Below are 144,179 nucleotides of genomic sequence, written 5' to 3'. Positions count from 1 at the left end.
CAGATTCGGGCAGATCGGGCAGATTCGGGCAGATTCGGGCAGATCGGGCAGATTCGGGCAAGTCGGGCAGATTCGGGCAGGTCGGGCAGATTCGGGCAGATTCGGGCAGATATGGACAGATTCGGGCAGATTCGGGCAGGTCGGGCAGATTCGGGCAGATTCGGGCAAGTCGGGCAGATTCGGGCAAGTCGGGCAGATTCGGGCAGGTCGGGCAGATTCAGGCAGATTCGGGCAGATTCGGGCAGGTCGGGCAGATTCGGGCAGTTTCGGGCAGATATGGGCAGATTCGGGCAGGTCGGGCAGATTCGGGCAGTTTCGGGCAGGTCGGGCAGATTCGGGCAGGTCGGGCAGATTCGGGCAGATTCGGGCAGGTCGGGCAGATTCGGGCAGATTCGGGCAGATTCGGGCAAGTCGGGCAGATTCGGGCAGATTCGGGCAGATTCGGATCCCATATCCCATATCCCGGATCCCATATCCCATATCCCATATCCCGGATCCCATATCCCATATCCCATATCCCATATCCCATATCCCATATCCCGGATCCCATATCCCGGATCCCATATCACATATCCCGGATCCCGGATCCCATATCCCATATCCCATATCCCGGATCCCATATCACATATCCCGGATCCCGGATCCCATATCCCATATCCCATATCCCATATCCCGGATCCCATATCCCATATCCCATATACCATATCCCATATCCTGGATCCCGGATCCAGATATGGACAGATTCGGGCAGCTTCGGGCAGGTCGGGCAGATTCGGGCAGATTCGGGCAGATTCGGGCAAGTCGGGCAGCTTCGGGCAGGTCGGGCAGATTCGGGCAGATTCGGGCAGATTCGGGCAAGTCGGGCAGATTCGGGCAGGTCGGGCAGATTCGGGCAGGTCGGGCAGATTCGGGCAGATTCGGGCAGATCGGGCAGATTCGGGCAGATTCGGGCAGGTCGGGCAGATTCGGGCAGGTCGGGCAGATTCGGGCAGATTCGGGCAGGTCGGGCAGATTCGGGCAGATTCGGGCAGATCGGGCAGATTCGGGCAAGTCGGGCAGATTCGGGCAAGTCGGGCAGATTCGGATCCCATATCCCATATCCCGGATCCCATATCCCATATCCCATATCCCGGATCCCATATCCTGGATCCCGGATCCAGATATGGACAGATTCGGGCAGATTCGGGCAGATTCGGGCAGATTCGGGCAAGTCGGGCAGATTCGGGCAGATTCGGGCAGGTCGGGCAGATTCGGGCAGTTCCGGGCAGATCGGGCAGATTCGGGCAAGTCGGGCAGATTCGGGCAAGTCGGGCAGATTCGTGCAGGTCGGGCAGATTCGGGCAGATTCGGGCAGGTCGGGCAGATTCGGGCAGATTCGGGCAGATTCGGGCAGGTCGGGCAGATTCGGGCAGATTCGGGCAGGTCGGGCAGATTCGGGCAGATTCGGGCAGATTCGGACAGGTCGGGCAGATTCGGGCAGATTCGGGCAAGTCGGGCAGATTCGGGCAGGTCGGGCAGATTCGGGCAGATTCGGGCAGATTCGGGCAGGTCGGGCAGTTTCGGGCAGATTCGGGCAGATTCGGGCAGGTCGGGCAGATTCGGGCAGATCGGGCAGATTCGGGCAGATTCGGGCAAGTCGGGCAGATTCGGGCAGATTCGGGCAGATTCGGGCAGGTCGGGCAGATTCGGGCAGATTCGGGCAGATTCGGGCAGATTCGGGCAAGTCGGGCAGATTCGGGCAGGTCGGGCAGATTCGGGCAGATTCGGGCAGATCGGGCAGATTCGGGCAGATTCGGGCAAGTCGGGCTGATTCGGGCATGTCGGGCAGGTCGGGCAGATTCGGGCAGGTCGGGCAGATTCGGGCAGGTTCAGGCAGGTTCGGGCAGATTCGTGAAGGTTCGGGTAAATTCGGGCAGATATGGGCAGATTCGGGCAGGTCGGGCAGATTCGGGCAGATTCGGGCAGATTGGGGCAGATTGGGGCAGATATGGCCAGATTCGGGCAGATAGGGGCAGATAGCGGCAGATTCGGCCAGATTCGGGCAGATTGGGGCAGATATGGCCAGATTCGGGCAGATAGGGGCAGATAGCGGCAGATTCGGGCAGATTCGGGCAGATTCGGGCAGATTCGGGCAGATTGGGGCAGATTGGGGCAGATATGGCCAGATTCGGGCAGATAGGGGCAGATAGCGGCAGATTCGGCCAGATTCGGGCAGATTGGGGCAGATATGGCCAGATTCGGGCAGATAGGGGCAGATAGCGGCAGATTCGGGCAGATTCGGGCAGATCGGGCAGATTCGGGCAGGTCGGGCAGATTCGGGCAGATTCGGGCAGATTCGGGCAGTTTCGGGCAAGTCGGGCAGTTTCGGGCAGATATAGGCAGATATGGGGAGATTCGTGCAGATTCAGGCATTTTCGGGCAGGTCGGGCAGGTTCGGGCAGGTTCGGGCTGATTCGTGAAGGTTCGGGCAGATTCGGGCAGATATGGGCAGATTCGGGCAGATTCGGGCAGGTCGGGCAGGTTCGGGCAGGTTCGGGCTGATTCGTGAAGGTTCGGGCAGATTCGGGCAGATATGGGCAGATTCGGGCAGATTCGGGCAGATTCGGGCAGATTCGGGCAGATTCGGGCAGGTTGGGCAGATTCGGGCAGATTCGGGCAGATTCGGGCAGATTCGGGCAGATTCGGGCAGGTTGGGCAGATTCGGGCAGATTCGGGCAGATTCGGGCAGATTCGGGCAGATTCGGGCAGGTTGGGCAGATTCGGGCAGGTCGGGCAGATTCGGGCAGATTCGGGCAGATTGGGGCAGATTCGGGCAGATTCGGCCAGATCGGGCAGATTCGGGCAGATTCGGGCAGGTCGGGCAGATTCGGGCAGATTCCGGCAGGTCGGGCAGATTCGGGCAAGTCGGGCAGATTCGGGCAGGTCGGGCAGATTCGGGCAGATTCGGGCAGGTCGGGCAGATTCGGGCAGATTCGGGCAAGTCGGGCAGATTCGGGCAGATTCGGGCAGTTTCGGGCTGATTCGTGAAGGTTCGGGCAGATTCGGGCAGATATGGGCAGATTCGGGCAGGTCGGGCAGATTCGGGCAGATTCGGGCAAGTCGGGCAGATTCGGGCAGGTCGGGCAGATTCGGGCAGGTCGGGCAGATTCGGGCAGGTCGGGCAGTTTCGGGCAGATATGGGCAGATATGGGGAGATTCGCGCAGATTCAGGCAGTTTCGGGCAGGTCGGGCAGGTTCGGGCAGGTTCGGGCTGATTCGTGAAGGTTCGGGCAGATTCGGGCAGATATGGGCAGATATGGGCAGATTCGGGCAGGTCGGGCAGATTCGGGCAGGTCGGGCAGGTCGGGCAGATTCGGGCAGATATGGGCAGATTCGGGCAGATTCGGGCAGATTCGGGCAGATTCGGGCAGATCGGGCAGATTCGGGCAGATTCGGGCAAGTCGGGCAGATTCGGGCAGGTCGGGCAGATTCGGGCAGATTCGGGCAGGTCGGGCAGATTCGGGCAGTTTCGGGCAAGTCGGGCAGTTTCGGGCAGATATAGGCAGATATGGGGAGATTCGTGCAGATACGGGCAGATTCGGGCAGATTCGGGCAGATTCGGGCAGGTCGGGCAGTTTCGGGCAGATTCGGGCAGGTTCGGGCTGATTCGTGAAGGTTCGGGCAGATTCGGGCAGATATGGGCAGATATGGGCAGATTCGTGCAGGTCGGGCAGATTCGGGCAGGTCGGGCAGGTCGGGCAGATTCGGGCAGATATGGGCAGATTCGGGCAGATTCGGGCAGATTCGGGCAGATTGGGGCAGACTGGGGCAGATAGGGACACATAGGGACAGATTCGGGCAGATATGGGCAGATATGGGCAGATTCGGGCAGGTCGGGCAGATTCGGGCAGGTCGGGCAGGTCGGGCAGATTCGGGCAGATATGGGCAGATTCGGGCAGATTCGGGCAGATTCGGGCAGATTGGGGCAGACTGGGGCAGATAGGGACACATAGGGACAGATTCGGGCAGATATGGGCAGATATGGGCAGATTCGGGCAGGTCGGGCAGATTCGGGCAAGTCGGGCAGATTCGGGCAAGTCGGGCAGATTCGGATCCCATATCCCATATCCCGGATCCCATATCCCGGATCCCATATCCTGGATCCCGGATCCAGATATGGACAGATTCGGGCAGATTCGGGCAGGTCGGGCAGATTCGGGCAGATTCGGGCTGGTCGGGCAGATTCGGGCAGAATCGGGCAAGTCGGGCAGATTCGGGCAGGTTCGGGCAGATTCGGGCAGATTCGGGCAGGTCGGGCAGATTCGGGCAGATTCGGGCAGATTCGGGCAGATTCGGGCAAGTCGGGCAGATTCGGGCAGGTCGGGCAGATTCGGGCAGATTCGGGCAAGTCGGGCAGATTCGGGCAGGTCGGGCAGATTCGGGCAGATTCGGGCAGGTCGGGCAGATTCGGGCAGATTCGGGCAAGTCGGGCAGATTCGGGCAGGTCGGGCAGATTCGGGCAGATTCGGGCAGTTTCGGGCAGATTCGGGCAGATTCGGGCAGATTCGGGCAGGTCGGGCAGATTCGGGCAGATTCGGGCAGGTCGGGCAGATTCGGGCAGATTCGGGCAGGTCGGGCAGTTTCGGGCAGATTCGGCAGGTCGGGCAGATTCGGGCAGGTCGGGCAGATTCGGGCAGATTCGGGCAGGTCGGGCAGATTCGGGCAGGTCGGGGCAGATTCGGGCAGATTCGGGCAGGTCGGGCAGATTCGGGCAGATTCGGGCAGATCGGGCAGATTCGGGCAAGTCGGGCAGATTCGGGCAAGTCGGGCAGATTCGGATCCCATATCCCATATCCCGGATCCCATATCCCATATCCCATATCCCGGATCCCATATCCTGGATCCCGGATCCAGATATGGACAGATTCGGGCAGGTCGGGCAGATTCGGGCAGATTCGGGCAGATCGGGCAGATTCGGGCAGATTCGGGCAAGTCGGGCAGATTCGGGCAGGTCGGGCAGATTCGGGCAGATTCGGGCAAGTCGGGCAGATTCGGGCAGGTCGGGCAGATTCGGGCAGATTCGGGCAGTTTCGGGCAGATTCGGGCAGATTCGGGCAGATTCGGGCAGGTCGGGCAGATTCGGGCAGATTCGGGCAGGTCGGGCAGATTCGGGCAGATTCGGGCAGGTCGGGCAGTTTCGGGCAGATTCGGGCAGGTCGGGCAGATTCGGGCAGGTCGGGCAGATTCGGGCAGATTCGGGCAGGTCGGGCAGATTCGGGCAGGTCGGGCAGATTCGGGCAGATTCGGGCAGGTCGGGCAGATTCGGGCAGATTCGGGCAGATCGGGCAGATTCGGGCAAGTCGGGCAGATTCGGGCAAGTCGGGCAGATTCGGATCCCATATCCCATATCCCGGATCCCATATCCCATATCCCATATCCCGGATCCCATATCCCATATCCCGGATCCCATATCCCGGATCCCATATCCTGGATCCCGGATCCAGATATGGACAGATTCGGGCAGATTCGGGCAGGTCGGGCAGATTCGGGCAGGTCGGGCAGATTCGGGCAGATTCGGGCAAGTCGGGCAGATTCGGGCAGATTCGGGCAGTTTCGGGCTGATTCGTGAAGGTTCGGGCAGATTCGGGCAGATATGGGCAGATTCGGGCAGGTCGGGCAGATTCGGGCAGATTCGGGCAAGTCGGGCAGATTCGGGCAGGTCGGGCAGATTCGGGCAGGTCGGGCAGATTCGGGCAGGTCGGGCAGTTTCGGGCAGATATGGGCAGATATGGGGAGATTCGCGCAGATTCAGGCAGTTTCGGGCAGGTCGGGCAGGTTCGGGCAGGTTCGGGCTGATTCGTGAAGGTTCGGGCAGATTCGGGCAGATATGGGCAGATATGGGCAGATTCGGGCAGGTCGGGCAGATTCGGGCAGGTCGGGCAGGTCGGGCAGATTCGGGCAGATATGGGCAGATTCGGGCAGATTCGGGCAGATTCGGGCAGATTCGGGCAGGTCGGGCAGTTTCGGGCAGATTCGGGCAGGTTCGGGCTGATTCGTGAAGGTTCGGGCAGATTCGGGCAGATATGGGCAGATATGGGCAGATTCGTGCAGGTCGGGCAGATTCGGGCAGGTCGGGCAGGTCGGGCAGATTCGGGCAGATATGGGCAGATTCGGGCAGATTCGGGCAGATTCGGGCAGATTGGGGCAGACTGGGGCAGATAGGGACACATAGGGACAGATTCGGGCAGATATGGGCAGATATGGGCAGATTCGGGCAGGTCGGGCAGATTCGGGCAGGTCGGGCAGGTCGGGCAGATTCGGGCAGATATGGGCAGATTCGGGCAGATTCGGGCAGATTCGGGCAGATTGGGGCAGACTGGGGCAGATAGGGACACATAGGGACAGATTCGGGCAGATATGGGCAGATATGGGCAGATTCGGGCAGGTCGGGCAGATTCGGGCAAGTCGGGCAGATTCGGGCAAGTCGGGCAGATTCGGATCCCATATCCCATATCCCGGATCCCATATCCCGGATCCCATATCCTGGATCCCGGATCCAGATATGGACAGATTCGGGCAGATTCGGGCAGGTCGGGCAGATTCGGGCAGATTCGGGCTGGTCGGGCAGATTCGGGCAGATTCGGGCAAGTCGGGCAGATTCGGGCAGGTTCGGGCAGATTCGGGCAGATTCGGGCAGGTCGGGCAGATTCGGGCAGATTCGGGCAGATTCGGGCAGATTCGGGCAAGTCGGGCAGATTCGGGCAGGTCGGGCAGATTCGGGCAGATTCGGGCAAGTCGGGCAGATTCGGGCAGGTCGGGCAGATTCGGGCAGATTCGGGCAGGTCGGGCAGATTCGGGCAGATTCGGGCAAGTCGGGCAGATTCGGGCAGGTCGGGCAGATTCGGGCAGATTCGGGCAGTTTCGGGCAGATTCGGGCAGATTCGGGCAGATTCGGGCAGGTCGGGCAGATTCGGGCAGATTCGGGCAGGTCGGGCAGATTCGGGCAGATTCGGGCAGGTCGGGCAGTTTCGGGCAGATTCGGGCAGGTCGGGCAGATTCGGGCAGGTCGGGCAGATTCGGGCAGATTCGGGCAGGTCGGGCAGATTCGGGCAGATTCGGGCAGGTCGGGCAGATTCGGGCAGATTCGGGCAGATCGGGCAGATTCGGGCAAGTCGGGCAGATTCGGGCAAGTCGGGCAGATTCGGATCCCATATCCATATCCCGGATCCCATATCCCATATCCCATATCCCGGATCCCATATCCTGGATCCCGGATCCAGATATGGACAGATTCGGGCAGGTCGGGCAGATTCGGGCAGATTCGGGCAGATCGGGCAGATTCGGGCAGATTCGGGCAAGTCGGGCAGATTCGGGCAGGTCGGGCAGATTCGGGCAGATTCGGGCAGGTCGGGCAGATTCGGGCAGATTCGGGCAGATTCGGGCAGATTCGGGCAAGTCGGGCAGATTCGGGCAGGTCGGGCAGATTCGGGCAGATTCGGGCAGATCGGGCAGATTCGGGCAGATTCGGGCAAGTCGGGCTGATTCGGGCATGTCGGGCAGGTCGGGCAGATTCGGGCAGGTCGGGCAGATTCGGGCAGGTTCAGGCAGGTTCGGGCAGATTCGTGAAGGTTCGGGTAAATTCGGGCAGATATGGGCAGATTCGGGCAGGTCGGGCAGGTTCGGGCAGGTTCGGGCTGATTCGTGAAGGTTCGGGCAGATTCGGGCAGATATGGGCAGATTCGGGCAGATTCGGGCAGATTCGGGCAGATTCGGGCAGATCGGGCAGATTCGGGCAGATTCGGGCAAGTCGGGCAGATTCGGGCAGGTCGGGCAGATTCGGGCAGATTCGGGCAGGTCGGGCAGATTCGGGCAGTTTCGGGCAAGTCGGGCAGTTTCGGGCAGATATAGGCAGATATGGGGAGATTCGTGCAGATACGGGCAGATTCGGGCAGATTCGGGCAGATTCGGGCAGGTCGGGCAGTTTCGGGCAGATTCGGGCAGGTTCGGGCTGATTCGTGAAGGTTCGGGCAGATTCGGGCAGATATGGGCAGATATGGGCAGATTCGTGCAGATTCGGGCAGATTCGGGCAGATTCGGGCAGGTCGGGCAGTTTCGGGCAGATTCGGGCAGGTTCGGGCTGATTCGTGAAGGTTCGGGCAGATTCGGGCAGATATGGGCAGATTCGGGCAGATTCGGGCAGATTCGGGCAGATTCGGGCAGATTCAGGCAGGTTGGGCAGATTCGGGCAGATTCGGGCAGATTCGGGCAGATTCGGGCAGATTCGGGCAGGTTGGGCAGATTCGGGCAGATTCGGGCAGATTCGGGCAGATTCGGGCAGATTCGGGCAGGTTGGGCAGATTCGGGCAGGTCGGGCAGATTCGGGCAGATTCGGGCAGATTGGGGCAGATTCGGGCAGATTCGGCCAGATCGGGCAGATTCGGGCAGATTCGGGCAGGTCGGGCAGATTCGGGCAGATTCGGGCAGGTCGGGCAGATTCGGGCAAGTCGGGCAGATTCGGGCAGGTCGGGCAGATTCGGGCAGATTCGGGCAGGTCGGGCAGATTCGGGCAGATTCGGGCAAGTCGGGGAGATTCGGGCAGATTCGGGCAGTTTCGGGCTGATTCGTGAAGGTTCGGGCAGATTCGGGCAGATATGGGCAGATTCGGGCAGGTCGGGCAGATTCGGGCAGATTCGGGCAAGTCGGGCAGATTCGGGCAGGTCGGGCAGATTCGGGCAGGTCGGGCAGATTCGGGCAGGTCGGGCAGTTTCGGGCAGATATGGGCAGATATGGGGAGATTCGCGCAGATTCAGGCAGTTTCGGGCAGGTCGGGCAGGTTCGGGCAGGTTCGGGCTGATTCGTGAAGGTTCGGGCAGATTCGGGCAGATATGGGCAGATATGGGCAGATTCGGGCAGGTCGGGCAGATTCGGGCAGGTCGGGCAGGTCGGGCAGATTCGGGCAGATATGGGCAGATTCGGGCAGATTCGGGCAGATTCGGGCAGATTCGGGCAGATCGGGCAGATTCGGGCAGATTCGGGCAAGTCGGGCAGATTCGGGCAGGTCGGGCAGATTCGGGCAGATTCGGGCAGATTCGGGCAGGTCGGGCAGTTTCGGGCAGATTCGGGCAGATTCGGGCAGGTCGGGCAGATTCGGGCAGATCGGGCAGATTCGGGCAGATTCGGGCAAGTCGGGCAGATTCGGGCAGATTCGGGCAGATTCGGGCAGGTCGGGCAGATTCGGGCAGATTCGGGCAGATTCGGGCAGATTCGGGCAAGTCGGGCAGATTCGGGCAGGTCGGGCAGATTCGGGCAGATTCGGGCAGATCGGGCAGATTCGGGCAGATTCGGGCAAGTCGGGCTGATTCGGGCATGTCGGGCAGGTCGGGCAGATTCGGGCAGGTCGGGCAGATTCGGGCAGGTTCAGGCAGGTTCGGGCAGATTCGTGAAGGTTCGGGTAAATTCGGGCAGATATGGGCAGATTCGGGCAGGTCGGGCAGATTCGGGCAGATTCGGGCAGATTGGGGCAGATTGGGGCAGATATGGCCAGATTCGGGCAGATAGGGGCAGATAGCGGCAGATTCGGCCAGATTCGGGCAGATTGGGGCAGATATGGCCAGATTCGGGCAGATAGGGGCAGATAGCGGCAGATTCGGGCAGATTCGGGCAGATTCGGGCAGATTCGGGCAGATTGGGGCAGATTGGGGCAGATATGGCCAGATTCGGGCAGATAGGGGCAGATAGCGGCAGATTCGGCCAGATTCGGGCAGATTGGGGCAGATATGGCCAGATTCGGGCAGATAGGGGCAGATAGCGGCAGATTCGGGCAGATTCGGGCAGATCGGGCAGATTCGGGCAGGTCGGGCAGATTCGGGCAGATTCGGGCAGATTCGGGCAGTTTCGGGCAAGTCGGGCAGTTTCGGGCAGATATAGGCAGATATGGGGAGATTCGTGCAGATTCAGGCATTTTCGGGCAGGTCGGGCAGGTTCGGGCAGGTTCGGGCTGATTCGTGAAGGTTCGGGCAGATTCGGGCAGATATGGGCAGATTCGGGCAGATTCGGGCAGGTCGGGCAGGTTCGGGCAGGTTCGGGCTGATTCGTGAAGGTTCGGGCAGATTCGGGCAGATATGGGCAGATTCGGGCAGATTCGGGCAGATTCGGGCAGATTCGGGCAGATTCGGGCAGGTTGGGCAGATTCGGGCAGATTCGGGCAGATTCGGGCAGATTCGGGCAGATTCGGGCAGGTTGGGCAGATTCGGGCAGATTCGGGCAGATTCGGGCAGATTCGGGCAGATTCGGGCAGGTTGGGCAGATTCGGGCAGGTCGGGCAGATTCGGGCAGATTCGGGCAGATTGGGGCAGATTCGGGCAGATTCGGCCAGATCGGGCAGATTCGGGCAGATTCGGGCAGGTCGGGCAGATTCGGGCAGATTCGGGCAGGTCGGGCAGATTCGGGCAAGTCGGGCAGATTCGGGCAGGTCGGGCAGATTCGGGCAGATTCGGGCAGGTCGGGCAGATTCGGGCAGATTCGGGCAAGTCGGGCAGATTCGGGCAGATTCGGGCAGTTTCGGGCTGATTCGTGAAGGTTCGGGCAGATTCGGGCAGATATGGGCAGATTCGGGCAGGTCGGGCAGATTCGGGCAGATTCGGGCAAGTCGGGCAGATTCGGGCAGGTCGGGCAGATTCGGGCAGGTCGGGCAGATTCGGGCAGGTCGGGCAGTTTCGGGCAGATATGGGCAGATATGGGGAGATTCGCGCAGATTCAGGCAGTTTCGGGCAGGTCGGGCAGGTTCGGGCAGGTTCGGGCTGATTCGTGAAGGTTCGGGCAGATTCGGGCAGATATGGGCAGATATGGGCAGATTCGGGCAGGTCGGGCAGATTCGGGCAGGTCGGGCAGGTCGGGCAGATTCGGGCAGATATGGGCAGATTCGGGCAGATTCGGGCAGATTCGGGCAGATTCGGGCAGATCGGGCAGATTCGGGCAGATTCGGGCAAGTCGGGCAGATTCGGGCAGGTCGGGCAGATTCGGGCAGATTCGGGCAGGTCGGGCAGATTCGGGCAGTTTCGGGCAAGTCGGGCAGTTTCGGGCAGATATAGGCAGATATGGGGAGATTCGTGCAGATACGGGCAGATTCGGGCAGATTCGGGCAGATTCGGGCAGGTCGGGCAGTTTCGGGCAGATTCGGGCAGGTTCGGGCTGATTCGTGAAGGTTCGGGCAGATTCGGGCAGATATGGGCAGATATGGGCAGATTCGTGCAGGTCGGGCAGATTCGGGCAGGTCGGGCAGGTCGGGCAGATTCGGGCAGATATGGGCAGATTCGGGCAGATTCGGGCAGATTCGGGCAGATTGGGGCAGACTGGGGCAGATAGGGACACATAGGGACAGATTCGGGCAGATATGGGCAGATATGGGCAGATTCGGGCAGGTCGGGCAGATTCGGGCAAGTCGGGCAGATTCGGGCAAGTCGGGCAGATTCGGATCCCATATCCCATATCCCGGATCCCATATCCCGGATCCCATATCCTGGATCCCGGATCCAGATATGGACAGATTCGGGCAGATTCGGGCAGGTCGGGCAGATTCGGGCAGATTCGGGCTGGTCGGGCAGATTCGGGCAGATTCGGGCAAGTCGGGCAGATTCGGGCAGGTTCGGGCAGATTCGGGCAGATTCGGGCAGGTCGGGCAGATTCGGGCAGATTCGGGCAGATTCGGGCAGATTCGGGCAAGTCGGGCAGATTCGGGCAGGTCGGGCAGATTCGGGCAGATTCGGGCAGGTCGGGCAGATTCGGGCAGATTCGGGCAAGTCGGGCAGATTCGGGCAGGTCGGGCAGATTCGGGCAGATTCGGGCAGTTTCGGGCAGATTCGGGCAGATTCGGGCAGATTCGGGCAGGTCGGGCAGATTCGGGCAGATTCGGGCAGGTCGGGCAGATTCGGGCAGATTCGGGCAGGTCGGGCAGTTTCGGGCAGATTCGGGCAGGTCGGGCAGATTCGGGCAGGTCGGGCAGATTCGGGCAGATTCGGGCAGGTCGGGCAGATTCGGGCAGGTCGGGCAGATTCGGGCAGATTCGGGCAGGTCGGGCAGATTCGGGCAGATTCGGGCAGATCGGGCAGATTCGGGCAAGTCGGGCAGATTCGGGCAAGTCGGGCAGATTCGGATCCCATATCCCATATCCCGGATCCCATATCCCATATCCCATATCCCGGATCCCATATCCTGGATCCCGGATCCAGATATGGACAGATTCGGGCAGGTCGGGCAGATTCGGGCAGATTCGGGCAGATCGGGCAGATTCGGGCAGATTCGGGCAAGTCGGGCAGATTCGGGCAGGTCGGGCAGATTCGGGCAGATTCGGGCAGGTCGGGCAGATTCGGGCAGATTCGGGCAGATTCGGGCAGATTCGGGCAAGTCGGGCAGATTCGGGCAGGTCGGGCAGATTCGGGCAGATTCGGGCAGATCGGGCAGATTCGGGCAGATTCGGGCAAGTCGGGCTGATTCGGGCATGTCGGGCAGGTCGGGCAGATTCGGGCAGGTCGGGCAGATTCGGGCAGGTTCAGGCAGGTTCGGGCAGATTCGTGAAGGTTCGGGTAAATTCGGGCAGATATGGGCAGATTCGGGCAGGTCGGGCAGGTTCGGGCTGATTCGTGAAGGTTCGGGCAGATTCGGGCAGATATGGGCAGATTCGGGCAGATTCGGGCAGATTCGGGCAGATTCGGGCAGATCGGGCAGATTCGGGCAGATTCGGGCAAGTCGGGCAGATTCGGGCAGGTCGGGCAGATTCGGGCAGATTCGGGCAGGTCGGGCAGATTCGGGCAGTTTCGGGCAAGTCGGGCAGTTTCGGGCAGATATAGGCAGATATGGGGAGATTCGTGCAGATACGGGCAGATTCGGGCAGATTCGGGCAGATTCGGGCAGGTCGGGCAGTTTCGGGCAGATTCGGGCAGGTTCGGGCTGATTCGTGAAGGTTCGGGCAGATTCGGGCAGATATGGGCAGATATGGGCAGATTCGTGCAGATTCGGGCAGATTCGGGCAGATTCGGGCAGGTCGGGCAGTTTCGGGCAGATTCGGGCAGGTTCGGGCTGATTCGTGAAGGTTCGGGCAGATTCGGGCAGATATGGGCAGATTCGGGCAGATTCGGGCAGATTCGGGCAGATTCGGGCAGATTCAGGCAGGTTGGGCAGATTCGGGCAGATTCGGGCAGATTCGGGCAGATTCGGGCAGATTCGGGCAGGTTGGGCAGATTCGGGCAGATTCGGGCAGATTCGGGCAGATTCGGGCAGATTCGGGCAGGTTGGGCAGATTCGGGCAGGTCGGGCAGATTCGGGCAGATTCGGGCAGATTGGGGCAGATTCGGGCAGATTCGGCCAGATCGGGCAGATTCGGGCAGATTCGGGCAGGTCGGGCAGATTCGGGCAGATTCGGGCAGGTCGGGCAGATTCGGGCAAGTCGGGCAGATTCGGGCAGGTCGGGCAGATTCGGGCAGATTCGGGCAGGTCGGGCAGATTCGGGCAGATTCGGGCAACTCGGGGAGATTCGGGCAGATTCGGGCAGTTTCGGGCTGATTCGTGAAGGTTCGGGCAGATTCGGGCAGATATGGGCAGATTCGGGCAGGTCGGGCAGATTCGGGCAGATTCGGGCAAGTCGGGCAGATTCGGGCAGGTCGGGCAGATTCGGGCAGGTCGGGCAGATTCGGGCAGGTCGGGCAGTTTCGGGCAGATATGGGCAGATATGGGGAGATTCGCGCAGATTCAGGCAGTTTCGGGCAGGTCGGGCAGGTTCGGGCAGGTTCGGGCTGATTCGTGAAGGTTCGGGCAGATTCGGGCAGATATGGGCAGATATGGGCAGATTCGGGCAGGTCGGGCAGATTCGGGCAGGTCGGGCAGGTCGGGCAGATTCGGGCAGATATGGGCAGATTCGGGCAGATTCGGGCAGATTCGGGCAGATTCGGGCAGATCGGGCAGATTCGGGCAGATTCGGGCAAGTCGGGCAGATTCGGGCAGGTCGGGCAGATTCGGGCAGATTCGGGCAGGTCGGGCAGATTCGGGCAGTTTCGGGCAAGTCGGGCAGTTTCGGGCAGATATAGGCAGATATGGGGAGATTCGTGCAGATACGGGCAGATTCGGGCAGATTCGGGCAGATTCGGGCAGGTCGGGCAGTTTCGGGCAGATTCGGGCAGGTTCGGGCTGATTCGTGAAGGTTCGGGCAGATTCGGGCAGATATGGGCAGATATGGGCAGATTCGTGCAGGTCGGGCAGATTCGGGCAGGTCGGGCAGGTCGGGCAGAGTCGGGCAGATATGGGCAGATTCGGGCAGATTCGGGCAGATTCGGGCAGATTGGGGCAGACTGGGGCAGATAGGGACACATAGGGACAGATTCGGGCAGATTCGGGCAGATATGGGCAGATATGGGCAGATTCGGGCAGGTCGGGCAGATTCGGGCAAGTCGGGCAGATTCGGGCAAGTCGGGCAGATTCGGATCCCATATCCCATATCCCGGATCCCATATCCCGGATCCCATATCCTGGATCCCGGATCCAGATATGGACAGATTCGGGCAGATTCGGGCAGGTCGGGCAGATTCGGGCAGATTCGGGCTGGTCGGGCAGATTCGGGCAGATTCGGGCAAGTCGGGCAGATTCGGGCAGGTTCGGGCAGATTCGGGCAGATTCGGGCAGGTCGGGCAGATTCGGGCAGATTCGGGCAGATTCGGGCAGATTCGGGCAAGTCGGGCAGATTCGGGCAGGTCGGGCAGATTCGGGCAGATTCGGGCAGGTCGGGCAGATTCGGGCAGATTCGGGCAAGTCGGGCAGATTCGGGCAGGTCGGGCAGATTCGGGCAGATTCGGGCAGTTTCGGGCAGATTCGGGCAGATTCGGGCAGATTCGGGCAGGTCGGGCAGATTCGGGCAGATTCGGGCAGGTCGGGCAGATTCGGGCAGATTCGGGCAGGTCGGGCAGTTTCGGGCAGATTCGGGCAGGTCGGGCAGATTCGGGCAGGTCGGGCAGATTCGGGCAGATTCGGGCAGGTCGGGCAGATTCGGGCAGGTCGGGCAGATTCGGGCAGATTCGGGCAGGTCGGGCAGATTCGGGCAGATTCGGGCAGATCGGGCAGATTCGGGCAAGTCGGGCAGATTCGGGCAAGTCGGGCAGATTCGGATCCCATATCCCATATCCCGGATCCCATATCCCATATCCCATATCCCGGATCCCATATCCTGGATCCCGGATCCAGATATGGACAGATTCGGGCAGGTCGGGCAGATTCGGGCAGATTCGGGCAGATCGGGCAGATTCGGGCAGATTCGGGCAAGTCGGGCAGATTCGGGCAGGTCGGGCAGATTCGGGCAGATTCGGGCAGGTCGGGCAGATTCGGGCAGATTCGGGCAGATTCGGGCAGATTCGGGCAAGTCGGGCAGATTCGGGCAGGTCGGGCAGATTCGGGCAGATTCGGGCAGATCGGGCAGATTCGGGCAGATTCGGGCAAGTCGGGCTGATTCGGGCATGTCGGGCAGGTCGGGCAGATTCGGGCAGGTCGGGCAGATTCGGGCAGGTTCAGGCAGGTTCGGGCAGATTCGTGAAGGTTCGGGTAAATTCGGGCAGATATGGGCAGATTCGGGCAGGTCGGGCAGATTCGGGCAGATTCGGGCAGATTGGGGCAGATTGGGGCAGATATGGCCAGATTCGGGCAGATAGGGGCAGATAGCGGCAGATTCGGCCAGATTCGGGCAGATTGGGGCAGATATGGCCAGATTCGGGCAGATAGGGGCAGATAGCGGCAGATTCGGGCAGATTCGGGCAGATTCGGGCAGATTCGGGCAGATTGGGGCAGATTGGGGCAGATATGGCCAGATTCGGGCAGATAGGGGCAGATAGCGGCAGATTCGGCCAGATTCGGGCAGATTGGGGCAGATATGGCCAGATTCGGGCAGATAGGGGCAGATAGCGGCAGATTCGGGCAGATTCGGGCAGATCGGGCAGATTCGGGCAGGTCGGGCATATTCGGGCAGATTCGGGCAGATTCGGGCAGTTTCGGGCAAGTCGGGCAGTTTCGGGCAGATATAGGCAGATATGGGGAGATTCGTGCAGATTCAGGCATTTTCGGGCAGGTCGGGCAGGTTCGGGCAGGTTCGGGCTGATTCGTGAAGGTTCGGGCAGATTCGGGCAGATATGGGCAGATTCGGGCAGATTCGGGCAGGTCGGGCAGGTTCGGGCAGGTTCGGGCTGATTCGTGAAGGTTCGGGCAGATTCGGGCAGATATGGGCAGATTCGGGCAGATTCGGGCAGATTCGGGCAGATTCGGGCAGATCGGGCAGATTCGGGCAGATTCGGGCAAGTCGGGCAGATTCGGGCAGGTCGGGCAGATTCGGGCAGATTCGGGCAGGTCGGGCAGATTCGGGCAGTTTCGGGCAAGTCGGGCAGTTTCGGGCAGATATAGGCAGATATGGGGAGATTCGTGCAGATACGGGCAGATTCGGGCAGATTCGGGCAGATTCGGGCAGGTCGGGCAGTTTCGGGCAGATTCGGGCAGGTTCGGGCTGATTCGTGAAGGTTCGGGCAGATTCGGGCAGATATGGGCAGATATGGGCAGATTCGTGCAGGTCGGGCAGATTCGGGCAGGTCGGGCAGGTCGGGCAGATTCGGGCAGATATGGGCAGATTCGGGCAGATTCGGGCAGATTCGGGCAGATTGGGGCAGACTGGGGCAGATAGGGACACATAGGGACAGATTCGGGCAGATTCGGGCAGATATGGGCAGATATGGGCAGATTCGGGCAGGTCGGGCAGATTCGGGCAGATTCGTGCAAGTCGGGCAGATTCGGGCAGATTCGGGCAGGTCGGGCAGATTCGGGCAGATTCGGGCAGATCGGGCAGATTCGGGCAGATTCGGGCAAGTCGGGCAGATTCGGGCAGGTCGGGCAGATTCGGGCAAGTCGGGCAGATTCGGGCAAGTCGGGCAGATTCGGGCAGGTCGGGCAGATCTGGCAGGTCGGGCAGATTTGGGCAGATAGGGGCAGATTCGGGCAGGTCGGGCAGATTCGGGCAGGTCGGGCAGATTCGGGCAGATTCGGGCAGGTCGGGCAGATTCGGGCAAGTCGGGCAGATTCGGATCCCATATCCCATATCCCGGATCCCATATCCCGGATCCCATATCCTGGATCCCGGATCCAGATATGGACAGATTCGGGCAGATTCGGGCAGGTCGGGCAGATTCGGGCAGATTCGGGCTGGTCGGGCAGATTCGGGCAGATTCGGGCAAGTCGGGCAGATTCGGGCAGGTTCGGGCAGATTCGGGCAGATTCGGGCAGGTCGGGCAGATTCGGGCAGATTCGGGCAGATTCGGGCAGATTCGGGCAAGTCGGGCAGATTCGGGCAGGTCGGGCAGATTCGGGCAGATTCGGGCAGGTCGGGCAGATTCGGGCAGATTCGGGCAAGTCGGGCAGATTCGGGCAGGTCGGGCAGATTCGGGCAGATTCGGGCAGTTTCGGGCAGATTCGGGCAGATTCGGGCAGATTCGGGCAGGTCGGGCAGATTCGGGCAGATTCGGGCAGGTCGGGCAGATTCGGGCAGATTCGGGCAGGTCGGGCAGTTTCGGGCAGATTCGGGCAGGTCGGGCAGATTCGGGCAGGTCGGGCAGATTCGGGCAGATTCGGGCAGGTCGGGCAGATTCGGGCAGGTCGGGCAGATTCGGGCAGATTCGGGCAGGTCGGGCAGATTCGGGCAGATTCGGGCAGATCGGGCAGATTCGGGCAAGTCGGGCAGATTCGGATCCCATATCCCATATCCCGGATCCCATATCCCATATCCCATATCCCGGATCCCATATCCTGGATCCCGGATCCAGATATGGACAGATTCGGGCAGGTCGGGCAGATTCGGGCAGATTCGGGCAGATCGGGCAGATTCGGGCAGATTCGGGCAAGTCGGGCAGATTCGGGCAGGTCGGGCAGATTCGGGCAGATTCGGGCAGGTCGGGCAGATTCGGGCAGATTCGGGCAGATTCGGGCAGGTCGGGCAGATTCGGGCAGATTCGGGCAGGTCGGGCAGATTCGGGCAGATTCGGGCAGGTCGGGCAGATTCGGGCAAGTCGGGCAGATTCGGGCAGATTCGGGCAGATTCGGGCAGATTCGGGCAGGTCGGGCAGATTCGGGCAGATTCGGGCAGGTCGGGCAGATTCGGGCAGATTCGGGCAGATCGGGCAGATTCGGGCAAGTCGGGCAGATTCGGGCAAGTCGGGCAGATTCGGATCCCATATCCCATATCCCGGATCCCATATCCCATATCCCATATCCCGGATCCCATATCCTGGATCCCGGATCCAGATATGGACAGATTCGGGCAGATTCGGGCAGATTCGGGCAGGTCGGGCAGATTCGGGCAGATTCGGGCAAGTCGGGCAGATTCGGGCAGATTCGGGCAGGTCGGGCAGATTCGGGCAGATTCGGGCAGATCGGGCAGATTCGGGCAAGTCGGGCAGATTCGGGCAAGTCGGGCAGATTCGGGCAGATTCGGGCAGGTCGGGCAGATTCGGGCATGTCGGGCAGGTCGGGCAGATTCGGGCAGGTCGGGCAGATTCGGGCAGGTTCAGGCAGGTTCGGGCAGATTCGTGAAGGTTCGGGTAAATTCGGGCAGATATGGGCAGATTCGGGCAGATATGGCCAGATTCGGGCAGATAGGGGCAGATAGCGGCAGATTCGGCCAGATTCGGGCAGATTGGGGCAGATATGGCCAGATTCGGGCAGATAGGGGCAGATAGCGGCAGATTCGGGCAGATTCGGGCAGATCGGGCAGATTCGGGCAGGTCGGGCAGATTCGGGCAGATTCGGGCAGATTCGGGCAGTTTCGGGCAAGTCGGGCAGTTTCGGGCAGATATAGGCAGATATGGGGAGATTCGTGCAGATTCAGGCATTTTCGGGCAGGTCGGGCAGGTTCGGGCAGGTTCGGGCTGATTCGTGAAGGTTCGGGCAGATTCGGGCAGATATGGGCAGATTCGGGCAGATTCGGGCAGGTCGGGCAGGTTCGGGCAGGTTCGGGCTGATTCGTGAAGGTTCGGGCAGATTCGGGCAGATATGGGCAGATTCGGGCAGATTCGGGCAGATTCGGGCAGATTCGGGCAGATTCGGGCAGGTTGGGCAGATTCGGGCAGATTCGGGCAGATTCGGGCAGATTCGGGCAGGTTGGGCAGATTCGGGCAGATTCGGGCAGATTCGGGCAGATTCGGGCAGATTGGGGCAGATTGGGGCAGATATGGGCAGATTGGGGCAGATAGGGGCAGATAGCGGCAGATTCGGGCAGATTCGGGCTGATTCGTGAAGGTTCGGGCAGATTCGGGCAGATATGGGCAGATATGGGCAGATTCGGGCAGATTCGGGCAGGTCGGGCAGATTCGGGCAGATTCGGGCAGGTCGGGCAGATTCGGGCAGATTCGGGCAAGTCGGGCAGATTCGGGCAGATTCGGGCAGATTCGGGCAGATTCGGGCAGATATGGGCAGATATGGGGAGATTCGTGCAGATTCAGGCAGTTTCGGGCAGGTCGGGCAGGTTCGGGCAGATTCGTCAAGGTTCGGGCAGATTCGGGCAGACATGGGCAGATATGGGCAGATTCGGGCAGGTCGGGCAGATTCGGGCAGGTCGGGCAGACTCGGGCAGATTCGGGCAGGTCGGGCAGATTCGGGCAGATTCGGGCAAGTCGGGCTGTTTCGGGCAGATTCGGGCAGGTCGGGCAGATTCGGGCAGATTCGGGCAGGTCGGGCAGATTCGGGCAAGTCGGGCAGATTCGGGCAGATTCGGGCAGGTCGGGCAGATTCGGGCAGATTCGGGCAAGTCGGGCAGATTCGGGCAGGTCGGGCAGTTTCGGGCAGATATGGGGAGATTCGTGCAGATTCAGGCAGATTCGGGCAGGTCGGGCAGATTCGGGCAGATTCGGGCAGATATGGGCAGATATGGGCAGATTCGGGCAGGTCGGGCAGTTTCGGGCAGGTCGGGCAGGTTCGGGCAAGTCGGGCAGATTCGGGCAGATTCGGGCAGGTCGGGCAGATTCGGGCAGGTCGGGCAGATTCGGGCAGTTTCGGGCAGATATGGGCAGATATGGGCAGATTCGGGCAGGTCGGGCAGATTCGGGCAGGTCGGGCAGATTCGGGCAGGTCGGGCAGATTCGGGCAGATTCGGTCAGATTCGGGCAGTTTCGGGCAGATATGGGGAGATTCGTGCAGATTCAGGCAGATTCGGGCAGGTCGGGCAGATTCGGGCAGATTCGGGCAGATTCGGGCAGTTTCGGGCAGATATGGGCAGATATGGGGAGATTCGTGCAGATATGGGCAGATTCGGGCAGGTCGGGCAGATTCGGGGAGATTCGGGCAGATTGGGGCAGATTGGGGCAGATATGGGCAGATAGGGGCATATATGGACAGGTTCGGGCAGATTCGTGCTGATTCGGGCAGGTCGGGCAGGTCGGGCAGATTCGGGCAGATAGGGGCAGATTTAGCCGATTTCTTGGATTTAGCTGTTTTCTTGGATTGAGCTGATTTCTCGGATTTAGCTGTTTTCTTGGATTGAGCTGATTACACGGATTTTGCTGTTTTCTTGGATTTAGCTGATTTCTTGGATTTAGCTGTTTTCTTGGATTTAGCTGATTTCTTGGATTTAGCTGTTTTCTTGGATTTAGCTGATTTCTCGGGTTTTGCTGTTTTCTTCGATTTAGCTGTTTTCTTGGATTTAGCTGTTTTCTCGGATTTAGCTGTTTTCTTGGATTTAGCTGATTTCTCGGATTTAGCTGTTTTCTTGGATTGAGCTGTTTTCTTGGATTTAGCTGATTTCTTGGGTTTAGCTGTTTTCTTGGATTTAGCTGATTTCTTGGATTTAGCTGTTTTCTTGGATTTAGCTGATTTCTCGGTTTTAGCTGTTTTCTTGGATTTAGCTGATTTCTCGGGTTTTGCTGTTTTCTTCGATTTAGCTGTTTTCTTGGATTTAGCTGTTTTCTCGGATTTAGCTGTTTTCTTGGATTTAGCTGATTTCTCGGATTTAGCTGTTTTCTTGGATTGAGCTGTTTTCTCGGATTTTGCTGTTTTCTTGGTTTGAGCTGTTTTCTTGGATTTAGCTAATTTCTTGGATTTAGCTGTTTTCTTGGATTTAGCTGATTTTTCAGATTTAGCCGATTTCTTGGATTTAGCTGTTTTCTTGGATTTAGCTGATTTTTCAGATTTAGCCGATTTCTTGGATATAGCTGTTTTCTTGGATTTAGCTAATTTCTTGGATTTAGCTGTTTTCTTGGATTTAGCTGATTTCTTGGATTTAGCTGTTTTCTTGGATTTAGCTGATTTCTCGGTTTTAGCTGTTTTCTTGGATTTAGCTGATTTCTCGGATTTTGCTGTTTTCTTCGATTTAGCTTTTCTTTCGATCGAAACAGCTTAATCCAAGAAAACAGGTAAATACAAGAAAACAGCTAAATCCAAGAAATCAGCTAAATCCGAGAAATCAGCTAAATCCAAGAAATCAGCTAAATCCAAGAAAGCAGCTAAATCCAAGAAAACAGCTAAATCCGAGAAATCAGCTAAATCCGAGAAAGCAGCTAAATCCAAGAAAACAGCTAAATCCAAGAAAACAGCTAAATCCGAGAAATCAGCTAAATCTGAAAAATCAGCTAAATCCAAGAAAACAGCTAAATCCAAGAAATCAGCTAAATCCAAGAAAACAGCTAAATCCGAGAAATCAGCTAAATCCAAGAAATCAGCTAAATCCAAGAAAACAGCTAAATCCGAGAAATCAGCTATATCCGAAAAATCAGCTAAATCCAAGAAAACAGCTAAATCCAAGAAATCAGCTAAATCCAAGAAATCAGCTAAATCCGAGAAATCAGCTAAATCCAAGAAAACAGCTAAATCCAAGAAAACAGCTAAATCCGAGAAAACAGCTAAATCCGAGAAATCAGCTAAATCCAAGAAATCAGCTAAATCCTAAGTTGTCCAGCACAATAGAGTACGGTCATCGAACACCTCGTACATAGATCGAGCGCGAAACGTTGCCTGGAGTCGTAATTGCTTCTGAATAGTTGGCACATCTTTTCGGCCGCAGAGTGATACAGTTAAGAGGAACTGTTACAAGGCGAAGAATTGATAGCTCGAAAACGCACGGTCGAGCCATTACAAAGTTGTACCGGCGTCCCCGAGTGTCGTTCGAGTTAGTCGGCCGAAAGGTTCCGGGCACAGAATCTAGCAAATGAAATTCCTCCGATCTCACGTCAAGTGACTTTGATTTCTACATGGTTTGGCCGGTTCTATAAGGAGACCGATTCAGTTGGCTGCAATTCCACCAGGAATTCGCACGTTTAACGTGATTCCTTTCCCGTTCCCGGCGTTCCCCGGGAATAGAACCGGTCGCAGCGGAAAATAATTAGAAACACCGTGACTGACAACGTTGTCGGGACTATTAGCCGCGTCAACGGGGAAATCGAACTAACCGCGGCTGTTTTGGGCGAAGTATGATCTCAAGTAAATGCACAAATATGATCGCCAAGGATCTCCGTATTCGACTTTGCTTCGTAGAAGGCGATCGCTTTATCGGACCTCTTCCACACGACGGTGCTTAATTGTATCAGAGTCGTGACGAACGGGATTATTATTATCCTCTTATCGACGACCTGTTAAACCATGTCCTTTGGATGACCTCGGCGCGAAAAAAAATGACATAATTGATGCGATGCTGCTTCGGATGTTCCACACTTCGAATTGGTGCAGTGTGAACTAGAACAATTTTCAACGACTATCACTTCACTTGCGACTTCATTTTTATTATGTGAATTCTTTAATATCAAATTTTATGATTAACAATTGCGTTTGCAATGAAGAGTCGTGATGAAAGTTAAGTTGAAGTAACGTTTCGATAAATCGAAAAAGAAAACAAACGTTTAGATCGCTCTGCTGATGTGTCTTTAAGCCGAGGAACACCAAGAGAACGTTTCTCTAGCCCGTCAGCTACTAAAACGGTAAGAGAACGATTTATTTTCTTCCGTCGTTTCAAAGTGTACATATTATATTTGGTTTACACAAAATGTTATTTCTCGAAGGATGTAGCAAAGTATTTTCCTGTTAGTTTTCCTGTGGAAATATAGACTCTTTTTGCTGTAAGTTCGTGCAGGAAAACACACACAAATATACAATGTAAATTAAGAAAAAAAAACGCAACGATACGAATCACTGCAATTGCATTTTTCTCAGCAGTATCTTTTTATTTCGTAGTATCTCTAGTATCTCCGTTCGAATTATTATTAGTATAATATTCAATGAAAATATTCTACACGGACCGTTCTCTCGGCTCCAGTATTTCCCAAGACATTCGGCTAAATCTATTTCTCACCCCCAATCTCGGGAATTGTTTTTACCCCCCCCCCCCTCCTCCTCCGACACGCGTATCGACGAATAAGAAGCAATACTCGTCAAATATTTTTATGAAAATCATTTTCCGCCACGGACGCCTCGGAACTGTCGCGATAAATGAATTGTGCAGAATCGAATATATCTAGGAGACACTGTTTATAAAATTCATAAAGCTTTCTTTTTCTTAAACGTTTAAACGATTAGTATGTCCAAGTGGAGAAGATGAACAAATTATGTAAATGGAATATTCTTGAATTTCAATCTTTTTCATAGATTTTCCAGGTATTTCGTAGGGTTGTGCGCCGGTTATTATAGGGTGATTAATTATTTGTATTTTTGGTTTGTTATCGGGCATAATTAACACTTGATTTACGAAGCATAAAAAGCAGCTCTTCTCTATTAGTTTATAAAAGTAAGGGTAATAGATTTCTTGGCTCGACTAGTCACACACAATTATTATCCACTATTGCACTATTCAATTATTGTCCAATATTCCACTATTCATTTATTATCCGCTATTCCACTATTCAATTATTATCGGATATTCGACCATTCAATTGTTATTCGCTATTCCACTATCAAATTATTATCCACTATTCCACTATTCAATTATTATCCACTATTCCACTATTCAATTACTATTCACTATCAATTACCTTACGAATCGCCACTTTCCATTTCTCCATACCATTTCTATATTTTCAACACCTTTAAATAACCACCCTCGCATAGCTCTCACTAATAAACAACAAATTCCAACGATAAATAATTTATTTCAAGTTTATTCGGAAGAATTAATCGACCAACAATTATTATCCACTTATACAATTATTATCCATTATTCCATTATCATCAATATTCAATTATCATCCCCTACTGAATTATTATCCACTATTCCACTATACAATTATTATCCCCCCTATTCCACTATTCAATAATTATCCACTATTCCGCTATTCAATCACTATTCACTATCAATTACCTTACGAATCTCCACTTTCCATTTCTCCATACTATTTCTATATTTTCAACACCTTTAAATAACCACACTCGCATAGCTCTCACTAATAAAAAAACAAATTCCTCTATAGCCTGACGGGACTGCAAAGTAACAAAGGATTAAAATTTCACCTAATCGTACCATCGTACACAGTAAATTCTCCCCAATTGTCCCATAGCTTCCAAACAAAAAACGGACAATTTAAGAAGCGCAGACACGATTATCCGAGCCTCGCGGCTCCCTTTTATAAACCATGACATAATCAGTAGCTATAAAAACGAATAATCGTATCACCTCTTCCGTAATTCTCCAGTACTGTTCACAAGCCGCGGGACAATTGTGGAGAGAATTGGCCGCACTTCAAACTGGAAGTATCATATCCGTCGTATCTCCCGAGTAACCCTGTTGCCACGAAAGTTTTCCCGGAGATACCACTTTCGGCGGGTCTAGATCTCGTCCAGCCGTTTGTTTCTCGTTTCATATTTCAGCGGTGCTCACGGTTGAACGGAGTGTCAGCAGAATCGTGTAAATATCGTCTCGGAGTGTGGAGGTTCCCGAGGTGGCTGGGTCCCGGCAGTCGCAGGTGTATAACTGTCGGTTAGTCGCATAGAAACGTACACCTCCCCCGGTGTTTATTTTCTAGCCACAATCTACGGCGGCGCCTCTCTCCGTGTCTCTCTGTCTCTCCGTCCATCCGTCTCCCTTTCACTCGTCCGATCTCTCTCTCTCTCTCTCCCTCTCTCTCTTTCTCTCATATTTACCGAGGATACGCGATTGCGTGCTTGTTTGCGCGTGCACGCATCCCGGCCGTTTTACCGAGCACTAACGACGCCGCGGTTCGTTACGGGCGAGAAAATTCTTTGACCGAGGATATTCTGTATTAAGGTCAACGGAGTGGCAGCGGCCGCGTGCACAAGCGCGTCCGCTTGTGTCCGCGCCGCGTGGAGGTTTAATCTTAAGAGAATTTCCAGCTGCACTTCAACGGCGGCGCCGCGCCGCTAGACGCCGCCGACTGAAATTCTATCAGCGGTTCGATTCGATTGCGGTTACATGTACAGGCGAGAGTGCTCATTTTTGCGAACCTTTCGCCACGGCGCGGTGCTCTGCCCGCGGCCCCCCGGCCCCGCCCGGCCCCACCCGCCGTTAATCTATATTTTCTCGGAATCCTATTTCGCGCGGGCAGGACCACGTGCACCATCCGCCGCCACGATATAATCGTGTTTATGTGATCTAATCGCGGCCACGACTCTCATTTTCCGTGCAGCGATTCTCATGAAATTTTGCGAGTCCGCGGAATTGAAGGGCCGCCAAAATTCTCGAACGGCTGAGCGCCGATCTTCGGCGAGTTTGCGGATGGGAATTCTACGGAAAAACGTTCTTTTCTGGGAATTACGGTAAATTCCCCCTGATTGACCCTCGGATTGTACGGAAAAATGGAGAATTTCGGAAGAGGCGATGCGATTGTTCGAGTATTTGGGATCGTTTTTGTGGTTACCGATTATCGAGAATTATAAATTATGTGTTATTGAATATTAGAATATGTTATAATTATGTATTATAATATTTATATATTATATGTATTAATTGTAATAATTATATATTATTTTTGTGCGCAATCTGTGCGCGAATTAGGGAGAAATTATGGTACAAGCTGAGGGTCAATTAGGGAGGATTTTTCTGTATCGAGTTTGACATCGTGCTAAATCGTTTAAAAAATGTTTCTCGGAAATTTGTTGCAAAATCGGATCGTGTACAAATTTAATGTGGAGGAGATCGGAGCTAATTGCGTCATTTTCATCGAAACCTCGGTAATTATAACAATATAGCAACTTAATAATTACAATAATAATCGCGATTAATATTTATATGATCAATATATAATATTTATATAATATTAACATTATATAATATATAATATTTAATAATATGTATACAGTATCAATATTATATAATATTTAATAGCATTTGTATAATATTAATATTATATAATATTTAATAATATTTATATAATATATTATATAATTTCTGCGAACCTTTCTTAACCCATGTGACCTCTAGCCCCGGCCACCCCTATTTTTAGACCGTGCCTGAACGATAATGCGACGACTCATTTGCTAATGAATCTACTCCAATCTGAAGAACAATTCCGAATTACAATTAATTATTTAATCCGCGTCATGTTTTCCGTAGTTTCGATTGCGTTCGTTTTCAATAATGAACGCGCCGTCCCTTAAACCATCGAGCACCCCCGCCTCCACCCTCAAAGTTTCGGTACCTGCTTATAAATGAATGCATAAATAAGTCGAGCAACAACAACTGGTAGCCAGATGTGGTGGTAGTAAAAACAATGAACACGGGGGGTAGTGAATCTTGGAAATATTACGATATTTTTGGGGAGGGATGCTGCCTCGAAGGCGCAGATTTTTATGAAACACAGATGTCAAGCACCGAGCGATATTGGACAATTTTGTTATTGGATACTTTTTTTAAGGATAACATTTTTAAGTTCGACTTAGTTTTTAAGCGTTCGAGATGAGACCACGAACGGAAGCTGAATAAAATTATACAGTATATAATTGTATTTTCTGCGATAATTGTGTATTTTATCGGACTGCGGATTTCATGCAATTATAACAAAAATAAGTAGATGAAATACAGGTCGGTAGAAATATTTAAAGAATTTAAAAATACTGCTGCATTATTTTCGACCGAACGAAATAATTATAGAGCGAAAGAAGCGTCTATGCAGCGTCCGCAATTAATGCAGATAACTTTTATTCCTCGCGAAAGCCTGCAGTCTAGCGAAGACGCGCCCAAGAAAATGAAGTCCCATAAGTTTCTGTAAATACGATACTCCGTTCGAACGTTTCACCATGATCGAAGTATCGCGCTCATTTCGCGAAGAATTTCTGCAGTAATTCTACCGCGTGCTGATAAAATGATATCTTACTTACAAGCAGCCTTTACGAACCTGAAACTTCATTACATTCTCCGTAACTTCTTTGCAAGTCCAGATATTACTTCTTTAAGAATATCCTCTTACGTTATGCGAGATGCGAAACGCGTTCACGTTTTATGAAACGGTTAAATTTCCGCGAAATTTCGTCGACCGTATCGCAGTTAGCGTGGAAATATTTATATTATTATCGTCTTCGAAATATTTTGTTATCTATACGCGACCAATGAAATAATTTCGATCGGTAGAGAAGCGAAGATATTGTAATCCGCCGCTTTTTAATCATGCTGAAGGAACGTAGCACGACTTCGTAAATGTATTATAGAATTCGCAGCGTCTGATTCGTATTCAGACAGTATCCGCCGAGGTAATGTTATCCGGGGACAATCGAGCTACAGCTGGTGAACGACCCGCTGTTTAATCAAAGTATCGGGAATGCCAATCAGATTGCAGCGCGAACGTCACGCATCGCGAAATTGCATTATTTTGCAAACGATTCGGGAACGTATCGCTGGTTCCCTTCTTAATTAGACTGACTCTTAAACGGGCACGCGAAAAATTAGGTTGACAACATTTTGAAACATCTCGCGGCACAATTCAGTGACACTAAAATATATGTAATAAAAAAGATATACATAAAAATATATATAAATTAAAGATACTAAAATATATATACAGATTAAATAATTGTACGGGGTATGTTTGTTATAAATATTAATAATATAAATTATAGTAAGTAATATAATAATAATAATATAATATAATAATAATAAGTAATAATACATTAAGTAATAATATATAATAATAATAAGTAAAATATTAATTATATAAGATTAATAATATGAATATATAATATAATATAATATAAATATACATCAAATAATTGATTATACTACTATATAAAATATTAATATAAAACATTTATTTACCTGAAAGTCTGCAAAGACTGTTCGCCATTTTTTTTATAATATAAGTTAAACAATCTTCATAATTTCAACAATTCCAAAATGAAAAATATGAGATCCAGATGTAGGTTCATAATTAAGTAATATATTTAAAAAGTTTCTTCACCGATAACAATAAAATACAGGAGACAGATAAGATCGCATTTGTTCGTCTAATAATTTTAACAAAGTGAAAACAGCGTAAAGATATTCTCCGCGGTCTGATCGCGAGTTCGCGACGAATTTTCACGAAAAATTTCAGATTTTCGCAGCCGGTCATCTCGTATCGGAGCAGCATTTTTCACAGAACGAACCGTAAATTCGAAAGTTTCCCGCGGTTTCGAGGCTTCGAAAATTTCGCCGCGCCGCTAAACATACCGATTGATATATTATAAATCCGCGTGGCGCTATTTCCGGCGTGGGATTATGGGATTGCGGGACCGTTTCTCAAATTAAGGAGGCACGCGACGTCCATGCGTTACATACCTCTATGCTTTATGCAGCAAGCTTGTTCAGGACGCATGGAAAATTCAGGAATCCGCCCCAGAAATCCACGGCGGCGTCCCCGTGCCCCATTTCCATCAGCATCCGTGCCAGGACGATCTTCGGGGCCGAAACTGGAACTTATGCCGGAGCCGCAATATCAATTTTGAAAACCGGCTGGAGGTCGATTCTAATCGTGTAACTTTCCGGATTCCAAGCCAACGGGATCGGCGACCCTCGAACCTCTCCGATTCTACCCGGAACCGTTCCGTTCCCGGTTACGAGCAACTCGAAAAGCCCGAAATTATCGAATCTGCTAATCCAGTCGCGGTTAAAAATCCTTCGATCCGCGCGCGCGTCAAGTAACCGAGCCCGGAACTTCCGGCGTGTGACCGAGAACCGAATTACGAAACAAGTTTCCGCGCGGAACTCTGTGGAATTGAATTTTTCAAAAATGAAATGCTCGCTCGGTTATTCTACTTCAATCGAGTTATGATTGCACGGTAGATTATCGCGTGGTAATCGCAGCCGACTCCACGACTTTGCAGTTCGAGTCCGAAACTTCCGATGGGCAACACACAACTTCCAGGGTCCGCCAACGTAAATCCCGTGTTTCGGCCCGGGGAATCGATTTCGACCCGGTAAACGCGTCGGCGAATTACCGCGCGATCGAGGGAAAATTCTTCTCGTCGTTCGAATATTCGATGCGACCCGTTCGCATCGAATTTTTACTTTACGCATTGTTCCGGTCGAACCGGCGCAGCCGCACGCGCGTTACGAATGCCCGGAAGTTCCGGAATATTAGCTCCAGGTTCCCCCGATTTGTCATGCCCGTAAGCGAAACATAATTGCGCGTGCAAGATACAGAAATAAACGTCCATTAAACGCGAGTTACGATTAGACTGCGGATCTTGATGCGGAATAAAAATCTTCGTTTTCAACGTTTCGTACTCTATTCCATGCTCTCACCCCCCACACCCTCCCGTCACCGGCAATTAATCATCTCTGCAAATTGAGAATAGCTCGTATATTGCTGTTCTTCGATCAATCAAATTATTCTCCTGCTGTGAATTGCACCTGCTCTCTTGCTGAAGCTTCGGAGTCATTTTCATAAATAAAGTCCGGGCTGGTTTAACCCTTTGCGCCCGATGTGGCGACTCCAAGGCGACCCTAGAAATTGCTGCGCTGTTTTCAAGAGAACTTTCACATTGTTGAATTTGTCTGTATTCGATAAATTGTAAAATAATATAGAAGTTATATATAATAATATATGACTTCTTATATAACTTATATATATAATAATAATAATATATTGTATATATTAATGATGGAAGAAATGTTCAATTTCATATGTATCGAATAGAAACAATCGTATCAAATGGAAATACTGTACATTGAAACAAATGTCTCCATTTTGCAGTTCAAATAGTCTCGAGTACAAAGGGTTAAATGCTTCTTCACCCCTTGACGTACCAGCTTCTTCGCAATTGCTGCGATTAGAAATTTTTCGATTGCAATCATTTCATCGAGGAGAAAGAAATTTGATGTTTATCGCGTGTCTAAATTTACTACAATGCGGAAAAAATTAATGACAATAGATCAAAATTTTATTCACACACACAATGTAAAGGTACATTTATATTTTATTTACTTAACGCGTTAGTTTCGGTAAACATCGACGAAAGCACCCGTACAAAACCGGAATAAAATATTGTAATATAAAACAGCTGCCTACGGTGCTCCGTAAATCCAACGATAAATAATTTATTTCAAGTTTATTTGGAAGAATTAATCGACCAACAATTATTATCCATTATTCCATTATCATCCACATTCAATTATCATCCACTATTCAATTATTATCCACTATTCTACTATACAATTATTATCCACTATTCCACTATTCAATAATTATCCACTATTCCACTATTCAATAATTATCCACTATTCCACTATTCAATAATTATTCACTATCAATTACCTTACGAATCGCCACTTTCCATTTCTCCATACCATTTCTATATTTTCAACACCTTCAAATAACCACCCTCGCATAGCTCTCACCAATAAACAACAAATTCCAACGATAAATAATTTATTTCAAGTTTATTCGGAAGAATTAATCGACCAACTTCCACGGCGTTCGACCAATTTTCCAGACGTCGCTGGTACGGCCAGTTTCGACAAACGACCAGAGCGTTCGCAATGGCAGCCGTCCGGTCGGTGCGCCTCGGCGTCCTCTTCCCCGTCTGCGACCAGACATCAATCACCAGGAACGGAAACAATAAGACAGAGATATCAATCGGTAGCGAGCATCCGTCGGCCCCCGGTTCCCGGTCAACGAAACTGGAAAAGTCCTGCTGGATACAGGGCTCTCCTCGGCCTGTCACTCCCCTCGCCGCGAAGTGTCAGCTCTCGAGCGGCCTCCTCCTCCTCCTCCTCCCAGCAGGTGTTCTCAGCCGCGGCGCGGCGATCAGAACACGCGCTCGCTCGTTTAACATCGGCCCCGTCCCCATCAATCCCGCCCCTTCCCGGCGAAGAGTCAATTACCCGAGGCTAAGATCCCCTCGGCTTCTTCTGAAATGTCGTTCACGAGCCAGCTCGTTAATCGAACCCACCCTCCGAGACAGCGTGGCAACCGTCGCGCAACCAGCACTCGATTCTACCTAGAAATCCGACTGGACGCAGCGTCCTCTCGCCGAATTCTTCGCGTCGGACACTTCAGCATCCTCCGGCGGCTCGGTTAGGTGCACTTTGAACCAGCGTGCCGACGGTGATTTTGAATTCCAAGAAACTCAAGCCTTCGAGGTTGGACGCCAAAAAGTCGCCGAATATCGAAGCGATTTAATTTTGACACTGGCGAGCTTTTAACGAGGCTAATGCATAGACAGTAATGTCTCCCTAAATGACGCTTAGATTGTCCACAGAAATAGACAATTTGGGAAGAGGAGACACGATTATTCGAGCCTTGCAACTCGTTTTTATTGCCGTTGACAATTCGTAACCATAAAAGTGAACCGCAAGGATCGAATAATCGTGTCTCCTCTTCGCACATTGTACACTTCCGGGGACCACTTTTGTGGTCAATTAGAGAGACATTACTGTATATTGTTTTATCAAAATGGCAAGATTTGTTTCATTTGAGCTTCGCGCGATTTTTGTGATAATATATGCTCGGATGAAGCAGATTACATAAGAATTTCTGAAATGTTTGTACAATATCAGATCAATTGTGAAAAAAAAATCAGAAGCCAGTCATTTCGACTGATTCGATAATTCCAGTGTTAACGAAACTGAAACTGTGAAATCAGCATTTATCGTGGCGCATCGTGATCTAATTATTTTGCACTCTGTACAATCTAGGATGATGAAGCCAGTTACCGTGTGCTGACCAATTACTGCGACCATTTACCGTCAATTACTGTGTGCTGCGCCTTTGCTTCGTTTCCCGGCATAATTAACGATATAATTATCGCCCAAGCCATATTAAATTCTTGCAACCCTTTCATTCTATTCCTTACCGAATAAACAAATTTAACACGTCTTATCACAGCTCGCTTACACACCAACAATAAAAATCCAACAGCATCCTCCGGCGAGCCTAAAACTTCCGTTCACCGCGCCGCCGAGCAAAATGTCTCGGCGGAAAGTTTTCTGAAAAACCCGCTCTGCTTTCCATGAACCAATCGCGAACGCGCAATCCCATCATAAATCGAGTCCCCGGTTAATCAGCATCGCTCGTCGAACGAGAGAGAAGTCGACACCCGTCTAGCATCATTCTTCGGCATTTAGATTGCTGAAATCGATCAGGTTGCCTCGGGTAGATTTTCAGCGGGTTGACGACGCTGAAGGGGTGGCGCGGGGAGGCGGGCCGGTGCCGTTGGCACGGCGGCGCGCGCGGGGGATAAGATGAAACGAGGCGCACTTGATTTCTGGTTAATAAAACGTTACGCGAGACATAAAGCGATACGATGATGTATCACGGGGGTGTACGCGGAGGCAGGGTGAGTAGCTGCAAGACTACGTGTTGCGGCTGAGGGGAATACGGCACGGTCTGAAGCGGTGGGCTGGGGAATCAGTGGGTGGTGTTGGATCGGGAGCGAGAAGGAGCGTGAGAGCCGGAGATCGGGAGAGACTGAGCGGTAAGGGGGAGAGAGAGAGACGGAGAGAAAGAGAGAGAGATAGCGACTGAGATATTGGAAGAGAGAAAGGTAGAGTAGAGAGAGAAAGGTAGGGAGAGAGAGAGAGAGATATTGAGAGAGAGATATTGAAAGAGGAGAAGGCAGAGCAAAGAGAGAGAGAGAGAGATTAAAAGAGAAGAAGGCAGAGCAGAGAGAGAGAGAAAGAGAGATTGACAGAGAAGAAGGCAGAACAGAGAGAGAGAGAGAGAGAGATTGAAAGAGAAGAAGACAGAGCAGAGAGAGAGAGAGAGAGAGAGAGAGAGAGAGAGAGATTGAAAGAGATAAAGGCACAGTAAAGAGAGAGAAAGGGAGAGATTTAAAGAGAGGAAGGCAGAGTAGAGAGAGAGAAAGAGAGAGAGACAGAGAGAGATTGAAAGATAGAAAAGCAAAATAGAGAGAGAGAGAGAAAGAGAGAGAGAGTGAAAGAGAGAAAGGCAGAATAGAGAGATAGAAAGGGAGAGAGAGAGATTGAAAGAGAGAAAGGCAGAATAGAGAGCGAGAAAGACACAGAGAGATTGAAAGAGAGAAAGGCAGACCAGAAAGAGAGAGAACGAGAGACAGAGAGGGAGTTGCGGCGAGAGGAAGGCGGGCGCCGGGAAGGAGCACCGCACCAACACAAAGAGGGGCGAGAGGGGGGAAACGTTATTATAGGGGAGCGCGAGCGCACGGTTGCCGGCGTGTTAGCCTTACATCGTATACCCGAAGCCCCCGTATGATAAGGTCTGGCGTGTGGGTGTGCTGATGTCTGTGAGCGCGAACGGGTGAGAACCGTAATGGGTTGAAGAGAGCCGAAAGGGCGCAGTCGCGAAGCCGGAGCCATCCTCGACCCCCGGCGGGCAGCGGCGGCGGCGGTGGCGGCGGCGTCGGCGTCGGCGTCGGCGTCGACGGCGTTGGAAGCGCCGGCGTCGGCGTCGGCGTCCTCGTCGTCAGCATCCTACCGGCTCGAGGAGACTGAGTTGGTCTCGCGCGAAGGTTCGGGCCGCACACGGTTCGCCGATCCTCCGTCAGCCGCCGACGCGTAATCTCGATGGAACGCGCGCTCCGAGCAAGTGTCCGTCCCGGTTGCTGATCGATAACCCGATCGATCGATCGCGTTTGGTTCGCGTGCACGGTGCCGATCGCGGCGAAACGTGTCGCGGTGTGAGGATCGCTCCCGCGAAGGAAGACGGTCCTTCGAGCGTCGCGAACCAAGTGGCAATTCGATTTTTGTTTTAAGTGCGCCGAGGAGGAATGATCTAGCTAGGCTGGACCGGTGGCCCGTCCGTCACGTTCGTCCGATCGGGGACCGTATCGCCGAGGGGGGGGCCCGCAGGGATCCCGGCTGCGAGTCCGGTTTGCACGCCGCTCGCCAGCGGACCGTCAGCCTCTGAGAGCATCGTCGGCGGATTGAAAAAGCGTGCGCGTACGGGTGTGTGTCTCGCCATGGCCTGCTACGACTGAGAGAGTAACCGCGAGCTTCTTCTCCCGTTTCCGTCGACGAGCACGTAAGTACCGATCCCGTCGTCCCTTGTCCCCCTAACAAGATCGTCGTCGCCCCGAAGTTCGGGCGAACCGACGCGACGGCCAGCGTACGTCGCGCACAGGATATCGCGTTTCGGGTGGCTTCTTCTTCCGCCTCTTCTTCCGGAATCCGGTCAAAAGTTTACGTGCCGCATCGGCGATCCGCGGGTCGCCGCCGCGGGACAACAATTTTACGAAAGCGACGCTTCTTTCCCGGGGAATTCGCGTCCGTGCGATCGCGTTGCGCCGCGACGGAGAGACGCCGGGCGAATTCCGGATCCATGATCGATCCTCCTCCGGGCTCGCCGCAGTCCGCTCGCCGAGCGGCAAGGTTAAGCGAGAGGGGCTGCAATTAATCGATCGCGATCCGATGGGCTCCGATACGAATCCCGCGGGATGAGTTTCCGCGATAACCGGCGATGGATGAGCGTTCCGCGCCGATCACGCTGCGAAAACATTCCGCTCGGTTTCATCGAATTAGAAGCCCCGAATTAATTGGGGAAAGCGCGCGCGGTGCTGCGAGAGACCGTTCGACGGGAAAAGAAGATCGCTCGGAGCGCTCGCGATTTCTCTCTGTCTATCTCCGCCCTCTCCCTCCCCTCCCCCCTCCCACCCTCGCTGTCTCTCTTGCTACACCGGGCTGTGTATAGGACACGCGAAAATATTGCCAGCGGCGGGGCGAGGCGCGAGAGCGAAGCGGAACGGTGCTCCTCGCTCGCGCGTCCATCGCCTTAATTAAAACCGCTCGAGTGACGTCGGCATCGAACTTTGTCTCATTAGTCCCGTTTCTTCGGCGATTCATCGGGAACGACGATGCACGTAGAGCTGGTCCCCGCCGCGTCAAGCTCGAGGACGCAGCTTCCGTTAATTAACCGTGCTTTTAGCTACGGCGCGAGACCGATCGAAGCCGCGGTCCCGATGCTCGCGGGAAATGGGGAAGCTCGGGATCGCGTGAATCGCGAACGAGGCTCGTTCGTCGAATCCGAAACCGGCTCGTCGGAAACGTATCAATTTGCCAGCTGTAAAAGAACTGTAAAACCGAATGCCGGAGGAATTTCCCCCTTCGCCCCCCCCTCCCTCCCTCCCCTTCCTCCTGCCCCTCTTCTTTCTTCGACGGTAATTCGAAAGGGGGCGAGATATTCTCGCCGATTCGAGAACCGAAGATACGATACGACCGTTCGATACGTATCCCACGTATTAGAGGGACGAAGTCTCGCTGCGTTATGCGGGGCACGTACAACCGCGAGTATAATGCAAGATCGTCGCTGGATAATTTCATTTCGCCGAACAAATTTTCTGTTGGATATTACGGTGTTCCTCTCTCTCTCTCTCTCTCTCTCTCTCTATGTCTCCCTCTCTCTCTCTATCTTTCCCTCTATCTTTCTCCCTCTCTCTCTCTCTCTCTCTCTCTCTCTATCTCTATCTCGTTCTCTTTCTCTCTCTCTTTTTCCCTATTTTCCTCTCTCTCCCCCGTTTCTTCTATTCCCGCTGTGTCGTTCGCGACAGAGGTAGAAAAAAGGAACGAGCGGAGAACAAATTAAACGGGGTGCTAGAATACCGCAGCCGGCGCCTGACCCCTGACCCCTGGCCCAGCCATCGCGAACCAAATCCCTGCGATTCGACGTAATGATATTACACGCTATAAATTCCGCCGGGCGTGACTCTCAACCACTCGCGACGCGTCGACGTAGCCAGCGTTGCGTCGATCCTTCGGATCTCTGTGCACGACCGTCGTTGTGCCTTTGATCTCCATGCGAGAGAGAGAGAGAGAGAGAGAGAGGGAGGGAGAGTGACGTTGCTGCAGGAATTATTTCACCCTTTTTTCGGGCCAGCTTCGTCGATGATGCTTCGCATCGTTGCTGTCTACGAAAGTGTCCGGCGATTTTACGTGTTAACGCTTCGACGACGTGTGCGTGACTTGTCTCAGTTAGCGACGTCGCCGGTCTCGGTTGTGCAGAATTAAAATACTTGATTGGCAGAATCGATATAGTCGTTCTCATTTTTACTAGGCACGGCGAGGTGACTCGTCGTCGCTCGTGGCGGTTATTAGTGGATACTGCGGATTTATGCGTTTGAAACAGAAACGAATGGGTGAAATAGAAAATTGCGATTATGTTAAAAGAATTCGATAATATTGTCGCTGTATTTAAACGAAATTACTCAAAGAAACAGTTTATACTTGTTTCGTTTATATTTCCTATAAATCGTCTTGGAAAATTTCTGTCTTTTATAAAACTTTCGCTGTTCAGTTCATTGGACTCGTTTCACGTTAATATTCCGATAATATTCTGTTCGAAGCAGTGGACTTCGTTAAAGAAACCAGAAAATCGTCGAATATGGAGTTATTGTAAACTGACGGTGTAACTACGAACGAATGTAGAGCGATTTCATCGAATGTTCGCGCGATTTATTACGACGATTGCTCAAAGTTCGCGTCGAGAAGCGTCGGTTCTAATCTCGTGGAGCGCGCCGATTTGCTTAATGTCTAAGCGTTTTAATCAAAAGTTTTCGCGAGACGAGGTTTTAGACTTTATGGGCGCGACGTAATATCAGATATGGATACTCGAACGGCGAGTTTACGAAAATTTCTCGGGGATACGGTGGAATTTTACTGGTCTATTTCATTCGAAAACTGGAGAAAATCCGCGCCGCGAATCCGTAAAAATTTATGCAAGCTGTGCGAGGAGATTTCGTTCCGGGTTGCCTTCCGTCGAGAGCCGAGATGCACCGCATCTGGCCGGCCGCGGGAGATTCGCACCGACCAAGTGAAGTGTTTAATCGACAATGATCCCCTTTTCTTAACGTGGAACACTGCGCGAGTCCTTCGAACAGCGAATAAACGGCTACTAAATAAAAATATTCTGTCTCGCAAAGAGGGGAGCGCCGCTTGCTGAAAACGATTCACCTGCGAGCCTTCCCAATTTATTATTATTATTATTATCATTATTCTTAATTAACACTAGAGCTAGGTGACTAATGTATATTATTTTATGAAAATGACAAGATTCGATTTATTTGAATTTCCTTCGATTTTTATTATAATATATGCTCTAACGAAGAAAAGTTCGTATAAATATTTCCGACAGGAACTTTCTTACAGTTTTTTTATTCGGAGATCATTAAAGAATACATACATATTCATATAATATATACATATACATATAAATGAACGAATAATTAGTACAGAGACAAATAAAGTCCAAAAAGTCGGCAGAGAAATGAGCCGTTTATTTTGAAAGTGGCATAAGTCACTTTACCGTGATGAAAAGTGGTGATTTTTTAATGTTTATACGAAATTATTTATACTGAGAAAAATATCAGCAAACCCTTAAATATATCGACTTAAAAACAAAGTGACTTATGCCACTTTCAAAATAAACGGCTCAAATGTGAAAGAGACCTGAACGGTCGCTTAGATCGCCCGCGCTTCTAATCACTCTAATCACAGAAATTTGACACCAGAACTCTTGGACGGTACTCTCGGATCAAAAACATTTCAACATGTGCGAACAATTCAAAGAGAACCAGCTTCTCGCGAAAGGCCGTGGATTTCATTGAAACAAATTCCCGATAGCCGCGCGCGCGCGCGCGCGCGTTCATGAAAACGTGTCCGACACGGTTTCCCGTATATCAGAAGCGGCACTAATTCCTTGGTCAATTCAATTTCGCTGCCGCGATCAGCCCCGTGCTTACCTAAACTCATTCTGTTCATTAAGCGCACGCACTCTGTCCAAACATTGCTATAGAAATGAACGACACCGTGCGCCGGCCGCGGATTCCTTTGAACGGATTTGCCGTCACGCGGCTGTCGATCAATCGCCGTCGTCGTCGCTGTAAGGTAAAATGTCCCTATTCGCGACCCCCCGCGACCCCCCTCATATCGCCAATCATCTATTCACGGTTTAAAAGCGCCACGGATGGACGCAGTTATACCATTTTAATTTCCAATTCGCTTAATACTTGTTGCACGTTCCGCACGCGTCGGCGTGCTCGATTCGTAGACAATTTCATCGGCGGAATTTTTCGAATATTTATCCGCGGCACTAATTCATCGAAACGAAACACGAACGAAACGCGTTGCAAACGTTCGGGCGGGGTCCGCTAATGAAAATCGCGTGCGATCGAAGCGAATTCGATCGCGCGCCGCTTTTATACGGCGAGTGCCGCCGTTCCAGTAACTTTTCATACTGTTTATGCTCGGCGGGAATACATACATATTTCGCGCGACGCTAAGGGCCTGGACAGCGGGCTGGTTAACTCTTAGGGTGCTCGCTAGATCACTATGTACGGCGGTTATCTGCGACGCGGCGTCCGGGCAACGCGTGCGAAACTTTTCTGTAACGGAAATGCGACTTTTTAATCGAAATATTGCAGCACCGCGCGCCGCGATCTCCGCACCTCACGTGCAACTTATCGAATGAATCTTATGCAAGTTAGTATGTAAAGTCATAGGCGAACCGTTGCAGTCGCTATCTGACATAGTGAATTATATTATGCAAAAGAAAACGGTGATCGCAACTATTTGATCACATTATATACAGTTTTTTCATTGTAATTGGTTTTTAAAGTTGGCTTTACGTTACTTGCAATATTTCTTTCATTATAATAATATAATTAGCTCCGCATTAATTATAGTATTTTTTATATTATAACAATATAGTATAATGTAGTATAGCATAGCATAATATAGTATAAAGCTTTACATTAGTCATAATATTCTTAATTTGTTCCTTCAATTTCGTTTTGTCCTCCAAATACTCGAAACATCTTAGAATTTACAGCTAATTGAACAGCTAATTTTTACGCACGGCGAGCATATTCGTCATTACGCGAGACATTGCCATTTTTTTAGGATGACTATGCACGTTAAAGAACAGCTAACATGGTCAGCTGATGCGAACCATATTTATAATACAGATCCGCAGTCCAACAATAGCAAACTAACGCAGTGAATCATAGTACACACAAATCAGTAGGTGAACAACGAGACAATGAAAACATCGGCAGAAAAGACAACAATTGTTTAAATCGTCCAAAAGAGGAATGAATTTTCACTGAACTTTCTCCTGTCACTTTTAATTCACGCGAACCGCGTTCATTTTGCAGAAATATCCAGCGGTCTAACGAAACCTGAAACCTTCGGGCGCTAAACTGTTCTACTATTTTTCAAACGAGGTGCATACACATACACAGATACACATAGACACACACACACAGAGATAAAATGAGAAACATTTAAACAATTGAGAGGTGGCCGAAAAGTGGTGTTAGGGAACGCGTTAAGCTCTCCGGTCGGTATAAAACGATGATATTCTTATTTGGTCGGTAAACGGGTGATTTACTGCACATCTCGTTACGGATTTCAGCGAGGGAAGCGCGACATCGGGGTGTACCGCGTTCGCGGTCATAATTTCGCGGTTATTAGATTCCGAAATTTTGGCACGCGAACACGAGCCGCCTGGGGCCACTGTGCGGCCGTAATTAAGAGAGTCGGGAACCCGAGAGCGAGTGAGAGAAATAGATAGAGAGGAGAGAGAGAGAGAGTGAAAGAGTGAAAGAGAGAAAGAGAGAAAGAGAGAAGGAGTGAAAGAGAGAAGAGAGAGAGGAGTGAAAGAGAGAAGAGAGAGAGAGAGGAGGAGTGAAATAGAGAAGAGAGAGCAGGCCATGGGTGGTTAGGCGCGTAGGCGGATTGCCCGGCCGCGCTTCGATTCCACGCGAGACGTTCCGCTTCTGCTCGCTTCTCCTCGCTTTTGCTAGCTTCTGCTCGCTTTTGCTTGCCTCTGCTCGCTTCTGCTAGCTTCTGGCCGCCTCGTGAAATCCGAATTTCCGCGGGCCGGATTGACGGGATACAGTACAACGGGAGATAGAAGGGCGGCGCGCGGGGACGGACGTCCGCGAAAATCTGATCCGAATGTACATAGGGATTCTTGCGGTCTTCCGTAACGCTCTACTTTCCCGTTAGCTGCATTGAAAATTTTAAGACGACGAATATGTCAATCCCGTTCGCGGATGAAAGTTTATACGAAAGCACGCGCGCGTGTCCCCGTGAATATTGAAAACGGGAAATGCGTTTTCGCATTTTTCCATTAGCCGCCCACACTCGATTTCATCGAATTTCCCCGCTACGTGATTTTTATTGTTGAACTATTTTCTTCTTTCGCTTTCCTTTTCTTTTTATTGTTTCGAGCAATTTTAGCTTTCAGCTCTGTGTCGTAGAAAATGGACTTTTGTTCGTGCATGTAGATGAATTATTTTGCATTACGTCGTGTGTGCAAAATGTCGAAGTCACGTGTCGTTGAGAAGTTACATAGTTTTGCGATATTTCGGGCGGATTGTTCGCTGCTTGTTAGATACGAGTCGACTGCGTTACAAATTTCTCCAAAATGTAACGCTGTATTACAACGGAAGCGATTGTTAAACAATCGAATATAAACGCCGAATATTTACTCTCGAAATGTCCAAAATATCGGAATCTTTGAACCAATATAACCGCAGGAATATTAATTTCCCTCTTTTATGTTAAAAAAAGAAAAAAACAGTAATATTGCGATAAAAATGAATTTCGAAAGCTACTTAAAAATTAGTGTCTCCAAATATACAGGATGTTCCACCTAACAGTTGCCACGATTTCTCGAGCACTTCCGATGCTCTTACGAAAAAGTGTCCTGAACAAAAGTTAATCAGTTTTCGATCACCTACAGATTGCTATATAAAAAATTTCATAATACATGTTTTATTTCAAAAAATCAAAGTCACCTTCAAGTTTTCAAATTACATGTTATATTTTTTACTTCACAGTATCGTAGCCCTTGTCAATAGGAGTTCAACGACCTGTTATACCCTAAGCTTCGGACGACCTTGAGAAAGCGAGAAAAGCTTCGACGAGAAAAATGAAAGTCAACGATCGATTTGTGCAAAATGGAAAATGTTGTTCATCGATTGGAGGAAACAGGAATTGCACAAGACATTCGTTCTTGTCTCGACCAATTTTCTCTCTAAGCAACGCGAACGAACGATTGTGCCTATTTAAAGGAATTCAACCGGGTTCCAGGTGACAGTCTGCTAATTGTAAGCGAACACCTGTCCCGATTAAAACGTTGATAACGAGTCGCTATTAAATTGACTGACGGATGACTGTACTGTTCGCATAGGAGCTTCGTTTTCGAGAACGCCGCTTTTAATAGCAACCTGCTATACGTGCATAATCGTGCCGTAAAAGTGACACGGAAGCGGTGTCGTCGACATTGACAAATAGAAATCCTAAATCATGCATGGACACATTCAATTAGCGGGAACAGCTACGTCGCTGGAATCGATTTCGTTTTAAGCGCATCCTCGAGCGGAAACGTTTGTACCGCGGCGCGCTCCCTTCTGCGGAATAAGGGCCGCCTATTTTTCGGCTCGCAGGGCAACTTTCGATCCCTTCGCTCTGCGTACGGCTGATGGCCGACGCGAGTGACACAGTTCCTAAGATCATTACATTTTTCTTTGTGTTGCTTTCCTCGGGATCCCCGGGGTCACCGGGAGATATTATCAAACTTCGTGATAAGGTTACAGTCGTCTGCATGATGACGCAGGAGGGAATCCCGAAAGGTGTACAACAGGGCCACGAGATTGGATTTTTAACGAGAGAGGAAACACGCAAAGAACAACGGCGTATCAAACGTACAGTAATGTCTCCGTAACTGACGCTCAGATTGCGCACAAAAATGGACAATTTCGGAAGAGGAGATACGATCGATTCGAGCCTTGCAGCTCGTTTTTTATAGTTGTTGACAATTCGTTACTATAAAGATGAACCGCAAGGATCGAATAATCGTATCACCTCTTCCGAAATTGTACACTTTTGGGAACCACTTTTGTGGTCAATTAGAGAGACATTACTGTATATTGTTTTATGAAAATGGCAAGATTCGATTTATTTGAGCTTCGTGGGATTTTTATGATAATATATGCTCGGATGAAGCAGGTTGCGTAAGAATTTCTCTTGGAAATGTTTGTACAATATCAGATCAATTGTGAACAAAAAAATCAGAAGCCAGTCATTTCGACTGATTTGATAATTCCAGTGTTAACGAAACTGAAACTGGGAAGCCAGCATTTATCATGGCGGGTCGTGATCTAATTATTTTGCATTCTGCACGATCTAGGATGATGGGGCCAATTATTGTGTGCTGGCCAATTACTGTGACCATTTATGAACGTTCCGAGTCGCGCTTCTCGTCTCACCACGTTCGCGTATTTCCACTCGAAATACTCGACTTTTAACAAATTCGGCGCCGTCTTTATGGTCGCCGAACCAGATTGTTTATCTTCATCGATTGCATCTGCTTTCCTGCGGTCAGGTTTTCCGCGATTTTCTGGGTCTATGCCAGCGGAGAAGCGTATCAGACTGCGAAATGGTCTTGTGCAAAATTTCATTAGAATGACGGATTCGAGATAAAGACTATCGAATGCTTTATACTCGGATGTAAAATCCGAGTAACAGAGACTGCAAGCTTTTATAATGGATCCGAACGTATTCGTACAAGTATAGTCTTAAAGAACGTTCATTTGTACCTTAGATACGCATTTGTTCGTAATAATACTGTCGTGAAAATTTGTCATTCTTAACACTAAACTGCTACGAACGAAATGAAACCTAATGAAGCCAAACAAAATTCTATTTAATTATAGGTTAATAATAACCTTTCTACGAGGTTCCCAAAATGATCGCGCACTGTGCACGGTTTATAGAAATAAAGTGGCCGATCCAATTCGAAAGAGTCGGAAGCGATGAAACGTGGATTCGTTGAAACCGTTAAAACCTTTTACGATTCGGTATCTCGTCTAATCATTTTACCGCAAACGCGTAAAACCGACGGCGCGCCTATCAACGAGACAGAAAAGTGTCCGATTCGGAAAGAGATTGTGCGCAGAACGAGCAGAGCGATCGGATCGGCAAAGAAATCGGCGCGCAATAATTGCTTCATTAAATCGTATAACGAAATACGATAAAGCACAGCTGACAGGCAGTTAGCACGGATTTCGCACTGATTACGAGACCGTTGAAACGAACACCAGAGACATATATATATATAAAACAGAAAAAAAACAAGAAAAAAGAGGATAGTGCGAACGCACAGTGCGAATTCGCTCGTCTGTTCTGAACGTGCAACGTCGCTCAAGGCTGCGTTCGCTTCCTTCCTTTTTCTTCCTTTTTTTGTTCTCCTCGTACGGAAAGAAAAGAGAGAGAGGGAGAGAGTGAGAGAGAGAGAGAGAGAAGAGAGGAAGCAGAAGAAAAAACGACGAGGCGTGGATTTAACGATCCTCCGCATATCGTGACCACTTAATTACTGCAAAAGTACTTAAAAAATCCATATAATAGCGCGATAAGTCGAACCCAACTTCGCGGCAACTATTTTCATAATTACCCGGCCGGGCTCTTATCTCCGGCCGAGGGTTAATTCGTACGTAACACGAGCGAAAGTGATTTACCACGCGAATTTTCTAGCGATTTTCGATGCTCTCTTCGAGGCAGCGACACAACCGAGCCGCCCACGATTTTCGCTGACACGCCTGAATTACCGATGCACGTGCGGCGGCCACGCAGACACGACACGTTCAAATAGTCTACGTACACTATCGATCAAAGGCTGCCGTAAATTTACAACAGATTTCGGCGAAGTTGTATACGGAAGTCGAATAAGTGATAAAGACGAACGAGTAGAATTTTATTCGACACCGTCGAACGAATGCTCGATCGAATAAAAAAGGGTTTAGATAACGATTTGATCGAATAAGATTTTACTCGAAGAAACAGTCATTGGAAGAAAATTTTATTGCTGTATATTGTACAATAATCACTTTACTATACTTTCAAAGCATATTAATTATAAGTCTTTTTATTAGAATATTTGCTTATATATTAGCATAGTAATTGTTAGTCTTTAAATCACGCTCAGAAGTATCTTAAAATGCACAGTTCGTTTCAGTAATTATATTTATTTGTTTCTTCATATAACGTTAGTTATTGTACGACTTTCACTTATGTGAAATTATGCAATTTTGCGCTATCTTTTTGCGCAAAAATGTGCATGGAGACGATAATCCTGCAAGGAATTCCTAGCTTAACTAAAAAAGGAAACTAAAGAAGGAAAAAGTAATAACCTTTGCAAGCGATAATATATTCTTCGTATAATTTTTATTTGATTTTTCGCTACCTCCTCTTGCACTAAACTGGAAGACCGAGATGACTGAAACGAGATTCGCAATAAATAAATATAATCCGGCGTAGTCGGACGACGGTTGACAGAAAATTGTTGGGTTAAAAACTTGTAAGATGTTTAATTTATAAGGGACGCGGATAACACAAACGTGTGGCATCGGGAACGAAATAATTAAGGAACGCTCGAGCGTCGCAAACTGTAAAACAAATACAGGGCCGGCACGAAGTTCCGCAGCCCTGATTTCCATACACTCATTTTCCTTTGCAATTCAGAAAATACAAGGTCCGCGCGTACCGGAGCCAAAGATAAATAGAAAATTCTAATAAAAGTGGTAGTATGCAGTGTAATACCATTTATTACAACGATACATCCATTTTTATGAGGTTCATAGTGGCGTGTATGCTTGGAACTGTACCGTGCAGTTGGCACAGCCATCTCTTGGCACGGTTGACCCTCTTTTTATTTGTGCACGCATTCTTATTCCCTTTCTGTATATTTCCAGCGAGGGAATTTACGAGCACCCCGGTGTAATACAGACTTTATTATTGTTTCCAAACGGCGGCGGCGACGTCGATCAAAACGGGCCCCCGTCCAGAAAATTCCCAGCTGATTCACCGTCGATAAACAGAGTTATCGTCGCATAATTCCCGGGCAACGATTCGCCGGGGATGAGGCGAACGAAAAAATATCCTGAAAAATTCCTTCCTTTAATATGCATAGCCTGTTGACTGGTAGCACGCGCGCAATCTCTCTTTCTCTCCCTCTCTCTCAGTCACTCTCTCTCTTTCCGAAAAAAGTTCGGAGCGAAAGCAGCCCCGCCGGGAGAGAGAGTTTGTTACATTCGGTGACAGTGGACAGATTCCATTTCCATTCAAAGTGGCATCTCCGTCGAGATAAGCAAACATTCCGCCAATTCGCCGTCTGTACGTCGATAAATGTATGTTTAAATATTTACCGAAAAATCGTTCGTCTTTGGTCGGCCGGCGCGGCGTGGGCGCCTCGATTCAAACGATCGATAACGTTCCGGTCCTCGAACCTCAGATCCTCCGAAACAACTCGACGCCATCTTGCCGTAGTTTCCATTCGGTCGTTCCGCAGAAAATTATGCGCAGTTTAATACTGCTCGCGATATAATTTCGTCGCGTTAAATCAGGACCATAAGACAGGGAGATAATTAAACCGTTTGTGCCGAAATACGCGGCGCCGTTGCTTCCACCTACACCAGGAACCGTCCCTATTTAGCTAATGCCCTTGACGAAGATCTTATTTCCGGCGAAATTTGTCATCACACGTCCCCGTCGTCAGATATGCGCGCTCGTACGCCAAAGCGACGTGTAATACGAATTACGGGACGACAAAGTGCGCCAGTTTTCAAGTCGGATTGCCTTTTCAGGATCGATCAAATCGGAGCTGAGTTGCCGGGATTACGTCGACCCTTGAAATGCAACGTTTTTTTTAGAACCGCGACACTTTGAATTTCTTTGCTTCTGTTCGTTCATTAATCAAAAATCAAAGAAAGAAAAGGAAACGCTTTTTCGAGCAATCGGTAACACTGAAAATTAATTTGTAAATTAATCATCGTTTCTCGGCACTGAGAAATCGATAACATCGAACTAAAAACTGCGAAATGGATTTAACTCGTTCCAGAAATTTCTCTTCGATTTTAATTATTTTTCCACGGAAACAGAACATTTGTCAAATCGAAGGAAATTAATAACATTCGTATTCGATGGTATATTTAAGTTGTTATAGTTCGACGTTTTCGTAACAAGTCTGATCGAATTGAGAGCGACAGACAACTATGTTACAATAAAAATGTTTCGTCCAGATTCTAAATCATGGTCGATGATGTTTTTACATCGCTAGTTTTATGAATATGCAAACATTTCCGTGGACGTCGACAAGTGACACTTGTAAAAAGGAAACAATAATATTTGAATATGGACGGTACAAAATTCACAACAGTCGGGAATTTCGCAGTTCGATTATTTTCGGTATTATTGACTGGTAGAATCTGAAATTGTGCTGCAACGAAATTACAACGGATCTACATGCAACGCTGATTGAAAACTGTACAAATGATATTACATTGCGGGAACAATCAAGAAATTCGCGATATTAAAACCGATATTTGATTTATCTATTACGTCAATGTATGTTCCGCATGCGGATAATTTTTCTGAAATGATCGATAAAAAAGTCTACGTTATAGAAGTCTACGTTCACACAAATACCTTCAATTGCTTTATACAAAAATTCTACATTCTGTAAACGCGCTAATCCGACGTATTGCAAATCAAATTAGCACCTGGGGGAAGCTCATATCACAAAAGAATTATCGTCGACGAACAAAAGCAATTATTTAGATACTTAGATATTCTCAGCCACTCCGAAAACAACTACGAAAAATTTATATTCCCTAAAAGTGCTTTGTCGACGCATTACAAATTCAATTATCACCAAAGAATATTATATATGACAAGAGAATTATGGTCGACGAACAATAGTAATCATTTAGGCACCAAGATATTCTTAGCTACTCTAAAAACAACCCTAACAACTCTATATTCCTTAAAAGTGCTTTGCCGACGTATTACGAATTCAATTAGCACCAAAGAATATTTTATATAACAAAAGAATTATCGATTATCGTTGACGAACAAAAGCAATCATTTAGATATCTAGATATTCTCGGCTACGCTAAAAACAACCCCGAAAATTTCATATTCCCTAAAAGTGCTTTGCCGACATGTTACAAATCCAATTAGCATCAAAGAATATTTCATATGACAAGAGAATTATCATCGGCGAACAAAAGTAATCATTCAGGCACACCTAGATATTCTCAGCTGCTCTAAAAACAACCCCATCAGATCTCTATTTCATAATCGCGCGATGTCGACGCATTACAAATTCAATTAGCATCCGAGAAAAATTCGTACGCTAAAAGAAGCATCGCCAACGAAGAAAACTGTATTTTTAGATCGTCATCTCGCCTACTTAAAAACAACCCCAATGAATCTACAGGGTGCCCCATAATTATATTAACACCCGGTAAGTTGCGATTCCTGAGGTCATTTAGAGTAAAGACTAGCGCAAGGCGACCGAAGCCGATCTCGCCTCTCATTGGTCACTGTTTTTCCGTGAATAACTCGTAAACGAAGCCGCGGACTGCATTTTCGCTAAGGAAAAAGTTCCTTCAAATAACCTCGCGAGTCATCCCTTCCCGGTTAGTTAACATAATCACGGGACACCCTGTATATTCCCTAACCGCGCGATGCCGGCGTATCAGAAATCCAATTAGCGGGGAATAGAATTTCGTAGGCGTCGTCGAAGGGATCGTCGCCGCGGCGCGGAGATCGGTAAACAGCGTGGCCCATGCAAATGAGGGTCGAAGACACGCACGTCAAAGTAGACGCGAGTAGGGCGGTCGTTTTGCACGTCGTAAATCATGCCGGTAGTTCCGCGGCCGTTTTTGACGCGTTTAGAGCGCCTTAAAACTGGCCATTAATTATCGGCCCCGTGTTCCGTGGGGCCATCCTGTGTGCGTGGCCGCGTCCCTGGGAAAGCTGGCCGGCTAGCCGAGGGACAGAGGACGCGCGAGCTAGCCACCCCATCGTATGCCTCTTCCAGGGTCACGTAAATCTCGAGTATACATCTGTCGCCGTGTCAAGCCACGTTCGGGAAATAAATTCACCGGCAAAAAAGTATCGCGCGAGCGTGCGGGCGCGCGCGGCTGTACGTGCGCGAGCTGCGAATTAACGGCTGTTAAACGATCAAGGCCGCCGCGGAGAACGATTTTTTCCGCGCTTTTTTCGCTTTCAATGCATTACGGAGCCGTTCGGCCCGCGGCAGAGATCGCCGACCAGGTCCCAGATCGACGACGCACCCTTTGACGTGACGCGCTCCGATCACCGCGCTACGCGACGCGACGCGACGCGGCGCGGCGCGACTTTGCCGCGGGAGCGTCGTGTCCAAATATTATACCGTGTAATATTTGTCGGGCTTAATCACTTATTTGGCCTGGTGGCAATTGTTTGCCGTTCTGCCGGCACTCGTCGGACTGCGCGCCGCGCCGCGCCGTGTTGCGCCTCCGATTTCGGCCGGCAGGTACGCACACGCTCCAATACCTGGACATTATAAGGGACTCCATCATGCTCGACTTCGGCCCCATGGATTCTCCGTTGTTCCGCGATACTGCGGAGGCATTGTTCTTAAACCCTTGCCGTTCCATTTTCTTCGTAGTTACAATGATTAGAAGTTTCTCGATTGTGATCATTTCTAAGGGAAAAGGTAATTCATATTTGCTGTGTGCCTGCATTTACTTATATGTTTTGAGTGCTGGTGACGAGAAATCAGAATTTTTTCAGACTAAAGAGAACGGAATAGCATTCATATTTAACGGGTTATTAACACGTTGAATGCCACGGGGGTCACCGGTGACCGGCACCTAACTTGGCGGTGACGCAGTGGAGGCCACCGGTGACCGGCGCGCCCAAATTCATAGAAATATATATAATTTAAAACAAATGTCAATATCTAAAATTTGGTATTATTACCATCGTCAATTCAAACAGTGATCCCCGTCGCAATTAACATGTCAAACATGGTTATACACTGTAACTTATCTATTGCAGATGATATTTCAACATTATATGTATCACATGAAAGAAAATTCATCGTGGCGCCACGGGCAATTTCTGTAAAACCGGCGTGGCATTTAACGTGTTAAATCTCCACGACGTGTCAGACTCGTCAAAATGTGGCAACGGGTTAAGGGGGGATTCTGATCTAGAAATTGCTAAACATCGATTTTAATTTTTATTTCATTTTCTTAACCGGCCGCAAAGTGGAGGATAAGCAGATTAATTCAATAGAACAATTAATTCGATACACTTGGAAGTAAGATGTCGAGTTCTAATCGGGGAAACGATGTTCTAGAATGTTCAAATTGTATTCTCAAATATTTGAGTCTCAATGGTATCGCCGGTTTCTAAGTGGCTGTTCGGAAATTGTGCGACGTACGTGCTTCGCATAGAAAATGGGTCAGGGAGCGGAGGGTCAGAGAGCATAGCGTTAGAAATACAGGTGCAAAAACGCATGATCGAATTCGTAAAGTGAGCGAAGTTATGCACACAGCGAGACAGCGTTCTTTCTTTAAGGACAGACAGACTTCTTTCTTCGCAAATTAACACTAGATTTACGGAGCACAAAAAGCACAGCTGTTTTATACTAGTTCACAAAAGTAACAATAAGACATATAGTCTAATTTTTAACAAGTGTTATCGTAACAGTTGCTGTGTGGGTAACATATAAATTGAATGAATAACTCATAAACGTATCTTTACGATATAAATAATTAAAAAATTAGTGACCCGCCATTTTGACGGGCTCCGTAAATCTAGTGTCAACTAAACATAACTTCTACCTAATTGGGCCGAGCGATCTATATTTATTAATAATGATTAGAGAGATCGGTGAACTAGAAAACGGTTGAAAAATTGTTTCAAAAAATTACGACTGGTTCGAATGACGTGAAAGAAATCATAAATGAGCCGTTTATTTTGAAAGTGGCATAAGTCACTTTACCGTAATGAAAAGTGGTGATTTTTTAATGTTTATACGAAATTATTTATACTGAGAAAAATATCAGAATCCTGAGATAACAAATACAAGTAAATCTTCTCGAAAGTTAGCGTCCATATTTTTAAACGTGTTAAAACGCAAACCCTTAAATATATCGACTTAAAAACAAAGTGACTTATGCCACTTTCAAAATAAACGGTTCAAATAGCTCTGGTTTTTAACTTCGTTATCCGAGTGTGAATCGAGAAAATGCGTTTGAAATGTCTGAAAAAAGTGATGAGATACGTTTGCCCGTGGATCTGTGGCGACCGAATGAACGAAAAGTCTTTAACACGTTGACTGCCACGCGTATTTACAACAAAATCTCCTACAGGCCACCCGTGCCGCTATAGGAAGCGTGCGCTGTTAATTCATATCTGTTTCTGTTCCTGCATGAACAGTTGGAATCTTTGCCGAGTACCGAATGGTATAACTTAAAATCTCTGCCCTTATTTTTTTTCAATAATGAAAAGAGATCGGTTTGCCCGGAAGGAGAAGCATAAATAAAATTACATCGTCAGATTCTGATTTGGATACTGATAAATATAATCTTAGTGATAATGAATGTTATGAAGATACTATTGACGAGACTTTACGAGAATTGGTCATGGAAGAAGAAAGAAATGTTGATGATACTGCGGAAGCTACAGTTTAAATAAAAGATACGAAATGGACCGATCAGAGGCACGAGCATATCTGAAAAAACAAACAACTTTTTGTCCAAGCTGTCCTGATCAACCTCAACTTTGCAGAGAATGTTTTAATGTTATACACTGCGAATAATTTTTTTAATAAACCATTTTTATAAGAATTCAATAGTTTCATTACCTCCTGTAGAATATTTGTCGAAATATTTTCGGAAATCCTTTGTAAGTAGTCAAATCAGCGTCACCCGAATTACGGGTGACGTGGCCTGATGAGAACTTTTGCTGTCACCCGAATACGGGTGACGCAGCAGTCAACGTGTTAAAAGGTTACTGAACTTGTTTTATACCAGCCAGTTCTTTCACACTGTTGATAATAAAGGAAACATAGCGGGAGCACAAGGAAAACAGTGTCGATCCGAGATTCGAGTGGAAACATTGTCCTTCTCTCGTTCAGCTGGCTTCGCCTTCGCCGTTTTCCTCCTTTCACCTTCTTCTTTCACGCCTGCGTTTCGTTTTGTGCCGGTTGCCTTCTTTGCCGAGGAACTTAATATCTCATTAACTGTTTGCATTTCGCTTTAATTAGCTAGCCAGTCTTTGTTTGTCCGCGTCGTAAGAAAATATGCGGGACCGATGATAGCAGAAATTGCTACGGGTAGGTAGGTACGACGAGACGAATCTTTTCATTTTGTCTCGCGAACGAGCGAGATGATAACGGTAATTTAATCGTTCCCGCACACGCGGTTATTGTAATTTCGTTCCGCGCCGTTCGCGAAGCTAGAGTTTCAGCCGATACGTCGATATCGAATGAACGATGTCTGATCTTCGATCTTGAAATAACAACGCTCCTTCTTTTTTCCATTCTTTCTTTTTCCACCGACATTTCTACCTTCCGTATCCGGTAGTCATAACAACGGCCGACGTTCTTCGTTCATTTTTTTTTTGCGCACGGTTCAACAATCGTAACTCGCTCTGTTTATGGCTTTTCGATTTTGCAGCAAGAAGAAGCTTACACGATCGCGATCGAGTATTCGTCGACAGATCTAAAAAAAAAAAAAAAATAAACGCGTAAAGAATTCGCGAAGAACAAAATTGATTTGAACATCGAAGATTTGTAGACTAAAAAATAAAAATAAAAAAGGAAGCGTGTTTCACAAAGGGACAGAATTTTCTCCGCGCTCTCTGCATGTTATTCCGCAATAGTTTCGCTGCGTTAGTTACAGCACGGGAAATCCTTCCGGCGCGGTTATGGAATCGAATTTTTCTATTTCATCGGGATCGTTGCACGAGCGAACTTTCTCGTGCACGTTGTTCTTGCGGAAAAATTTTCGACTCGCCGATAAAGCGAAACGTTCGGATAATTTTTCAAGCAAGAACTCGGCAACGCGCCGCGCCGCGCCGGCCTCGGACGGCGACGGCTTCGGAACTTTGATTCCTCGGAGTAATTTTTCCCGGTTTTTTACTTCCGTGAATTTTACTCCCGCAACGGGCACCTAATTTATTACTTGTTCGGTCATTTCAGTAAGTTTTAATGCGAAAGGATTCTTTGCGAGCCGCGCCGCTCCCTCGCGAAAGGAAAACAGAGGGAACTTCCTCGACTTAAAATTTTAAGGGAAACATTTTTCTTCCTTTCGTTTGCGTTTCTTTTATCCACCGCCCTCTTTTCGCCGCTGTATTTTAAGAGACGGCTGCCGCGGACGATTCAGAAATAGAGAGATAAGTCGCTGAAGATCGCTCATCCGACGGCGGACGCGTCGTCGTCGCCGGAGTTTAGCAACAATTGTCGTTACGTTGCGCGGCGCAGCGTTAATTCGACGCAACGACGAGAGTAGTAGTTTCATGCATATTGCATGAAACACTTTAATTCATTTATTTTAATGTATGTATCGAATTTACATGAATGAAATGTTCATTAAAATCCTATCCCATCGAACACATTTATGATCCTACGTTCATCTATGTATGTTAAATGACGAAATTTTATTGAAATTTCTCGCAGCGACCGAACGCTTCAACAATCTGATAAATATTTAAAACTAATGGCACACAAATTCACCCGGTGCCGATATAATTTCTTCTAATATTAATACCATAAATACCATCAATCAATCGTACACAATTAAATGCAACGAAGCTGCGCGACTTTTAATGATTTCGTGACAAGAAATACTGTAGAATTCAAAGGTTCAATAATTCGCTTCACTCTTTAACCCGCTTTAATTTTATACAATTACAATTTCATATAATTTTGATTTTATATAATTATAGTTTTAATTATAATTTCATAATCAACGCATAATGTACATCGACGTGATCAATGAGAAATCCATCATCTTTCTACCTATCTCATAATTTGCAGGATGTTTAAATATGCCCTGAAATATGCATATCACAATTAAATATGTATAGAATAATATACTATAATAATAATAATAATATGTATCTTTTTTAGTTCGATCTTTGCTTCGTCTAATTGATGCCTAATTGTACTTACAATGAACGACGTCGACGGTATTGACACAGCGTGGATAAACCTCCGGCACAGTTATCATGTATTGTTTATGAAATTCCTGGTCGTCGGTCGTCTACTAATGACGTCCTATGGTCGGAACGTGATTGCGCGTGATGCGCAGCTGTCCAAGAAACCTAGTCCATGATGTTTTGCAGACCGAAATGGCAGCCTGAGGTTTCAGGATCATTACGGTGCTTGTTTGCCTGTGTTGGATCGCTACACGAACAGACCGCACGCTTCACACCGATCGCTGTTTTACTATTCTGCCCAAAAAAATTGCGTAACTCCGAAGGACCGGTGCTCGTTACCAAAATAAAGAGATACGATTTATTATCCGGGTAATTTTATTCTAATATTATACAATTATATTATATAATTGTATATTATATTATATTATATAATTTTATTCAGATATTTTTTTAGCAACGTGTTTTATCAAGGAAGGACAAGAGTTCTATTGTTTCTTCATTTAAAACGATGCCTTCGAATTTAAATGACGATTATATCAAAGGGTGATAAATATTTTACGTCTCGTCATCTGTGATATTTAAGAACGAAATTTAGGCCAGTTCGAAGCTCTCAAACACGTTCGAGAAGAATTTGTTTTTTCGTAAAAGGAATTTTTTAACGATATAGAGTAAGTGTGCAGGAATTATTGCTGACGCCCAAAATACTGCGGTATTTTATAAAAGTAACGAGATCTAACATTTTGTAGTGCGCAATCTTCTAAAAATGAATCTCATTATTTTTTATATGTTTAACATTCAAGTGAAAAAATAATAGGTATATAGCTGAAGTTGTCAATTTATTTGCTGTAAAAGATTCTATTTTCTCTGTCGAAGTTCGTCCTCATCGAGAAACCGCAGTAATACCTGCATGCACCCTAATCGCGGCAGTATTCGTTTACATGGAACGCGATGCGGCCAACGAACGAACGAACGAAAGAAATCAAAGTGAATAAATACGCAAAAACACGCGGCGCTTTTACCCGCTCGGATACGTTTGTTCTGTTGCAGGTACGGTCGAACAGTTGGTCCCGGTGATACCGCGAAAACGAATAATTAATTCATATTTTATCGAAGCGAAGTTCCGGGGCGGTACGTACCACTTGCCGCAACAAAACCGTCCCGCCGCAAAACAAACAATTTCAACAACAACAACCGCGAAACAAGGCTGAATTCGCCGGCATCGCTGCGCCCTGTTTAATCAAGTCTCTTCCGCCGAGTTGTCGCGAAAGAAAGTAGAACGAAGCGTACACTTAGGCTCCAACGAGCCGAAGAAATCATACGACCGCGAGATCGGAGGATCCTTCGGAACATGCAACCGCTGTCTAATTTACTCTCGTTACGGGCAGCTTTCGAGAGCTTTTCGAAAGCTCGGATTTCTCCGTCGACGAAAAAAAAGAAAAAAAAGAAAAAAAATAAAGAGCAACGGGACACGCGAAGCCCGAGCCCTTCCTTCCCTTCCGATCCTTCCGCGCGTACGTTCTCGCGGAACACAGGTGCGCCGAACGCGGCCGTGTGCCTGCGAAAAAAATTTATCGTCACCCTTTTGTAACCGTTGCGCCGTTACCGCATCCCCGCTTTTTATTCCCCGTTTGTTTCTCATAATTGGTCGGGACTTTTAATTGCGCGCCGTAACGGTTACACGACGTTCCCAATTATTAATTCGCTTTCAGTCGGATTATCGTGTTCCGCGGATAAAGTACGGCCGATGGAGGCCGCCCCGTAGCGATAATAAAACAGAGACCGAGCCGAGGACGAAATGACTCGGAAATAAATTTTCGAACGGCGCAATATCATCACCGACACCCCCGCAAAAAGGCATTTACCCTCTCGAACGCACCATTTCATACTCTTCGCGGACGCGGAAGCGCGCGGGCGCGCCCGCCCTCCCGCTCGCTGATGCACTCCTGCGTTTTTCTCCATTTTTACGCTCTGTCTCTCTCGCTTCTAATTCACATTCCGCGACCGATAACGATCTGCAGCGACAATACCGCCATACGCGTCCCTTCCATTAACCTCCTTCTTCGACGCCGACGGTTATTGCTGTCTCATCAATCGATCGGGATCTGCGCGCCGCGCCGCGCGCTGGATCGATTTTCTTAGAAAATGGGACTCGAGCGATAACAAGAATCGTTTTGTTAAGGGGAAAATTGTCGTAGTTTTGACTCACTGTTGTATAATACGTGCAATTGGCAGGTTTCATTTGATTAATAATTGGAAACATTGGAATGACCGAAAACGATTTAAATTTCGATTGTGAAAATCTGATTTCAGAGTATTGTGATAATTTATGATGAAAATGAGTGCAGTAAATTTTCTCTGATTTTCTGTCAGCTTGTAAACAAAATAGACAATTTGGGAGAGTCTCGCTCATTTTTATAGTTGTCGATCGTCAATAATTATAAAAACGAGGTGCATGGCTCGAATAATCGTATCTGTTTTCCCCAAATTTCCAATTTTTGTTTATAAGCTGAAAGAAAATTAGGGAGAATTTATTGTAGATCGAATAGAGAACAATTACAATGTTTGAAGAATTTAAAAATATTGTTGGTGTTCAACTTTATAAAGTAATTAAAGAAAGAAAGAGCTTCCTATGTACTTTCTGCAAATTCCAATTAATGCGGACAATTTCTCAAAGGGTTAATACCGTAAGGCAATCGCGTAAGACGCATAAATAAAAGCACAAAAATTGTATTCGTCAATTCATATAAAATTTCACATTAGTATAACATATTTTCATATGATGTACCAAAAGTTGTATTGAAACGAAGCACATTATACTGCCATGAAATTTGCTAAGAATTAACAAATAAAAGATTTTGCGTCTTCATTTACGTATTTTCCGCGATCACCTTACGCTATCAACAATTCAGCATCGCCGTGTATTGGTAGGAATATCGAAGGAAGCGTCGGCGTGCAAAAGGGTTAAAAATCCTTACGTCGATCATTATTTCCACCGACATCTGAATTCGCTGCAATCCGGCCCACGTCATACACGCGGACAGCAGCCCGATCTAAATCAATCGACGGGCAACGCTAATAATTGTATAAATCGATAAAGATTTATTCTTCTGTTGTCCGAGCAATCATATTTTCCGGATCGGTTCGGATAACCGAGGGATTGTATCCCGGCGGCGCGCCGCTCGAGATTTGCATACACCATAAATGCATAAAACTCCGCAGTCGCTTGGCCGACGAGCAGAATCGAATGTCACGTTGCGACCGGACGAAAACGCCTCTCGACAAAGGATGTCCATGATAATTTGAATCGCAGATAACGCGGGGAAATCGATCGAATCAATCGGATCACCGGGAATCCCTTTGATACGCTGCTTCGCTTCAATCCGGGTTTTACATTCCTCGAAGAGCCGAGGCTGGCCAGTGATTGGTCGCCGCTCCGACTCGAAGAAACGGGGAAGACTTCGTGATTGATTGATTGATTGATTGATTCGTTCGAGATCGAATCGAGCCGCGGAGGGGCGGAAGTCGCTGTGCGGGCGGAAGTCCCAGGTAGCCAAGGTAGCTCGGGACAAGTGACCGGGAGAAGATGCAGCCGAGGCTACCCTAAATGGAGATAGGCTACAGGCCAGCCGCTGTTCCTCCCCCATTGTCCGCGAGTGTGCAGATTACTTTCGCCGTCCGAAAGTTTGACAGCGGCGGTTCCTTAGGAACCGGACTTTTAATTAGCTGCATATCTCCTTTGTCATGTCGATGGGTTATTGTCTGGCTGCGTCGCCGAGAGGTAATTGGGGGAATTTCAGGACGTCTGGACGAAGGGAATACTTTTCTCGTTTCCAGAGAATCCGAAGAAAGCGGCCGGAGGAATTCTTTCTCCTGTCAGGTTATTACATTTCTATATCATTCTTGTTAAAATTAATTGATTAATTGAAGTTGATCTCGACTGTGTGGAACGCATTCTGAAGAGTTGCTGCTGATAGGACAGGCAAGTAATTGGACCGTTTATTTCGAAAATGGTCCATTTTATGTAAAAACTGAGATATCGCATAATTTGTGATTAATTTAGCATAATTTTTTGATTTATAACTAGTTAATATTTAATATCTTAGAAAATATCAATGTCTTTTTTTCAATTTGAAATTGTGGCCAATGAAAGAAATTGCGTGGCGATTGATTATGAAAATAAATCCATCTAGAGCCTGTAAATATATATTATTTTAGTTATAAATTTTACATTTCTATATCGTTCTTATTAAAACTAATTGATTAATTGAAGTTCTAAAGAAATTTTGAAGAGTTGCTGCTGATAGGACAGGCAAGTAATTGGATCGTTTATTTTGAACATGGTGTTCATTTCCATTTTCCATTTCCTTTTTCCATTTTCCATTTTCCAAGATGGTGTCCATTTTTTATTGTTTCGAGAAAATCGAAGGTTGGCATCTTAGTCGAGTCAAAAATATAAATTAATTATGCCAAGTCTGGCAACGTTTCTACTGATTAAATCAGTATGTAAATTGATTATATACGTTTTTTTAGGTGCATTTATAACTTAAATAATATATATTTACAGGCTGTAAATGGACTTATTTTCATAATCAATCGCCACGCAATTTTTTTCATTGGCCAATTTCAAATTGAAAAAGACATTGATATTTTTTAAAATATTAACTAGTTACAAATCAAAAGATTATACTAAATTAATCACAAATTATATGATATCTCAGTTTGTACATAAAATGGACCATTTTTGAAATAAACGGTCCCATTAATGAATAGAGAGAGAGATCGCTGATTCTATGCATTTATAACATTTCCGATGCATCGTGGAAGATTGAAATAGTTTAACAAGACTCAAATTTCGGATTCTATTTTCTGTGAAGTATCTCCTAATAATAATAATTATTAAATCTAGATCCGTAGTCGAATTATAGAGAATATAAATAACTTTAACCGATAGATGTTACTAAACAATTCAAATAAATTTAAAGATTTCCTATACTTATTCTCCCGATATTTAGTTCGATTTAATTTAATTCGACGTAGTTTTATTTTAAGGCCGCGGTATATATATATCAAGCTTAGGATACTATGTATAGCGATCCATTTTAACGCTATCCAGATAACATCATGTGGCCAGAATTGCACGTTGAAATGTTTATTCAATCCGCGTGCTGCAGGTGCCTCCGGTCCGTCGTACGAAGTCATGTGCAACATTGGTTCGCTTCAAAGCCTGTGCGATTGTTAAATTTTAATTAAGGTTGCGCGCACTATCGCGATAGTAGTACGCTTACGTGCGCGTATTCGCAAATTTTTGCCGCATGCAAAAAAAGAAAAAGAGAAAAGAAAAACGTCTCGTTACGCGAACTGGCGCAACGTAGAAGCGAACGCCTGTTTAAGCTCGAGATTGTGTTACTTTATCAATTCTTAACGCAGCGACGTAACTTTATTAGCGCGAGATTCTGGCCAGCTGTTCGAATTAATTACATCGGCCATCTATTCCATAACTATGTGCCACTATGTGTTTCATCGTCGCAGTCATTAAATTCGGATCTAGCAACGTCATTGCGGGGAACAGCGCACGCATGATGATGCCCCTACATTGCTTAATCCATGATTACGTAACGTTTGCCGCGTGCAATTAACTATTGCAGAATAAGTGATCCGAACGCGACGTAATATAATTCCACGCCGGCACGAAAGTTTTCGCGACACGGAGCTCACGCAAATCTCTAGAAATATTCATTGGTCATCTTGAAAACATATTTATTGATTAATTCGAGTAATTTATTCCTGCAACGACTTCGCGTTTGATTGATTAAGTTCTGTGGAAGATGGCATTCTACTTTCGCAAAACTTCGATTAGAAAATCGATGTCGGTGCGTAATTAACCCTGCGCACGGACATTTTTACGTTCGATAAAAATAATTTACCGAAACCGGCGAGCGCGGGATACAAATTAACGACGTAATAACAATTTTTCATCTCTGCGATTTTGCTGGAGCGAATAACCCCTTTATGAAGTTTCGATTAAAATGTATTCATCGTTGATGCTCCGATCAATGTTTGTAATGGATTTATTGGCATTGTTGGCAGCGTATATTCGGATCGCTTATTTAAAAAATACCGCACAATTGGTGTAATGATTAGACTGCGGGTTTTTATGCAAAATAAAAATCGTCTGCGTCAATTGCAGGGTATAGAGGCCAAATTGCGATTTCATTCTTCTTTTAATCATCTTGATAGATTAAAAATTACACATTGAAATTTTAAATTGTTTCGAATCTTTACGCTACTTTAAATTTCAACTACCCAATTTTGGTATAAATGGATAAAATCCGTAGTCTATTAATACCAGTGTTATAATTAACCAGTTAGCTGTGTATGACGAGCATACTCGTTATGGAGAAACGGCAGTATTTTGTGCCATGACGAGTATACTCGTCGCGTGCAAAGAGTAGTGACCATTGGCTACTTAAATTGTAATTTTCGTGAAAACAAAAACATATTCTCGAATTTTAAGATGTTTAGAATATTTGGAGAACAGACCAGAATAAAACAAACAACTAAAAAATATGAATAATTATATGAATAATTCACGATATTGTTATTCGACGTGCAAAGTGCCATTACGTATCGTTCCTTGATTTGCTGAATATAAATCGCTATAAAAGCAATTTGAATTCTTAACTTTTACCAGCTTTAATTTTTCATGCGTTTTTCGTTTGTTATGTATGCGCTATATATTAACGTTAAGTGAACAAGTAAATATATTAGTAATAACGTTGTTCACTTTCTAAGATAAAAACCGTCTTTTCGATCCAATATTTTAACAGCGACACTAACTCTATATTCGGCGCCACAGCTAACTGATTAAAGCCTTGCGGTTTATTTTTATAGTTATAAATTGTCCACAATTATAAAAACGAGCCGCAAGGCTCGAATAATAGTATCTCCTCTTCCCAAATTATTCATTTTAGTGGACAATCTGAGCGTCAGTAAGGGAGACATTACTGTATTCCGATTCGGCCATTTAGGAAATCACGCGGCAGTCGAACGAGGGACAAAATCGAGACGCTGTAATCGACGAGTAGACGATTATCTTCAATTTTTAAAGGACTACAGCAATGTTTCTCTAATTGACGCCCAGATTGACCACAAAGATGGACATTTTGGGAAGCGGAGACGCGATTATTCGAGCCTTGTGGTATATTTTTATAGTTATAAATTGCCCACAATTATAAAAACGAACCAAAATTCTCGAATAATCGTATCTTCTCTTCCCAAATTGTCCATTTTCGTGGACAATCTGAGCGTCAATTAGAGAGACATTACTGTACATTTTTGGCCGCTAGTCGCTTCTGGTGTCATCAGGATCGTTCGTGGCACCCCCCGGCCCGCGGCAAATCGCGGATTCGCGTCGCCCAACGTTAGTCCGCCAACGTCTAAACTCTTCGGTGGTATTCCAGATAGAAAGCGTAGCATGTTAGAATGCAGGACGGCGGATTCCTCGGCCTGGTTACAGTTCCACCCTCGAGCCGCACTGCCGGCATTTCGCCATGGAACGGTTGGGACCGTGAGCCAAATCCGTGTTCTAATCATGATTCTTTTGAGCCGGGCACGCCTCCTCTATTATCCTTCTTCTTTACTTCACGGGAATTTACTGCACCGGTGCCGGTTAATTGGACAGCAACCCTCCGCCCGTCCCCCGCCTGGCCCCGCAACGCCCGCCTTTCACCCGAATGCCGGCAACAACGGCCGGTTGTTTACGCGGCCAGTCGTCCGATGGAACTTTATCTCGTGGACACATCGACCAGAATAAACTTGGAATCGCGCGGCCTCGCCAGGATTATGAGAAACCCGGTTTGTCGGTTTCCTCGTTCGAGCCTACGAGCCACGACAACGTTGCGAAACGCTGTTACCATTTCGGGGGTTAGCTCGGAAATCTGGACACCGCGTTCGCTGATAATTCCGTGCTGGCACGCAAGATTTTGGGCGGCTCTTTTTTAATAGTTTTTTTAAATCAGAGATCTCTCTGCAGTCGAGATACTTTCTTAAATGTTGTTCGAATGCTACGATAATCTTCTCCACGATCTATCAAATAATTTGGGTGAATTTAATGTAACGAGTTTAGTGCAACAATTTATTTTGAAATTATTCTTTTTAGAATCGATGCAGATAATTTTCTGAAAAAGTTGTCCAATAATTACGTCAATCTCGGTCATGATCTATCAAAATTGTTTAGATCAATATAATGTATCAAGTTCTCCTGAAATTATTGTTTAAAAGGCAATTATCGAGCTTGTCTTACAATTAGATACATATTCGGACACTGAGCAGTTTATTAATAATTCTTCGAAAATCAAAGAACAAGGATTCAAACTTTCTTAAAAAATTGTTCAAAAATTACGATAATCTCGTCCACGATCCATCGAATTGTTTAAAACAATATAATGTATCAAGTTCTTCCGAAATTATTGTTTAAAAGGCAATTATCGAGCTTGTCTCACAATTAGATACATATTCGGACACTGAACAGTTTATTAATAATTCTTCGAAAATCAAAGAAACAAGAATCAAGACTTTCTTTAAAAATTGTTCAAAAACATAACCTCAACTTATTCAATATATTTTATTATACAATATTATCTAATATTATTTAATATTCTTTTATATACAATATAACAAGTTCTGTTAAAATTATCATTTAACAGAAAATGATCGAGCTTCTCTCAGACACAGTGAACAAACTATTGAAATCGCGATCATATTATAGCGCAAACGTTTAAACGATTCTTAACAACCATACGAATTAATATGTTAGAAAAATAAAGCATACAAATTAATATTATTTTGACGCATCTGCTTTCTCCGTTTGTTCGTTCGCTTTGCTATATTTAATCTGCGCCTGCTGAATTTTCCGCAGCCCGAATTCGCGGATTCTGTTTCGATTAAGCAAGGTTTGCATGGGCCACGGTGTCGCGGCACGGCACCCCCGCCGGTGTTTTCCCGGTGTTTTTGATAGTTTTCCCTTTCTTCCCGCGGCTCGCAGTTTTCGCGTCAATTTCACGTTGACGGTGGACAGCTGCCGGCCCGTCGGGCGAGCGAGCATTTGACGCGTTTCCGTCGGTGACGGGAATTCAAATATCTTCCCTCCTGTGTCTCGATAGGTGACAATTGTATCGCGATTGTATCGCGAACGATCGCCGGCGCGACGGCAAAAATTACCGAGCAAATATCGGCGTTTGTTAGCGAAAATATCGGTCGATATTTTTATTCCGTCGGGGGTCCCTCTCGATATTCTACCGATCACAGGAACGAAATGTGTCACGCGACGGTCCCACGTCAGGCAATAACTCTGATGTTTTTTTGATTTTATTGTTTTTTTCCCTTTTTCCTTTTTTTTGTTATTCAACTCTTTTTTCGGATCGTTTTTCGTTTTTATTATTTCGGAAAACAGCCCTCCGATATTCTCGCGTTTTCAGCTCCGGGATTTTTGCTTCTGCCGTTCCGGGCACTCTGATCTCGTGCTGAAAAAATATCTCCGTCCTGTAAGTTACATTGTAGCCGACGCCGAAATATTCCCCGGCGAGTTCAGGCTTGCCGCGCGGATTTCTTGTTATTCTTGCCGTTCGTTCGCGAACTTTAACTCTAGCGTGCTATTCGGGATATTTATATTTTGGAAATTCGATGGAGCGGCGACCAGCGCCGAATTTCGGAGAGTGCGGTAAATTCTTCCTAATTGATGCTCAGATTGCGCAGAAAAATGGACCGTTAAAGGAGATACGATTATTCGTATAAAAACGTGCCGTTTTGCAGAATCCGAGCATCAATCGCGTAGAATTTATTGCACACGGTTTTTAATTCGCGCGAAAGAAGACTTCCGGCGAGAATTTCGAACGGAGATTTTTAGGTCCGGCTGATTTATTTCGGCGCGCAGTAAGCGAACTTGCTTGTTCATTACCCGCGATTGTTGCCAAGACAATTAAGGGAACGAACAAAGACCGCGTAGACCGTGATAGCATTATCCATAAACATGGTTTTATGCGAGCCGCGAGGGCCGATCGCGATAATGAGAAGGCTGCAGACTAATTTCGGTTGAAGTTCAAAACAATTAACGCGACCCCGCCGCGTTACGGGATAAACGAATATCATCAAATATTGCGTGTAATTAATATGATGATTTCAGGATTCGATGAATAGTTTGCGGAGGTGCGCGCCGCGCTTATAATTGAATGTAATGTTGTGTGCGCAGATAATGTATTAATTTCCTCCGACGTATTTCATACGACTAATTATAGGGGTTTAATCAATGCGTCCGATTTAATGAATGTCACTGCGCACGGTAAATTAACGATTAAAAACGGCTAAATAATCTCTTTGTTCGGTTACGAAACAGGAGATACACCCGCTGGCATAACGGCAAAGCTGAAAAATATTATACAACAGCCTGCCTGACGTCACGTGCTTGATATAAACGCCGTATATGAGCATCAACGTGTTATATGTATAGCTGGTAATAATGGGTCATTCCGCGCCAACTCGATCACTTCTCTACTCGACGTCGGGTATTTTGTTCCCATTGAAATCTGGTGTTGTATGCGTGTATGTATTCCGTTCGCATGAAGGGACGGTTCGACCGGTCGTTTATCAGACTTTAGTAATGCCGCGTACTTTTATCCAGCTATCAATTTTAATAATTGCACGCGAATAATTCGCTCATTCGACACCTTTTATTTCCGCACGGCTATAAAATAATATTATACTATTAGTCTATATATATAATATAATATAATATAATATAATATAATATAATATAATATAATATAATATAATATAATATAATATAATATAATATAATATAATATAATATAATATAATATAATATAATATAATATAATATAATATAATATAATATAATATAATATAATATATATATATAATATATATATACAACTATAATACTAATAATATTATACTATTAGGCTACTACTAATATTATGCTATTATGGTCTCACTCTTCCGGTTGGTAATGCGCAAAATAGGTGTTTTGTAACGCGCAGAACATTTTCAGTGAAATAAATCTCGCAATTTTTAATTCTAATTAATTTAATATTAATTCAATCTTCATTTTTCTTTGCTGTTATTGTTACACTAAAATGATTCAAAGATGGTTACTTCTGTGACAACTGGAACAAGTCAACCGTTGGAAAACGTCGAAACATCACCGAACAGTTTTAATTACTTCCAGCAATTTGTCAATTATCCTCGAAACGAATCTATAATTTAGAAAATCGCCGATTTAGAAACTGTGCTCTCGTTTTCTGCTTCGTCGTGCAGACGTTCCAATTCATAGCGGCGCAATAATTGATTTTCATTCGAGTCTCTTCGCTTTGAATAAATTACAGGGTTATTTTTTAACCAAGTGGGAAACAGTGACCCGTCTTTTCTGTACCGAAAAAGGCATGCCACTCAATAATTTCACGTCGCGCTGATCAAATTTTCCGGCGTACGCAGAGCAGCCGAAAATATGGGTCACGGATTTTTTTTTAATGGATACGGGCGCAAGTTCGAAGGGTAAAACTGTCCTCCGAAAATTGCGCTAATGAAACTATTTCGAAAACTATTCTCGTTCGAAATGTATAATTCGAAGTGGCTGGTACAGTTTCAATATCAAAATTTCTCCGGTTTTCGGGTACGATAAAATACCGTAGATAATTTTCGGTAGAATTAAAAGTTTGAAAAAAACAGGTTAACTATTTCACTAAAAATGTACATTCCACGTACTTTACATTGTAATATCCGAAGTGCGTCGCTCTTTCCGACATGACGGCATAATCTATGGACTTTCTGCCTTCAAAAAACAGTCTAAAATTGAAATCAGTAATAGGAAAATTTTTTTTCATAAAAATCTAGCTTCCATTACTGCGGATCTCGATTCAAAATAAAAATTGCCTGCATCAGTTGCAGGAAACTAAATAACAAGTTCATTCTTCATTCAACAGTCTTGATAGATAAAAAATAAAACATTGCCATTTTTATAAATCCTTTCAATCTTCCCGCCATTTCAAATCGCGTTCGCCCAATTTTGCCATAAACGCATAAAATCTGCAGTCCAACGCGATCATCTGCATTCCCCATTCTCCACACCGCATCTCAAAGAAGCGCTTCAATTGAGCCGTTTATTTTGAAAGTGGCATAAGTCACTTTGTTTTTAAGTCGATATATTTAAGGGTTTACGTTTTAACACGTTTAAAAATATGGATGCTAACTTTCGAGAAGATTTACTTGTATTTGTTATCTCAGGATACTGATATCTTTCTCAGTATAAATAATTTCGTATAATCATTTAAAAATCACCACTTTTCGTGATATATCAATAATCGTATCTTCTCTTCCGAAATTGTCCACTTTTCTAGACAATCCGAGCGTCAATTAGAGAGACATTACTGTATCTGTGACGCGAAAGAAAAGCTCCTCGAACGAAAGAACCGTCTTATCATTCCATTGGTCACTCGAAGAAGCTCGTATTCCGCGCGAAGAAGCGTAATCTAATCATGAAAGTGGCGCATGGACGGTCGAAATAACCAGCGCATAAAGCGTCCGGCATTCCAAGTATCTCGAAGTTTATGGCGCTCCGAAGTATTCCATGCGACGGATGATTAAACAAGGAGGTTCGGCGCGGGCCAACTTCCAATCGCCGTTTCCGATGGGAAGTGTCGCCGAGAACTCGAGGCGAATCGAGAGCAAAAAAATATGGAGATCCGAGAGGGTGACAGAGAGAGAGAGAGAGAGAGAGAGAGAGAGAGAGAGAGAGGGGGGGGAGGGGATGAGGGAGGGATGGTTTCACGCTTGTCCCGCGACTTTAGGATCCCATCGTCGGATGTTTTCGAAGCCGTTGCACCGTGAAACGACAACTTGCAGCCGCGCCGTTTGCGCCCGGGGTAATTGCATGCAGGATATTCGGCCGTTCAGTGCCAACTGGAACTTTCTGACGACTTTTGTTTGGCTCACGAAGCCCCCGGCCCCCGCTGTACATGTCCCGGGCCCATACGTTCACCTTTGATTGGCCACCGGCCAACTTAACGAGCGTGAGAGTCGTAACGTCAATAAGAACCGAGCGCGGCCAGCGTAAGAATTGCGAGCCGGAAAGGGGACGAGCGGAACGGAAACAGGACCGGGAACGGCCGGATTGAACCGTGGCGAACGCGAATTTTTCGGGTTCACGCTGGATTCCCGCGCGCGCTGTCCGCGAAGGGCCGAAGAGTTTTTCGCAGAAAAATCGGCGGGATTAATTAAGCTCCGGACACCCTTTCGGTGACGAGGGGGGAAACGGGAATTGTTAGGCTCGATGTCTCGGCGATCTGTATGCGCGGATCTTCTAACGTAGAATTGAGCTGCAACGAATGACTGATTTGTTCGTTTTATTGCTAGCATTTATTTGGTTATTTAGCTTAAGCCCGTTTCGTATTTTCGCGGAAGAAAAGCTGACTTTGTGCATTTATGGCTTTATCACGCATTTATTAGGAGAATCAGAAAACGAGATGCGAAACTGTGAAAATATTTCAAAGAGTTTGAGTGTATTGTTGCATTACTATTGACCTATTAACCCATTGCGCTTAAACTTTATCAAAGTTTAGACTTAAAACATTGTTAAAAGCGTAACTGTTGTACGAAGATGTTGTAAGATGCGATTTCATATTCATAAAAAGCACTATTTTATCATATAAAATGGAAATAATACTACAAGTCAGAAAAATGATTTTAGATTTGCAGTTAGAATGGCGTCGAGTGAAAAGGGTTAAAATTATCCAGCAAAGAAATTAATATGAAGTTTAAGAATATTGTTAGGCTATTCGGTTCATTAAAACTATTAAAAGATAAAGTTCACCTCTATTCGTACCTTATTATATCGAATCGACTTCAATCGATTTTTATTTTGCATAAATGTCCACGGTCTAACGCTAACCACAAAAAGAAAAAAAAGAAAATTAAATATTCAAACGCGCTAGAGTAGAAATTGTTTGTCATTATCGATCGCGACGAGCTCCGAAAATTCTCTAAAAATAATCTCCGCTGACGCCGGCGATTCCCATCGAGGAATCTGCACGTGCTATAAAACCACAAAGCAGCCGACTAATTGCTGGCGTAAAAGGGAACGCGGCGCGATCGGCGGGCAACGGTTTTCCGCGAGAAAATTCAATCTCGAGGGCGGAAGACGCACGAGGGCGTAATCATTCGTCAGGAACCGCAATAATAATTCGCAGGTGCGGGCCCCGTCGGCGATTCTCCGAGGCCGAACTAAATTAACAAAAATCACGCGGCTCCGTTAGCAGAAAGGGTTATGAGAGCAAGCTGGCGTGGTAATAAATTAACACCGCGCTCGTCGGCGAACGGAAAACGGCTCTTGATGGAATCGAGGAACGAGGAATTAAAACGGCCCGAAGCTGAACACCGTTTCGGCGGCTCCGAAACCGTGCCGAATGGAGCTTCTGAATCTACAAGCTCGTGAAGAGAAGCGGAGAAGCGATTCCGTTCGACGATTTTCTTCCGAAAGAATCGTGTTACAAGGTACACCGGCTGACGAGCAATTTTTTAACCGATGATTAATACCGCGATTTTCTTTATTAATCGACGGAGACGCGGTTCTATCAGATTCTAACATTTCCATCAGTTCTCGCGGAAAGTTTTAGCTAAATAATTTTCGCACTCTGGGTTGGGGAAAAATCGATGTTTGAAATAATAAATAGGCTAGAAATATTTTGATCTTCGCCAGAATCTCGCAAGTATACTTTTTTTTTTAACTAGTTGCATATGGTAATTGTTGGCATAAGGTTCCTGAGGTAATTCGAAGTAACTTTTTCCTTAGCGAAAATGCAATCTGAGGCATCGTTTACGAGTTATTAACGAAAAACAGTGACCAATGAGAGGCGAGCCCGACTGACGCGTGGCGGCCGAGCCAATCAGAGGAACCAGGCTTCGCGCGCTCGGGCCGCCTCGCGCCAGCCGCGCTCGTCTTCCATTGGTCACTGTTTTTCGTTAATAACTCGTAAACGAAGCCGCGGATTGCATTTTCGCTAAGGAAAAAGTTACTTCAAATTACCTGAGGAATCCTCCATTTCCGATTGCAAGATATTTTCTGGAACATCGTGTATATTCTAATAACAGCTCACACAGAAATGCTATTCTGAAATATTTCATTGAAACCTAAGATAATGATATTCCACCAAATAGTAATATTTCACAGAATCGTATTTAGAATAATGGTTGTTTTTAGAATAATGATCGTGTTTAGAACATTTTATTTGCTGTATTTAAAATATTAATATAGCATGTAGGATATTGTTGCAAATAAAAGATTTCCATTGCATTCGCTTCTTATTGTATCAATTGAATCAATTCGAACGAATTCGCGGTTTTCATTCTCAATTTTTACTCGCCGAAATGTTAAGAACTCCGTCGCAGAAAATTATATCGGTTTTGTTACGGCTCCATCGGCGCGACGCCGGTGTCAAAATCAGCCGGGTTTCAAGCCCCTAGTTTCGACGGCGGGCGCAGCGGAAGCAGACTTCGCGAATTTCAACTTGAGTTTCTCGGAAGACGACGACAGTAAAGTTCGATGGTATTTGCCGTGCCGTTGCGGAACGGAACAGCCGAGAAAGTAGAGGCCGTTGTTTGATATTTAGTACTTTGTGAGACCCGGAATGCGGGAGCAATGATAAATACGATGAACTATGGAGCTCGGGGGAGGGAGGCGGGTTTACGGTGGTTACCGTGAACTTCGCTAGACGAATCCGATTCACGCGGGAAACATTATTTATTTCCACGCCCAGAAATCGGTTCTTCTCGCGGAGTTCCGAATCGGACAAAAACGAGGCGCAATTACCGGCTTCGAAATTCCGCCTGTTTCACCGTTTTAAACGACGCGACGCGACACGATTTTCAGCTCCGATTTCTGTCCGGCTTCGGGTTGCCGGCAATCGGGAAAATGTTATTTTTTCAAACGGTCTCCGCTCCAGGGCTTTCGAAAACTGGTGCCGCGTCGACGCGTTTCGTTTATACGTGTAATTTAATCGAGGGCTCTGCTCGCTCTTGCAAATGATTTTAAATGACCGGAGGTGGGTCGAGGATTGGGCGCAGTTGATTTGTAATTCGCGGTTTGTGGAGAAAATATTAAGGGAGAAGATTTATTTCATGAAACGTTCGCGTGGGATTCGATGGAAGGCGATCGCCGCTTTTGGAAATGATTTTGAAACGCTTAATATTCTTAGATTGTCGTTTCACTTTCGGTTCCTCCGTTCGATTTTCAACGAGACATCGTTTAATCGCCAGCAGTCATTGTACTACGAGGAATTTCGGTTATCTATTTTTTACTTGACCCTGACTTATTCATTCTAGATCTTCGCATTCTTTGGTTCATTTCGTATTTTTAAATTTTTCAAACGCCGTAATTGTTCTGTATTCGATCCACAGTAAATTCTCCCCAATTTTCCTGCAGCTTGTAAACAAAAATGAACAATTTGGGAAGAGGAGATACGATTATTCGAGCCTGGTGACTCATCTTTATAGTTACCGATCGTCAACAATTATAAAAACGAGACGCAAGGCTCGAATAATCGCATCTCCTCTTCCCAAACTGTCCATTTTCGTTTACGATCTGAAAAAAATTAGGGAGTATTTACTGCAATGCGTAATCTCCCGCGCGAATTTAATGAATAAATGAGTTAGAAACATACTCGCAGACCATTGTGCTCGAACCTAATTCCCTCAGAGTCCCCCCCGAAGAAACCGGAGACTCGTGATCACCGCAACAAGCCCCTAGCTCGTCGAGGCCGCGGTAACAGCTTAAAAAAAGCAGGTTCCGTGTTAGTGTGTGCTCGCACACCCGCAAACTGTGGGCCGCGAGTACACTGTTCAACGCGTGGAAATTAAGCGGGCGCCGGTGGTGGCCTTCTAAACGCTGTACAAAGGTCAATTACCGATAAAGTTCGAGGGAACGTAAGCTCGCGGCGCGTAAGAGACTGGTAGGATCCGAAGGTAAGTAGTTGGCTGCCGGTGGAATGGGATTTCGGGAGGGGGACAGGAGGTGGCCACGGCGGAAAGAGAGGGCGCACAAAGTGCCGGTCGTAAAATGCGGAACGGAGACAGCCTCGAACGGTCCCGGGTTATAAAGCACGCCGTAAGGCAGCGGCGAGTTAAGAAATTGTCACGTGAACCGTAGATAGTCGAAGTTTAGGGGTGGAAAAGCCGGTTGGAAACCGGCCTCTGATTTTTCCGAGATTTCAATCCTGAGATGGCCCAACGGTGGCCCAATGGTGACTCAATGGTGACTCAATGGTGACCCAACGGCGGCCGAACGGTGGCCGAACGGTGGCCCAACGGTGGTCGAATGGTGGCCCAACGGTGGTCGAATGGTGGCCGAACGGTGGACCAATGGTGGTCGAACGGTGGCCCAACGGTGGCCTAACGGTGGCCCAACGGTGGCCGAATGGTGGCTGAGCGGTGGTCGAATGGTGGCCGAACGGTGGCCGAACGGTGGCCCAATGGTGGTCGAACGGTGGCCCAACGGTGGTCGAATGGTGGCCGAACGGTGGCCCAACGGTGAACCAAAGGTAGCCGAACGGTGGCCCAACGGTGAACCAAAGATAGCCAAACGGTGGTCGAATGGTGGCCCAGCAGTGGCCCAACGGTGGCCGAGCGGTGACCGCTGCGTTTTCGAGGGCTTCACGTGACAGGACGCGTTTAAGGTACGACACGCGATCCCGTCGTAAACGAGCAAGAAATTTTTGACACGTTTATCTCTGGCCGGCTCTTTTGTAGCCGCCGCGTCGGTTAACGGTGTGGATATAGCCTCGTAACAAATGGACAGATAAGCGACGTAATTTATTGCGGGATGCGCGAATATTTTGCGATCCAGGCTCGCGTTTTAAGTACGGAATCGGCTAAGGAATTAAACGCGATCGAGGGGCGCGCTGGCGTTTGATTATTTAGTGCTGAGCGGGGTTGCGAAGCCTTTGGGGAGGATGGTCGTTCCACTTTTTGCGTGCCGTTGTTCCATGGAAATTATTGCGAGTGTGGTTCGGCCGTGTTCGGCGCTGCGCCGTTGCGTAGTTGCGGCGCGGGGAAACTTTCCGAAGAATATTCGTTCGCTCGGTTTTGACGGATCTCAAGTTCGGAAATTTCTCGAGAACTGAACGCTGAAAGTGGAGATCTCGCGGTTCTATGTTCCCGGTTCTATGAAAAGTATTTTAGTAAACGAATCGAGCGTCTGCTGGCGTAATTGTAGTTCGATTGTGCGAGTACCTCGTTTATGAGGAACAGAAATCGAATTGCGATCCGTTCCTTTTCTCGGCGCCGTTCTGATAACTTGGAAATAATACGTCGATGTTCTTGAATTGTTGAAAGTAATGATTTAACCACTTAGCTACGTCGAGCTACTTTGTACGCGTTTTTTTATCGATCACGCTGGGTGCAGTTTCTTTCGATAAGTTGTCCTAGAATTGTTCTAACATGTGCGAAATTTACGAACATGTTTCACAGGCATTTTAACCGAAATCGTAGTAAAAGTGTCTTTGTTGTACGATGTAAAATCGTCATTACCTTATTATGTGTGTACACGTCGTCCTCAGCTGAGAGATTGAATGAAAATAATGTTTCAAAGAAATATTATATAAACGTATATTATATAATTTAAATATATAATATTATATAATATAAATTAGCTTTCTTCCTCTTAAGACATGCTTAAATGGTGCAGTCAGTAATTCAGTAAAATTCTACATATTTTTTAAATGTCTGAGTGCTTATAGAAATTTCTCTTCAAATTGTAAATGTTGCGCACAAAAATTTATACGTTGCACATGCTAAGCATTTGTAATATGTACGATTGCAAGAAATGTGATATTTGTAGAACAGTTTAAGGTGTTTGTTTAGGTAGAGCAAAATTAGAGGACGATTCCTCTACGAATAAGAACGCGTCGCGATCCTCGACGCAGCAAAGAAACATTTTTAAATGTATTTATAAGTTTGATATTCAGCGAAGATTCGCATGCCAGTAATCTCGAATAATTGATCCACTCGACCATCCTATTTGCCGGGTATCCTCTATTTTTACTGGAAAACTGTCGTCTCTTAAAGCTCCGGATTCCAGTTTTAGAAACGCTAATGAGATGGAAGCAGTAGATTCCGCGGATCGTTATGCAAATTCCCGTTTTCATAGATAGTTTTACAATGCCCCGAATCGAGGGGAACTCGTTTCCCGCCCCGGCGCAAATAAGTTTTCCGTGTTTCGAATAGATTTCAAAATATCGTTAACGTGCTCTGCGAGCTGTGCGCCTTTCGCCGATATTTTTCCGAGCGTTTTCTTATATTTTCGCAGACCCGCGAGCCAAGTAAGAAACTCGAGCGAAGCCCGGCATTAAAACGTTCGGGCCGGAAAGATGTGAGAGGAATGTGATTTCCGGATTTAAAAGAATCCTCTTAGAACCGTGCGAGCATTAACGACTGCGCACGATTAATATCGTTCCTGAGTAGCAGAAGAAGCACGCGGCCGCTAATTAATGCGCCGACTAATAACGATCGCGGAGGACAGCTGACTTACGGCCGAAGCGGATTTTATCCATCCACGGCGCATATACGAGTGTTCGAATTTCTGAGCCTCTTGTGAGACCGATTCTTCTAAAAATGCTGGCTCGACGATGTTTACACTACGATAGACGTCAAAAGTGAAATCGAAATATGCCTAAAATTATCTAAAATGATCGCGCGCGGCGTGACGTTCGAACTCCGTCTCGGAGATCCACAAAATTCGTTATTTAAATCTTCTAGTTACTTTTATAAACTAATATAAAACAGCTGCTTCTGGTGCAGCGTAAATCTACTGTTGAAAGGTGTACGAGTACAGTCATTTCTCCCAGAAATGTTCGAAGGTATATAGCAATGCTAGAATAAAAACGACGACTTAACTCTTTTATTTCTAATTTTTAATTCCTAATTCGGAGGCCACGTGCCACGATTCTACAGAAATATTGGTCACGTATTTCGTAGCTCCGCGGTTTTTCTTACCCGACTCACACCAGAACGTCGATCCTTAGCATCGACGTAGCAATAAATTACAAAGGCCTAGGACTAGCACAGGAAATTCACAGCAACCCGAAATAAGGTATTTCCGGGAGAGATTACTGTGCTTCGCACACGGACTGTAGGCAGCAGATGTCGATTGGACCACCCTGTACAATCGATAACCGTGAAATCAGTCGATCAAAAACGTGGAATCTACGACCGAAAGAAACGGAGCGCAATGTTAGCTCTCCGAACGCGTCAATAATCCGGCGAGAGCCTCCGAAAATCCGCGGACAGCTTCCATTATCCCCGCGCGGCTCAATTAAGAGTGTTGATTATTTGCTTGCAAATAATTAAAGGCAGAGTTTTAGGTAAAAGTATACTTATTGAACACACGGAAACACAAGATCTAATCGACAGGCTTGCTCGTAAGAGCTCGTAGAGCTGCTCACTGACGACTGACTAAAAACACGGAAGACCCGCAAACTGTGGGTCGAAAAATCCTTAGTGGTCATAAATAACCAATCCGTGTAACGGACTTTCGAGTGAAAATTTGCTCGACTCGAGTCGACGCGCGTTTAGCGCTCACGTGCCCTGCAGATGGGCCGCTAGTAGCCGATCCGCCTCGATCCCTATATATACGGCGACTTCGTCCTTTCCTACCCCCTTTCCTACCCCCATGAGTCCTCTAGCGGGCCCCGGACGAAACGTCTCCCCACTCCTTTTCCTCGACAACCAAGCACGACACCTTCGAACCGCCGCCAAAGCTGCGACGATTTCTTCGGGATCCGTCTTGGGATGAGGCTGAGAGGGTTTCCTGAACGGAAGCGCCGAGAGTTAAACGTTTCGATCGACGTCGAACCGTGGCCACGGGCTTGTTAGCGTTCGAAACGCGAATCGGCCCGCGGCGGGCCAATAATCTCGAGAGTTCTTACGAGTCGGAGCGCACGATCGTTTCCGGGCGATGTATCGCGCGGTTCACGCTAATTAGCCAGGCATGATTTATTAGCCGGCCGGCTTTCGGCAGCCGGTATCGCGACGTACGAGAGCAACGCGCACGTGGGATCTCCAAGTTTACTCGGAGATTACGTACTTTGTTCGAGCCCGCCCGACCAACGACGGCGAGTTCATAATGGAATAGCTACGACCGCTCGTTTCCCCCTCCCCCGCCCCTTCCGTCCTGGGCCCTGCCACGTGAACTTTACCGGTTTTCAATTCGGCAGCCGACCGGGGGATTACGGGGACAAGACGCGTGCGAGCGAGGGAGTATTTTCCCCATTCGGCGAACGGCGACACGCTCGCAGCGCCGGATCGACGGAATTTCATTTACGCGCGTCGCGTGCGTGTGCCGCGTATAAGCCACGCCCCCGATCGTAACTCCGAACGACTTTCACGCAGCTCGCGAAGATCATTAGGCTGCCTACTGGGAAGTGTCGGCAACTGCCGAAGCAGTTTGATAAGGCTAAACGCGCGCGGAAGTCGGAACAATGCACGGCGGAACGGTTTTCAACAGCTTCGCTCAGCGGAACCACGATTTTCCCGGTATTTAAAGCATTGTTGCGCGTTAACGGAGGCGCGTTGTTGTTAGAATGTTAGTTTAAGCTAGCCGCGGCGAGTATGTCGATGGTTTTTTTGAACGGAGTACATTTCTTTTTAAATTAGTCTATATTCATTGTATTTGTTTTTTAGGTGATAGAGGGGTCAGTCTTCCAGACAACGACTATAATAGTGCTTTTTCTTAATTTTGTAATTACTTGGAGTGGCAACAAAAATGAAATACTCGTGTCTTTTAACATTTCTTCAGGACTTTTCGTCTGAGATTATAATGGAAATTTAAATATCTTTTATTATTTACACTTTATCATTGTTTTATTATTATATTTGATTAATATTAATATCTTTTGGCGATCCGAGAATAAAGAAGAGATTAATGATAATCGATTTGAATGATATAGAAAGAATATAAAACAATTAATCATCGAGTGCTTTTAATCCTAGAACAAATAACCTTATAGGAAATATTACTCTGCGATTATACTAGTAAATTACTTTGCAATTGCCTATTATTTAATTAATTTGCAATCGCGAATTATTTAATAAATTTGCAATCGCGCGTTATTTAATCAATTTTCAACCGTGTGTTATTCAATGAATTCGTTATTTCCTATTAATCAATTTATTATCGTGTAACATATGATTAGTTTGTCATTGTATACTATTCAATTAATTTGTAATCGTATATTGTCTGATTAATTCGTTGTTACACAGTATTCTAACGATAATATTGCGTACTGTCAGTTATTCGTTTCGTCGAACGCATAACGAACTAAGCCAAATTAATTGGATGCACATTGTTACATGCCGCCGTCAATGGTGCGGCATGTGTTCTCGGAGAATCTGTAACATCCCTGCGCTAGATAACCGTATAACATATAAACGGGATAAGTTTTGTATTCAACGAAGCACCGTACCATCGAAGATAGCTGGCGGAACGAATGTGGCAGCAGCGAACGTGTTAAACAATTAACGCGTGTTAATCGATGAAACTGAACTTCATAGAGCGGAATCATAGTGGCAACAATGGCCGGGCTTCGACAATGATTGCAAACATTCGCGGGGCCGTCGGCATTGTAAATGTTTCTTTGTTCCGACGCAGAAACGTAAATAACAATCGGTTCGCGCGTTGGTTTGTAAGTGTGACGATTCATTAGCGAGTTATAGATAATGCATTCGAGGTCGAAAAAAAAAGAAGAAACAATTGCTGGCAGCTGCGAGAGAATGCAATTGTGTTGCGCGCGGTGATATCGGCTCCATGTTGCGCGAATAAACATACAAAAGCTGGACGAATTTGGATATCGATTTCGAATCGTTTCAGAACACTGTCGCCGACAAAAAATTGTTGTAACTCGAGACACAGGAACGACGATTCCGGCGTTCTCGTAGGAAAAATGAGTTCGACGGAGTTCGAAGAAATTTTCGGCCCATTTCGGAACGCGAGCCATACTTAAATTGCGCGCAATTAAAGAGTTACCGAGTTTCCGACTCCGAGCGGCGCGGCATGTCCGACTAGATACTTATCCGTTTCCCTTCGTCGCCCGCACCTGCTTCGTCTTCGTTGCGTTGCCGTATGAATAATTAATACCCGGACAGACGATACCGCGACGTTTCTCGAAAATTCTGCGGACCTGCCGCGCGTTCCGCGAGAGACGATATCTTTTTGGACGGAGATACTTAATTACTCTTTCAATTACCAAAACTTCGGATGCAGCGATCTTGCGCCGTGCTACAATTCCATTGGAACTGATTCAATCTTCGTGCATTGTTCGCGATAATATCTGCACACAATCTCCGATAATTAAATTATTAAGCTAGTATAAGTATCGAATTAATCAATATTATTTTAAGCGTGAAAGACGGAAGAAAATGTCAAGATATACAGTAGTGTCTCTCTAATTGACGCCGAGATCGACCACAAAAATGGACAATTTGGGAGGAGGAGATACGATTATTCGAGCCTTGTGGCTTACTTTTATGGTTATAAATTGTCCACAATTATAAAAACGAGCCGCAACGCTCGAATAATCGTATCTCCTCTTTCCGAATTGTCCATTTCAGTAGACAATCTGAGCGTCAGTAAGGGAGACATTACTGTATTTTCGAATCGATTTGTTGCAGCCTCGCGGATTCGATGATTTTGACAACAGAATCGAACGGGTAAAATGAAGAAGAACAGTGGAAAGTGACTTCGTTCATCGAATAAAATTGAGTGAAATTGTTTGTAATTCGTACGGAACATTTCGATTCCCCAGCAAAATCAACAAGATCCCAAAGTCGAATATAATAAACGATATTGAAATCATCGACGATATAGTTGCAGGAATTTTCGTCGGGATAAATATCGATGTTACAATGTTGTAAACAATTCCGTTCGACGTTGATATCGCGAACGGGCACGGCCAACAAAGTTTTATCAGTAATCGGTTCGCCGGAAATTCTGTTATTCGGTGCTTGCGGAAGAGGGAAGCGTAAAAACCGTCGCGGACGACGACGGATCGAGTCGTATAAAATAACCGTGGGCAATTTGAAAATGGAAACAAGGAAAACGTTCCGACGCAGATAAGATTTTACTACGGCGACTCTCTTTAGAACGGGAATTGCAAACTCAATAGAGAAATTAATACGGCCAGTTTATGGCGGACCCCGGCCCTTTATGCTCCTGCGTCAACATGTACCCCCGCTGTGCACTTTCATTGCATTACACGGCCGCCGCAACGTAGACGATAAAAGCCTTTACGTCTTATATTACAGATAAAATTCTAATATCGCCGCATCCGCTGGCTTACTGTATCAAAAAAGGACGTGCGTATTAAGTGTCGCGACATTTTCAGACGCGATACCACCGTTGATTTTCCGATGTAATTCATTCTCCGAAACGATTCGCTTTTTCTCGCATCGTTGAAAATTTTACATTCTTCGAGGTTATTTGATAATAAGTAGAAATTTCATTTGTTCTTTTACCATTTAAATAAGAGGAAAATTCTCGAATTAATACGATGAAAATTCTTGAATTAATACCATGAAAATTCTTGAATTAATATCATCAAAATTCTTGAATTAATACGATAAAAATTCTTAAATTAATACCATGAAAATTCTTGAATTAATACGACGAAAATTCTTGAATTAATACGATGAAAATTCTTGAATTAATACGACGAAAGTCCTTGAATAAATACCATGAAAATTCTTGAATAAATACCATGAAAATTCTTGAATTAATGCGATAAAAATTGTAAAGTTCTCTTAACCTTTTCTCTGTCTCCAGTTCAATCTTGTTGCAAATACACAAAATTCGCGATCGATTCGTGAACAACGCGGTGAACAATTTATAACCATAGCCAACTAATTCGTCACACTTTTCTTGCCAAACTATAATAATCGGTCTGCAAATCTTGATGCGAAACAATATTTTTCTGCATCAATTCCTCGAAACAAGAGCCGAACATTTGTGTTTCACCCTTTGACAGTGTCAACGGTCTAATAATAAATGATCGATATCCTGAAATACTTCCAATATTTTTATTCGTTACAATAACAAAGATAAAACCTTTTTAATAACTAAATTAAAACACGAACGACGCACGCCCGTGTGTGGTGGAAGCAAATAAATTCGCGGGAACGTGAAATCGTTTCCGCTTCAGGATTACAAAAATAGCTCAGCAGAATTGGATTCTGCACAAACATAGCCGAAGAGCCGGCCGCCTTTTTCGTCTAATTGAATGTTCAGCTTCGATCGAGCGTAGTTCAGAAAATATTCATGAAACAATTAACGGAAGAACGTGCCCGGGGTTAATATCGATGTATCGTCCGGTCTTGGAATAGAATGGCGGACACAATAAAAAAAGAAAAAGCTCGTTCCTGCTGGTCATTTGGCCGGCCCCTAATTTTTCATTTCTACTCGATTACGCCGGGAAGTTATGGATACAGGAATGTTCATGCCAGATCGCGCGTTGTCGTCGTCGTCGTCGTCGTCGGCGTCGTGGTGCACGGCCGTTCTCGTTCGCCGAAGCCCGGGCTCGAGCCGCGAGGAAATTTCAACAAAATTGCGTATCGACCGACAAATACGTTTTTCAGTTGATGCGGATATTTACAGGCGATACGGTGATCGATCATTTCCTTTCGTGAGGAGCAACGTGATCTAATTGGCCGGCCAATAAACGCCGCGCAGCGCCGAGCCGAGCCGGTTCGACATCTTTTTTTCTCCAATTTACAATCGACCGATTTATACGATGTTATCAACTTCAGTATTTTTACATCTTCGCTCTCGCATCCGTTCGCTTTTGTGCACGAATTAATGACTGATCGAAATTGTCCGAACGCGTGTATCTTTATTTTTAATTACGAATCTCGTACGTTATTGTCAGACCCAGGCTTAATTAGAGAATTTACTGCACGGTAGATTATTGACTTAAATTTATTAACTTTATATTATTATATTATTATTATATTATTATTATATTATATATTATTATATTATTATTATATTATATATTATTATATTATTATTATATATTTATAATAATATTATTATATTATTATATAATATTAGTAACTTAAATTTACTGTACGGCTCGTTTTTATATAAAAATATATAAAAGCCGGCTGCAAGGCTCGAATAATTGTATTCTCTCTTGTAATTCTCTTCCCAAATTATTCACATTTTTGTTTCCAAGCTGAGCATCAATTAGTGAGAATTTACTGTACTTCGACTACACAAAACCGAAGCTACGTCAGGAGAATTCAAATTATTATTTTCAATTTATATCGATTATTAAAAGAAAAAATGACATTTCCATGTAACTTACATTCCTCACTGTGAACCAATTTTTATTTTACACAAGGATCCGCGAACCAGTTATTACCATTTGTATCAATTGATTTGTATCAGGCAAAAAGCCTCCTCGTCGACGACTTTGATTTTTAGGACTCCGGCCATGTTTTCGGGCCTCCGTGGCGCCGCGGCGGCGGTTCGTCACCGGTTCGTTTGCACGATTGAGCAACAAACAAACTCGCCGGCAACGTTTCACTTTTATATGTATACATTAGCGGGGGGGATATTGAATCGGTAGATTTAATGGTCGCCCCGTAAATCGAGGCAGGACGTGTCGTTCGGCGAGTTTACAAGCAACGAGCGTGTTTTCGGGGTTTCACCGGGAAATACGCGCGTCGCGCCGAAAAAATATGCCGTCGAATGGCGGCCGGGCATTAATTGCCTGCGATGCGTGTTTCATATCGGGCCATTGGCTAATGCATCGCGGTTACACGAGCGGAGAGATAGTCACGAGACCGGTATAATGACGCTCCCCCGGGCACAATCGAGTGTTCTTCGCCGGTTACAGTTTGCGGATGGGATCGCGTCGAATCGCATGATTCGATTTTCCAAAACGTACGGCCGCGCTCGAATCTCCTGGACCCATAGCTCATGGCCCGGATCACGGGGCATCGGTGTTTACCTCGACGATGGAACGCAACCGGCGATTCCGATTTTCCGGGAATGATCTTTTGTTCGCTCTGTTTTTTGTTTTGTTTTGTTTCGCCGACGTTTTCTAATTCCCTTCTTCACCGTACTTTCGGTTTCAACGCTTTGTCCGCTTTGACGCTTTGTTTTCCGATAGCCAGATAAATCGCTGTTCCAACCCAATGCTGGGACAATCGAAAACAGAAAGCAAGAAAATATTTTACGATTTCATACGAAACACTGTTGTTATCTGGACAATGCGATATCGACAAATCTTTGCGCGTATCTGCGGAAATATATTGAGATACTAGAATACGTATGTTTGTATAGATTTTTTTAAAATATATTTATTTGTATTTTTCTATCTATTTTATTTGATATTTTTCAATGAACATTTGTGCGGAATTTAGCGAGAATACTGATTCGTTGTTTTCGAGAACCAAATTATTAATTGGGAAAATTGAACTTTGAATGGCTTTTTCTTTAAACTTCATTATTCAGACATCTTTCGGTGCTGAATTAGAGTTGGAATTCTGTATTTTGACAAGTTAGAAATTTAGGAAAAAAAAAGAAGACATGTGTTCCGTATCACAGGATTAAATGACGATGTCACGCAGGATCCTATCGAATCTGTTTGAAACCTGGAAATAAATGGAGGGCACGGTATAAATGAACGAGACTGCGGAATCGTGTATTTCGAAGATGTAATTGGGTCAATTATAGAATTGTCTGGCATGCTCGTGAATATTAGGTTCTCGATCAGGCTGAATTTAGAGCGAACCTAATAAATGCATCATTATTCATTGGCTATTCAGTTCCTCAATAGGTCTTTGGGAAAACTGGAAACCCACAAATGATGCATGAAATAGACTCGGCGATCTATTGGCACTATTCAAATGCTTGAACCAATCTCTCCCGAGATGCAATGGCGTCTACGTTATTTCAAATGAGGTCGCCTAACGTTCGTGCCAGCTGAACCGAACGGCCGCGATAATCAATTTTATCCATTGAGAAAATATAGCATAGTTGAGCAACGATCGCCGCCACCGTGTCCGTATAATTCCGTCCAGCAATTAGTTTCCTTTTTCGTGGCAATTTACGCTCTGTAACACGCGCCGAAATTATTATTAGCTCCGGATACATTTTGTGACGAACTGTCCCCACTGTGATTGATGATTTATAATTAGCCCGCGGCTGGTTACCCAAATATAGATTTTCGCGGGCTAATTGACAGGGGGACCTCGGATCAAACAGAAATTTATTTGGTCTATTAAGCGTGCCGTCGCGCTCGCAAACGGTCCGAAATGATCGTTAAAATTATCGTCGGATTTCTAATGTGCTCGATTAAACGTTTTTCGATCTCCTTCGAACTCAAATTGAACAAATAACGCGAAACGCGCGTTCCGCCCGTTCATCGAATTCGAACATAATTTCATCCGTGTAAAATTGCGAATATTAATCACCGTTTGTGATCGAACGTAACCGTTGAAATAAAAATCGTATCGATATTAATTTAAATAATGTTCATCGTTCGATGAACAATATCCGTGTTCTTAATAGATTCCGAGCATTGTTTCATCGTGCCTGGCACAAGTAAGATGCACGGCGCGAACGCGGGAAAGGGATCGCGTATAAAACATTTAAACGTGCCGAAGGCACGAACAGCGATAAAATAATTAAATAGAATTATTTCGATTCATCGCGCATGTTCCGACGCGTTTTACATATTTTGATTTATTCTACGTATACGCCAATGTATTCCCTATATATCAACGTGTTTTGTGTATTCTGATTTATTCCGCGTATTCCAATATATCTCCGATATTCCCGTGTATTCTGCGTTTTATAATTTATTTCGCATGTTCCTCCATGCCGGCATAAATTCTGGACGTATTCGCCGTTCGATCGCGAGCCGAACGAATCTCTACGTCTTAAGCGTTCGTAAACGTCGGAAAGTTTATAAAAAAAATCTCCGGATAGCCCTACGAATCCGCGGATACCTTGTCCGCGATGATTTAATAGAATGAAATATGCGTCGTTAAAATGCATGCGAACCGGACTCTTGTTACGATTTACGATAAGCCAGAAAAATATCGTATGTATATTTGTTGTTTCGGTGTTGTTGTTTGCAATCGTATTACGTTTTCTGTTTTTCCGATCGAATAATCCAATTAAGTTGCGTGCAATTTTCATTCGAAGAGAAAAATCGATACGTATTTGCTGTTTCATATGATGCACGTTAATTTATTTTGAATAATGTATCGTAATTTCTTTTTGCTCGTTTCGCGAACTTTCATTTGTTTTTTTTTTCATTCTTTTGCGAACGAAAGAGCGAAACGTAGGAATTTAATATTTGTATCGGAAACGAACCGGCAACGCGTCGCCAATTTCGGCGCGTAATTATAATTTTCGATGCGTCTCGAACGCACGGAACTCATTCGGACAACGTTCACGAAGCCGGGCATATATAAAATTTCAATTTCACGATAAAATTCTTCCAGAATTTTAATGCTCTTAATACTCGTAAAACTTGCCTTTTATTATCTGGACGTTGGCTCTAATGGGAAGTGCGAGATTAAACGTTAGTGACAAAAATTTTAATTCTCAAAGTATTTCAGACCCCTGCGAGAGACCTTATCATAATATTTATATACAGCACCGAGCGAGTGTATGTGTGTGCGTGTGTATGTGCGAATATGTGTGCGCGACTGTGTGTGCAGCGAAATTTCTACGATATTTCGTGACTTGAACGTAATGAGTTAATTCCATGAGCAACTTTAATCAGCCAAGTTATGCGGAAGATAAGTGACACATTATTTTCCATTACTGCTTACAATAATATTTCTACGTGAAACGGCGACATATTAAACGTTGCAATTTACTAATAAGTCATGGCAGACGATTTATCATGCCTCCGATACGAGCGATCCTACTGCTCTGCTTTAATTGCAATTCGGTTGATACATAACTTATAGGTTTTTCATAAATTATACAACGATGCTTATGCAACTTGGAGAACATTAACGTTTATTACATTAACTTTCATTCGAGCCATTGACACTTTATATTCCTTGAATAATTCTGGAATACAGGAAGTAGCAATGTTTTAACGAACTCTAAAATGATGAAGTTATGTAATTATGAAATTACGAAATTATGTAATTATGAAATTACTAAATTATGAAAACATAATTCCCTGAATCCATATAAATATTTCTGCTAACGGTGGAAAACACTCTATAATATTATTAACCAGAAGCCTGTATATCTACATCGACAACTTGTATTTTACAGTGACATTCTTTGCTAACAATTTCATACGATTCTTCTTTCGTTATAAATATTTCTGCTAACGGAGGAAAACACTCTCTTAATATTATTAACCAGAAGCCTGTATCTACATCGACAACTTATATTTTACAGTCACATTCTTTGCTAACAATTTCATACGATTCTTCTTTCGTTATCAATATTTCTGCTAACGGAGGAAAACACTCTCTTAATATTATTAACCAGAAGCCTGTATCTACATCGACAACTTATATTTTACAGTCACATTCTTTGCTAACAATTTCATACGATTCTTCTTTCGACTTCTTCTTTATAATTTCCTTCTTTCGACAGCGAGCAATTTATTTTTTAACAACCTGTTATTAATTATAAAGTACATCACGAGAATCATTTATGATCGATTCGTGGACCGGTCGATCGTAATTAATGCCTGGCATCGGCCAGCTGATGGGGTTACCATTAATATATTTCGAAGCCGATAACTGGCCGCTTTAAAAACACATAAAGCGAACGTACGAAAAGATAGATTGAGTTTATTAGCCAGAAGTTATTGCGGGTTAAGGAGGGTGGACGCAGATGATCGCGGCTGATTATCTGGTTTTAACGTTAGAATCCATCGAGGGTGAAAATTTGAAATAAAATGGCTGCACGCGGTCACGAAAGCCCGAAGGCTTCGTTAGCTGCTCTTGTAGATTGGATCGCGAAAGAACTACACGCTCTCGAAACAAACAGTTAATCGACCAATAAAATATTCAGCGTTGCGTTGAATATTTATAGGGGTGTAATTATTAAATAGAAAAAAATGGCCGCGTCGTTGAAGATTAGCTGGAAAGATAACGATCGATAAATTATGAAAGTGACAGTTTACGTTCTACCGTTTATAATCGAGTCGATCGTTCTCTGAATTAATTCTTCCGTGAAACAAATACTTTACGAATACATTCTTACATATTCGAATGAAATCTTATTCGAAGAATTTTTCACACGGATCGATTGCTATCTCGATGAATTGTCAACTCGATCACAACCTTTATTCGATTGGATATTCATTCGATACTGTCGAGAATAACATTTTATTCGTTAATCTTTATTTCTTGCCCCAAAAAATTAAAAAAATTATTATTTGCTTGTCAATTGTTAAACGATGACAGTATAGAGAAAATCCTCCTCTTCTTTAAATCCACGAATCTATATGACTTGTCCTGTTATAGTTACTCTTGTCAATATAAATTTCAATTACAATCCAGAACACAATTCTTTACGTATAATTAATTGTAAAGCACGTGGCCGCTAATTGCCTCGCAATAAACGCGACGAACATAAATACAACTTACAACGACAATCATTTTCACATCGAATACAGCGATTTCAGCGGGGCTTCATGTTGCAAGCGTAAATCTGAATCTCGCGGCGGCGGCGGCGTCAGCGTTGGGTGCCCGCTCAGCGTTGGGTGCCCGCTCAGCATTGGGTGCACAACGTGCGGGCATCGTTTCCCAAGATGTCGCCGTAGTTATGTATTTATACGGTTCACGAATTGCGTCAGTTTTTTTTTTGTAGCGCCGTCGAACGATCCAGGCCGAACGTTATTGGTTCGCCGACGTTTTTACGAGGTCCCGTTGCAGCCGAAGGAGCCTTGTAAACTGTTTTACGAGCCGTGTTTCTCGGCTATCGAGTCGCGGCCGTAACGGGCCCCCGGCAACACGCATTGTCGATCTTCGAAATGAAATTTTAGATTAAAATTGAAAGCTCCGCGAACGGGATGGCGGCGGCACGGGCGGGCACCCGGGAACGGGATTCATGAAATTTCATAAGACTCCGGCGTGCCCGGCCGGCGGTTTCCCGGGCTTCACGAAATTATGTTAATCCGCGCGCGGGCGTGGGCGCGCGCGCGCGCGTGCGGCGCCTCCTCGCTTCGATGACAACGGGGAGTTATCGTTGGCCTGGATCGTTCGCACGTTTCCCGCTAAATTAGACGGGCCACCGAATTTCCCCTGGTTTTTAACCGGCCATTACGTGATTACAGATCCAATCCCGGAATGATGATCCGCCACTATCTGATGCTGCTCTCGTGGCTGTGCGCCGTGCAAGGGAAAATAGGTAAATCCATCCGTGCATGTATGTACGTGAAACTGTGCCAGCTGACCTTTAATGTCGCCCCAGATCTCCTCTCCTATCGTCGCGTATCCGTTGTCAAACCGATGCTCGTGATCACGATGTTTTGATTCCGCGAACAAACAACATTCGCCATTTTTCGATGTTACAGTGTAATGTCTCCCTAACTGACGCTCAGATTGCGCACAAAAATGGACAATTCGGGAAGAGGAGACACGATTATTCGTGTTTCGCTTCTCGTTTTCATAGTTGTTGACAATTCTATTTCTATTCTTCTATTTCTATTCTATTCTTCAATAACTATAAAAACGAACCGCAAGGCTCGAATAATCGTGTCTCCTCTTCCCAGATTGTCCATTTTCGTGGACAATCTGAGCGTCAATTGGAGAGACATTACTGTATTTCGCCGAGATTCGTGAGTTCTTCGAGAAATTTCTGTAATTTTGCTGGCAGCCTAACTTAAGAGGCGATTGTTTCGATTCGCGTTCTTCGAAATTATTACGCGTTTCGTAGCAATATTGCAGTTACTGTTACAATAATGTTTTTACGGAGAAATTTCTGTAATTTTGCTGGCAGCCAAACTTAAGAGGCGATTGTTTCGATTCGCGTTCTTCGAAATTATTACGCGTTTCGTAGCAATATTGCAGTTATTGTTACAGTAATCTTTTTACGGCGTTGCGAGGTGTCGATGTGCAAATCTACGACATCGGTTTGACCTGTCAACTTGCTTGAATCGTTCTGTACAGTGTACAAACACAAACTATAGCTTTGATCGAACTGCTCGAGGTAATTATGATTACGAAGTACAGTAAATTCTCCATAGTTTTGGGGTGGATTTAATTTGGAGTGCCTCGTTTTTTATAATTGTCGACGATCGGTAACTATAGAAATGAGCCGCGAGGCTCGAACGAACAACAATTTCACTTCCCAAATCGTTCATTTTTGTTTACAAGCTGAAGGAAAATTAGGGAGAATTTGCTGCAACTCGGTCGCATTCTAATTCAATCACACTTTAATTCGAAGTTCCTATCCCCGTTCAATTAAATCACAACGCAATTCGCAATTGTAACCGGAGTATAATTACAAAACACTGAGTGATCGAATTAAATTAATTGCGAATTACGGCGTAATTGAATCGAAATTATGGATCGAAGTATAATAAATTGATGGGAAAATGGAGGTTAACGGAAGTAATAAAAGTGATTAAAGAGAGAAATGTAATGAAAGTAATGTTTCGATGCTGTTGAAAATTGTTTCGAGCACGGTTGTACTTTTCGCACATTTACCGTCCAACCTTTCTAATTGGATCGAGTTGTTGCGGCGCGCGCGATGCTTAATAAATATCCGAATTAGTAGAAACGCGGGTCGCGATGCATTATCTAAAGTGAGCAATCATAGATCGTGTGACGCTCTCGCAATTGTTTCGGACACAATGGCAACGCGAGCCCTGATTATTCGATACACTATGTACTTTGTAATGGTCGGTCGCAGATAAACGTTTGGACGCGCTGAGTTATTTTATCGTAACGAGGAGGCCCTATTAATAGATCGGTAAGTGATTCGCGATTAATTGCTGAGACCAGGAGAAAATACATGTCGCGTTTATTTAGAGGAGGCTCGATGCATAATTGCCGGTCGCTGCTGTTCCCGTCTAATTGAATTGAATTCTTTGATACTAATACATACGGTTGTCTAATCGTTGATTAATTATTGATTAATTAATTGTTATTTAATCGTTCATTAATTGTCAGCAATTGTTAGCAGGGTCCGTGTGACGTTTGATAAGAATCAATTTTTAATTCGAACGTTCTCGCAATCGAAATTCTAATACGATTAATTCGTTAAGTATAAATAAAAAATATGCTGCAAATTATGCTAGAAACGGTTGAAAGTACACCATAATCCGTGACTGCTCAGGATAAATAATGTACAAGCGTACAACTCAACGCAATTAGAGAGTGGTCGGCATTAATTTATCGCTTCGAAGTTCAGCGATCTCGCGATTGTTTCGGCGATATATAAAAAATGTACGAACAGTGGCGTTTATGAACAAGAGATTTTTTTTGTACAGAACGAATTAAACAAGGCGAGTCTATTGAATTTCTAGAGCTGATAAATCATCAATGATCGCTTTCACTGAGTCATCAAAAATTGTGTTCTCATTAGAAATTCTATTCTCGTGAAACATTGTATAATACCTCGTCCCGATCGAAGACGACAGATCGTTTCGAAGCCCGCAAATTGTTTAACGACCCCGTTAAATTTCTCTCGGTTTATGTGTAATAATCCAGAAAAAAAACGATAGTTCGCGGGAACATCCTGCAGAGGTATAGCGTGCTTCGAATTCGGAATGTAAATGCAGGCAAATGAAGTATAACGCGACGGCAATTTACGCGGCTCAATCGAATTTTCGGTTAGTTGGTGAATTAATCAGCCCTAGAAACATCGCGATTCATCGAGAGTCATTGTACACAATCCTCTAATGATTCTTGCAGTTAGAACGCCATTAGCCGGCCGTATGCCATCATGCTCCGAGCTGCGAGAATCATTGTGCCCCCGTGTACGTGTATACATATATACACGGTGTCCCAGGTTTTAATGTACAAACTTTGTCAGTATATTCTATGGCACAAAGTATGAAAAAAAATGTTTTGTAAACATAGGCCATATAGAGCTTCATTAAGAAGTTATAACAAAAATTCAGAATAGGAATAGTACTCAACTAAAAAAAAAATAAAAAATAAAAAAAATCTTCGATCGATGTCAATCATGTATTGTCGACAACGGTTATTAATACATTTCGAAATGTATTAATAAACACAGCTTACATAAACACACGGCATGTGCTGATCTATTCAAGCCAGTGCTCGCAGTAACAGCGAATTGATTACTATTCCTATTCTGAATTTTTGTTATAACTTCTTAATAAAGCTCTATATGGCCTATGTTTACATAACATTTTTTTCTTACTTTGTGCCATAGAATACACTAACAAAGTTTGAACATTAAAACCTGGGACACCCTGTATATATATGTTTAACCTATGATGTTGCTTGTACGTCACACACATAGCCACACGCGCGCGCGCACGCACGCACACACACACACACACACACATACACACACACACACACACACAGAGAGAGAGAGAGAGAGAGAGAGAGAGACAGACAGGCAGACAGACAGACAGACAGACAGACAGACAGACGCAAATATATACACACACGTGGTCCATAGTCGATTATTAAAACGTGGAAAGTTGAGCCGAATATGGGTCGGCGTTCTTTGAACGCGCACGCCCCACAATTGGTTCGTCAGTCGTACGTTAACTATTCCCGGCGCGGTTAATTATGGATGGGATTAACAAGTTGCCGCTACGTAAGTGTTCGATTAATATCGCTGAAACGACGGTAAAACCCCATGTGCCAATTTCAGACCCGAGTAACGATATTTCAACCGTGTGTTGCGCATCTTTCATTTGGTACAGTCATTTATTTCTGTGTTTAATCGAGTGCTGGTTGAAATGCTTCGTTGATTTTACCAGTGCATAATAAGCATTTAATATGTGTAGATATAGTTTACGACATAAAATAGTTAATTTTGTCACAACGTGGAATGACAAAGGAACTCCTAATTTAAGAAAGATAAAAATCGGCACGTTTCTTAGCATTTCAAGTAACAGCAAAATCGAAAGACAGTATTTCAATCATCGTCTCGTAGACGTCCAAGACCGTCCAAACATAAATTCAAGTCAGTTAGTCCAGTTTGAAGACAGTTGATGTATTATAACCCTTTGCAGTCGGAGCCATTTTAACTCGAAATCCAAAATAGTTTTTCTAGTGTTTCCATTTTATATGAAATTGAATTTTCTAACTCGTGCAACAATTACGCTATTAAGAGTTTCATAAACAAAATTTGATAACGTTATCATTATTTTCAAACGTGACATAACAATTTTTAGTGGCGCCTTAGAGTCACCACTCGACTGCAAAAGGTTAGAAGGTGTCCGAATACTTTTGCCCGATACTGTACATCCCCGTCAAAGCTCGGAGACGAATAATCGAAATACAGTAATTTCTCCCCAAATCGCGCTCAGATCGCGCACAACTGTTGACAATCGATAGCTACAAAAAAATCGCATCCCCTCTTCCCAAATTTCTGCATTTTCGTGCGCAGTCCGAGCGCGAATTGCGGAGAAATTACGATGCCAAGTTTCAGCGATGGATATCACGAAAAATACGCCGAATCGATCCCGAGATCGATTCGAGATATTTCCAGAAAGTCGAACCGGATATTCCGTAAGAAGGTACACACGACTTCGCCAGAAATAAAAGGAAACACCGCCCGATCGAATCCCGTCGGCTAATTAATCGAATTCCCAATTCGAAAGTCCCGAAATAACCGATGAACGGGACCGCGGGAATTCCGTCGAAAACAAGCACGCCCGCGGGTCCGGGTAAAAAGTTCCGATGGAAAACAAACATCGCGGCTGGAAGAGCGCGTCGGGGGTCTAGTTAACAGGTTAATAAAGAAGAATCCGGCCGAATAAAACAATCAAGGGTCGCGTGTACCGATCGCATTCGTATTCCGTTACGGTTTCCATTTGTTTTGATAAATTTAACCTCCGTATCGGATCGATCTCCGCTCTAATTACCTTGCAAAGTGGCCCCCGCCTTGTTCAGCCGGCCGGTCCCCCCACCACCCCCCGCGCCCCGCCCCGGGCAGAGCGGACCGCCTCGGCCCGGTTAATTTAAAACAATCCAGGCTACATCAAGAAATCGAATACATTTCAATTTCAACTCGGTCTCCCGGAAATTTCCACTTCCAAGGGGATCGGCTCGCTTTAACCCGTGTCTACCTTGTCCTTTTCCGCGGGACACACGGCCGCGTTTCGTTTCGTTCCGTGATTGCACGGACAAAGCGCTCGCAGTGGCGGCGGCAGTGGCGGCGGCGGCGGCGGGCCCCTCCGTGCACCCTCCTAACCCGTTCCCCCGTAGCTCTCTCGACGCCGTCGCCACCGCCGGCATCGTCCATCCGGGCCGACGTTACATCAGTTTACAGGGCTAACCCGTAGGAAAGAAACACAGAATGCAAATGCGACGCGACGGGATGCAAATAAAAGCCGAAACGCGGAAGGCGCACGACCTCGTTTCTCTCTGCTTGCAGGGTATTTCTGGCACATCACCGACATCCACTATGATCCGAGGTATTCCACCCAGGGAAACGCAGCTAGCAGTAAGTAGTTCCATCGTTGTACGACAGCCGGTCGGCCTCCCTGCATGTACACGCATCCTCCGCGCGGCACCCCGTCGGCCCACCCCTTCGGAACATTCGCGAAAACTAGCGAAGGCAACGAAGGCCTCTTTTATATTCGGCCTCCGGTGTGTTCCCCGCATCGGGCCTATATCCTCTCTGCTCGTTCCCGCCGCTATTTACCGATCGTTTTAAAGTGCCTGGCGTGTCTGGCTGGCACGAGGTTTGCATGAAACAGCGCTACCTCAAATTGCGTCCCATACCGGCGGACCCCGCCGGCCTAACCGCGTCTCCCCCGCCCTATTTCCTGTCCTTTCCTGCACACCAACTCCGTGTCATTTCGGCGTTAGGCTGCACGTGACCGTCGGCCGTGCTCGCCCTCCTCGAAGGTCGCCAAATCCAGCACCCTTGCGACTCCCTCGGGCGACGCGCAGCCGGGGCCTTTTCGCCCGATACGCGGGAAAATATATTTCCTGATTGTGGCACTAGATTTACGGAACCCAGCAGAATGACGGGTCAATAATTCTTTTTTGTTTAATTTTTTCAATTTTTATTAGTTTTCTTGATTTTGTATTGTAAGGATATATTTGCGAGTTGTTTGTTCTATTTGAGTCGTTTATTTTGAAAGTGGCATAAGTCACTTTTCCAAAAAAATCGAGTTAATGGTAACACTAATTACAATTGAACGGTATCTTTTCATTTAAAAAAAAAAAGTGACTTATGCCACTTTCAAAATAAACGACTCATTTATATGTTACTTGCGGCAAATGTTGCGATAATACTTGTTAAAAGTCAGAGTAAATATCTTGTTGTTACTTTTATAAACTAATATAGAATAGTTGCTTTTTTTTATTCCGTGAATTTAGTGTTCAAATACTGCGGGGCTATCCCAGCCTGTGAGGCGGCCAATTACTGTGCCTTTTGATTATTTTCGAGCATAATTGGCTTTGTATTTAACGCACATTTATCAGATTTTTTCATTTAAATTCAATCAATCGTTTGTTCGTTGAAATTAAACGCAATCTTCGGATACCACGAAAATTATTTGAAGTTTTTGGTACAGAATTAGCGATACTTTCCGCGATATTCGTGAAAATGATTAAATAATATTACTCAGTAATATGAATCGTTCTAGCTGAGATATCGTAATGTAAATTTGTAAAACGTATTAACGCGTTGTCGTGCTAAATCTGGTCGAAATTTAATAAAAGAAACTTAATAGTCAACCCTTTGCGCTCGAAGCACTTTCAACTGTAAATCTGAAATAACTTCTCTGACGTACAGTACTTTCATTTTATTCGACAAAGTGCATTTTATGCATGCGAAATTGAGCCTCGTTACACCTTCGACAATTTTTTAAACCTAAACTTTGTTAATCTGAGTCGTCTGCCGAGCGCAAAGGCTTAAAACTTTAATTTGCTTTTTTCTAATAAGAACCCCGGCACGCAAAAGTTTCCGCGCAAACAGCGCGGTCCGCGTTGCGTCGGAGATCACGGAGAAACGAAACGGTGATTGTTTGCGCGAAATTCTTCTCTTTAGTATCAATTTCGCGCGAAGAGTACGTCTTGTCGTGTCTCCGATCGCAATACTTTTTCAAGACGGACGTTTCTCCGCATTTCGAGCGCGAACGCCCCGCTCTGCGACGCCCGGCTTTTCTATTTTCCCGACCGGCATCCCGCACACCCTCGATTCGGTGTTCACCTGCGCCGTTCAATCCGGCTAAGAACGGTCGTTTGTCCGGGTTACGCTGAAATTGCCGGCGAGAGCTCCCCGCCGGACCGGCTCCGCTGCTAGGAATTCACTGGAACCGGTGTCGAACTGTTTAGACTGACCAGTTGGGCTTGGTCGGGTCTCCGACGACCCGAAGCTGCGGTGACGGTAACGCCAGCGCGGCGAAGAGGATATACACTTTGACGGTTTCCACATGGACAGTGGATATTTCAAGTTTGCATTTGTCGAATAGGAAGCCTGTATTACGTATGCGCCCAGTTTTGTAACGCGAAACGGCGTAGAGTAGAAGCTCGTTTATCGACACCTTTGATATCTGAACTCGCTGTTGTTCGAATATGTCCTCGTGAATTAGTCGAGTCGAAAGCGATCCATACGCCACTAGGCTTCTTTGTGCGCGACCCACCGCCGCAAGGTATTTGTTTGTTCCGGTAATTTAGTCCAGTTTTAAAGTCGTTTCGTTTTAAAGGGTGGACGAATACCTTTTGTTTAGTCTATTACTTTGTTTGTGAAAATCATAGGAAACGTTGTGCTTGTATTTTCTATTGTTCTGACTTCTTCAGAGTTATTATTTGGGCTTATTAGACTTAGACTTTAGGCTTAACGTTTACTTATTACTTTGACTTATTATTTAGACTTATTAGACTTAGACTTAAGACTTAAAACTTATTAGACTTGGACTTACGACTTATTAGGCATAGACTTAAGACTTAAGACTTATTATTTAGACTTATTGGACTTAAGACTTAAGACTTATTATTTAGACTTATTAGACTTAGACTTAAGACTTTAGACTTATTATTTAGACTTATTATTTAGACTTATTATTTGGACTTATTTAGACTTATTAGACTTAGACTTTAGACTTATTATTTGCTTATTACTTAGACTTATTATTTAGACTTTAGACTTATTATGTACTTATTACTTAGACTTATTATTTAGACTTATTAAACTTAGACTTTGGACTTATTATTTAGACTTCTCTCGTCCTTTCTGTCCCAACGCAGGGTAATGGAGCCGGTTACTGTGGGGTGACCGATAGCTCCGCCTTCTACTTGTTTTCAAGCATAGTTAACTTTCTATTCATCAAATCGGACATATTAAATCTTTTTATAGCCCTCACAGTTTCAGTAATTTCGGCATAAAATGTGTAGAATCATTAGCAAATTTTCGAAGCGTGTACAAACGCCGAGAATGGTCCAGGGCTTAAAATCGTCGGAAGTGTACGATTGAGCCGAGAGATAGGAAACCTCGTTACTAAACGATGGCCGGTGGCCTAATGCAGCAGCGAATGGACAGTGCCGTTCGAATCTGATTCCGGTGGATTCTTGTCGGTCAGAAACGGTGTCAGTGGAGCCGGTGTCGGCCGTTGTCAATGTAACCCTCGTTTGCCCGTATTTTCAGTGTGCTGGGACACGAGAAACAACGGCGACAGCAGTCGGATACGGCTCGACAGAAAGCTGGCAGGGGAGTTCGGCGACTATAACTGCGATTCACCGTGGGCCTTGATCGAATCAGCGGCGAGGGCAATGAAATCGGCGCGCGGCGAAGGAATCGAATTTGTCCTCTGGACGGGGTAGGTTCTCGATGGCGTATAGACTGACTAGAGAGGCAAGGGAGAGAAGGAGAGAGAGAGAGAGAGTGAGAGAGGAAGCGAAAAATAGGAAGAGAGAAAGAGAAAGAGAGAGAGAAGGGAAGAGAAAAAGAGATAGAAAGGGTGTGATTGAGAGAGAGAGAGAGAGAGAGAGAGAGAGTGAGAGAGAGTGATTGAGCGAGAGAGAACAAGAGAGAGATAGAGAGAATGTGCTTGAAGGAAAGAGAAAGAGAGAGAAAAAGAGAAATCGAGAGGCTTTATTGAGAGAAAGAGAAAGAGAAAAAGAAAGAGAGAGAGAGTGATTGGGGGAGAGAAAAAAGAGAGATAGAAAGGGTGTGATTAGAGAGAGAGAGAGAGAGAGAGTGATTGAGGGAGAGAGAGAAGAGGGAGATAGAGAGAATATGCTTCAAAAAAAAGAGAAAGAGAGAGAAAAAGAGAAATGGAGAGGCTTTATTGAGAGAAAGAGAAAGAGAAAATAAAAGAGAGAGAGAGAGAGAGAGGGAGAGAGAGAGTGATTGAGGGAGAGAAAAAGAGAGAGATAGAGAGAATATGCTTCAAAAAAAGAGAAAAAGAGAGAAAAAGAGAAATCGAGAGGCTGTGCTTGAGAGAAAGAGAAAGAGAAAGAGAAAAATAAAGAGAGAGAAAGAGAGAGAGATTGTGATTGAGAGAAATAGAAAGAGAGAGAGAAGGGGAGTGATTGAGAGAAAAAAAAGAGAAAGAGAAAGAATGCGTATGATTGAGAGAGAGAGAGAGAGAGAATACGATTGTGAGAGAGGGGGGGGCGGACCTGATCGCCCCGGGCCGCTTGCGACGAGCTGCTCCGCTGCGACGCCCACGCTCGATTAATCGCTTTACCGCCGCGCCGTTCCGCTCCGTTCCGCGCCGCGCCGCCCGGATAAGAATCTACCGAGGAATTATGTTTGCCGGACATTAATTGGATGGTAATCGCGGCGTAGGAAATTCAACTAACCGGATCTTATGGAGATTATCGGGCCGGCGAGGGGCGGAGCGGCGCGGAGCTGAGCGGCGCGGAGCCGAGGCGGGGCGATGCCAGAGTTATCGAATCGACGGATCCTTTCAAGATGCATTTCAGATCGATAGATTGTTTCAACCGGAAGAGTTTGCCTCATTAGGACGCTCGAATCTAATCAAGGATAGCGTACCGATGGTATTACTGTAATGGGAGCTGCTGGCGAGCCTTGACTCTCGAACTGGAATTATTGACGTTAACGAATAATGAATGCATTTTCTCGGCAAACGGAACCGAGATTAATCGGAGGAAAATAGTGTCTTTGCTTGATTAATCTTGATTTGAGCGATGTAGACTCTGGAGGATTTTTCATTTGAAAGAACAGTACTTTTTTCTGTTACTTTCACTGTTCGGCTAGAATCACAGTAATGTCTCTCTAATTGACGCTCAGATTGTCCACAAAAATGGACAATTTTGGAAGAGGAGATACAATTGTTCGAGACTTGTGACTCGTTTTTTATGGTCAGCGATTGTCAACAACTATAAAAACGAGCTGGAAGGCTCGAATAATCGTATCTCCATTTCCCAAATTTTCCATTTTTGTGCACAATCTGAGCGTCAATTAGGGAGACATTTACTGTATTGCGATTAATCGGTCATAATTTCTTTCAGGTATAGAACGGAAGGATGCGAGAAGATTTAGGGTAACATTCGATCGCAACTGACACCATTCTCTGTAGATTTATTAATGACATTTGAAGAGGAGTGTACGATATTAATAAACCGAGCACACTTTTCTTATCTGTTTAAATTCGGTATAATTTAATCGGAGAATCGAAGATAACCGTCTTTAATGTACCAGAAATGAATGAAGAAGATTCCGATTCGGGTTACGTTCTTGAAACAGAAATGCATTACCGAGAATTGCATTCGTGATGAAATTTTTGCGATCAACGAAAAGGTTCGTCGGCGCGTTTTTCTCTTTTCGTATAATGGAGTTCCGTGTTCGGTCGGAAGGTTTCGAGTAACTTCGGTCCGTGCGTTCGATCGTGACTCGTATTATGTTTGCGCAAACAATATCTCATCAGCGCGTGCATGCACAGGCCTGTTCTATCGCATTCCGGCATCTCCTCGGACATGAGTTGTATATTTCGCCGGCATAAAGGCTTTTATTTTCAATGATAAAAAATTTGCATACATGATTTCGTGCATTGTTCATTCTTCGTTCAATAGTTTACGCTGGCCGATGTTCGAGCGCGTTAAAATAAAATCCGAGTTTAATACACCCGTGCCTGTCGGTGAATGCCGATAAATGCCGTTCGAAAGTGCCATTATTCGGATCGGATGATTTCAACGATTTAGCGAGAATGTACGATATTTTGTTGCGGATTATTAAAATTTTTTGTCACGGGCAAATATTTAGGCACACGGTTGTTACATAAATGTTAACGTTGAAACCGAGAAGAATATTTAAAGAGACATTTATGTATTTAAGTTACGTCAACTTTGTGTGTGCCAGGAAGTTTATAATACATTCATTGAAAAAAGAATTTAGACATTCAGTGCATTAACGAATATATATATATGCACTAAATTTTTATTATATATTTTATATATATATATATATATAATATTGAAATATTTTCAGACTGACTCGTTTCAATCGATCAAATAAAAAAGCTCGATCTTTTCATTTCGAGACAATCTTCACTCGTTTTTGTTCCTATTTCGCGACGAGTTCATTGCAAATAACCATTTCTTTGTATTTTCATTCGTGCGAAATCTAGCTGCGATTCGTATCAGTTGCGCCAACATGTTAATTAATTTGCATACGTTGCGTACACACGTCGACTCCGCTTAAATCAAATTTCGTTGGTCGTCGATTGAACGTCTGTTTACCAACGCTTGTCTGAGAAGTCGCTCCTGTTCTACTTGTTTGTCCACACGTAGTCTGCTACCCTATTTGTCTGACCATGTCCGTCTTCATTCCGCTTCTCTGATTGCGGGTCGTTCCCGCTCTCTACCGTGGGACCATAGGCCACGCCCGTTTCACTTGTCTGATCACAGGGCTCAGCTATTCTACTTGTTTGATCGTAGATCACCCCTATTTCAGCCGCTGACCGTAAGTGGTCCCTATTCCAGCGGTCTGACCATAGGCTATCGCCATTCTACTTATCCGCGTACCATTCTCCTTGTACCATTATTATTTTGATACATTGCGCCCGACGGTGCGAGCTGCGATAAATTCATCATAGAACCGAAGACGTTCGACCGAACGTGTTAAACTGAAATATTAGTAAATAAAATAAAATAAAAACGTCTTAAACTAAATACAGTTAATAAAATTAATGAAAATACAAGAATGTTATATACGAAATTGAAAATACAAACATGTTGAAAGAATGAAAAAGTACAAATACGATGTGACGGCCGATTGGGAAGCGATCAATGTTTAACGAACATGTAAATATCGTATGACGCTTTCCAAAAGCAGACCTTTCGAAATATTTCGTTGAATAATGCAGAGCCCGGAGAATAATTGGCTGCATAACGGGAACTAATCAATATTCGTTTCGCTGTTTACTTTTGTTAATTGTTTGCTTAATCTGCTGTCTAATTTTATTTCAATTTCTCTAATTCGATATACGCGCCGGAATTTAATTTAACCGATACCGGCGGCGGCGTTGAATTGTCGCGCGTTCAATTTACGAGCGCGTCGACGGCTATAAAAGTAAAACGCCGAATGCCTGATTTATAACGCTACTTCACAAAATTGTAATCAACGGGTAATTATTACAGGGCCGGCCGCGACGCAATCAGTAAATTGGATGATAAATCAAAACGAAACTGATCGATCTTTAACGCGGCGCGCGCGCGCGCGCGGCAACTAATCCAATAATTGATAATCCGCAAACTCGAGGAACAAAGATCCAATGGGCCGTAAGAATTTCTGTTTGCGTAACGCGGCACGTCCAATGGCTGCGTGTCCTGTATAAATTAAACAGCGCAAATTGCTAGTTTAATGGGGTTTGATCAATTTATCGACGACTGAATTGCGAACGTTAATACACCGCTGAATAATTTGTCGGAACAATCAACGATTCCTGTCTATCTCGTCAAATCGAATAAAGGTTGTGATTGACATAATTCCCTCGGTTAAGTCGCCCGTTTTTATAATACGCTTCGGCAGATAATAAAAACGCCTGTCCAATTTCGTTTTGTCGTTCTCCAGTATCTACGTACATTTATTATATACAACATAGATTATTTGCCATTTTCCTCTGTGTCTTTCGGCGAAACATTCGGTCGAACTTTTTCCGAATTTCGTTGCTGTCGCTCTTCGATTTGTTTGCATCAAATAATTGTGAATTCGCGTGATAAACTCCTTAGATTTTGTTTCGAGCGACACGTTCGTTGAATATTTGATGATTTCGAGAGCGAATGGAAATAAATGATTTGATTAAAATAGTGTACTTTGCACCGCTGGCAAAACAAACGGCAAGCTTTACTAATTTTTTCGTGAAAATAACGTAGTAATAATTGGCACTTCGAGTCGAAATTATACTGATTATTAAATTCAGCGTACAGCAATCGTGACACGAGAGCTGACAATTTTGTTGACAAATTGCTTTCAACTCGCAACTTTGACGACACCAATCTCCGACTTAAAGTTAATGCTCATGAAAGCCGGATCCCGGAAAAGAGCACGTCCATTCGCGGTGAAATTCAAAGTTTAAGGTGTCCCAAATTCATTCTATTAATATCGCGTTTCATAGCGAACTCGCGGAACAATGATGATACTGCACGGTTGCACGAACAACGTACGCGCTTCGGCGAAGCTACACGCGAAATCCGGCATTTCGTAACTCGCGATTCTCGATTTCAAACTTTTCGCTGCTTAAGCTTTCAATTTTGTTTCGTGCCCCGAACAGATCCGACCCTTTGTGCCAAGTATTTTTACTTTTTTCCCTGTTATCTCTCGTTCTAGAGACCCACTTAACAACTGTTCGTGTAACAATAATTCCGTTCCACTTATTGGGTCAGAAATACGTATAGTTGTCAAGTCAAAGTTTACAATAATTCGACGAGGATTTGATTTGCAATAACGTTTGCATCTTTTGCTGTTATTTTTCGTTCCAGATGCCTACTTCAAGATTATTCGTATAACAATAATTTCATTACAATTATTAAGTTATAAATGCATATAGCAGTCAAATAAAAGTTTATGAAAAACTCCAAGAGTATCCTATTTTGCAACAAAATTTGTGCGTACACAATATTTTTAAGTATAAGCGACGATAAAATCACGAAACCGCGGAGCGTTCCAATCGAACTATATTTCCGCGATTGTCTCTGCATCGGAAACGATTTGCTTTTCAAAAATTTTCGAAATACGACACGGTTCGTTCGAGATTCGTTTCGATCCAAGTGCAACGACATTTGTATCGCACGAAGTAATAAATGCACGGCGCGGTTGAGAAACGAGCGAAAGAAACGGGCGTATAAAATCGGATCAGATACAGAGAAATAAGCGTCACTTATTCGTAAGAGGTAAAAAGCCAGCATTTACTGGCTTCAGTCACGGCTATCTTTCTAATAGCGTTACAGCAAATCACATTTCAAACTTTACAGGTTGCCGAGTAAGCTGTAGCGACACGTGTGCTCACGCGATACCTACAATTTTCCCGGCTTAGTTTCACCATTTGTACCACTTCATTCCTCGGACCTTTCATTTCGCAGTTAGCCGCGCGAATCTTTCATCGCGAATTCTGTCGTGAAATTATTCCGATTCGACGTTTAGGAAATCACGCGGGGCAGTCGAACGAGGGACAAAATCGAGGCGCTGCAATCGACGAGCAGATGATTATCTTCAATTTTTAAAGAACCTGCAGCGATGTCTCTCTAATTGACGCCCAGATCGACCACAAACATGGACAATTTGGGAAGAGGAGACACGATTATTCGAGCCTTGTGATTTATTTTTATGGTTATAAATTGTTCACAATTATAAAAACGAGCCGCAAGGCTCGAATAATCGTATCTCCTCTTCCCGAATTGCCCATTTTAGTGGACAATCTGAGCGTCACTAAGGGAGACATTACTGTATTCCGATTCGGCCATTTAGGAAATCGCGCGGCAGTCGAACGAAGGACAAAATCGAGGTGCTGCAATCGACGAGCAGATGATTATCTTCAATTTTTAAAGGACCTGCAGCGATGTCTCTCTAATTGACGCCCAGATCGACCACAAACATGGACAATTTGGGAAGAGGAGACACGATTATTCGAGCGTTGTGATTTATTTTTATGATTATAAATTGTTCACAATTATAAAAACGAGCCACAAGGCTCGAATAATCGTATCTCCTCTTCTCAAATTGTCTATTTTAGTGGACAATCTGAGCGTCAGTAAGGGAGACATTACTGTATTCCGATTCGGCCATTTAGGAAATCACGGAGCAGTTGAACGAAGGACAAAATCGAGACGCTGTAATCGACGATTAGATGATTATCTTCAATTTTTAAAGGACTACAGCAATGTCTCTCTAATTGACGCCCAAATTGTCCACTTCAGTGGACAATCTGAGCGTCAGTAAGAGAGACATTACTGTATATTCTATGCACTCGAATGGGCGACTCCGAGGCACCATTGAGAATTGTTACGCTACAAATTTATACACATTTTCCACGTCAAATAATTAATTTAATAATTTCCACATCAAATTTGATGAAATTTCAAAAATAGCTAAAAATTCAAGCAATTTCCAATGAATCGTGTAAAACGTAGCTACCGGATTTCAGAGACGATGGTCCGGATTTCGAGTTGAAACAGCTTCGAGCGCAAACGGTTTTTATTTCGCCGGACGTATTATTAGTTTCATTTCACCATTTCATTTCATCAGATATATCGAGTAGAGAAGTTTAAACCGGTCTCATATATCAACACGGCGTAAACTCGTAGAATTCGCTGTTTTAACAAAACTCGTATCGGGCTCGTCGGAGTTTTCGATCGAGGCGTATCGGCACACGATCGGCGATAACCGTGTTTGCCCAATGATGTTCCGGGAGGGCAAATCAGAGTCGAAACTTCCGAACGTACCACACCAGCCCTGCGAAGTTTCTTAGCACGGTTTCGCCCGGCGTTACCAATTAATTTCCAACGACATGTGAGAAAACGCAATATCCACGGTCGCGCTCGACTTACTTTTCCCGATTCATAGCACTCGACTGCCGGAACTTTTCGGCCGGTGGCCGCTTTAAATTGCTATACATAAATCATACAGCATTTTCAATTTAGTTTCGAGCTTCGGGACGCGTAACAAATGGCAAATCGTACCGTGGGAGGAGCCGCGACAAGACTATCGAACGAAAGATTTTTCCAATAATTGAGCCGTATACCTTTTTCGAACCGCGAAATGAAAGAACCGAGTGAACTTTTAATAAGCAATTATTTTCGATGCATTAACAAAAGACAGCGCTTGTATACATTCGACGTCTCTCGTTCGTTACGCGAGTCGGCCAATTAATTATCGTCTTACGCGGATGTTAACTTACTTCTCCTTGTTACATCGTTACACCGGCTAATTAATTATTTCGCATAATCTTCCGTCCGGAACGTAACTTCGACGTCCGAGTGGCCGAAGTTTAGGACCGATCTGATTAAATGCAATATTCCGTCTCCATTGTAATGTATAATCGTCACAATGTTTCGACAATTAGACGGAGAGGATGGTGTAGCTCTCGTCTATTTCCTGCGTCCTTTTGTTCGTACGTATCTGAGATGAGTTACAACGCATTGTTGGCCGATTCCCTTCATGGAAATTAGCGAGGACGTAACGACCTAACTATTAGAGACGCACAAACTGCGCCCAGCTAAAGAGACGTCCGTTTGTCGAGTAATAGTCGAACACAATAGGATCTTATCTCGTCATGGTTAAACTACTTACTTATTGGACGACGACGACAACAACAACGGTACAGTGTAATAAATACTTAAATTTAATTTTATATTAATTGCTATATACACGTTGTATTGTACATAGAAGCTTAGACAATTCCTCTGAATTCATCGAGTATCTTTACAGCAATACTGTGAATTTTTAAGCGAAATAGAAACAATGAAATTGTGACGCATTCTTCCGTCTGATAATTTCAAGTCGCTGAAAACAATGTCTTGATATACTTCGATTCCTTTTACAGCTTCTCTGTCTTGTCTTTAGCTTGTCCACTTTCGCCTGCGCGATTTTATGCAACTTAAAAATCGCCTAGATTAATCGTAAAAACGTGAGGCAGATGAAAAAGTGTTCGAATAATCGTCGTAAGTAGACTGTGAATCTTTGCGTAGAATAAATATCTTACGCATTGATTGCAACAAACAGGAAATGCATAGTTGCCTACTTCTGTCTTGAATAATTCTAACGAGTCATAAATTATGTAATCTGATTGTTAAATTATTCTATCGATATCACGTTTATTTTATTCGTCCAATTAAATATATCGTATCGCCTTATAAAATGTGATAAAAATGTCATCGAAGTATAGCTATAAATTCTTTGTAGATCATGCTATCGTGTCGTTACAGTTTCGAATAGCAACATTCCTGAAATAAATTCGACGTACTCCAGCCGAGATACGAAATCGTGATAATTGCAGAACGAACGTGTTAATTGCAAAAAGGAGTGCAAATAAAGTCGCCGATGAAAGGGAAGGTGTACAAAAAAGTCTGCAAGAAAATCGACGTTGTTCAAGCGTTCGCCCGATTTTTTACGAATATCTGGAACTCCCGTGTCTTGAAAATTCGTCGAGAATCGTCGAGAATCGTCGAGGGTCGTCGAAGCCTGTCGAATAAGTCTCCGGCGTGCACACGCGTTCCCGTTCGCTATCGTTTCCTCCTGTTTGCCGGCGAATCGGAGTAATTCTCGCAGCGCTCTCGTCGTATGTAACCAGTGCTAACGAGGTTGTAACTACTTGTTGCAGTGACGCGCTGACGCGCACCGCCGGCATGAACGCCGAGCTACGTCTGCAGTGTTTGCGGAATTTGACCGATCTGTTGTCCCGCACGTTTAAGGAACAATTTGTGTTCCCGGCGCTCGGACACGAGGACCTCGGAGTAAGCTTCTCGCAACTGGCCGTGGTCTGGCAGCAATGGCTGCCGCAGGAAGCTCTGGACACGTTTCAAACCGGTGAGTAGAGCCCGAGCACGTTCCCCGATTTTGCTCTGCTTCGGCAAGCCTGATCGAGGAATCAGCTGCTCGTTTGATGAAAACGTCAACTTGCCCGTATGCGAGCCAGTTTGATCGAACGTACGTCGCTTTAGACAAGATCCATCGCATTTGAATGGAATAAATGAGTATAAATGAGTATAAATTTTCGACGTTGCAGTTAGAGAAAGGGATTGAGTATGAGCGTTAATCATTTATATCGTTTATACCATTAATACTATTTGTACCAATTGTAGCATTTTTTAACCGTGAAAATGACTCATCTTCTTGTCGATATCTTGGAGAACCTGTTTAATAATATTTTGCAATTTTTGTCTTTAACAATAGCACGTTTCTCGTGCTTCAAAATACTGTTGTCTATCAGAAACGTTGCCTACGATTTATTTCAAGTGTTAATATTCAATTGACTAAAGGAGAATCGTCAACGTTTTATGTAATTGATTTTATATAATTTTCTTTCAAGTCGTAATCGTTACCTTGGAAAGTCGCCTTAATTTTTAAAGTATCCAAACGTGTTATTTCAATATTCTATATTAACGAATATGCGAAAATATTTCATTTTTAGAAAGCAAATTCAATTGATCAGATATAAAATATTATATTTAGCTTATTCCCCCCTCCCCTTCCACCCCAAATGAAGAGTAATAAAATACTCACTGATTATAAGTTACTATCCCGCCGCCATTTTCATCCTCTTTGCACTATTTGAAACAACACCCGCGCAGCATTGTTTTAAAAAAATGTTGAAAATTAGGTTCACGCAACGCGATGATCGATAGCGAATATGAGTAGATAGCATCCAATGGGATCCAATAGCATCCGAGGATTGAGCTTGAAGTCTGATGCGGTGTCAGCCATTTTGAACGATCATCTTACCGCATCAGAGCAAACGATCTTTCGTGATTCATCTTTGCATCGCTGAACCTTCGACTTTTCTGTACACGCGCTATACACACAACACAGTATCTAGTAGTATATATATATGTATAGTTTAAGGTTTCTAAGTTTTGGTCTTGAAACAACGTTAAAATCATTGTGAACAGCACTAATGCTTCGATTGGGACCATCGCGAGGCGTGGCGGCAAGCTCCGCGGAACGAGAAAATTCCTCGCTGCGGCGAGGGATACGTGTCTTGTAATGGTAAACAAGCCTGCAGGAAAATACGGAGACAGGGTAGAATCGATACCGCGACCCGCTGCAACTACGGGTAGTCGGCACACGGTTTTCGGTGCCGCTAAACCACCCCCTTGTCACGGTACCGATCATTCTAAAAACGGATTGTCAAAATATCGATTCCCCCGCTTGCTTTCCGCTGTTGCGTTCTTTGCGATGTCGCGGATTTCTCTGCTGCGATTTTTATGTCCTTCTGGACTCATTGCGCGTTTTTGTGTGGCGTTTGGATACACCATTGCACTATAAGAATCAGTAACAACGAATAATTCGAACAATTTTTTAGTCGAATATTTGCTTATTCGATTAATTCGAGGAATTCTTTATTCGAACATTTTCTTATTCGAATAATTCGAAGAATTCTTTATTCGAACACTTTCTTATTCGAATAATTCGAGAAATTCTTCATTCGAACATTTTCTTATTCGAATAATTCGAGGAATTCTTTATTCGAACATTTTCTTGTTCGAATAACTCAAATAATTCGAATAATTCGAATAATTCGAATAATTCAAATAATTCAAATAATTCGTATAATTCGAAAATTTCGAATAAATCTAAAAATTCTAATAATTCTAATAAATCGAATAATTCGAATAGTTCGAAAAATTCTTTATTCGAACACTTTCTTATTCGAATAATTCGAACAATTCTTTATTCGATGAAAACATCGCCCGACTCTCATCTAAAGTAACTTCACAGTCAATTTAACACTTGGAACGTTCGAAACGTCATTTCGGAAGTGCAAATATTGCGCGACACGCAGCATTTCTTTCGTCGCGAAACCTTCAGAAACGTCCGAGTTATAATGACTTTTCGGGAAGACTGTTCTCCGTTGAAGGCGGGCCGCGTTCAACACAACTTTTCGAGCAAGTTTTAAGAGAGGGATCTTTTAAAACTCCACTTTTAATCTACGAAGGAATTTCAACGTCGAACAATTGTGCGTTTTAAATTAATTTCGGACGGTTTCCCGATCCCTTCCCCCCGGTTTTCAAAGACGGTCGGGCGTAACACCGCGAACGGGATAAACTGTGATCCGACAGCCAACGCTTTGCAAGTATTTGTCCAATAACCAGTTTGCCGGATGTTTGCGCGCAGTCACCAGAAACCTTAATATCCCAGCCGAAACTTTCGCAAGAACGGCGCGATTCCGTAATTCGAAATTTATTCGCGGAATAACCGAGTTCTTTCTCTGTCGGGCCAATAAAAAGCTAATAATACCCGGGGCCGGCAGTGTTGAGGGTAGAAAATTACGGAGGAGCAGGAGGAGGGAAGTCGAACATAAGCTCCTGGCAACTCACTCGACGATTTCAAACACTTGTTACAGCCGGATATTACACGATAGAGCAGCGCTCGAAAAAGTATCGAATCATCTTCCTCAACACAAATTTGTGGCTGAACGTGACGAAGAACCGTATGCTGCATCGCACGGCGGCCATCACGATCGATAACACGGAAGATCCTTTCGGTCAATGGGCCTGGTTCACGACGGCCCTCGACAGTGCGAGGAGGAAGGAGGAAACGGTAAGCAATCTCAACTATCTCGAATATTAACGCTCAAACCGTCCTGATGTACAACGTTTCGCCTCCTTACAGCCGCTGCCGTTTTCTATTATTTTGCCACGATCTGTATGCAATCGAGCTTCGGCGTTTCAAATATTCCGACGGCTCACGATCGCGACGAAGATGCCATTTTTATTATTTCCCCTTATCCTGTGCACAAGCTAAATTCAGTACCTCAAATATTCCGATGGCTTACGATTGCGAACAAGATGCTGTTTCTATCTTTTCTCTTTACCCTGTGCACAACCTAAATTCACCGCTTCAAATATTCCGATGGATTTACGGTTCTGCAAAACATGCCACTTTTATTATACTTTCTCAGCTGGTGCGCAATCTATCTTCAGCTCACGATTATGAGAATGCTTTATGGAACAGATACCGCGTCTCTTTTTGTCCTAACGTGAACTCTTCGGGGTGGGAAAAATGTCGGAGAAGATTATTTGCACTTTTAAAAATCGAATTAACGGGTCTTTGTAATTAAATCTTGTAGAACGAGATGTTCTACTAATAACATGATCGGCTAGACTTAAGGATTTGTTTTGTTCTGTTACTTTGCAGCTTGTACAACGTCTCAGACTATAATTTTATCATAAATTCTATGCATTTCATACTCGATGATAATTTCAACTCTAAATCAGAAATAGTTTAGGGTGACACGGTATTTCCATTTTTTATAATTTATTAGCGCAATTTATGTGGATCAAATTCACAGTCTATATAACAGTTCTTCGAAAAGAAACAAATTTGATAATGTAACAATTATTTCCCTGTGCCATATAACAATCTTAAGCGGTGTCTCAGAGTCACCAGTCGAGTGCAAAGGGTTAACATTCTGTTTTGACGAAGAAAAAACCGAAAGCATTGTCTGAGCTTTTTTCTGACTGATTTAAGAAATACAGAATATATAATTCTTCCTAATTTTCCTCCAGCTTGTAAGCAAAAATGGACAATTTGGGACGTGAAGATATGATTATTTCGGCCTTACATCTCGTTTTCATAATTATTAACAATCGCCAACTATAAAAACGATCCGCAAGGCCCGCCTAATCGCATCTCCTCTCGCCAAATTGTCCATTTTTCTCTACAATCTGAGCATATATCAATTAGCGAGACCTCACTGTACACGCAATACCCGTCCAAAACCGTGATCCCCAATTAACACTAAACGAATAACAACAATAAAAATACCAGCGAGCAAACGCTGCTCGCTGCACGCGACCCTAAACTTTTGTATCGCCGTATCCTCGAAGCTGTCGTTGCAAGAAAAATCTTCCAGCCACCGCGATATCGCGTAATTGTGCGCCCTTGCGTCGCATCGCGAGGTTATCGTTCTAACAGTAGAAGGGGGAGGGTGCTAGAGGTGTTCTTAAAGCGAGCGAATTCCGGCGAACAAACAAAGGGGGGATCGCTTAGCGCGGGGTCTGCGGGGGACGATATTATTTGCATCTTGCCGCCCGCGTTTCCCTTTGTTCGCCTCGAATCCTGGCCTGCTGTTCCGGCTGGGTGGCGTAGGGGGCTCGCGATGCGTCGCTCGGCTGATAAAGGGTGCGAACTGTTTCCAAGACGGAAGCGTAACTGAGCCGTTAAGTATATTTAACTTGGAGGAACCGGTTGCCGGTCCGCCCTTTGCGCGGGACCCGGGACTCGGGACCCGGGGCCGATTCGATAATTAAAAGGATCACCGGAGGTCTGTGTACGGAAGCTCGCCGGGATGTGTACATACACGCGTAAAACGAGGCCGCGATATCCGAGTCAACGGCAGAGGATCCCGTCCGACCGATGCTGGAGCTCGGCGCGTTGCTGGCGCCGGTGTTGGAGCACCGGTGGCTCGCAGATCACTTTATCGGCGAAACGTCAATTCGCCGGGGATAAAAATCCTTTGGCCGGGGCCGGCTCGTTTCCTCCATTTTGGTCTCTGTCGCGATAAATTATTTACTCGGCGCGCAGTTATCGGGTTGACAGGCTATCAGTCAATAACAGAACTTCCGGGACCCCGGAACTTTACACTCCGCCGGCGGCCGGACAGCCGCGTTTTCTCCGCGAGCCCCGCCGACCCGCGGAGGAAGCATTAATATTCGATATTGTTTGACGGCTCGGTAATCGCTGCGTCACCCTCGAACGTTATTATTCCGATGATTTCTTTTTTTTTTCACAGGCACGATAGGGCCAGCTTGTCGATTATTGCGCCCGTCGTAACGGCGTTCGAAGTTTTCGACAAATTAGCCTTTTTCTTTTTTCATTTGTATCGCAGTTCGTAAAATATTTCAATTGTACGGCTGATATTATTCGGTACTGGGAACTCTGAATAATGAAGTTTAAAGGATGTTTAAATAATGAGGATTTTGTATGAGAATATTCGAAAAATTATTTTCGGATTTTATAGGTTTTATGAAGTTGCAGTTTCGATTCCACTGTGAATATTGCACGTCGAATTTTACTTGAGAAACTTTATTTCGAATTTTATTTTGAAGCGGGGACTTGTTTGTTATTTTTTACTTATTTAAAAAGAATGAATGGTGTCGTCTAGAACAGATTCGTTCTAAATGGGCTTCGCAGTCAATGGGTTAAACAGTTAGGGTGAAGTGATCGGTGAGTGAACACTTAAGCTGCATGTTTGTTAACCTTTATATGTATGATTTTTGAATTATTGAATTGATTGAATTTTGAATAAATGAATTGATTGAATTTTGAATAAATGAATTAATTGAATTTTAAATTGATTCAATTTCGAATTAATTCAACTTCGAATGAATTGAATGTTGAACGAATTGAATGTTGAATGAATTGAATTTTAAATGAACTGAATTTCGAATGAATTGAATTTCGAATTAATTGAATATTGGATGAATTGAATATAGAACGAATTGAATTTCGAATGAATTGTATTTCGAATTAATTGAATTTCGAATGAATGAATTTCGCCGCTAAATCTACCATAGATTTGAAGATTGAAGTTCACACGAAGATTCTCCGAAGCATGATTTTTGTATGCAACGAAGAACGCGCCACCGGTTGTACAACAATTCTGTTCGTAATTTGATTCGCACGACGTCGTAGTAATGCGGTCTTTTGATGTTACTCCGCCGGTGAACAGAAGTTAAATTGAAACTGTACGGGACAATACGATGTTTATAGGAAGCCGTACTTCTCACGATTACAGAAACTTCATTGCGATTTAATATCGACCGTAATTGTACAAGTTGTTACAGAGTTTAAAATATATTGCTCTTTAGAAGCTCGCCGTGATTATCGAACTTTCTTCGAAAATGTTATACCACTGCGAAATAGAGCCTGTATAAGCTGAATCGATATTTAATATCTACGGCTGGAAGTTATGGAAAACAGTATAAAAACTAGCACGCGGCAATAAGCTCGGGCCACTTAAACTCCCGGCGAACTTTCGGGAAGAATATGATTCACAGGACGATTATAAATGCGGCTGACATGCACACACGAGACAATTAGTTTTAAACACTTAAGCCTGGATTTGCTTGTTAAAACTTTCCCTGCGGCCCGTGGTATCAACCTTGATAGGTTCGGTGCGGTAAAAATGATTAAACGGTGCAGGCTAACAGTGCACTGTGAAAAAAGAAACAAACTTCTCTTGATTGCGCTTCGTTATGACGGCGATAAGATTTGGAAGCACACCGTTTAACCCTTTGCACTCGAATTACTGTTGCAATCCAAACTGTTGACTGTTATCAAAAAATTGCCACGTTTATAATATATCGTGTTACAAAATCATTTTAACAGTACCGCTTTTGTTAATATTTAACAACTGGTCAATGGTACTTCGAGTACCATTTTAACCATAAGTGTATGACTGAATTATTTGCTCAGATTTGAAAATTAATTATCACGATGGTCTATTGTATCTTTCTAATTCGCTTAGGATCCGCAAAACGTGTGCGATTGTTCAAAAAATAATCGACTTATCGTACAACTTAACTTTTCAATTGAATAATTGACTGTATCAAATATTCGAAATCTAATCAAATATAATTTGTCTAAATCAATTGGTCGACATTTTTTGAGATTGTTCATCGGGCGATCGAACTGTGCAAAAATTAAAAGCGCGAGCATGCTGCGAATAGGTTGAATTTCGCGCGTAAAAATTGCAATGAAAGAGAAAAACGATGAAAACACCGTAGGTGAGAAAACACGTTTTAGATCTCGAGTTAAAAATAGCTCGGAGTGCAAACGATCGACGAACATGCATTAACAATAGCGATTCACTTGCAACTGAACTCTCCTCGTTCTTCGTTCGATTTCGCAATTACATTTCATTGAGAATCTACATCTGCCGCGGCCAGATTTATTTCCGATCCACTCACTCCGCGCGACCGGCAGGCAACAGCTTAATGAAAATCAACTAAATGAATCCTGTACGCGGACCATGATCTCCGCAAACAGAATCAGTTCCTCGAGCAAACAGTTCCGCGTGCTTCACTTGTCAATCGAGCAGCTCGATCAAAACAGTTCGACAACATTCGAAACCGGCTGAAGAATGCCGCACAACGATAGCCGAGAATTTATCAGTCGCTGGCCGACCGGTCGACGCGGAAGTTTAAATTAAACCACGAATTTAATTGTCCCGTGGAAAGCTTTCCCGTCGATACGACGCAATAATTTCGTAGAAACTGATAGATGCCCGGGCAATGTGTCTCGAGCCGAACGAACCAACTTCCACCGAAGATTTACTTTCTCTCACTCTCTCTCTCTCTCTCTCTCGCTCTCTCGGCCCTAGAACGAAACCGGCCCCGGTTTCCTCCGCAAAGTCCGTGGCAAACGTCTATTTCATATGGTCGGCCACGTTGAAAGAAATTCCGGCCGGCGAAGGGAGGATGTGACCATCGATGGTTCTACAGGGTGGTAAAAAAAGAAACGATCCCGAGATCCGAACGGAGACTCCGCCCCGTTCCTGAAACGGTTTCTGCTTTTTTTCCACTCGGAGGAAAAATATCCTGCGCGATTTATTGCCCGCCGGCGACTGTTTGAAAGGGTTCTTTTCGGTGATAAGAGCAGATTTTAGCTGCTCGGTTATGTTTATAAAGTTTAGGCACTGTCGAATTCGGTTTACCATTGGCTCGTTTCATCAATAGTTTTACTTCGCACTTTTATCGTCATCAATGCGCGCTTAAGAATGAAACAAAGGAAAACCTATTTTGTATTTAATTGTAAGCATAACCAAGTGTGTTCCGCACCACAGCAACTTGCCCTAATTACAGCAATGTTAACAAAGCCAATTTAATTCGAATACTATGATAATGTTAATTATTCGTTTCTCTAGCTCTTCTATTATAATCGATACACATTTTTAGGAAGAAGCAAAAGCAAATCTTTAGTAAATGAAAAAGAGGTGACACGATTATTCGAGTGGATTTTTACAGTCGCCAATTGTCAACAGCATGTCCCAAAAATGTAATGCAATTATGAACTAAGGGATTCCTGAGCTCATTAGAAGCAACTTTTTCCTTGGCAAAAACGCAATCCGCGGCTTCGTTTACGAGTTATTAACGAAAAACACCGACCAATGAGAGTTGAGCTCGACTGGTGCGAGGCGGGCCAGCCGACGAGCTCAGCATCGCCCAGTTCCGCTCATTGGCTCATCCGTCTCGCGCCAGCTGACCTCGCCTCTCATTGGTCACTGTTTTTCGCTAATAACTCGCAAACGAAGCCGCGGATCGCATTTTCGCTAAGGAAAAAGTTACTTCGAATCGCCTAAGGAACCTCCCATTTCCGGATTACGAGACATTTTTTGGAACACCGCAAAAAACCGAGCCTCGGGACACGAATAATCGCATCTCCTCTTCCAGAACGTCCATTTCTCTCTTAATTATCAATTATTTATCCATTATTTATCCATTATTTATCCGTTTACCGTACACCTAACCGAAACCCGAAATATCCACAATACCACCGTCCGAACAATGACGAAGCTTCCAATTAGATTCCCCGAGGTGTGCAAACATGTGTGGACAGGAGCGTGCAGGGATCGCGGCGCATTACCATCGGCGAGCATCTTGACCGGTTCTCAGCCTGGATTTCGTTTCGAGGGCGAGGATAGTAATAATCCCCGCGGAGCCGTATTCGACGGACCGATGGGACCGTCTTCGACAGGGCGGCGATGCGAGGGGTCGCCAGCCTGTATTCCGTGCATAGCCGGGGACGAGGCGTTTTTGTCGGGTCGCCGGTGAATTTTGACGACGATAATGCCGGGAGAGCCCGTCATCGGACGATCCGCCACGATCCTCGAGTTTATGCGTAACGGGGCGAGACACGGTCGGTTTCATGAACGTGCGCGGGGGTAGAACGTGGTTCGTGTGCGACGGCGAAGATGTCAAAGGAGAAGACAGGCGCGCGAGAAGAGACGACGACGTGCACGAGGTGTACGTGTAAGTACGGTCGGAGGCGCGTGCATGTGAGCGCGCGCGCGCGCGGGGGGCGTGTATGATCGAGATCAATAGGATCGGCGTGCAACGGTTTAGCTATATGGATCCCCGTAGCGTGTATGGAATTCAAAGTCCTTCCATAATTTATCACCGGCCGTAGCATCCAGCCAGGGTTGAAGGATTCGCCTCGTTCTAAACGCCTCGGGCCGTAATCGATAACCGATATCTCGAAGGCGCGTTATCCGACACCGCGATATCATCGAAATCGCGGCCGGGATGGTTACCAACCGGCGGCGAATTCGCAATTCAAAGGAACAGAAACACCGAGTGGATAGTAATTGCCCGCTCGAAGAAATTCACGGCCGATTTACCGCCGTTCCGCCGTCGGCCGGCGGAACAGAGGTTCGAAGTTTCGGGACAGAGGATCCTTTTTCGAGCCGAACTTGCTGCTGGTTATCGATTCAATGAACCGCCGAGATTAGACGGACTGGTACGAAACTATTGATATATTACTATGACAGCTTCATCTAATATATATATGTATATAGATTTGTGTCAGATAGCGAATGAAACACATACGTGGACAAATGTATCTGGACACGCGTCCGAAGAAGCGATAACTTTGTCGAAATTGCATCGAAAGGTGCAAGCATAATTTTTTCGAGACTCTAAACCAGGGGTGTCAAACTCCAAAGCTAACTTGGGCCAAATAAACAATGCTTATCTTTGGGTGGGCCGCAAAAAAAAGAAATCAATGTTCATAGAAACAAATAGTTTTATTTTGACTAGTACATTGTAATAAACATATATAAAGTTAAATTATTGTTTACGTCCTGATACTTCACATCAAAAATGTTCATCTCGGGCCGCGAGTTTGACATCCCTGCTCTAAACGAACTAGCTTACTAAATAATGCTTGAAAAAGTTATTGCGAGAATATCAATTGAATCGAATGACAAAACACAGGCTTGAATGAAGAAGTTGGAGAAATGTTTTAACCCTTTGCACTCGAAGCCATTTTGACCGTAAATCTAAAATCATTTTTCTGACTTACGGTATTTCCATTTTATATGACAAAGTGCATTTTATGCATATGAAATTGAATCTTGCGATAACTTGTGATGACAGTTACACTTCTAACAATTTTTTAAAATTAAAACTTCGTTAATATAAAAATTATCTTGGAACGCGAATTAACAATTTTAGTGGTGCCTCAGAGTCACCACCCGAGTGCAAAGGGTTAAGATTGTTGCTTGGAAATGTTTTAAGATTGTTGCTGTCGTTCCAAGCCAACTGCGATTTTTGCAACAAATTTTTGACACATCGTCTGGAAAACTGGCTCTTCTATGATCTCATACAGATTCAAATCGTTCGGTACAATTTCGGAAAAGTTATTTCCTTTTTGAAAGGCGTACGAATATTTGTCCAGAATTGAACATTTACTGGATCTAAAGACGCTGTTTTATCACGAGCAGCTGATTAAAGTGACCGATGAACGAAATGAACGTCCACGCAGCTGTCGCATCTCTGGCAACTGGCTTTTCGTCTGCACGAAAGTCCGCGGTTCGACGTTGCTCAATGTTTTACTTGAAAACGGCACGTGCTCGAATGAACAAATAATTCCTCTAAATAGTCGTATAATTTTAAAACGGGCCCCGCGTTTAATCCCGTTCAATCAGTAATCGCTTTAGAAAATGCACTGCTGCATATTTAATGTTTGCTGCGGTCTCTGTTTGTTTGAATCGCGCATAACGTTTAATTATTCCGTTGCAAGCTATTTTCATTAAATTCTGCGGTCAATGCAATTTCAGCTACGGTTAATAATTCGTCGTTGCCAGGCACTCAGCGTTAGTGCAAAAATGAAGGAGCAATATTTATGCTCGAGCTGTTATGAAATCGTAAAACGCGAATAAATGGGGATCAGTTTGTGATTCGCTCGTAGCAGCTTTATTCGCGAGAAAGGCGAAGGAACGTTTCTCAAAAAAAGTTTCGGACAATTCTTCGTAATTGTTCGTCGCTTTGAAACTGGGGGGCGCCACGAGCAGACTTGAAAAATTGATTTTCCAGTTCGTACAACTTGCACCAGGCTGCTCGAACCCTGGTGGACCGAGAATCTTGCGGATCATAAATCATGTTGCTGTAGCGCAGATATTCCACGCGCTTACGGTTCGTTCTCGAATGATCAATTAAATACAAACACATCTGGAGAAGCCGTTATTGGTTTGAATTATTTTCCAGCTTCTAAAATTCACGATTCTCTGAATTCGGATACGCTCGACCGGTCGATAAACATTCGTCTGCGGAAATAAGCCTCTCAAAAGAACGTTGCATCATTTAATGACTTTCGGCAGTTGCATGAAAACAATGGTTAAGCGAACAGCGGTATCAAATTGATGATGCAGATGCAAGCTTTATGGTTCCGGAAGTATCGTTCTTCGCGTTTATTTATTTTATGAACCGGAGCTTCGTGTATCTCTTTAAATATTCAACGAACCTACTACGAGCACACATGCGAAACCAGTGTGTTTCGTTCCTAAAAATACACAGAACCTGTCTTTGAAGCTCCGGTACGAACTTGTCGGTCACACTCGTGCCCGCGCACAAAAAAGATCACGACGATTTCAAATAAACGTCGGTACACACGTATTTGCGAGGAAAAAGTTATCTAGAAACTAGGTTGTAACAAATACTCTCTGTATTTATCTGTCCACCCTGGGAGGAGCATGTCCAGTATTTATCAGCTCGAGCCAAAAATCGATACTGCCCATATTTTGCACTGGAACTGCTCTGCGTAACCTATTTTAGAATTTTTCAAATACGCGCCGCTGTATGTCACGAAAATGCTGTCTTTCATTTCATCATTTCGGGCTTGGTGCAATTATTGAAGCGAGCATTGTCTGTTGCCATAGGTGCAATCAATTTTTACCTTGCAGTTGCAGCGAAATATTTAATATATTTGCAGTTGAAACAGATCATTTTATTCTTAAACATGAAACAGAATATTTTTTTCTTAAACATGAAACAGACAATTTTTATCTTGCAATTGAAACTGGTAACATTTATTTTGCAACTGAAACAGTCAATTCTTGTTTTATATATGAAACATACAATTTTTTTTTCTAAATATGAAACTGACCATTTTTTTTCTTAAAAATGCAACAGACAAATTTTATCTTGCAATTGGAACAGACCATTTCATTCTGAAATATGAAACAGACCATTTTTTGCTCTTAAACATGAAACAGACAATTTTTTTCTCTAGAATAGAAGAGACAATTTTTATTTTGCATATTAAACAGATAATTTTGTTTCTTAAGAATGGAACAGACAATTTTTGTCTTAAATAGACAACTTTTATCTTGTAATTGAAACAGACAATTTTTATCTTGCAACTGAAACAGATAAATTTTGTCTTACATATGAAACAGACAATTTCTTTTCCTTAAGAATGGAACAGACAATTTTTGTCTTAAATAGGCAATTTTTATCTTGTAATTGAAACAGACAATTTTTATCCTGCAACTGAAACAGACAATTTTCATCTTGCAATTGGAACAGCCAACTCTTGTCTTACATATGAAACATACAATTTTTTTCTTACAAAGAAAACAGACAAATTTAATCTTGCAATTGAAACTGGCAATCTTTATCTTGCAACCGAAACAGACAATTTTTATCTTGCAACCGAAACCAACAACTTCTCTTGCAATCGAAACAAACTATCGTTACTTCGGCAGTTTACGGGTTCGCCTAACAACATTGAAACCTGTGAAACGAAACGCGTGCGAACGGAATCATAGCCAACGACACTGCATACGTAAAAATCGTAAAAATCGGCAGCATCTAAACATCGGGCTGCAAATCGGTCGCGAGCCGTTAGCAGCAAGAGTCACGAGCTAATTACAGGGGGGAAAAAGTGTGATTAAACGCGCCATTAATTTGGCCGGTAGCCGGGCCAAATAGGTCGGTAAAAACTGGTCGGGATTAGAAGCGATAATTGACAAGCAAATCAGCGACGTGTCAGCCGGCGGCGTGGCCTCTTCGAGCAACAATAAATCTTTTCCAAACGGCCGTGAAATACCGCGGCAATACGAGGCATCTCCAGATATTCCTCCGCAGAATTTTCCGAAATCCCCGCTGGTCCGTGTGTGGCCGGGCTGAACAAAAGATAGAAATCCGATTTGCTCTGGACAGATATAATCCTACCGGCGCGCCCCGTCCCGCTTCCGCCCCTAGCGGCGCCTCATCCCACCCAGAGCACCCAGGCGAAGCCGGTTCGTAAGTTTCACGTCAAGCGATCTGGAAACCCGGCAAGAACGATCCCGTGGACAACCTGAAAAATCGATCGATCGCCCCGGCAAACCTATAATACGATTACAAATTACGGACCGTTTAGACGCGTCAGCGGCGAAACTGACCAATCAACGACACCATTGTTGGCCCGCCGACCCGGCCGAATAGCGCCCTGATTTTTACCGACTATCGATGAGGAGACAGTTTTGATTCGAAATCAGAGTCCCCGGGCGCTCGATCGTGATGTTCGAAAAAGACAAAAAAGAAAAAGGAAAAAGAACGGTTCCGCAGCCGCTGCTTTCCTGCAGACTGGCAGCGGTTATTATACGCCACGGAGAATTAAATTCGGCCCTTCGTGTCAGTCTTTTTATCGGGGACACGGTTCTCCGGCCCTGGAATATACGCGGTGTTTATTTCGTCCCTGCACATTCAATCATCTTCGTTATCTTCGCTGATAGCGACGAATCTGTGAGCGCAACTTCGTTCGGATCGAAGCTGAGAATATTACGATTCATTTTTTGAAATTTTTTTTCTCTATATCTTTTTCTTCTTATTTTTGTTCTCAAGCATTTTTTCCACATTAACGCTATTTCTTCCACGTTAACCCCGATTGTTTAAAGGTCGTGTAAATGTCACGGTGCTACAAGTCGATGAATCGCGCACCGCGGTTCAGTGTTGTAAAATGTAAGGATTAATGTACTGTTTTTTTTTTGTACCGGCGAAGATGACGAAGATTTATATATAGATTTATATAGATTTATATAGATTTATATAGATTTATATAGATTTATATATAGATTTATATAAAACGAACACCCTGTGTATCGAATCGTACTTTTCGATCCTTTGGCCGTACACCTTTCGTTCGAGGATTAATTACACGACCGAAAAAGGATCGTACATCAAATTTCCGGGGGTTGTTGTAATGGTACGAAAAAGCTGGGAAAAAAATTGTTGAACGTTTTCAGAGACATTTCAATTTATATTTCAATCTACATCTCAATTTGTAGACGTATCAATTTTATGTTCGATCCGAGAGACTTCCAAAGCCTTTGTAAAGCATAATCGAAGCCATTATACTTCGCTTTTACGTTTCAACGTAACAAAGTAACGCGATATAGACGAACGATGTAACGCGATAATTCGGCACAGTCAATTACGTGTATCGAATACGTTCTAAAATAATGAATCATACAATGCAGAAACGTTAACAAGCGATTTCGACCGACTGTTTTAGGACCAGCAAGTAATTTCGGGACGAGCGGATAAAAATATAGTTCAGAGATCTCTTTGTTTCTCTAATTTAATAACGTAATTGGAAACGGTTGAACAATGTTGCCGTTATTACGGACGAAATCGGAAAAAAGAAATGGATTTTCATATTATTTCGTAGGTTCGCTAATTGAACAATTCCCGCGGATCCGCGAGAACGGTGTTGTTACAAATGGATATTCGTGATTTGCGATACGATTTCCGAGCGCTTTTTACGGAACCGCCGGTTTTGCGAGCGATAAAATCGCGATAAAAAGGCGGAGGATCATAATGCTCGAACGACCTATACGGCGCAATTAATTATAGGAATTGTCTGGCACGTGAGAGATACGGGTTTTAAGCTCCATACATTCGTGCTGGCCGGTTGGTTTTTTTTTTCTTTATCCGGGGGCATTTATAACGTGTAATGTAGGTGTAGCCGGAAGCACATTCAATAAAGCCGTAGATTTGTAGAAGCCATAGATTTCGGGAAAAATAGCCGGGAAAGACAAGAAATGTGGGAAACGCGGGTCGCCGGCCACCGGCGCGGTTACGATTTCTAATTAACAATTTCCAATTTATCGAACTATCGATTACAAATTTCCAAACTATTTGGAACCGGGCTCTAGTCGAACGTACCGCCGCGTTTCTCGTGTTATTCGCATTACGAGAGAATATTGCCGCGCGATGTTCGGCTCCGGGGGCTGAAAGTTTATCGAACGTAAAAATATCGGCACGCAAGATTTACTTTCCCGCATAAGCGAAACTTTTAATTTAATAAATCCGATACATTTAACCGAAAGTTGATTGATACGATCAGTTTCAATGCGCACGTCGCGCGTACACCGCCGGCTTCGTAATTAATATCGGTGTCGATATAGCAGTTTATAACGCCGAAAACTTGTGAACGGCGTTCAATGAAATGAAAATTATGGAGATCGCGGATTAGGCTCGAATGATCCCCGATAACGTTAAAATTCGATAACCCGCGCAATCTTTAACGTCAATGGCTCAGCTTTAATAGGAAGTCGTAATTGCATCGTTCCCGAATCGAGCATGATTTCCGTGGTGTCGTGAATCAAATAATTCCGCGTCCAACTTTTCTCAATAAACTGTTTGTAAATATCTGATTATCTATATTTAACCGGTTAGCTGTGACGACTCCTTTTCAGAGCGCGCATCTATACAGGTTATCCCAAAAATGTCTCGCAATCCGGAAATGGATTCCTCAGGTCATTCGAAGCAACTTTTTCCTTTGCGAAAATGCAATCCGCTGCTTTATTTACGAGTTATTAACAAAAAAACACCGACCAATAAGAGGCGAGCACGGTTAGCGCGAGGCGGACCTGCCAACGAGCGCGCGAAGCCCAGTCCCGCCCATCGGCTCGGCTGCCTCGCGCCAGTCAAGCTTGCCTCTCATTGGTCACTGTTTTTCCTTAATAACTCGTAAACGAAGCCGCGGATCGCATTTTCGCAAAGGAAAAAGTTACTTGAAATGACTTCAGGTGTCGCGAAAATCAAGCGCCTCAAATTAGCCTCAAAATATTCTGAACATTTTGAAATTTGAGCATATGTTTTTGTTTTCATTAAAATTGCAATTTAAGTAGCCAATGGTCACTACTACTTTTCAGGCATGACGTGTAACTGGTTAATTCAATTTAACCATAAATATTGAATCAAATTTTCGTTTCACTTGTGACATTTAAATACTCTTCGCGCAACCTCTATGAACACAGAACAATGAAAGCAACATCGAGGCAAGAACAAATAATCGCGTGTCGCGCGCGGACGGATTCTACTCGCCGGTAAATTCGTGTTAATTTTGGAATTTGCGTGTTGGTTCCCGTGAACTGGAACTGTTACGCGCCGGCCCGAAATTCCAAGTTTTAGTGCTTCACCAGTTTATAGCCGCCGAAGCAATTTTACGGTTGATGAAGGCATCCGTGTAAGCCGAAACAATGGCAGTTCGGGCGCGTTGTAAACGAGTTATTCAATAAGCAATAAAAATTCCTCGTGGAGACAAGAAGCATTACTTCGCAATTATGCGAAGGGCGTAGACGACGGGCATGCCCTGTCCGCCGAAATAATTCGGGACGAGCATGATCGCGGTTCTACGTACGTTCGCGCTCGCGTACCGACGCGCAAGTTGAACTCGTACGCGGTCCCGGTGTATCGAAGTGTTTTACGGAGATTGTTACGGGCGCCGTTACAACCCGGATTACAAGTTCGGGCAACGTAGAATTAATTCAGTTTATGGGAATGTTCGAACTTAGTTTCTCCACGGCCGGCCGATACGCGCTGCGAGCGCGAGCGGCCGATATTTCAAAAATAAACTTGTCACGACCGAGCGAAGCTTTATTGCCCCGCTCCGGCCTTCCTTTATTTTCATATCCGGAGCTGACCCTGAAAACTTTTTATCCGGTAGTAATCAGTGTTTAGCATGCAATGCAAATTTACTGCTACCTTGGGACAACAACAGTTTTTTTTTGTTTTTTGTTTTCATCGTTTTCCTATAATTTGCTCGGCGGCGAACTAATTTTCAGCTTCCAGCGGGGACGTTCTCTCGTGCGACTATAAAACTGAACGAAGTACGAAACACTTTCGATATTTTGTTCACTTCGACGCGCACCTCGAACACGTCGCGGGGTAATAAAAATGTGGCGTTCCGTTTCGTTCCTCTCGTCTCGGCTGACCGCGGCGACCGTCTCGACAATGTCGTCGGATCGAAGCATCTTATTTAATGAAATTATTATTGAAGAATTCACTCGCTCGACGTCGACAACGTTTTTACGTTTTGCGAATGTTAATCAAATTAGGAAGATGCGTTAACATAGATTAACAAAGATTAACGCGAAACTGAACCTTCGAATCTAAGCGAATAATTGAAGTAACAAAAACGAATAATACTAAATTATATACTACTCTAATATAATTATATATACTAATATAATACTAATATAATTATATTATATTATATTATATTATATTATATTATATTATATTATATTATATTATATTATATTATATTATATTATATTATATTATATTATATTATATTATATTATATTATATTATATTATATTATATTATATTATATTATATTATATTATATTATATTATATTATATTATATTATATTATATTATTATATTATATTATATTATATTATATTATATTATTATATTATACTAATATAATTATATTTTTACTACTAAAGAAAACTATAAAGTATAAAATAATATTGTAACAACCAGATTCTGAGATCGATTTCAAGATTTCAAAGATTCGTCGAACTGCAAACGTTGGTCAATTCATAGCAATCGTTCTCATACAATTTGTTTACATCGCAGTCGTTGCATTATATCGTATAGTGGAACAAAGAAAGCGTCCGTTAATAAATAAAACGATAAATTGTACAGCCAATGTAACGCGAAGTCGGCGTCTCTTTCGAAGAACCGTCAAGTTGAACAATTCTCATAGACGTCCACGAGAGAGAACGTATATCTGACAATTATTTTTCACGTTTCTAACATTTTTTCGAGCCACGATATGACGCGGGGAATAGTTCTTCGATTCCCATTAACCAACGGAACACGAGGAGAGTCCGCGCGAGCTATGAGAGAGCCGCACGTATCGATTCTCACCGTATTGCAGGCGAAATAGTTCAATTTCACGCGGCAAACCAGATTTTTTCGGGCTTCTTCTAATATATAAGCGTTCGGATCCGAAGCGACCGTACGTTCGCGTGCGAACGGAAGTCCTTTGAAACGAGACAATGCATGCGAGATGTCGTGGAAAACGTGTCGTGCGTGTAAAATCCATTATCTGTGTTGACAGACGGTCAACAGACACCGAACGCTAAACGAGCAGATTCCTCGACTCGGATACGAAACAACGGGAACGGAATTGTTCGTAAAATTCCTGCGGAAAATTCGTTCGCGGTTCTTTCATTCTTCTAAAATTCTTGGAAAATTCATTGCTCGTTCTTGAGCAATCATACATGGTCAAATATATACATATAACACGTGTATAATATGTATATATAATATACTTTGAAGCTCTGACCTAAAAAATAATAAAAAAGCATGAAATAAAATATTAAATGGAATACGCTTTAATAACATTAAATGGAATATGATTTAATAATATCAAATGGAATACGATTTATTAGCATTAAATGGAATACGATTTGATAACATTAAATGGAATACAATTTAATAATATTAAATCAACCTATCAAAAAATTCGTTTGCGGCCGCTTTCGCTTTAAACGGCTCATAATATTGTAGAAACGTACTTCGTCGGTGCTTGAAAACACCGTAGATAATCACCGAACGATGATTACCGAGGACCGCACACGTTCATCAGAAAATTGAGCGGATGCAGGCGGAATTAACGCGGACGATTTTAATTCCGCATAAAATCCACAATGCGCTTCTCGGTGCGACCGCATCGCGAGCCGAACCCGCGAAACGTTCCGACGAACGCTATCGATACGACGACGTCGATACGAGGTTATCACGTTCGCGGAACATTTAAAGGACCGCGAGCCCGGGCGCGTGTCAGACGAGATCTGCTCGAAAAATCGCGCGCGCGAAATTTCGGGCGAAGCCCCGCGTTCCGGCGCCCGGCCCCGACCGAAACAGCCCGTTAAAATTCGACGGACTTTCGGGGCATTCGAATAATACCACCTGTCAGATTCAAACTGTTAAAGTGCTTCTGTCCCGGGGAAACTCGATGAATTTCAGCTTGGCGCCGCTCGACACCGAAATTCCGAATCCCCAAACAAGACGCTCGAGCAGCCCCCGGAATACCTATTAATGCACTGCCATACATTATTAACAGCGATAACTTCCCGCGGCGCGGGGAATGTTGCTGTTCATCGGAAAACCGGCCCGGGAAATTTCCCAGGGAAATATATTAAATATCACGGGAGAGGAGCCGGTTCGGCTTGAGGGGGTAGGAGGGGAGACGAGGAAGAAGAAGACGGGAGGGCGCCGGGGAATTCGCTAACTGAACGACAAACTGCGAATCTTCGGGAAAATCCGTCGCATCGCTCTTCTAGGGAAGTTACGTCGGCGTCGGCAGCGTCGGCAGCGTCGGCGGCGGCCATAGTTCCTAGGCGTCCAATATCCAGCTGCCACGCGTACCAAAGACAAGTAAAACTTAGGTGAAACTGATCGGCGTGGCGGAACCGTTGGCCGCGATACGAGGCGAAAGAAGAAACTGCGGGAAAAGAGGGGTTCATAATGCCGGCAGGGAACCGGGCTGCCGTGGCCACCGAACCGCGTAACACTTATCTATCCTTCTCTCTCTCTCTCTTTTTCTCTCTCCCGCTCTTTCTCTCTCGGCCGACAAAGTTTTGCTCCGACGCGGAGGCGGAGGCGGGCGGCCAGCTCGGAGGTGGCGGCCGATCGACGATATTCACCGTTTAAAGAAATCTACTTTTTCCCGGCGGCGCAATTCGTTCAGAAAGAATCTCCGTGTGAATGGAAATGGACTTTTTTTCACCGTTTTTCTCTTATCAGCTTAACGAGCTTTTCTTTATCCGTCCGATAACGCTTCTCCGTAGCCGAACAGGCCCGACCCGGACTGCCCCTTCCTCCCTCTCTCTCTCTCTCTCTCTCTTTTTCCCTGCCTCTCTCTCTCTTTCTTTCTCTCCCTAACAGCTACTTTTTCCTTTTACGGTTCAGTTCCTGTGTGTACTTTTTCTTTCCTCATTCTTTGACCCTTCCGTGCTCTCCGCCCTTACGCCGCGCGACCGCCGTACTTTCTCGCCTATTTCTGCATAAAAACGTCACCCTTTGTTATCTGCTCATCCGCACCACTTAGCTGTCTCTATTTCCCGGTTTTTGCACGATCTGTTTTTGTCCCGTAAACCGGTACTGTCGATCTCACCGTTCACGGTGTGTTGCAGTGGGCGAAATTTCAATAGGGACGCTAATATTCCTTGGCAAAAAGGGCCGAGTGTTCTGTTCATAAATTCAGAGGTCCGTTGAATATATACGGGGGAATAATGAGAAATTAAAGGACGGCTTTAGGGACGGCAAGATTCTGTTATTTTTGTTTAAACAATGCGAAATGGGTAGAACGCGTTACTGTGCAGCGAAATTTGCATAGGAAGTGGCAACTAGAAATGTTATAAAAAGCAGGAATATTTTAATATCAATGCTTGATTTTTTTTTCAAGCATACGGCTTGAGTTTATTTCAAATGCTCTATTCTGCTGCAACATTGCAAAAATTGGTTCGCAGCATAAAGAATAGTAGATTATAATGTAATTAATAGATTAGATTAGAATAGATTAGATTATAATTTAATGTAATTAAATAATAGATTACTGGTCTTTTTGTAGCAACTCTAATCTGTCAACTTTTTTCTCCGAGCCTGAAAATGTAAAAAAAATGCTTTCCGTAGATCTCGATAAGCTGCAATACGCATGCTGAAAATTGCATGCTTGGTTGAGAAAGCTAAAAAATGAGAGTTTTTTATTTTCCATTGTCATCTTAAGCAATAGCAAAAAATTTTAAAAGTAGCATTCTAGCTATTGTCCAGTAAGACTGGTCCCTCTAAAAATTCGAGTCACTTAGTCCAGTTCTAGAAACACAGTAAATTCTCTCTAATTGACGCTCAGTTTGTATAGAAAAAGGGACAATTTGGGAAGAGGAGCTACGATTATTCGAGTGTTGCGGCTCGTTTTTATAGTCCTTGACAATCGGTAACTATAATAACGAGAGGCAAGAGACTCGTACAATCGTATCTACTATTCCCTAATCGCCCATCTTCGTGTACAAACTCAGCGTCAACTAGGGAGAATTCACTGTACTGCGTTTTAATAGGCGTCCGAATATTAACGGTAGCCGCTGCAGCGTTTTTTCAATAAAGAACATCGTCGTTCCTATACAAATTTCGTCCACCGTGTATCATCTCCCTTGCGTCTTCGTCGCGCTCCGTGTCTCGCACCTTTTGACACACTTTCTTCCTTTTTTTCCCCTCTAACCCCATCGATCCTTCGTCGACCGGATCCTCCGACTTGCTCCTCCGACATTCATTTTCTCGCTTCCGAGCCCGCCTTTCATCCTTTATCCCATCTTGCTCGTTAAATTGAGTGCAACCAGGCTTGCGAGCCTCGAACCTCGAGCCTCGAGCCTCGAGCCGAACAAGATCGCTACGAGCTGCGTCTAATTTCGCGAACGTGCTCGATTAGCTGTCTCGTGGCTCTCCTCGTGCGAGTGTATGTACGCGTTCTGAGTCAATGCGGACACCGACGCCGACGCCGACGCCGCGCGGATAACAGTTACGATACTCCGTTTACCGATCCTAACGAGAGAGTTCCTCGTTACGGCCTGATACCCCTCTCGCTTTACATCTCAATTCTCGACTGCAGGGTGCGGCGGGGCGGGGCCGGGGCGCGACGCAATCAAGACGGGGCCGCGTGTAAAGTTCGACGACGAATGCTCGGACCCCGTTTTGTCGTCCAAGTCTTTCCGGGCGGGCCGATCCTTTCGCAGATTATATGCAGTCCGACGTTTATGGCCGCGCGTTTACGTAGCTCGTTCAACCCTTCGCTGGGAGCGCGGCGCCGGCGACCGTGGGAAATATCGCCGCCCTTCGACCCAGCTCGGCCCTCGCAGATTTGTTTTACGGGCTAAATAAATTCCACGGTTTCGCTCCGAGTCGTTTCGAGTGATAACGCCTCGAATCTTACTGCGAACGGAGCCGGATTTATTAATCGATGCCGGACGAGAATTGGTCTCGTTTCGGCCAGGCGCGATCGTCGATTCTTCGTCGCACCCTAGGCTTAACAGATGACACCCTAGTTTGAACGTGTCTAGGCGTGTAACGAACGATTTTGCCGAGAATGAATTGTCGACGAGTGGAAAGCTATTGTTTTTAGTACTTTGAGCGCGATAATGTAATTTCAAGATCGAAGCGATGCGGAATTTTTCTTGATAATTTTCGTCATAATGATTTTGATATCTACACGGATAATTTTATATTATATCTTGCGTAAACTTAATATAATATTGGGTTGGCAACTAAGTAATTGCCGATTTCAGTTATAGATGTCATCACTCCCATTTTTATGATATCCGTAAATGTTATATAATAAAATTATTATTATTATTATTATTATTATTATTATTATGTTATTTTTTATTATCCGTGAATGTTAGCAACTGGACAAATTGAATGCAGCGGTCAAGGAAAAGCGACCAGAATTGGTCAATCGTAAAGGTGTCATTTTCCACCAGGACAATGCTAGGCCGTACACGTCTTTGTCCACTCGGCAAAAATTGATGGATATTGGTTGGGAATCGATGTTACACCCACCATATAGTCCTGATCTCGCGCCATCGGATTACCACTTATTTCGATCCCTGGACAACTCCCTTCGTAGTAAAACTTTTAATCATGATGACGCTGTAAAATCTCACTTAACTCAGTTTTTGGCCGAAAAGGATCAGACTTTCTACGAGCGTGGAATTTTCAAGTTGTCGGAGAGATGGCAAAATGTCATCGAACAAAATGGAAAATACATTACAGATTAAACTTCATTCGAAGTAAAAAAAATTTTTTATTTCATTGAACAAATCGGCAATTACTTAGTTGCCAACATTAAATTTTCATATTTACTAACTATAATATTACAAACTGCATACAGTAATGTCTCCCTAACTGACGCTTAGATTGTCCAAATCGTCCACAAAATTGGACAACTTGGGAAGAGGACTATAGTTATTGACAATCGATAACCATAAAAAACGAGCCACAAGGCTCGAACAATCGTATCTCCTCTTCCTAAATTGTAACGTACTGTACCTAATTGTACTAAATTTCTGTGGACAATCTAAGCGTCAATTAGAGAGACATTACTGTATTTCGCAGCATTTCTTGCGTTCGTATCCGACGCGAATAAATCGAAACTCGCGGTTCTCGTTTCTCGTCTTTGTAATCGTTGAGTCGATGATCGACATTTTCGAAAGCTCTGGCTACAATGCAAATGTACAGATCGTCGCAGAATTTGTATTCTAATGCACCGTCGTCCATTGCTTCGGTCGAATCCGAATCGAATCATCGATTCGCCAATGAGACGCAGAGTTTCAGAAAATAGCAGTTGCCAATGCCTGGGAAAAAAGAATGTAACATACGACTCTGCAGTAATCTCTCGTTCCGACAAGCACGAATTAACGCGGCGTTGCTTCATGCCTTATCGGGAACGCGATATTTTGCAAAATTTTACGGTGGCCGCGTAAAATTCGCGGCGATCCAGTTCCAAGTGACTGTTAAGCCGGGGGTACGTTTGCTGGAAACAGCGTAACACACGTTTTATTCTTTCGTGAACGATTCCGCCGGATACGGACTGAAACGTGCGAAACGCGATTAAAGTTTTTAATACTTAACTCGTCGCGGATATTTATACGCTATAAATGTTCGAAGTTCCGAGGTCCCGTGATTATAGTTGCTTCGGATTCGGTTTTCCGCAGGAAACCGTGCATTCGGATCTGACAGTTCGAGCTGTTTTATTATGCAATTCAAACTTTGCCCCCCATGAAAGTGTAATGCGAACGTTATTATACTAATAAAATGTTACTTCGCGCTGGAATAATAGAAGGAAACCGGATGAACGTAACTCCTCGGCACTGGCCGGCTAAAAAAAGAATGTTTCGAGCTGGACTGCTTCGAAACAGTATAAAAACACCGTGTTTCGTAAATACATATATGTATGTATCTATGCAAGCACTATGTATATTTGAATTAATTGGCTTATTCGCAGCGAGAAAAGAATTGCAAGGTTAACCTAAATATATGTAAATCGATTCGAAACGAATGTCGAAAGCGTAATTGGGGAGAACGTTGTACGACGTACATTTTTTACTGTAATAATGATATTATTTGAAATATTATATGGATATTATTATTTTAGACATTATATCAATAATATTATTAATATATCAAATAATATTAATCGAAATATAATATCAATAGTGTAATTAATGCATCAAATAATATTATTTGAAATATATCAAAAATATTACTTGAAATACGATATTGATAATATTATTTGAAACATGATATCAATAATATTACTTGAAATATGATATCGATAATATTACTTGAAACATGATATCAATAATATGATATCAAATATATCAGTAATATTATTAGTGCATCGAATAATATTATTTCAAATATTATACCAATAACATTATTAATCCATCGAAAAACAATATTATTTCAAATAACATATCAAACAAAGTCATTCCAAATGTGCTCAGGTCCTACCGCAACCAACCCCTTGCCTCAGTTGACATCAGCGTCAACGTTGTCAGAACATTTCAGGCCGTCGAGTAAACAAAAATCTCTGACAATACATATCGATCAACCGAGTAGGCTCGAATCCATCACCGTAGTTATACTTAGCTCACGCAATCTCTTGACCGAACGAACGCAGCGCGGTTCAAACGTATACGTGGGGTGGTGCGGCGCAGCGTTCATCGCGTTGAAGTTTGCACGAAGGTGCTCATATTCGCTCTTCGGCCCTGTTCCATGTTGCATAGGCCCTTGCGCTGGATGCCCCGAGTAACGTAACACCGAAACGAGGTTCTGGAGCCATTAGCCGGCCTGTATCCCGCTATAAATGCCCCGGGACCCCGGCAGGATTCCGAACGGTGCTGATCCCAGCCGACGTAAATCGTCTATGCGACTGTTACAGGTGTACATCGTCGGGCACACGCCGCCAGGTGTGGACGAGCGGGACAGCGGCGCGGCTGCCTTCAGCGAGAGCCACAACAACAGATACCTGCAGCTTGTCCGGCAAAACGCGGACATCATTGGCGGCCAGTTCTTCGGCCACTGGCACTCGGATACATTCCGCGTGGTTTACACCGACGGCGGTACGTCTGACTCTCTCTCTCCCTCTCTCTCTCTCTCTCTCTCTTTCTATTCTTTTCTTGCTCGTAGGCGGTTGAACGCGGTGAATCGACCGAAGCGGTCGGTCGAATCGATGCGCCACCGTTCAGCCTTTTACACTCTGCGGTTCTCTGCCGGCATGCTTCCACCCTCCTTTCCACGTCCTCTCTATCTATCCACCCTCTCCCACGATCTCTCGCCGTACCCCGTCCACCCCGCTTGTAACTTACGTTCGCTTCACGCCACATTTTCCGCGCGCGCTTTTATAGCCGCGCGCGCGGCTCCTCTTACGGGCCTGTCTCGCGGTTTCAACTTAATAACGCGAGGCCGCGTTTTTTCGCGGGACGACGTTTAATCTACCGTTGGAATGAAATCGGAACCGATGTCCGTTCACGGCGAACCACGCGCGCCAGCACCGGAAACCGACAAGTTTGACGGATATCGCGATACACTTGCCGACTACGCTTCTCCCCGCAATAGCTTTTTGTTTCGCTCGCGACTTTGTCATTGGCCGATTGAAACGCAGTCGTTATTTCGCTTCTTTTCTCCCTCGATCTCTTCCCCCCTCGCCTTCATCCTCTTTCTCTTTCTCTCTCTCTCTGAAGCTTCTCTTTCTTCGTCCCACCGGTTCGTTTTTTCTTCCTTTTTTTTTGTGTAGCAGCAGCGATGTACAGCTGGTATTGGCCGAGAACAAACGTGCTCCACTTTCCATACGGAAGTACGGGGGAAAAAATGCGCGCAGCGCGGTGCTTTTATTCAATCCCGGCGTAGACCGCGCGGCGGATACGTGTCGGAATCTCTGAAACGCGTTTGCTTCGCCGGCCGCGCGCCTCGATGCCGCGCCCTTCGCCCGGCGTCGACGCTTATTACAGGTCCGAAATTTAAAAAAAAATAACCGAGTTGCAGCCGCGAAAGGGACGGTGCCGAAAGTTGTCTTTGATTCGCGGGACGCGTGTCCCCTCGCCCGAGAACGGGAAGCCGGGCTTCGCAAATTAATGGGCGATGGGTCGCTTCGTTCTTTTCTGCGCGCCACTTTTTCGGAACCCCTTTTTTTCTGTTGCGGTCGGAATGAAAGAGTTTGTTGGCCGGAGTTCCATTGTTTCGGCCGGAGCGCGGGTCCCAACGCGCGACGTTCCGTTGCCGGAAACCGAGGTTACGAGCTGCAGAAATGCTGTAAAAATAATTACGCGCGCGTAGATGTCCCGGTTTTTCTTGTTTTCCGAATTTCGGCGATCCGGAGATTGAAAATGTGTGCAGTGTAATTTTCTGGATAAATTGATGGTTTGCGTTGTTTTTATTACGTTTATCTATCAACGTGCAAGACTTAGGGAGAATTGTTGTATCGTTTATATATCGTCGGAATTTAGTGAATATTTTCCAAATTGATGGCTCCGACGAGTTTAACACTAGATTTACGGAGCATAAAAAACAGCTGTTTTATATTAGTTTGTAAAAGTAACAATGAGACATTTATTCTGATTTTTAACCAGTGTTGTCGTAACATTTTCCCTGAGTAATAAAATTGAACAAATAACTCATAAATGTATTTTTTCGATACGAACAATCGTAAATTAAAAAATCAGTGACCCGCCATTTTGACGGCTTCCGTAAACCTAGCGTCAAAAATCAGAAGGAACGCCTTGCCAAAGATTTTCCCATAAATGAATTATTAACGCGTTTATTTAAACGTATATTATATAGTAATTAAACATAGTTTCATATCTTCAAAATAAATCCCGAAATATATTCAGTTTTTAAAACATCAAAGATACGTGACTCGATCAGATAGCGACTGGGTGTCGTGCAGAAAAAAATGTTGAGAACCACCGTTCCAGAACGTCGTTTCCCTCGTTAGAACTCGCCATCTCGCTTTCAAGTATATCGAATTAATTGTTAATTTCATTCCTTCCGCGATAATATCACTTTTTCGTAAAAAAAAGGAAAGAAAAAGAAATATAGGTCATTTCGATCCGGCGCGACAGCGGATGGTTAATATCGTTAAGTGTGCAATTTCATTGGAGTAATGAAGCTTTCGTTACTTGGCGCTAATCTATATAATCGGCGGGAAATTAGATGTGAACGTCGCGCTTGCCGGATATTTAATCGGATTACCGAGGCGCGTCGCGTGTTCATATGGATTTATTGAATCAGTGAAATTCATTTAACGCGATTAGACATCCACGGCGACAATTCGATTGAGCATCGAATAAACTGCGTATCTAATAGACGATAACTCAGGCGATGATAACCTGCCGTATTCCATGAGGCAACGTGTATAAAGGAAGCGATTATTCGGCAATGGTTAAATCGAAACCGCGAGTGTTTCCTCTCGGAAGACACTCGGATAACCATCGATTTCCCGTGGAACCGTGGGAACCGATATATTTCTTTTGTCGATTATACGACCGACTCCCCGGCGCTCGAGCTCATATATTACCGGCAGATAAATATTCTTTATTCGAAGCATGAGTTATCGGCTGAATCGAAAATCGGTACTGGCTTCTCGGAGCTCGCGTCGCTTTCGCGTCCCGGACTCGCGCACAGAAACATTCCGTAGATTTGCAGTTAGTCACTTGAAATAGCGACAGCGAACGAGGAAACATAAATTTCGCAGGTCTATCGAGCCGCATACTATCAACTTCCATTTATAGAAGTAATCCTTCGGAAACGCCAGGAGCCAAGAACGATAATCAATAAATTCCCCCGTGCGAGCCGTTTAGCGGCGGAATACTTCGCTGCCGTTTCACAGGCACCCTTATTGGTCACGCCACGTGGTTGATGCGCTTTAAAACTGGCCCCGCTTTACGTTCGCGCGCGCCTACGCGCGTATAAAGTGTTTCTTTCTTTTTTTTCAAAATGATCGACAGACGTTGTGCGCGCGATCTCCGTATTAGGACAACGAAAATAAAGTTTCTGTTCGGGAGGCGTTGGAAAAATATCCGAGGCAGTGTTCTCGCTCGAATGACGATCGCGTCGGGGAAACGATGTTGCAAACGATGTTGTTTTTTAAGAGAGCACTGGGAAATATAATTTCGTACGGTAGGAGGCTTCGATTATTCAAGAACCCCGTTTTAGCGGAACTTTTCGGGCATGCTAGTGACCTCGATGCAGGGTATTGGGCTTTTCTCTCGACTTTTCAATCCGACAGGGTGAAAGCACCCTTATAAAAACTGTACGTACAAAGTGAAAATAAATTCGCGGGAATGAAAGCTGAATGGATTTGTTGAATGCTTCGCGGAACTTCGCGCGCGGAATATTCTTCTTTTTTTTGTTTTTTTTTTTACAAGTAAACAAGAGAATCGAAATATCGAGAATCGCAACGCAGGGCGGAATCGATCGGCTTGGCGGAGAAGTAGCGACGATTATATTGTTCCGTTGTTAAGTCTCAAAAATATGGTAGTCGGAGAGAGATCTGTTTCGGAATTTTCTGAACGAGACGCGATAATTCATACAGAATAAATCTATAAAATGTTTTCTAACGAAAGAGGGCAAGTCCTGTGTTCTTTTTTAAATATTCTAATACTAATACTGATAATAAGTCGATAATAATAATAATAATAATATAATAATATTTTATATTATTAATAATAATATTCTAATAATAATATTATTATTCTAATATTATTTGTTATTATTATTATATATATATTTATTGTTATTATATTATTATTATTATTCTAATAATACTAACAATAAGTCTATCGTACATGAATTTTAGTATATCGACAATGAATTCCACTTTTATAACAGCCATTCGAACAATGACCATCGTAAAATGATGAATTCTTCGTTTACTTTTTATTCAAACATTCTGAAAGCTCGCATAATTTGCCTCCTTTCTTTGCAAAATATTCTGTAGATTATTGCGCGTGAACTATTTATATCTCGACTGAGAACTCTCAAATGCATTTCTTTCCGATTTTCTGTTCTATCGAACAAGAAGTATTGAATTTTTGCATTCAAAAACAAATATAAAATAAAAACGCGACGCGTTCTATTCAATAAACGCAAAGTTGACGCTAGATTTACGGAATCCGTCAAAACGACGGGTCACTGATTGTTCAATTTACGATTATTCGTATCGTAAAGATACATTTATATAGTTATTTATTCACTTTATACGTTACTCACGGCAAATGTTACAATAACACTTGTTCAAAATCAGAGATCACTGTCTCATCGTTACTTCTCTAACCAAATATAAAACAGATGTTCTCTGTGGCCCGTAAATCTAGCGTTAATTACGCCCGGAAACGAGCCGAAGCCACGAGCGATTGGTCGTCGGGCCACGGTAACCGGGTCCTGCGACACGTTCGAAAAGATCGGAAGCATCGAACGCGACCGAGGGGTCCCTTAGCAAATCGCCGAAGGGCTCGCGCCGGTAGCAAGCAGATAATAGGAACGTTTGGTTATTGTTTGTGATCATGAAAGGACATTCGTGCCGGCAGGTGAGCCGGTATCTTGGATAATGATGGCACCCAGTATATCGCCGAGCACGCCCGGGGGGCCCAACAATCCAGGTTTGAGACTCTACAAGTTCGAGACCAGCACCGGTCAGGTAGGTTGAAACGTGTTCAACGCGCCGCGGCGTCCATAATCCCTGTCCGGCCGCGGCGACGCTCTATTTATGTGACGTCTCGATTGAAAGAGCTGCGAATATATACGAGCCCCCATCCTTGGTTCTGTCGTATTCAGGTCCTGGATTATACGCAGTACTATCTTGATCTGCCGGATGCGAATTTACACGGGAAGGCGAACTGGCGGGTCGAGTACTCTCTCCTCGAGCACTACGGCCTTCACGATATAACTGCGATCAGTCTTCACGACTTGGCCGACCGGCTCACGCAGGTCAATGATAACGCTTTCGTCAGGTACGTAAGGAATCGCGACAAATTTTTCGTGCCCTCGATAAAGGGCAGGAATAACCCATAGCCGCGACGTGGCCGAGATCGTATCGTGGACAAGCCGGTCATCGATCATCTGCGTTTGACTATGCCGAAGTTGGCCCGCGGAAAATCGAATATTAACGCCAATCGATTCAACACCTTGATATAACCAGCCGAACGTCGGATCTCGGTGTTGGGTTACGGTGCTGCGAAGATTTTCAATTACTGTGTTTGGACGAACGCGAGTTACGCGTCGTCGAATTGCAGGATATTGCGGTTCGTCGGGGAAAGGATAAAGGCTTGTATTAGATGACGGAACGTGTTGACAGAACGATTCTTAAGGAACACGATTTTATACTACTTCTGGTAGTACCCCATTCCTGATACTGATTAATATAGTTATGGTTTACAATCATCGCGGATGATGGGAAAATGGCAACTTGCATAAATTAATTTCTTCTTCGTCGAAATTCAGTCTCAGACCGAGATGCGACAGGGGTCATTTTAAAGAGCAGACTTCAAGCTTTCCAACGGCTTAAGATCGATTAACGTAATGTTAATAATTGCTCGGTCAAAACAATTTAGAGGTTGACTAATTTTAATGCGATTTTCGCATTCGCGTTTCGTGAGTTTCATTCGTTTTAATTCGTTTTAATCCATTGGATATCCTTTATTTGGGTTTTACCTGTCTATAATTATATTGTTCGATCGATTCTAATTATTATTATCGTCGATCAATTATTATTATTTCCTTTTCAAGAATATGCAACGCTATTTCTCGTTTCACAACCCCCGGACAATTCTGGTCCACGTTCGCGTATACAACGATTCGAGGTCGAACATTCTCTGCAACCGGGCAGGAATAAAAATAACAACAGTACGCGTCTTTACAACTCTGTGCATAACTCACGCAGAAGTGCATCCACTTCCGAAAAGTTCATCAAGACGGCGAGGCTGGGCTGTTACGAACTTTAGCCGGCATTTATTAAAGCGAGTGTCCGGAGACTGGCGGAAGATCATCCCGGCCATTAAACCGAGGCAACATTTCTCCGAACTTTCGGCCGGGTTCCGATGTCGAACAATCTCCTAAAACGCTGGGAGCTCATCGCAGCCCGCGCGACACCGTAAAATGCTTCTCGCGCGCCCTCCGCGCGCCCAGGGAACCTTGAAATATCCGGCGGGCGCGCAAAGCCCCGCTAACAGACGACTGACGCAAATTGCTCGTGACAAAGTTACACAGCTACGCAGCACCTGTACCCGGCGGAACGGTGGCAAAGTGCCCGACACCGTCAGCCCAGCATTTACATGATCCGATGCGGCGATTGCGTGGAACCGGCCCCGCCAAAGCCGCGGCGTCCCATTCGGTTAGTCGAACGACGGATTAATAATTTCCATATTTCCGGAATAATTACCCGTGCGAATGATAACTTCGGCCCTGTCGACCATGATAACTGTCTACCCCTTTCAAGGGAATCGCGCCGTTACGGTGCCGACTGCTCACCTAAATGTCCCGATACGGTCCCAGGCGGGTCGCGCGCCCTCGAAGATATCGCAGAATTGGTCCGCTCGAAGAATACGGTGATAAATTGTTGCAATGTTCCAACCGTGAGAGATATCGCAATGAAATTCTCACGAGAAATAACTGAAAAAATAGTAATTTTCTAGCTGTTATACATAAATACAGGGTATCCCAAAATTATGGTATTTCCGGGAAATTAGAGATTACTCAGGTCATTCGAAGCAACTTTTTCCTTTACAAAAACTTTCTCCGAGGCTTCGTTTACGAGTTATTAACGAAAAACAGTGACCAATGAGAGGCGTGCTCGGATGGCACGAGGCGGAGCGTACGAAGCTCAGTTCCGCTCATTGGCTCGGCCACCTAGTGCCAGGCGAGCTCGTGCCTCATTGGTCATTGTTTTTCGTTAATAACTCGTAAACGATGCCTCGGAGAAAATATTTGTAAAGGAAAAAGTTACTTCGAATCACCTCAGGAAATGAATCATCTCCTCGTTTCCCGGAAATACCATAATTCTAGGACACCCTGTACAATAATAATATACTATTATTATATACGTCCACACATAATTTACAATATTATACTCACATGTAATAATACAATGGTTCAATGCGGATGTTCCTATAACAGCAAATTTTAACAAAACAACGCAGGTTTCAGTATTTCAATGCCTAAAAAAAGTAGTAATCTTGTAGCTATTGATATTTAAATGTTTTATCGCATTTGTCAACACGTCGAGCGCGGCGTCAGCCTCCTGGGCCTGACAGTTCTCTTGGGCTGTCAGTGCATCTTTTTTGTATGTATTTCTATTGTGTATCTCTATCTCTAGTAGTATTGTAGTATCTTTTTTGGGTAACGTCAATTCCAGGGACGTCAATTCCCACCTAAACCTATTGTTTAGATAGCATTAGCGCATGCAACTTGTAACAGTATCAAAAATAATGCCAGTCAGCCGCCTCGAGCCCAACAAAATCGGCTCCTCGCTCGACCTGTTAAACAAGAAAATTCAACAATTTCTCATTGCTGTCGATCATCCTCGCACGGCCGCGTTTCCTGTTCCTCGCAGATATTACGCGGCGAACACGGTCTTCCTGCCGCGGGAAGTCGAGCAGATTTGGGGCTGCGGCGGCCCTTTGAACGGAGCCTGCGCCCTGCACCACTACTGCACCGTCACCCGACTGAACCTCGAGTCCTACAAGGAGTGTTACTCGTCGTACGCGTACGCGCTCTCGTCCACGGGGCCGTCCACGGCGCCGTTGCACCTCACGATCCTCCATCTGCTGGTCCTGCTGGCCTGCGCGGAGCTGTACAGGAACCGGTAGGCGACGGCGCGGCCGTCGACGGACGAGGGACAGCTGCGAGCAGGAGCGACACAGCCGATGCACGCTGCATCAGCAACACCTTCGACCCTCTGCCGGCAACCTCGGTCCGCCGGGTCTGTCGAAAGCCGGCGCGACGAAGGGCGCGGCGAGGGCTCGCTGCGAGTTCCAGCTCCAGGATAACCGGTCTATCTTGTCTCTGTGTCTGTCTCTTTGTCTCTACGTCTTCTCTCTAAGCGGGGAAAGGGTGCGCGGGGCTCGGGAACGCGACGCGAAGCGACACGATGCGATGCGATGCGACGCGACGCGACGCGATGCGCCCTTTCAGCGACCGGGGCGAACACGATCGAACGATCGTTTAATTACCCGGCCCGCGAAATTTCACGGTCCCGAGCGCAATTGGCATCCGGTTTGGTGGCGAGTGGTTTCACGGACGGGGCACGGACGAAGCCGGGGGCGGTCGGCTGCTCGGGGCTTCCGCCGGGGAGACCCCGGTGCGATGACCTCCCGTGACCGCGAAACGGGGGGGAAGGGGGGCAGCCAGGGTCAGAGAGAGAGACCGAAGGTCCTCCGCGACGCGAGTCGGACGGGGATAACAGTCATTGATGTTGTACTTACTTCTCTTAAACGTTCGGTGTACGTTGTTTTAAGACGGGAGATTCATTGTAGCGCGAGTCCAGCGCCGAATTGCCGTTTGGTCGATGGACCACGGCCGACGGAGTGAACACTGTGCATGTCTGTCTCTGTGTGGCTGTGCGTCTGCCGCGTTTTGGCTGTAAGAGCGGCTGCGACCGCGTACGCGATCGCTGGATCCGAGCGGAACGGCGGCATCGACGCCCGGTATTCGCGGGCGCCGATATCAGCGCGAACACGTGTGTCTCTCTCCGTCTTTTTGGTGGACGCCGAGACGCATGCGACGAGAACGTAATAGCTTCGAGAGCCATGATATTCGTACCAACGTTTTGCGATTGTCGGAACAATACAGTATTTCTTAATAAAGGAATCATGGATTTGTACAGAGTCGACCGTTCATTTCGCATTTCCTGGCGCATCCGCGCTTCCAATGTTCCTTCGGCAATGTTGCTTCACTTTTACAGAGGTTAGGATGTTTCTCGAGTATTAGGAAGATCGAAATCTACTAAGTATCCCGAGGTTATGGTACTTCCGCGCAGTGATGGGTTCCTGAGATAATTTCAAGTAAATTTTTCCTGGACGAAAATGCGATCCGCGGCTTCGTTTACGAGTTATTAGCTAAAAACGCTGACCAACGAGAGGCGAGCTCGGCTGGCGCGAGGCGGCGCGAAGCAACGAACGCACGAAGCCGAGATCTGCCCACTGCCTCGCGCCAACTGATCCCGCTTTTCATTGGTCACTGTTTTTCGCTAATAACTCGTGAACGACGCCGTGGATTGCATTTTCGCTAAGGAAAAAGTTACTTCAAATGATCTCGGTAACCTCATATTTCCCGGAAATGCCATAATTTTTGGACATCCTGTATTCGTAATTGATGAGACAGGGAATGAAAGGTTTGGTGGATAGAAGGGTTCCACTCGAAAATTTAATTCATTGTTAGACCGTGGATTTTGTGCATTTATAACAGAAATTAATAAATATAATTAGAAACAGTGAGATGACCAAAAGAAACTAAGAATGTTAATGTTCTTATTTGCGTTCGTTAAAATAATTAAAGAAAGAAATAATCTTGTGCTTGATTTGTTGTCTTGCAATTGATGCAGACAAGTTTTATTTTGCACAAAGATCCACAGTCTATTAATTATATTATTTAGATAAATGAAGATAGAAAAGCTCGAGTTACGCGCCAGATTTTTCATAATTTAGGGTACATCGGAATGTAAAAAATATACGTCGTTATTCGGAGCAGACTGGAGTCTAGCAGCGTATCGGGTAAGTGTAATTACGTTATTATGTTCTTTCAATAATATGTGTAAAAAAACTTTTATCTCTTTAATTTATATTTCTATCTTTTGTTAACTTGTCGTCTGTATTTAGTTCTACCGAACTCAATTAACTTGTTACTAGCAAAATTAAGAACGCATTAAGGAAATTATTAATGCAGCACAACTAATTATATTACTGAATCAATTGAGTATATGTTATTAAAATAAACCAAGAGATGCGGCACTTAAAACTTCGACGTTACGTTCGAAAATGGATCGCAATTTCTTCTTCGACCGACAGGGCGAGAACCGTCGAACTTATTACAGTAGCAACTTGAAATCTCTTCGATTGACAGAAAGTGCAATAATGTCAAAAGTTGCACAGTTTTAGCAGATTCGATCAAATATACGAAATTTTGCATAATTAGATTTGTACTTCAAAATTCTCAAAATACACAACGTTACACGATCTTCCTATTCGAACTTCGTTCAGACTACGCTCTATTAACGCGATGCCCTCGCACGAGCGACACTACGTTTTTTACATTGATTTCTTTTTACATTCAATTTATCCCGAGCGCGTTCAATCGAATTCAAATCCGGTAATTAGGGTGCTTTGCATAATTAGTACGGCGCGTTTGCGCGATCACCGGTCCTTAACAATTCAAGCAGTTTACCGAGACCGAAACGTCCGACCGAAACAGAGCCGGGCAAGAAATTAATCGACGACTAACGATTGAATTACTATTGTTAATCGTTAATCGTGATCAACGTTTCATCGACGGCTGACGTTTCATCGCGTTCGTCAATCGATCGATTCAATCGTCGGCTTCTCGACGATTAATGCCGTTAATCGTTTTCATCGAGCATTTAATCAAATTAAATATTTTAATCGATCGACGCTCAACGCTGGACTGAAGATTGTGTAAATGTTTCATTCTCAAAGTATCCATTTTCAAATTTGTCGTACACATAAAACTCGATTGACACGAGATTTACGGAGCCCGTCAAAATGGCGGGTCACTAATTTTTTAATTTACGATCATTCATGTCGTAAAGATACATCCAATTACATCCAATTTATTCAACTGATATGCTACTTACGGCAAATGTTACAATAACGCTTGTTAAAAATCAGAATAAATGTCCCATTGTTATAAAGTAATAATAATAAGTAGTAATAAGTAATAATATAAAAATAAAAATAAATAATAGTAAGTAATAATGTAATAATAAAAATAAGTAATAATAAGTAATAATATAATAATAAAAATAAGTAATAGTAAGTAATAATAAGTAATAATAAGTAATAATATAATAATAAAAATAAGTAATAATATAATAGTAAAAAGAAGTAATAATAAGTAATAATAATAATACTGTTTTAAAGTAATATAAAACAGCTGTTGTTTCGTGCTCCGTAAATCTAGTGTTAACGAAAGCCGGCCATAATCGACGGCATCGGTTAACCAATTAATTTCACGGAGGATCGAGGCACCCACTTCGCACCCCGAGACACCCAATCCCCAAGATCCGGCGAATATTTTCACCGATCGGATCTTCCAAGACCCGAGCCGATCCGTCGAAACCACCGCTTTCTTCTTTTATACGAACTCCGAAGCAGCGGTAATTAGGTGAGCCGGTTCATCGCGGCTCGTTTTCAGACGCCGATGAGCAGAGTTACTCTGGATCCAGAATTTACTCGGATAACAAGATAGACCGGCGAGAGGTCTCAATTAATTCCGCAGTCGCTATAGTTAGCAGCCTGGCCAACTTCCGTAAACGAGCTCCTGGCCGGCGCACGCGGTGACAGCAAATATGAAGATAAGTCGTTCATTAACACGAAACGGACATTTAGCGGAAAATGCGAGAATTTTGCCGGGGTAATGAGACTCTCTCCGGCTTTACCTCTGCCGGAACCGACCGACTGGGGCAAACGAAGACTTCCTGACCACGGTCGCGACCCGACGTCCTTCCGTAAGTACTGGCATCCCCTATACCGGTGTTGCCGTTTCTCTCGGTAGTTACCACGCTCGGCGATAGGCTAGCGGAACCAGTTACTCTAGGGTAGCCAATTACTGTGCCCTTTCTATATTTTCCAGCATAATCGAGGTCCTATTTATCGCGTTGGTCGTAGCAGATTTTTTCGTTTAAATTCAATGAATTATTTATTTGTTGGAGACGCGTGGAAGACGGAAGCTCTTAAAATACCACGAAAATGGCATAATTGGCTTTACATTTATCGTATTGGACGTAGCAAATTTTTCCGTTTAAATTCGATGAATTATTTATTTGCTGGGGAAACGCGTGGAAGACGGGAGCTCTTAAAATACCACGAAAATTATATAATTGACTTTGTATTTATCGTATCGGACGTAGCAAATATCTCCGATTATATTCGATGAATTATTTATTTGTCGTAACGCGTGGAGGACGGAAGCTCTAAAAATACCAGAAAAATTGCATAATTCGCTTTACATTTATCGTATCAGACCTAGCAAATTTGTTCACTTGAATTCCGTGAATTATTTATTTGTTGAAATTGAACGAGTGAAAGGAAAGACGGAGGCTCTTAAAATACCAGGGAAATTGTTTCAATTTTTCAGATACCGATTTCGCGACATTTTCTGCGAAGCTTATGAAGAAGATTGACAAAAATATTGAACGAAGGAAGATCGATAAATAAATTAAAATAAATTACAATAAATTTTTTAATTTATTTATTACTTCGGCGATTTACGTGACATTTCTGATGGACTTAAAAGTCGATTTCGACCTCCAAGTCCATCAGAAATGTCACGTAAATCGCCGAAGTCGCGGTCAACAGCGAAATGTCCTAAACACTGCTAACAGGGCACAGTAATCGGCCCTGGTGCCCCGTCGGCGCAACGTGTCGCGAATCGGTCGCGCGGATTTTCAACAGCGAAAAGTCCTAAACATTGCTAACAAGGCACAGTAATCGGTCACTGTGCCCGTCGGCGCAACGTGTCGCGAATCGGTCGCGCGGATTTTCCACCGCGGCTGTCTTTCTCTATATCCCTGAGCGGCGTCGCGAGAGACCGAAGTGACGCGCCAATAAAATTCCCATCGACGTAAACACTTTTACGTCGCCCGAAATTCCGATATTTCTCAATGACGGCCAAGGGAACCGTGTCGCGGCGCCTCGGCCGACACGTAGAATTCAGAAACCGCACCTCCGGACGTCACCATCTTTCACCGAGCGCGCGGAGGGCCGCGACAGAGGCGAGGGACGAAGACGGGCGGAAACTTCTTCGGAATTGATTTAAACACTCGGAAGACGCGTGTACATTACACATCGCCGGGCCGAGAGAACTTCCGACGATTCAAGTTCGTTTCAATCACTGCTGTTCAATATAAGCTACGGAAGTTAGGAGAACCTGGCTCCGCTCGCGGCACGTCCATTAGCCACCCTGGCCCATTTCCGCGCGACGCCGTTTCAACCGCGCACTCAAGACGAATCGCTTAAAATAACGCCCGGCTGTGTTATGGAGAAACGATCGGGATAAGTGGACCGTCTTTTTGTTCTTCGGTTCGATTGTTAATAACGTTCGTGCTTCGAGCAAACGATTCGCTTCGTGGTGCTCGCCTTTTCAGACATTTCTATGTTCCAAAAATTGTTGAAATTTTGTAGAAATTATTAACGTAGCTCGATTCGTAAATCGTGTGTCCTTAAATCGAAGTTTATTGTCAACTTTGGACAGAAAATTTCAAATATGCAAGTTAACGTTTATGGCGAAACGCAATGGTCGATGTAGCTTTACTCGATACAATAATGTCCCCCTTACTGACGCTCAGATTGTCCACTAAAATGGATAATTTGGGAAGAGGAGATACGATTATTCGAGCCTTGCAACTCGTTTTTATAGTTGTTGACAATCGATAGCCATAAAAAATGCGCCACAAGGCTCGAAATTCCATTTCTTCCAAAATTATCCATTTTAGTGGACAATCTGAGCGTCAGTATGGGAGACATTACTGTACACCTTTGTCGAAGTATTTCTAATTTTGTGGACATTTTTAAATCAATTTTGTGCACATCTAGAATTCCTATATGACATTGGGAAAATTAAATTTTTTTTAATGACACTTCTGCAGTAAAATTGATTTTTAACGTGGATTATAAAATAGGTGCTCTTTGACTTGCTCGAAACATTCGCGAATGAATTATAAATAAATGATAAATTATAATATTCTGTTATAAAGAGATGCTATTCCTTAGATCGTATGTGAAATGTATAACAATATCGATCCAAAAAATTACCAATAAATACACAATGGTTAAACGGTAAACATGAAAATGAATGAACAAACTCTGTACAAATTAGCGAATAAATTTCGAACGTGTTAAACAGACGTTAATTAAACGATGCTCCCGTGAAATTTGCAAGTGAAGTAAACGCAGCCTAAGAGTCGCAAGCTTCAAAGCTTTTTACGGGTTAAATGATGGGAGCAACACTACTTTTTTACACGTTTTAATTCTCCTTCGGACTCTACGGTTCCCGTTCTATGGATCTTTCGTGCAACGTACATTTCAGCGGATTGGCGAGTGCAAACTAATTTGCTTTGCAGCACTAGGAATTTGATGAGATTACAGCGAGCAGCATAAAACACATGAAAGCGCGCATAGTTTGAAGTTGCGTGGAACCGCAGCTGCCTCCGTAATCCGGAGGCGGGGTCGAGGTCGGTTTGAGTTTTTCTTGAAATGTAGTGTTACAGAGAAATGCCGGTATTCTGTTAATTAAAAAGAACAGAGAGTGAACGATGTTTTATAATGTTGCTGCTGCGGAGCAAGTTTTAAAGAGATGCGTGTGCGTTGACCTGTGAAAATCCCGCATTCACCGGGCCTCTCTCCCCGAGCCAAATCGCTGCGCTGGCCTTGCACGAAAACCGATATTACTTTAAACGGAGTGTTGGTTCCTCGATACAGAATCTTTTTATAATACCATTTATCAACTTCGACGGAACTTTAAAAAAAAGAAACACCGAAAAAAGATCGCTCTGACCGTTTCATTTTTCCACGTTACTTCGAGGAGCCTCGTACACTTCGGTTTAACATCGATTTACATGCTTAAATCTGTCTCGAAAGAAGAACATAATCAAATTCGTTGTTTAAACGAATTCGTACATAATTTCTACAATATTATATTCACATATAATAATACAATGATTCAACGCGGATATTCTTGTAACACGAAATTTTAACGGAACAACGTTTCGGTATTTTAACGCTATATCCTCTCCATTCATAATTCTAAGAACATATAAAATTTGTTTATACAAAGGTTAATCTTAAAAAATGTTCGATAACGAATATTGTAAAAAGTATGAGTTACCTAATAAAAGCTGAAAAGAAT

General features: G+C 45.0%; 1 protein-coding gene across 2 annotated transcripts; it reads left to right on the top strand.

The window, feature by feature from the left end:
- Positions 1-22,781: 22,781 nt before the first annotated feature.
- Positions 22,782-137,922, top strand: LOC117228811 (acid sphingomyelinase-like phosphodiesterase 3b). Of its 2 annotated transcripts, none has more exons than XM_033484826.2 (10): positions 22,782-22,949; positions 85,747-85,820; positions 91,002-91,070; positions 94,224-94,395; positions 103,360-103,565; positions 106,102-106,298; positions 128,989-129,169; positions 133,634-133,743; positions 133,881-134,056; positions 136,654-137,922. In XM_033484826.2, exons 2-10 carry the CDS (start codon positions 85,760-85,762, stop codon positions 136,907-136,909), a joined length of 1,428 nt encoding a protein of 475 aa, XP_033340717.1. In that variant the 5' UTR covers positions 22,782-22,949; positions 85,747-85,759; the 3' UTR covers positions 136,910-137,922. The 2 variants fall into 2 exon arrangements, with proteins under 2 accessions (XP_033340717.1, XP_033340709.1); XM_033484818.2 differs by lacking the exon at positions 22,782-22,949 and adding an exon at positions 33,750-34,388.
- The last annotated feature ends 6,257 nt before the right edge of the window (positions 137,923-144,179 follow it).

Source organism: Megalopta genalis, chromosome 3 (assembly GCF_051020955.1).
Source record: "Megalopta genalis isolate 19385.01 chromosome 3, iyMegGena1_principal, whole genome shotgun sequence".
In the NCBI taxonomy this organism is placed as follows: domain Eukaryota; kingdom Metazoa; phylum Arthropoda; class Insecta; order Hymenoptera; family Halictidae; genus Megalopta; species Megalopta genalis.
Note: the sequence above shows the minus strand (reverse complement) of the source record. Positions and strands in the feature narration are given on the sequence as shown.

What these genes read in the sequence shown, in the direction of transcription:
- LOC117228811 (XM_033484826.2), top strand. Translation starts at nt 85,760, where the DNA reads ATGATGATCCGCCACTATCTGATGCTGCTCTCGTGGCTGTGCGCCGTG. An exon ending in CGCCGTGCAAGGGAAAATAG is followed by an intron (nt 85,821 to 91,001) that starts GTAAATCCATCC and finishes CTCTGCTTGCAG; the next exon opens with GGTATTTCTGGCACATCACC. An exon ending in GAATTTGTCCTCTGGACGGG is followed by an intron (nt 94,396 to 103,359) that starts GTAGGTTCTCGA and finishes TACTTGTTGCAG; the next exon opens with TGACGCGCTGACGCGCACCG.